Source organism: Micropterus salmoides, unplaced genomic scaffold (assembly GCF_014851395.1).
Source record: "Micropterus salmoides isolate LMB-PRFRI ecotype aquatic unplaced genomic scaffold, ASM1485139v1 Ms_hic_scaffold_8, whole genome shotgun sequence".
Lineage (NCBI taxonomy): Eukaryota > Metazoa > Chordata > Actinopteri > Centrarchiformes > Centrarchidae > Micropterus > Micropterus salmoides.
Genome location: NW_024044570.1, coordinates 5,575,233 through 5,719,088, shown reverse-complemented (window position 1 = coordinate 5,719,088; position 143,856 = coordinate 5,575,233). Strand labels below are relative to the sequence as shown.

Below are 143,856 nucleotides of genomic sequence, written 5' to 3'. Positions count from 1 at the left end.
TTACAAACAGATAATCAAAACAAATACGATCTCCGTCCACACCAGCGTTTTAGCTGCATTTTAGAGTTGATCTCCGTCTACATTAAAACGGCTGAAAACGCACATCTATCGGCCGTTCACGTACACTGGGCATGTGCGTGCCAGTGTAAACATGAAGCAGATGGTCTATTCTGTAGTTACAGAATTTGGCGAAAGAATAAAGAAATACAGACGAAGAATCAGACCAGATTTTTTTTTGCATGCACCAATAACGAGCTGGGACTGTTACTGAATGTACCACAAGAGACTGTGGCGGCGGAAAACAGACTTGGAGTCATTGCAAAGTAAACTGCGACATGCACAGTACAAGTGTAGGCAGATAGGCCTAAGTGTTATCTGCACGGTACAGAATATTTTAATAAAAATACCAACTGAAAAACTCTGTCAGTATCACCGTGTTTCTGCTTTGCATGACTTATGTGACCCAATCAGAGAGCGGAGCGTGAGCATCTGCGTCATTGTTTCTGAAGTCCTCCGTTTTTGCCAGTCTTCACTAAAGCCTAGTTCACACTACACAAATTTTAGCCCGATTTGCTGCTCGGAGAGCTCGGCGACCGTCAGGCTGTGATCGTGGATAAATCAGCGTTTTGTGTGAACTACACAACGACGCATCAAAATGGCTCCTCAACACATTTCACATCACCGCCGTCTGCCAGATATCTGGCATGCCAAATATCTGGAGGAGTCGGCCGACTCGACATCCACATCCAGCCAATGAAAGCGATCAGCTACTTTTCACCGCAAAACACTTTTTACTCACCTCCAGTTCTCTCTGTAGTTCATCCGATCCATGCTACCTGCGTGTGCTAATCCATTCTTTCACCCATCTTTGTAATCTCTATCTTTATAATAACCAACTGCTGTTTTACGTGTAGGTTCGTCATTCACACATTTCAGGTGTTTTTTTGACAAAACATGCTTTGGAGACCAGCTTCGGTTGACGGAGCTGCAGTCAGCTCGTGTAGTGTGTGACCCACTGTCACCGATCTAGTGTTAACGCCACAGCGACTTCAAGACTCCCGTCACAAGACGGCAAGTTGTGTAGTGTGAACGGCATGGCCAACGGCCAAAATTCAACAGCCAACGCTGAGAGTCTGCAGTCTGTAGTCTTCACAAGGCATAAAACGGCCTCCGGAGTTTCGAAATGCAAAACGGGGTTGGCAGCGTTTCCAAACTTCTCCGTTTTAGGTCTTTGTTTTCGCCGTTTTAGTCTGGACGGGAAGTGCAAACGTAGCAAAAGGTCTCCGTTTTAATTCGTGTGTAGATGAGGCCTTGGCCTCAGGTGGTTCTAACGATCACAACGACTGTCATTACAACAGCCAGGAGCACTAACAAGCCAATGGTATCGATAACACTGGCGAACACCCCCACAAAGGTTAAATAGCTGAGTTTCCCTACTAGTCATTTCAGAACTGAAGAAGTCTCTTGGATGAAGGACGAAAAGTCCAGTGGCCCTTGACTTTAACCTTGACTTTGGATGATGTGTTGATGACACAGAGTGTCATGGCCGATGCACTTAAATTAACTGATTAATTTACAAAAACATAAATTAAATCTCACAAGAGAGGTGATATGGATGGCAGTAAAGTCAGTGGTGTAAGTGAGTGGTTTGTTGATGGGAGAACTAAGAGCTGCAAGAGAGGAGCAAACAAGACACAACCATATTCCCATATTTCCCATATGTTTATTGTTATGCACCAAGATACTAAAGCAAATTCCTTGTGTGGAAACTCCTTGGCAATAAAGCTGATTCTGACAGAGAGGAAGTATGATATACAAATCTGCAAGCGCTAGCCTATATATATTTCCAAAACAGAATGTCAAAACATGGTTGTGCCTAGCTGAAGCCTCATCATCGCAGCTCACAACTGACCTATCTTGCTATGTGTATCCACCCCACGATTTTGACCTGGGATTCGGAAATTTAATGGGTTCTTCCTTTGGCCCACGCTACACCCTTCCACCAAGTTTCATGGAAATCGAGCCAGCAGTTTTTCCACAGACAGACAAACAAACCGCACCAAAAACACAACCTCCTTGACGGAGGTCATAAGATATATCAGGCTCGATGCTTGTTAGTGGATACATTCATTATTGGTTTGAGTCTGCACATGCTGACAAGAGGAAAAGCCAGAGCCTTAAAACAACATGGGTGAGAAATCTTAAAACAACATGGGTGAGAAATCCTGAAAGTTTTAATGACAACCGGGCAACTCCATTTGCTGAGGAAGATCCTGTGATATGATTGACAGCTCCAGAGCAGCTATACTGAGTGGACAATGAGGTGAGATTGTTTTGATAATTGAGTGGGGGGTTTTGCTGTGATTCTGGGTCTCCAAATTTAAACCAGAATTACATCCCAAGATTAAAATCCTTACCAACTTTTTAGATTTTTAGAGTTTTTTATCCCCCAGCAAAGATCACATAACTTCAGAATTTGTAGCTGTGTTTTATCCTAACTAACTTATTTTCTTATTTTCAACCAAACAGTCAAGACTGGACATTTTGAAGTGACAAGGTTTCCCTGGTGTGAGGTTGTCTCCAGGCAGCAGGACAGACAGGTAGACCCTGCAGGTTCATCCAATCACATCCGATAATGACCTGGGGATTGAGAGATGAGAGGGGGGGGGGAATCAAAGAGCAGATTTTTCATTTTGTGCTGGGAGGCCACCGTCCTCTGCCGACTCATTTCTCTTTCAGAGGAGAGAATTAACTCCAACGGCCTCTTCAGGAAATCATCTCCCCTTCTCAATATTCTCCAACGCCGCGCTGCTTCTCAGTGAGCCGAGGTGACAAAAGGTCGAGGGCCGGCTTCATGATCAACGGCCACATCATGGCAGAATCAAGAGGAGAGCGAGGCGGGAAGGGTGGGCTGATTTTCATTAAGATGGACTCCATGAGCGCTTGTCTTATTAGCGGGTCATTAGGCTCTCTGTGGCCGACAGATTGGCTGAACAGGAAGCAGGGGAGCAGGCAGAAGGTAATTGCGCTCGGAGTGACCACACAGGTGCCTGCTCGCCCTGTGCTCCTTGATTGGTTAATTAGTGTGTTGTCAATCAGCCCCCTCCAGCAGTTCGCTCTCACAGTAGTTAAAAGGTAAGAGAGTGCTTCTAATGAAACCTGGAACTTCTTCTCTTCCAGCTCGTTACAGCTCCTATTAAAATAACGGCTTGATTAAATACAGTGAGGAGCAACACTCACATGCAGGTTGCAGGTTTCAGCAGTAACTGTGGTGAAGTTACAGGATGTTGATGCTGCCAGAGAATCAGGAGACGCCTGAATGCTGCTCAGTATGTCTGGTGATAAAAGAAAGAGGAAGTCTTAGCTTGTCGAAGTAAGTGGTTCCAGTCTCTGAATCACTTCCCACATATCTGATTCAAATAGACTTTGCTCCTGGTTATAGAAGTATAAAATCCCATTAATTTTCCCCATAGAACTGCATTTCTTCAGCTTGTATTGACGCTCTCAGTTCAATCACCAGTACAAAAGAACTGCATTAGAAAATATCTGGTTTTATGATAAGAAGTCGAAGCCTGGGTACATAGACACTTGGAGTGAGGAGTAAACTACAAATCAAAAGGTGTAGACTGGCTTCTTAACCATAACAATAGGTGCGTTCGAGATGGCTATCTTTCGCCGACTTGATAGTCAAACATGAGCCGCAGGTGACTGCAGGGGAGGGGAATAAAAACGGCGCCATTGCCTGCGTGAGTTTACTGTGAGCTAAGATCGGTGACTGATCTCACGGTCTTTAAAGTGAGAACATGACAGTAAGGCCTCTAACTAAAAAATGTACTTATAGGATGTGGTGTGTCCCTGGAAATAATCAATCAGTTTAGATCTAAAAAAAACTTTTTTCAAAATCTCTTGGCTCAACTTACCCCATATGAGGGGAAAGTTGAGCCACATGGGGGTCGGTGACATCAATGGCATTTTATAAAACAGACTCAAATGCCAGGTCCCAACATTTAATTGCATTTAGTAGTGAAAAATTGCAGCTATGTCTCCTAGTTTTCTCATATGAATGTATCGCTTTAAAGTCATCCTGTTTATCGTCCTGTCCTGTGCCACCTGATGAATAGACTGCACCTTTAAGGGATTGTGTTCTTTAGTGAATGTGAACAATGATGAAAATGACCTCAGACTTACAACAAAGATGTTTGGTGAATGTCTGCCTTGAAGAACAATAAAGATTTGATCAGATTTTAACAAATTTTGCGTTTAGAATTCTGCCCTTCAGTTCAAAGACTAGAATTTATTGTCATTGCTCCTCGCTGTGTTTTGTTCACTTCCTGTCTATCACTAGCTCTTTGTGAGACTGAGTGCAGGATTAAATAACGCTGTAACACTCAGACCGCCCTAAACAATGCAACACTAAACGTTTTACCACAGCTGCTGCAGCTCCCCGAGGCATTCCCGCTATCAGACTAAAACGGCGTTAACAGCAGCCGAACGTGTCCTGAGAACACTGGTTTTCATTATAGAGCCATAATTGCTGTGTAATTACTCCTCCATTGTCGTGTTTTCACCGGAGAGAGCTCTGATGCTAATAGCAAACTTCAAAACTTCAAAGGAGACAAGCTGCTGCTGCCCTGCATTAATATTCACAAGACGACAGTGAGTCGAGCCGTTCACACAAACACAGGACGTTTTGTTTCGATGTCTGGCTGCAGGTCTGCACAGAAACATGTTTATTAAAGCACTTCTGTCACACAACCAAGTCTTAATTCTAGACTTATGCACTCTTTAGTCCCCACACTGCAGGGCAGTGTCCATAATAGGTGTTTTTGGACCAAACAGTACTGGGGACTCCCTGAAAGGAACTGCCCAAGCGCCCTCAAGAGCTACATACCTTTAAGGGCTTGTTTTCTGTTTGCATTCATACTGCCAAGAGGAATGCTGAAGTGATATGGTCAAAGGGAATAGCAATAGGAATAGCAATGTCACTTCAGCGACAACAACAACAGTTGGAGGACGCCGTGGTTGGAGCTGCGTGTTGTGTGTTTCGTGTTAATAATAGAGTTGGAAAAGAGATGTGCCAATTTAGACTATGAGGTTGAAAGAGCAAGAAGAAGGAGAGCTAAGGCATGAGAACTCTTGTAATAATTGCCAGAACTTCATATCATCAAGGATGAGAGAAGAACACAGCACTGCTGCAGAGGAGACGGGTAACTAACTTTGACGTTATCTTAATTTAGTTTTATGTCATGTGAAACAAATATTTCAAGAAAAATACCTGCGTATGGCATCAAAACCAGATATTAAACAGGCCCAATTATTAAAGACCATAGTACTGATAGGCTCCAACTGCTAGCTTGGCTAATACCGAATTCTTTCAATCTAAAACAAAAGCTGTGTGTCTGTAGTCTAAAGCCCCCGACATTCTTGCTTTTTAACAATGCGTAGACATAGACAGGCGTCAGCGTCGCAAACAGCATTGTTCACATACTTGCCTGCGTTCTTTGCGTGTACCTGGAGGATTAAACGTGAATTAGGGCTGGACAATAAAACACTAACTAATTATCGCAATATAATCTTTTTCAATAACAATATAACAAATGTTCAACAAATGTTCAATAAATATTCAATAAATGTTTGATTTAATTTACTTGAACTATACATGAATTAGGACTTTTTAATTAAGATGTTTATTTTGTTGTGGAAAGAGGACTGAAAAAAGCTTTTACTTAATTTTACTCGTGCATATTTGTTGACAAAGATTTTATCATTATTGTTTTGAATGTTCCACCTTAGATTTGTGAAGTGATCCACTGTTTGGCCTCAAGTGTTGCACGTAAAGAAAAGTTTAAACCAAAATTAACCATCTCATTTCTTCAACTTTCACTCAGGAGCAAAAATCTGCCTTTAAACTCGAACGAAATAACAATTTGATGCTTATCGTGATAATTATCGATATCGAAAGATATATAACTTTTTATCGTGAAAACATTTTTGGCCATATCATCCAGCCCTAACGTGAATCCACTAGGGGCCAGATCAGGACCGGATCATCCCTCGGACAGGATTTTCAGTGAACTTTGAGTTTTTAATCTTGAATTTTGGTGTCTTGAGTTTCAAATTTCAGTAACTTCATATTTTGTATTTGAGCCACTGTGGAATTGCAGTGGTGCACGAAGTATTCAGATCCTTCACTTAAGTAAAAGTACTAATACCACATACACTGTAAAAGTAAAAGTACTGCATTGAAAATACAAAGTACTCAATGCAGTAAAATGTCTGTGACTGTTATACTATTATATATTCTATAATTAGATTATTATTCCTCATGCATTAATGTAAAGCAGAATTTTACTGTTGTAGCTTATTTTTAACTATTCTGTATTAGACTACAACCAATAATTATTTTCATCATGAATTCATCTGCTGATTATTTTCTTACCAGATTATTATTTTTCCATTTATCAATTGATTGATTGATTGATTGATTGATTGATTGTAAAAATTTTAAAAACAGCGTGGAATGCGGTCACAGTTACCCAGAGCCCAAAGTGACACCAGTCCAAACACTACATTCAAATTATTAAAAGAATTAATTTGTGAAGCTGGAACCATGTTTCTGTCTCAATCTGTCTATTTTGTTTTTGTTTATAGTGTGTGTATATATGTGTTCTCTATACTGTAGCCTGTGTTTGATTTTATTACTGTATTATTGTATAAGTAAGCACATCATGAGCAATGTACAATCCAGAGTCAAATTCCTCGTATGTGTTCACATACCTGGCAATAAAGCTGATTCTGATTCTGAAATAGTTGCCAATTAATTTTCTGTCAACCGACTAATCCTTTCAACTGTACTTGTAAAAACTGTTGGGTATTTTAATTTAAAACAGAACATCATATTTTATTAAACTCATCAAGTGTTTTGTGTGTAAAAATCTCAATTTGTAACTAAAGCTGTAGTGAAGTAAAACCTGCAACATTTCCCTTTGAGATGTAATGGAATAGAAGTAGAAAATAGCATGAAAAGAAAATACTCAGTACCCCTAATTTGTACTGAAGTACATTACTTGAGTAAATATACTCGTGCACCACTGTGGAAATGGCACACGGCTCGTTATTCGCCACCTGCTGCATGCAGCGAGTTTCATCAATCATCTGGGGTGGTGATGGCGCACAGATAAGGTGCTTGACTTTGGTGACTTTGGTGTGGGGGACCTGAGTTCCATTCCCACTGTAACCATCCACCATTGTGTCCCTGAGCAAGACACTTAACCCCTCGTTGCTCCAGAGGCGTGCGACCTCTGACATGTATAGCAATTGTAAGTTGCTTTAGATAAAAGCGGCAGCTAAATGAATAAATATATCTACACCAGTATAAACTCAGTAGCCAGTTTATTAGGTACACCTACCTAAAACTAAAGCAGCCTAACACAACAGTCCTGCAATGAATCCTTCATGACAGTTATAATGATCAGTTCTTTTGCACACAGTGCCAAAGGTTAATATGCAGAATAAGAGGTTTCTAGAGGTGCTCGGATCCCTTACAAAGTGAATCTGAACTGATCTGAACCAGCCAGTTTAGAGCTTTTTTTTTTTGCAGAAGACAGACTCTGTTCCAGCGGCGTCTGCTACATTAATGGTGTGTGTGTAGAGGAAATGTGTTTATTTATGAGCTGGACACTGTTAATTACCCGCATACATGGATAATTATCTCCAACTTCAAAGACATTTGAACCCCCAGAGACCAAGAGAATGTGTGTGTGGCTGAGCCGGACGCCCAAAATATCTGCTGCTAATTAGAAGAAAATGCAGAGTCATCAGCAAAACATTCACAAGATACAGGACTGTGAAAAATTGACCAGCGGGGATATTTCGAACACCAACAGCAGCCACAGATTTTAACTGAATGAAAGAACTACACATGTTCCACGAGGTAGAAATGATCTTATTGGTTGTTCCACCTTAATGAGTTTGACAACAGAGTGTGACTGGTAATAAGCCACATCATCCATCCATCCATCCATTTTCTGCTGCTTACCCATAAGCTTCAACTTGTGGGTGGATTCAGCACATGCCTCTCAAATTTTCATCCAACATTAGCAAACATTTTAAATGAAATTCCAGAAAATCTGCTAAATAAAACGCAATTAAATGTGTGTTTCCATCCACTGCAGTTAGTTTTTTGAGGTAAACAGATGAAGATAATTCTCCATTCGGGTGCCATTAAACCTAGTACAGAAGTAAACACAGGAAGTTAGTGTCTGTGTAAGGATGATAAAAATGATGTAATACTGAATCCATTGAATGGGTTGATATAAGTTAAAAGATACTTAAAAATGTCCATAAAAAGGGAAAAGTTAAAATTTTATGATAATTTCTTTATGAAACAGGAGAAAGTTAAAATACACTACGATCTGTAGATCAGCAATCCATTGCTTTTGGGGTAAAAGAGGCTAAAAAGACGATCTGTGTTTAAAATATTTGACTTCTATAACATTTTGGGGAAATGCACCTTAAATTACAATACGCAGTGTTTGCCTGTTGACAAAAGTTTCACTTTCTCTTTTTTTGCCGTAAGTTTTAAGTACTAGTCTGTTTACGATTGCTAATGCTTCGTTCAGCCTGCGTACGGAACGTGTGGCTTACGTTCGTCCATTACAACATTGGACTTGACTGAAGCTACAACGTGTCCGTGTCGTACTTTCTATTTCCCCTTGTACAGGGGCGTAACATCTACAGTTTTATTTTTAAGTTGCAGAAGAGGAGGCCCCGGTGAGATGATTTTAAAAGAGCTCCAGTCAAACCTCAAATGGTGGAAAACAATGTATAAATATGACATTTGTGTCTGTTTCACGTATTAATTTGAGGAAGGTTACAGCCTCCTCGTCGCACAGATCTGATGTTTTTGTCTCTTCAGTGGAAACTTGAGCGGCGTTTAAGTCACATGTTTCAACTTCTTGTTGGCTGGCTCCTGGTGGTGATGGCGCTATGGATAAGACACATGCCTTTGGTGTGAGAGACCCGCGTTCAATCCCCCGCTGTGACCAATCCACCATTGTGTCCCTGAGCAAGACACTTAACCCCTAGTTGCTCCAGAGGCGTGTGACCTCTGACATGTATAGCAATTTTAAGTCGCTTTAGATAAAAGCAGCAGCTAAATGAATAAATGTAAATGTTGACGATTGGCTTGTTTGGTTGTATCAAGGACCCGATCACTTCCTCTCCCTTATAAACCAGATAACCAACATATTTTATATAGAGAAGAAGTAGAAGAGAAACAACACAAGTGCAGTACGACAGTGACATGCAGCCCCCGTAAATGTTTTAGTAAAGAGACAGGACGTATGACGCGATGAAGAACTACTCAAAGTTTCTACTGGGTATCTAAGCTCCTAGTCCTATCCTAGGAAGCCACCATTAAAATTACAGTTCACAAGAAGGCACATAGGAGACTGAAGTCAGCAGGAAGCAGGTTCCATAGGCTGATGAGACCAAAACTTAGCTTCGGCTGTCAGACTGAACGACGATGTTGCATTTCACGTTATCTTAAGCACCCCGTGTGTAGCTTGGTTCTCTGCAGAAGGCTCTTGGAGGCTTGTGAGGGTAAAATCAGTGCCACAAAATACAAATAAATCCTGAAGCAGTTTGCAAGAAACCTGTCACTTTGTTTTCCAGCAAGGTAATGAATCCAAGCATAAAGCCAAAGCCACGCAGGAATGGCTTCTAAACAACTGTGTTAAGTCCTGGAGTGACCCAGTCCAGATCGCAGTCCAATCAAGATTTGGTGGCTGGCAAGGGTGTCGGTTTGTGTTGAAAAGTGATGGGGACTCAGATCACAGACTGTATAAAAGAAGTGGACGTAGTCATCGTGACGTCACCTGTTGGTTTGTGGACTGCCGTTTTGAAGCCATGTTGATTTTTTGCAACCAGGAAGTGCCCATATTTGGATGAGACCGTAGAGCTAGTTAGCTTGCTTAGCTAGGTGCATCTGTAATTCACATTACCTGTCATTTTAACAGTCTTAAAACTAAATGGACTCACCAGAGAAAGTGAACTGACGACTCTGATTAAATTTACACAGTGGGTATGATTCACTCTAGTCTGACTGACAGCTCGCCATGGTAACAACTTGTCAATCACAGATAATCCTGCCCTAAAACTTACTCTGCTTCATGGTCTATTTTCCTATAAATGGGACCATAATTTACTAAACGAAACATCATGTTGTATTGAAGAAGACTTGAAACTAGCGACTGAGACCATAAAATCATTATGAAAGTGTTTACTGAGGGAATAAATCAGCTGAGAAGTCGGGTCATTTTACTTTTTTAAGCGACTTTGAGTTCGTGAAAAGCACTATACAAATTAAATTTATTATTATTATTATTACCATTATTTCTAATGGAACCAGACTTCTTTTTGCAACCAAAAGTATCGCCCCATGCTGGCCGTTCAATAGAATGCAGGTTTGTGGGCCTCCGCATTGGATCACACTTGGTTGAAGCTACTGGAAGACGTTTCGTCCCTTAGTAGCTTCAACCAAGTCCAGTTGCCCTTCATTTTAACCTTCGTTGGATAACTATGACCTGGATGACTGAGAATCTTCATAGACATCTTAGCTCACACGATATGACGATGCACAATATTTGGTTTACGAGAACGAGACGAAAAGATAATTTAACTCTATTATGAAGAAATATTCAGTGTTGACATGTATGAGTGGGGTGTCTGTGGGTCCTCCCCCAGAACATATTGAGATTATAATGCAGTAATCAGTAGCTGTTCTTTTTTGTTTTTTTGCTTAAGTTACTTTTTTTTTGGACAATGCACATTTGTTATATTTACATTGCATTTCATTGTTTTTTTTGTTGTGCAAATAAGCCTTTCTCAAAACATTTTCATTTTTTATTTAACATTTCTTGTTGCAAGCTATTCTTCAGAACATTTTTAACAAATGCTTTTAAGAAGTGATGGAGACAAAATCAGCCTTTTCAAACAAGTTGTGGGGACATGGCTCCAGCGTCCCCAGTGTAAACGACACCTATGGTGGCTGGACCTGAAAAAGATCTGTACACACATCCCATGCAAACTGACAGCTTGAGTTTGTCAAATTAGAATGGGGGAAACTTGGCAGTGGATGCATCCATGGGTATTCTGCAAACAGAAACTGCTAATAGCTAATGCAACATGGCTCAACAAACTTTACAGCACCATTATAGGCTAATTCCTGTTAACATGTGCACAAAGCACGCAACAGCCGTGGACTCTGAGAGATGTTTTCATTTTTAAAAAGTCTTTTTTCTGTTAAAACCCCCCCCACAAAAATCAACTTCAGTGTAATGTTTTGACACAATAAAACAAAATCTTCAGAGGACGCCAGTGGGCAGCCAGGTGAAGACAGTTAGCCATCCAGCTGCTTCTGAGGACTGTTACTATGAAACGTAGGGAAGAGTCTCATAGGATAGACTCTTCAGTAGCGCTAACACAATGCTGACATCTGGTGTTAATTTGAATCTGGCCTTTTATATATTAGCTGAACGCCATTCCCCCCTCTCTACCCTCAATTCCTTTCTTTTTCCTGTCAAATAAAAGGCTAAAAATCTAGTACCATATACCAAACCATGTTAAACAATTCAAATTTAGCAAATGAGGTTTTAATCTTCCTACTGACTTTGAACTACTGTGAGAGTTTCCTCTTCACTTCTGTTCACGTCAGCTGTTGCAGCAGACAGAACAACAGCTCCACCTTGTGGTCAATCAACAATGTCCAGGAAGATTGCTGAAGTTATAAATCAGTTTGTTGTTGTTTGTTTCAGGACATTGTGTAATTACTTGATAAAACATCTTAAGATCTTTTTTACACATTATCCTCACCATGAGCTCAGACACTCCTTAAATTGTGACAGCTGTTCTCCAGGTTTATTTTCACCTGAGAGAAGCCTGGAAAGTCTCTTGTATTAGGATGGACACCTGTACAGCTGGACTTAACATGAATCCAGGTTATAATGTAAATACAGAAATCTGATTTTGTGAAAATGACAAATTTAATTTCACGAGAGATGAAATCCTCTCTGATCTGGAAAGTGACCGTATTTAATCTCAATAGCCTTTAACAAATTTACTGGTTTATTTTCAGTGGGTGCGAAATATTATATATTATAAATAAAGTTAAAAAAAAAAACTAGGGCAATTTGAAAAAATTTATTAAAGCAAAAAAATTGTTTAAATTGTAATTAAAATTAAAAATGTAACAAATACACCCAAAAATAAAAATGGACACAAGGGTAGGCAAAGTAAACCAAATCATATTAAATATTATATATATATATATATATATATAAATAAAATGATACCAGGACACGTTCAGTGATTCAATAACATATTTTAATTTTTCAGTGTTTTAGTATAAAAATCCCACCGGCCTGTCGTCGGCTGGTTTCCGCTCCCGTTGGCTATAACTGTGGTTTTTCCCAGAGAATCAGCTAAAGTACCAAATCTATTTACACACAACATCCACATCCAGAAGGGCCAAACAAAACAGGAAGTCTACCCATCGCTAACCTGCCAAAATAAAAACATCACACACTATCACCTCACCTCTCAGATTTAATGCTATCAATCAAAAAAAAAAAGAAAAAAAATAGGAAGAGCCTCTACATATGGCTCCTCGTGTGCCCATAGTATTTTCTTACAATACTCTCTCTATAAAGTAATGCATATACATTTTCTGCTTTACAATAAATTAGTACAGGCACATTATCTTCTCTCCTACAGCTGACTGTAGTTCAGTTCAGGTGGAAAAGATGATTCTGTGACATTTTACAGAAGACTTGGTGAACTAATCACAGCACACAAACAGAAAGGCCAAACCTGAAAAAGACTGTAAAAAAAAATGAATAAAATAAACACATTAGTGGGAATCTTGTGGGCAGCGTTTTTTTGGTTTTGGTGTGAATGATGCACTTTAGGCATTTTAAACTTTGAGAGCATCTATATAGATTTTTATATAAATATGTACAAACACAAAAAGAAGTAGTCCAGTAAAAACATTCAGGTTAAAAAAAAAAAAAAAAAAAAAAAAGATGCAGACACAAAAAAAATTAATGCCAAAGAAGCGTGAGAACTCAATAACTTACAAAAACCGTAAAAAAAGGAGCTGAAATTAAAATGTTCATTACAGTATGCATGTTCATTTTTTCTCTCTGTGGAGATAGCACCAGAATAAAAAGGCCGACACCGTCAGTGCCGACGACGACGTGGATCATCACCTCCGACTGTATAAATATCTGAACACCATGTACCAAAACAAACTGAGGGAGTGAATAAATTAGTGTCAGGCCTTGTACAGGATATTTACAGGAGCTGCAGCAGTCACAAGCACGCTGATGGACATTTTCGTGGCAGTGAAACTGTTGCAGCAGTCTTGCAGCACATTTAAGGAGGTCAGAGGTCAAACTCTGACACATTCAACAGGTTTAGACCCGTTATTTTTCGGTCCTCACAGCCCCGGTTTGATTTTTTTTTTTTTCGTTTCAACTTTTTGCACCCGCTAACCGAGTCGGATTCGTTGCATAGCTCTTTGACAAAACAAAATAGCCGTCACAAGCTACAGTATTTCAGATGGAGGGGTGGGGGGAAGATGTGCGGGGGAGACGCGAGAACGATTCGGTTCCAGTTTGCAGGAAATGGTAAACATGACGTGTGTGTGTTTGTTGTGCGTATGAGACAGAAAATGAGCGTCTCTGCTGTGACGGTGTTCAAAACAAGAAAGCTGAAAGGACAAAGAGGAGAGATGGATGATGGGAGGATTTCAGAGGTGAAGGTGGTAGAAGGGTTCAGTCCGTGACGGTGAGACCAGCGCTCGTCTCCAGAGCGCCGCTGACACGGTTCAGGTGGTTCATGGCTCGGTCGAAGGCGAGCCGCACAGCTTTTCGGATGCCGGAGGAGCGAGCCTCAATCAGCTTCAGTTTGTCGAGCGACTGGTTGATCCCGAAGGGAACCATCTTGGATCTAGGAAGCCATTGCCTGAGAAGACAGAAGCCAGAGGTCAGCGTGTAACTGGACGGAAAGCTACTCCTCGCTCCAGGCTACGGCAGTGACCTCGACCCCGGACTAAAGCCTACGGAGATTTAGTTCATACCGCTCCAGTCTGACTCAGAGTTGAGAAGGTGCAGAACACACAAAAGAACACTTTTTTTTTTAAACTACGTGTTGTTGCTGGGTCTCTGAGCACCTCTGACGCTTCCAAAGCTGCCGACCAACAAAATGTCAATTTTCAACAACTTTCTATCTTTCATACACATGCTCACCTAAAAAATATAATTTGATATTTATTACCACATTTATGTCTTGATACAGGATACATTTCTTTCCCCACATGGCTATGGTCCTATAACTCAACATGCATTCACCAGTCTTTTTGTCAAACTCAGCAATTATCTCTTGACTGCTCGTTATCTGTCCATTCTGTGTGCGCTGAAAAGCTGTGGTTCAAAAAGAGTTGGGAGTATTTCTGTCTGGAGCTGGCGTGCGGTCTCTGGGACAGTCTCGTCCTCTCTGCATGTTAACTTCACAGCAGAAATTGTAGCACAACCTAGCTAAATTTAGTTACTTGAAGGGTCGTCGTTTGCTTTGGATTATGGTATTTGTCATGGAATTGGATTTCCCCAGAATCGCATACCCCACCACACCCCGCCTTTCAGAGTAAGAGGACTTGTGTCTAAGCAGGATCTTGAAAAGCCGATCCATGCATGTATCTCGAGCAGATGGTTATTCAGGTCTACCGGAATTCTTCTGCAATTAAAACGTGTCCAAAATGCAGCTGCCAGAGTTTTAACAAAGACACAGAAACATAAACATATAACCATTGCTTTATTTTAGTTATTTTGAGTGAGTTCTCGAGTTCCTCACCAGCTGCGCTTGCTGTCGAAGAAGTGGACGAGGAAGAGTTTCTCTGCGGACCTGAACTGCATCCGCTCTCCGACTCTGAGAACGTCCAGCGGCGGCTGGGGAAGCTCCACCCCGTTGTGCTGACACACCATCTTCCGCACTCCGGGGTCCATGATCTGCGAAGACCAAAATACAGAGGGACGGAGACTGAGTGAAGCGGCCTCCTCACAATAACAGTGCGGTATATATCCTGGTGGTAGCGGCCGCACAGAAGAAGCCCGCACTCGGAGACACAAGCATGCAAGGCAGAGTCGAGCCGAAAACGCTCTGAGCGAAGCGGCCGACTCCACACACACCAAGCAGTCCATGATCGGCCAGCTGGAAGCTCCCGCATGGCTGTGAGCACAAATCACGAGCTACAGCACGCACAATGGCAGAGGGGCAGATGGGTAATGAGACACAGAGGGGACTAACACTCACTCACCAGGGCAGGGTAGGAGGGATATCCACTACATTTAGCCCAAACTAGTTTAAGAGGCTCCAGAACAAATGGAGAAGCAGCGGTGGGCTTCCACACCTCTACAGGAACAACAACAAGCAAGTTATGAAGTATTCACTGCAACAGACAGAGAGCACAAGCAGTCTGAAAACACACACACACACACACACACACACACACACACCCAGTCTGAACCCAAAGCCAAAGACACACATGTTTTTTAAAGATTACCTTCAAAAAACAGTGATTGTACATAGTTGATGATATGAGCCTGGAATTCACTAAACCCACAGAGAAAATAACGAACTTCACTTCATTTCACTTCCACTTTGTCCATCATAGGTTTCCTGTTTCTGGACTCTGTTAATTTACAGCTTCCTTCACGGTTTAAACCTGCAGTTTGAGTCTTTGCTGACTTCATCCGGGACCTCAGAGGACCCCGGACCTAGGGATGGGCTACTCGACACACCTTTATGGTATTGACCGAAACAGCCCGGTATGGAGTAGAATTGAAACATCTCCTTTCAAATCAGTACTTCAATCGACACCTAGGCCCACATTTTTTTAACTAGATCACGGCAAAAAATTACTATTTGTATGGTTTTGCTTGCAGTCAAACACGCAAACACACTGAACAAAGAGAAGAGCACACCTTTTTTTTTTTTTTTCTTCTTATATGCCTGCACCATAAACTGTATAAAAAAGGCTCTCACCTCTGGCTGTGGTCTCAGGCATGTTTGTCACTGTTGCAGGTTTATCACCACAAGCTTGGCTTTCCATTGGTTTCATCTTCTGGTATCATTTATCACTTCTCTGTACATTTTTATTTGCTATTCACTCGTCACCAATCAATCACTGCGTTCCATCACATCAATTATACGCTTTTGTGACGCAGCAGTGATCAGCTGATTTTACTCACAGAGCCTCCGGCTGTAGCTCCGGCTGCTTCAATACTACCTGTGAGGATGAACTAATTAGGATGAGGAGCGATCTGATACAATTTCCCAAAACTTTTATGTAACAGTTATTTGAAACAAGAAAAAAATAATATAGATAACCTTGCTTTTCCATAGCAACAACAACAATAATAATAACAGGCTACCAGTCAACTACTATGGCTTCAACAGGTGGAATTTTATGCAAGGTATCGAATGAAGTACTCTATTGGTATCGGTATTACTTTAAGGGTACTGGTTTTGGCACTTGTATCGTAAAATTTTAAATGATACCCAACCCTACCTGGAGCTCAGTTTGAGACTCCTTTAGTGTGGCAAGGTGGGAGGAGGGGCTGGTTTGATAAAATCCCATTCTAAAAGATTTTCTTTACATCATCTGGAAATAATAATCCACTTCACAGCTCTTTGGGTTTTACAGGTGGAACGATAGAAAAAGGGAGAGAGAGAGAAAGAAAGAAAAAATAATGTATGCTACCACGTCAACAGTAAAAGTTTAGTAAAGTCTTAAGCAGAAAGAGACAAGGGTTGACAAATCAAAGCGTGCCATGCTGTGTCATGCACATTCATCAGAGGGCACTCGTTGCCGACTCACCCGAAGAGGTCTTTGCAGCTTTGGTGAGCTCTCCATTCTCGATGCAGGTCCTCAGAGCGCTTTTGTCATCCACGGTGCTCCGTCGAGCTGCCGGCGGCCGCCCTTTCCCGCTTTTAGACACGATGACGGTGCTGAAAGAGACGAGAGTTAAGACGTGCGTGGTCTGTAGGAAAAAATCATCCCTCAGATTTTAAAACGTTCGGTCAAGTTTAGCCTTAACGATGGATTATCTCTCCGTAGCCAGTTTCATTTCTCATCTGTTGCTTTCATTTCTTTGAAAGTCAACCTGCGTGTATTGCTGCTACCGTAACAGGGCTGCAACAACTAACAATTATTTTCATTGTTGATAAATCTGTGGATTATTTTAAATTATATTTTCGTTGTTTGGTCTTTAAAGTGTCAGAAAATGGTGAAACGTCCATCAGGGTTTCCCAAAGCCTAAGATGACGTCCACAACCCAAATATATTCAGTTTAATGTCATAGAGGAGTAAAGAAACCAGAAAATATAAATACTTCAGAAGCTGGGAGAATCAAAATAGTTGGCATTTAATTCAATAGTTGACAACTTATCGATTAATCGTTGCAGCTCTACTCCATAACAAACCCGGGGCGCTGCGATAAAGACTCACCCTTGTACCAAGTGAGCTAACCGGCATCCCCAAAAAACTCCTCGTCAGAACAAATCAGAAAAATTCTGTGTTCATACAACTTATTTTCTCCATCATCCCAGTCAGATCTTAGCCAACAACAGTCAGAATACGTATGAATCATCAAAACTATTCATATAATAAAGAATAACCTGGAACTCTGGGTGTTTCCTCCTGAACTCACCTCGCGCTGCAAAGGACGCTTCCACTGGAGGAGATGCTCGACTCGGAGGCGCAACGCCGGCGAGGCTCAAGCAGGCGAGGAGACGGTGAGATTTCCTCCTCCTCCTCCACCACAAAACCGTTTGCTATTCCTGAAGGAAAAAAGGGTACAATGGTACTCTGATGAAGTATATTAATATTTTCTCACTGGGGAGTTTTTCTTTGCTGCGATTTCATTTTAAGATCCAAACACGACAACCGTTCTTTCGGTGAGTACCTGTGCCGAGGCGTTTTATTGGTGACTCTTCATCTTCTTCCTCGCCGTCTCCACTGCTGCTGCGTGTTCTTTTCTTCGGCAGGAGGAGGGTCTCCAGTCGAGGGATCACCACTGACAGGAAGGTTTTGGCGCCCATGGGCGACAGCGACACAGGGGATGCCTCTTGGGTCTTGGGTGGTTTCTGGGGGCTGGCGCTCTTTGACTTGCGGAAGAGGGTGTTGGTCCGTCGGTTGCAGGCGCCAGAGGATTCGGTGTGGAGGTTGCCGTTGAGGAGTAGCGGGTCATGGATGTGCCTACTGGGGGCGTCCGGGGGCACTGAGGTAGACGTGTCTGTGTCGCCATCAAGCTCCATGGGAGTATGGTCCACGCTGGGTATGATGGCCTTCAAAGGTGGCGGCTCTGAGTCGCTGGGCGAGGTGTTGAGCTGTGACAGTGAAGTTAACAGCTCTAACGTTGGTGGAGGTAAAGATTTCTCCTCCTGTGGGGTGCAAGGCTTTGCCAGGGGTTCAGTTAGTGGTTGCTCCTCTGACTCAGCGGGGCTTAGCTCGGGCTCCGGGGCGTCAGGCGGCGGCGTTGGGAGGGACTTCTTCAGGCTCATCTCACTGCGGACCTCCATGATGGTCTTCTTGAGCAGTTTGAGCCTCTTGCTGCGGGACGGGCTGTGTTTCATGGCCGTGCTGATGTCCAGCTTCTCCAGCAGCTCCCTCAGCTGGTCCTCTAGAGGAGTCAGCTGGCGGTAGGTGGGGCTCAGCAGGCGGTCCACTGAGAGAGACAGAGAGTCACATGACACTTGAGCTCTAACACTGATTATCATCACTGTTATTGATAGATTTTCTGTTTCTTAATGATCAATCAACTCACCGTCCTCCCAGGAGAAGGGAGGTGCCTCCTCTAGTTTGGGGGCTTCGGGAAGATGCAACCCGCTGGGATAGTCGAAGCCGATTCTGTCGGCCTCTCTGCGGGCCCTGCGGAGGATCACTCCTCCATGGTCCTGCATCCGCTGAGCTGCCTTGTAGAAAAACGTGTCCTTGGCGTTGTACAACATGCAGTTGGCGATGATGAGGTCGAAGTCGGCCTCAAACTCCTCAAGACTCCTGTACTCATGAGCGTCGATGCGTTTTCTCATTGTGGAGAAGTCCATGGGGTTCTTGATGTGGTCCAGGTAGTCGGGAACCTGCAGGAGACAGGAGACATGTTGGTGGGAGCAGATCTACAGGGATTTCCTTTCATTTCAGACATCATTTCTCATTTTTTTGTTTGCTGTAGACCAGGGGTCGGCAACCTTTTCTGTGATGAGTGTCAATATACAAAGATGAAGACATCGAGTGTGCCAGCAGCGTTTGTAAATGCACATGTCATTTATTTTTAATTTATGCACTGATAGTTAGCCAGATTTTAAATGAAGATTGACCTTATTGATAAGACATATAATAAATAGGGCTGTCAAGCTTATTGAGTTAAACATGTTTATTTCTCATACATTCATAACCTTTTTTTTACTGTTCATTTCCAATACCAATGCCACAACAACTTTTATTTAAATACTAATAGTGTTTTTGTTGTATTGAAGACCTTCATGAAACTTTAGGATGACACCTGCCTCCTAGATTTGAATAAGCAAGTCACCTCTGCACTGAACAAGAGCACATCATGCCTGGTTAAAACTTAAAGAGGTGGTATTATGCAAATTTTCAGGTTCAAAATCTTATTTAGGGGTTGTACCACAACAGGTTTACATGGTTAAATTTTCTAAAAACACCATATTTTTTTGTCATACTGCACATTGCTGCAGCTCCTCTTTTCACCCTGTGTTGAAGGCTTCGTTTTAGCTATGGAGTGATGCATCTTGTCTCTAAATGATCTTTGTTGGGAGTTGCACATGCTCAGTTCCTAGTTAAGGACTACTAGCCAATCAGAAGCAGAGAAAGGCGGGTCAGCGAAAAGACGGTAAACAGCTTCCATTCAGCTGTAGGCGACATGTTGCCGACCAGCTTGGCAACATGGACTGGAGCAAGTGTCGGACTAGCCGCTCAGCGAGCATTATGACACGTATTTTCATTGTGATGTCACAAGAAAGGGACAACAAAGGGACTACCAACTATTCCAACTAACTACCAACAGGTCAGTCAGAAGGCTAAAATAGTTAGAAATGCCTCGTGCCAACATTTTTTCCTTCTAAATTCAAATATTTTGCCATATTTACCGTCTCTGTTGCACTTGTCACACAAACACAAAAAATGGAAAGTAAACTCCTTTGATCGGAACCGCCAATCAGATTACAGCAAAAACAAGGATCAGTTCAAGTTGGGAGGGGTCGCTCATATCCCCCATCAAAATTGAATTTTTTAGTTTGGTCCACTGTCACAGACAGCAACCGACCGGCTGGTCGGCCAGAAAGTGCTGCGTTAGTATCAATCACAGCTTATCTTTAGCTAGGGCTGGACAATAAAACAATAACAATAATTTTCGCAATATAATTTCTTATCAATAATAACAAATGGTCAATAAATGTTTGATTTTATTCACTTGAAATCATACATGAATAAGAACTTTTTGGGGGGTTTTTTTATATTTAATTTGGTGAGGAAAAAGGACTGAAAAAAGCTTTTACTTAATCTTACTCATGCATATTTGTTGACAGAGCTTTTATCATTATTGTTTTGAATGTTCTACCTCAGATTTGTGAAGTGATCCACTGTTTGGCCTCAAGTGTTGACCATAAAGACAACTTTAAACCACAATTAACCATCAGGTTTCTTCAACTTTCACTCAACTCGAAAGAAAAAACTATTTGATATCGAAAGATATGAAACTTTTTATCATCCCCCTGGTTGCTGACTGTTTTGGGACCACGGCAGTGTCAAGGTGTTATTGATGGATTGAACAAATGGCTGCAGACCTCCTTGATGCTGACAGGCTGGGCGAAAATACTGTACTGGTCCTTCTCCTGCAGCTGACTGAGCACGGCTCTCAGCAGGATGTTGAAGGGGGTAAGCTGGACCTCCAGCACCGCCTGCTGCTGCTTCATCTGACGGGAGAATACACGGCCAAATAACTCAGCATGGACACTAACACAAAGCTTCAATACACGTGAACAAGATCAGATGTGATTTACAGTCACAGGTCAGTGTTTACAAACCTGACCACTGAATTTGTGTCACTTTCTTTGTGTGAATGTTTCCGTTTTTGCAATCAGTGTTTATTTGTTACAGTCAATGTAAGGAAGTACATCAGGTGTTTGAGGAAAATAAAAAAAGATTACACAAGCAGGAGAGTGATTATTACTGTAAGCATAACATGAATACACCTTTACACCAGAAATCAAACCTATTGGTGAAATCTGGGAGGTTTTTGGTGATAGTTATAGTTAGCTATAGTTGGCTGATTGGTGTTTCTTGTTTCTGTTTGGCAGGTGGTTGGAAATTAAAAATAAATCCACACAGACCTCTATTTAAAGATCTTTTGATTTAAAATGAAGCTTTGAGCTAGAAAAGCAATAAAAGAGGAAATTACTACCTCCTCCCTCTTCAGCTTCTCTCTCTTCCTGATGAGCTCCAGCAGCAGGCGAGCTCGCTCCAGGTCATGGCGGAGGCGGTGCCACTCCTTCAGCTGCTCCTTCAGCGCCTGGTTCGTCTCCAAACGGTCCTGCAGAAGACACACAAAATTCAATTCAGCGAGAGCTACATTAAAAAGGATAATGCTCCTGTGTCAGATGCCAGTGAGTGTCAGCAGCACTGACCATCTGCTTGGTTTTGGTTGGCTGAGGGTTGGCCTGCAGCCGCCGGATCAGTGGCACGTTGTTCCTCGACTGTCTCTTCTGCACCCAGTAGCTCAGGACACGCTCAACGAACGGACGCTTCCTCTGAACAGCAACCTGGTTCAGGATGGTGTCAAAACTGACCCACGGGGGAAACAGAAGTACATATTAATCAATAAATACTCATTTGTTTCATTCAGTTTTCAGAGGGGATAACATCGGCAGAAACACAATCTAACAAGCACTATATTTATATATGTAATAGGTTGCGCTCTGATTCTGATCGTTGATGAAATGATGGACAAAGATAGTGTTGAGATACTAGTGTGCACTAGAGGTCTTAAAAGGTTCAGTGTCTAAAGCCCCTTTTCCACTGCATGTTACCAGCTTGACTCGCTATTCACCTTTGTTTGGTTTTCCATTGTGGAAAAGATGTACCTGTACCTGCTTCCAGGTACTTTTTTTCGTATCATCTCCACTGAGGTTCCAAGCGAGCTGAGGCGATACTAAAATGTGACGTGAAAACACAGCAGACTGCTGACTGGTCAGAGAGAATCGTCACTATTCACTGCATCATTGTGCAACGCCTGACAGAGGCCAGCAACAGAAAGTTTAATATTTTACAAATTTCATACTTTATTTCATCACTAAATCCACTTCTTATTTACTGATAGTTTTAAGAAAAGTGATGGCGGAACAAAAATGTGCTTGAAAGTTTTTGGAGTTGAGGAGCTCCGCAAGTGGCTGCAGGGGGAAGCCTGCGCCAACCGCCCGCTCACAGAGCCCTCTGGTCCCACTGTCACAAAGACGGCTGCAGCAACAACGGCAGAGGAAAACACAGCTGTAAGGTTTTCCTACTGCCTATCTGTCTTTACATTCTGAGGAATGTTGAAACTTTTTACCTTAAATCAAGAGACAGTTGTGTGTGGGTCGCTGGTGTGTGTGTCGCATTGAAAATTACGTCGCAACAGTTGTGTGTGGCGTCGCTATGATGACCAGCTACATTGAGGGTTACTATCTGCAATGGAAAACAGAGCACGGCCAAACCGAGTCAAGTCGAGTCGAGCTTGTACTGGTAATGGGAAAACGGCATAAGATTTAGTGACATCTAATGGTGAGAGTTGTGAATTGCAACCATCTGTCCAGTCTACCACAACCCCCTACCCTTTCAAATAGTGTAGGACAGCTACAAGGGCAGACACAGCACAAAAGGTGTCTCTTCTGAGACAGCAGAGAGTAGCCAGTCAAGAAATTAGGTTTCTTTAGGTATATTTATTAAGAAATTATAATTATTCAGTAAAACCATGTTATTGTGACTTGGCCACTGACAGATAATATGGAAAATGTAAGCCAAGAGTGTGAAACACTGTTACCGTTTCTGCACCACAGTCCATTATAAACCACATAATAGATCAAGTTTATACAAACACTGACATGGGAAACACATTCATTCTCTCTGTGATTATGTACCCTCACAAAAACTGCCTGCCATCAATAATATGTGGCCCGCTGCCAGATTACGGTACTTTAATAACGGCAAAAAATTTATACTTTAATAGCGGTGCTGAAATATATCTCAGTCATGAAAGCAACAGTTACTCACATGATCACTTCTTCTTTAGTGGTTTTGCCTACAAAATAAAAGCGCGAGACATAAATACTGCAATGATGTAACTGAGCTTTTACTTTGAAACATTCTGAACGACATTAAAAGAGTCTGTAGCCTGCTTGACACACCTCTGAAGCAGTCAGAAAACGTGATTCGCCTAATGCGGCATTCAGACCAAATGCGAATTTAATCCACGCAACGCTTTCCTCACGGGGGTTTTATCGCGATAATGCGAATAAACACAACTCGCCGTTACTACAGCAGTATGAATCCAAAGTAAACATTTTGCTGTGATTAAATAGCAATAAACGGATCAAACTGATGCCGAAATAACGACAATATGATGCAGATTTATTAAACATATGAATTCATGCTTTGTCAGGTTTGTCAGCAAGACAGACTCAAATGTTTGTTTTCTGAATGGAGTTCAGATCGATCAGGGCTATGCTATGCTAACTTGGTCACAGTAAAGTACAACGATAGCTGGAATAAAGTTACATCCACATGTTTTCTGAACTCACCAGGTAGTTCAACCTCCTCGCTTTCTTTTCTCCCAGCAATGTCCAGTTTTTATATAAATATGAAGTAGTGCCAAACGACGCTAACAACACTGGAACCGGATGTGCACGGAATCTGGCTGCTGAGAAGCTCGAGTGAAGATAAATCCACGTTGTAATCTCATAATTGAATAAAAAGCAGTTTACTCCGAGCTCCTCTCTCGATCAAACGGTGTAGTTGTCAGAGCAGAATCCAGTCCGACCATGGGTGTTTATTTGTCCAAAAGCTGGAGCTCCCTGCTCCTCTAGCCCAAGTTTAGCAGCTCTCAGCCGGCCAGCAGATTTTCAATCGCCCGCTCTGCCTGGCCGTCTCCACACAACGCTCTGAAGCTGTCGGTGACGATAGGCTATCTCTGCGTCATTTCTCGCTTGAGTTGAAAATATTCAACTCACTTTGTCAATTCCTTCACGTTGTGCCTTCACGCCGCTGGCACCGCCCACTTCGTGTCGCTTCGACAGGAAATCGCGGCTCTATGAGTCTTTGCATTGACTTTGTATGTGAACTCACCGCCCCCTTCGCGTCGCTTCACTTTTGGTCTGAAAGCACCATAAATGTTGGGGAATTGCAAATGCGTTGATGGATGCGGATCAAACACCAAATCAAAAACAGCGCAGCACATGCCGTGATCTGACAAACATTCCCTGCAGAATCCATTTGTTGAAGAGAGAGAGAGAGAAAGAAAGAACCCTCAATCGTTGGGTTGAGAGTCCTGTGCCTTCCCAACTGAGCTAACCAAACAACATGTTGCTACAAGTCAATGTTATGGCTCATATTCTCATCCACCATCTAACGGCTGAAAATATTTCTCCGATTCACCCCTGCAGTATATTATTACTACTACCTCTTTTTCTTCTGACGTATGTAATCAACATAGTGACGAGTGTCTACGCTGCCTGAATTCTACCAGAAGTAGAACAAGAAGAACGTAGTGACGAAATGCGCTCTGTAGCCCTGTTTGTCCGTTTTTAGCTACTGTAGAAACATGGCGACGTCCATGGAAGGGGGAGCCCACGGTTATGGAGAAATAAATGGCTCATTCTAAGGTAATAAAATCATAACGGTTTATTATGTAAGGTCTTAACACACCACTGAAAACATAGTTATGGATCTTATATTGCATTTCTATCGATAGATCTTCAGAAATATTACACACAGAACCTTTAAAAGGGACCTGATCAATAACAGGCCTGTGGAAACCCCCACTGAACTGGACTTAGGGTCTCGATCAGACTAGGAACTGAGCAGCCTGTGGGGACCATTTGCATGCACTAAACTGCAGTAATATTATATCAGGACATTGGGGGGAAGAATTGTTCACCAGATCATTAATTATTGTTTAGTTGAAGTTCAACAGAGAAGAACAGAGTTGTATCGAGTATTTATTAATTATTAATGTGAGATGCTTTCTCGGAGTCCTGGTTGCCTGCCTACCTTGAAGCAGTGATACTGGGCCCCGAGTTGGTGGGAGTCTCAGGTTCTGGCTCCGCTCTCTTAGTCTTCTTCTTCTGCCAGCCCTTGGTCCGGGCCTTCCCCCTCTTCTCAGTCCTCTTTTGACAGGCTCCGTTTTTCGGGTGCGATTCCTCGTAGATGTTGAGCGGTCGGCGGTCGCAGCCTACAGGTGTGTGGCTGCAGCAGTAGGCGGTCTTTTTCACAGAGAAGCTTGTGGAGCCGGACGCCGTCACCTCCTTGACCGGCTCCATTTTCATGTAGAGGCCGGCCTTCTGGGCGCAGCTGACGTGGAAGGCAGTGTAACAGTTGATCTTATCGCACTGGATGCACGCTCCTGCACCTTTCTCTTTACAGAGGTAACAGGTGAGCTTCCAGCGCGCTGGCGGGATATTGCGGACACCATCGATGGGCTCGATGAAAACCGTGTCAGAGAAGCCAACCTCAGGCACCCACAGGGCACAAGCTACATGGCCCCAGCGGTCGTCATCAGTCTTCTTAAGGGCTCCACCTCGGTTAGGACAGAAGACGCAATCAGCGGGCCGTGACGGGCACTGCAGGCAGTGACGGCACAGCCACTGGCCCTCAGGAATGTATGGCACGCCGTAGCATTCCTGGTGCACAGCAATGTTGCAGGAGTCGCAGAAGAGGATGACATTACTGTCGGCTCCATCTCCATCCATACAGATGCAGCAGACGGCGTCCTCGTCCACCAGCGATTGTAGGTCACTCTGACCCTGCGTGGTTGAAAAAGACTCCTTCTCGAAGCGGTCCATGAGGAACTCGAACAGGTTGTGCGACACCTGGCTAATGCCCTCGCTCTTCCTCTTCTCGTTGATTAGCTCCAGCCAGGCGTAGTCCTCCTCATCCATGTCGTACTCCACCTCCTCGTCCAGCTCCTCTGCTGTCCTCTCTGTGTATTTGTAATATGCTGCCGGCCTCTTTGGCACCACCGGCAGATTGTATTCAACCGTTCTAACCTTTGCCTCCAGCAGACCACTGGCAGTGCCGTGCGTGCTGATGGCGCCATGCGAGGCTGTGAGCGCCGCATTCTTCTTCTGCTGGTTGTTTTTGAGGCGCACAGAGCGCACCAGGACCTGCTGGGGCTTCTCATTGTTCTCCTTGTTGCTGTTACACTCCATGATCTCCTGAGCCGTGGGGTCGTCGTCGGTGATGACATCCAGCTTGTCATAGATGCTGAGCCGGTGCACGCGGCCGTCCACCTCCAGCTCCACTATTCGCTGAGCCTGTGCATATGTCAGTGTCTCCCTGTTGGCCGACGGCTTGATGGGAGAGGAGTCCCTCTTCAGCACCGCCGAGCGGTGATGTCTGCTTTTCTTCTTCATTTTGAGGCCGTAAAGACCCTAAAAGCTGGACAGATGAAACAACAATGTCAATGATTCACAGATGCGATGTGGAAGCAACAGCTGAACAGCAACACTTTTTCATGACATTAACCTTGTGACACAACAACCATCAGACGAAGTGTGTGTGTGTTGGATCTAACAGAACCTACATTGATGATTAACAGCCTTAACCCTCAATGGCGCCTTACGAGAAGAATGTCAGGCAGTAAATGTGTTTCCACAAGGATGTCAACACCTCTTCCAGTCTTTAATCAGAGGACCAGAAAAACATGTAGAAATACTTTAACAACTTTAAATCTCTGTGAGTGACTACTTTTAGTTAGTGTTTTAATTACTAGTGCTGTGAATCCGATTTAAAGGATTGTTGAGTATTTCTATGAGCTGCCTCTAACACATATATATATACATATATATATATATATATATATATATATATATATATATATATATACACACACACACATATATATATATATATACACACACACATATATATATATATATATATATATATATATATATATATATATATATATATATATATATATATATATATATATATATATATATATATATATATATATATACACACACACATATATATATATATATACACACACACACATATATATATATATATATATACATACATACATACATATACACACACACAACTCACGGTTTTCCTGCAACACAATTTTGTACTGACATCAAAACTACTTCTAATAAGAGTTTCATTGTTTAAAAATCAGGAACTATTTGATCAAACAAGACTCAGAATCAACAAGACTCAGAATCTGTCGACACTTTTATAGTAAACCTTTGATACTAGAGGCAACAGACAAATTTCAGTCTGTAATCATAAAGCATTGAGGTTTGACACCCAGCCCTAAACAACATACAAAACTAATAAAAAGAAAATCACACAGCTCACCTTCAGCACCTTTCTGTAAGAGGTTCACCAGGTGAGCGTGGGACCTTTTGTCAAGTGATTTGTACAAAAACAACTGTAACAAGTCTAGAACTGTCTGGGTTTTTTCCCCCCAGCTCATAATAGGGCTTGGTTCGGTATTAAATATCAATAATGTGAGTGTTGACTCAAGTATCAAAATCCTTGCATTTGAGAAGGTGGAAATGTGAAATGTTTGACATGTTTTTTTTTCATATTTACAATGATTTGAATGATTTAGCTAATCATCATCATAATAGTTGACAATTTTTGTCAATTGCGCATTCAGATCTACTAATCTTTTTTTATCTATACATAGAAAGTTTTTTTTATTAAATTACTCTATTGATTGTGCTCTTGATTAACTTATTTTGATAAATAAAAATGTCAGGAAACCGTCTGATCAACACTCCAAAACCAAAAGACATTCCGATAACTCTGGTAGGGGATAAAGAAAACCAGCAAATACTTGGTCCTGAACCTTATGTATGTCTGGAATTTTGCTTATAATATTATTTTAGCAATTACTCAACCAATCAAATGTTGCTGGACTATATGATTTTACAAAAATAACTTAAACCTAGGGCTGGGCAATAAAGCCAAAAATATCTTCACGATAAAAACATTTCATATCATTTGATATCGATAATTATGAGGATAAATCATTCTTTCAAAGTTTAAAGGCTGATTTTTGCTCCTGAGTGAAAGTTGAAGAAACCAGATGGTTTATTTTGGTTTTAAACTTTTCTTTATGGTCAGTGGATCACTTCACAAATTTGAGGTAGAACATTCAAAACAACAACAAAAAAATATTTTCAAAAAATATTTGGAAATCTTTTTTCAGTCCCTTTTCCTCAACAAAATAAATATCTTAACAGAAAGATTAAGAGATAGTTTATTTGTGATTCAAGTGAATTAAATCATTTATCATCAAATATATTGAACATTTGTTATTGATGAAATTTATATTGCGTTAATTATCATTATTGTTTTATTACTTAGGCCTACTTCAGCCCTATCTGCTTAGGTGTGAATCCTCCTGTAACGTTACACTTGTTCTCTGCAGTGTGTGTATCAATGTTTTGAGATTTGACGTGTAAACATGATTGGCCAATACAGTTGATTCTGACCCTCCTCTGTGGTGCAAATGCAAATAAAACTGCATGCAACTTAACATTTGCACCCTCACAAGCACACGTGGGAAATGAAGTTGGCAGGCTTTATTAACGTTAAATGTAAAACACCAGTTTGTTTGTGCAGCTTTAATTTATGAGATCAACATGCTGCTTACAGTTGGCTGCTGAATGAAGTTTCAGTACAAGGGGGGCGGAAACAGACCGTCTCTGATAACGTTCACTGGATGAATGAAAGAAATGTGCACTGAGAAGCACGCCTTCTCAGAGACTACAGCGAGCCCACAGTGGCCACAGCCAGCCTGACAGAAGCCGCCGAGAGCTGGCTGTCATTGAATACCAGCGACTAACAGCAGCAGCAGCTTAACTTCGCCCAGTTTCTCTTTAGACTGTGTGCTGAATGGTCTCTGCTAGCCGACCAGCTAACGTTAGCCTCGCTCAACCGAAACACAACGTTTATCCGTGTGATTAAGTGACAATGCTTTCAGAGTTATCAACCAAACACATGTCTGTTACAAGAAAATAAGAGGCGGAGGTGCCCTCCCATCAGGCAGCGGCCTCTCCGGTCGCCGTTTGATCGCATTAGGACACTCCGTCCACAAACCAGGCTAACGTTAGCCTGTTAGCATTGCACCTAACTGAGAGGGGGAGGAAATATGGCGACTAACACTACAAGAAACTGCCTCGATTGGACAGGGTGGCTTTTCCCCAGAGCAACGCTGGTTGCTTTTTAACTTAAACTTGTCCTGGCTGTAGGGGGGTGGTATTAAAAAGGCGAGGACAGAGTGAGGGTGAACTTACCTCGGTATTTTCACGAATTCAGCTTATAAAAACAGCAGCAATGGCGGCGCGGCCTGCGGAGCAAAGCGGCAGTTAAATCCACATTCAGTCCGCTCATCCAACGGCGGCCGCGGCTCGCGCTGAACCGCAGGTAAACTTGAAGGTAACGGACAGGTATCCAGGGCGCCGGAGACGGTTTCAAGTGTTACACCTTGATCGGGATGAATACTGAGCGACAGGACTGTGAGGAAGCGGTTGGAAGTGGCAGAGCCCAGCAGCTGCCCGAGCTTCTCTTCCCCCAACAACAATGCCGTTGTGTTAGTCTTTACGCCGTGACGTCAGCGCGTACCAACGAAAACCAGGAAGTAGCTTCGGCTTCAGTGACAGTCCAAGTTCTGCCATTTAAAACAACACGTGTATTTTAAGACCTACTGTATTTTCAGATTTTGACTGTTGAAAAGGTTTTGATCTGTGGGATCAGGTAAATGTACAGTGATTTTTTTTTTTTTTAGAGGATCAATCTGGATTTATTCTACATTTTTATTACTGCCACCTACCATGAAAATACTCAAATCAACAATGCATTAGTCAATCTCTCAAAACTTATTCACTTGTTTACCCTGTCTACAGCACTCAGCCCCAAGCCCATTGGTTCCCTTGGTTATCAGATCAACCCCCACCACAGAGACTTTTAAGTCTTGTCTTAAAACACATTTTCATTCTTTGGCGTCTGTTTAGGGACACCTGTGTAAAACTGTCTTTTGTTGTATGTCATAAATTGATTGGGATGTTTTTAGTTATCACATTTTTTTAATTGTCTAACTTTGGTCAACATTGATTGTTTGTTTTTAAATGTGCTTTATAAATAAGCTTGACTACTATAGACACAAATCTTTAAAACCAGTAAAGAAGTTACATAGTTGTTTGTAGAAAGAGTTTTAAAGGTTCAGTGTGTAATATTTAGGATATACTGACAGAAATGCAATATACATAAGGATGTTTTCAGTGGTGTATAAAGACCATACATAATGAACAGTTGTGCTTTTATTACCTTAGAATGAGCCATTTCTATCTACAGACATTGCGGATCGCCTTAAATGGATTTCACCATGTTGCGCCGCCATGTTTCTACGGTAGCCCAAACGAACAAACTGCTCTACAGAACGCGTTTAGTCACAATGTTTAATACTTACGAAGAAGAAGCAGTATTAGAAGTAGTCGTCTGGTTTGTTAGAACTAAGAAGAGAAGTGAAATTTGGACAAATAGAGGACCACACATATTATTTAGCACAAGAGGCGACACTGTCAGTCACCGCATCTTGTCCTACGCGCTTGCAAAGGGATGGGTGAGCGGTGACTGAGCCGTTGGTTGCAATTCACAACCCTCACCACTAGATGCCACCAAAACTTACACACTGAACCGATTAAAAAAAAAAAAAAAAGATAACCTGTTTCATTTCAAGGTGACCTTTAACACTTAAATTCCAGACTGCATCAGTCACTTTAAAGCTCAGTAGAGGCACCTTCCTGCAGAACTTGACAGGGCAGACTTGGAGATCCTATAAGCTTTCAGTATCCAGAAAAATTCAACTGTTTTTATTTTTACTTTTTTATTAGGCTTAATCTAGGCATGTAAATCTTAGTAGGAAACATAATTTAAAAGCTAATTTGTGAGCCAAAATCATCAGCATTTAACCCAAAATGGCAGCACAATGTTTTATCACATTTATAGTAACTACGATTTCCTGACAATTCAATATTGTTTATAGACAAAAAATATAATTCAGAGTTTAATTAATCTCAAACCACAATTCATATAAACCACGATGCTGGCTTGCATCAAAGAAATTACATTTAATTTCTAAAATATACACAAAATACTCCACATAAAATCAGACTAAGAAGAATAAAAACACACTCCTCCATTTGGAAGAACATCCATTACAGCGATGTAAAAGATTGGACAAGAAAAAAAACATGAGCAGACAGAGGACAGAGTTATCATTAAAGGAACAGTCCGGGATGGAAAAGTCTCTTCTTTTCTGTCTGATAAGAAGATGGATGTTTAATTTCTGTGCGTCCAGTACAGAGATAGAACCAGGACAACAAACAGATATCCATCTTCTTATCCAACTTTCCCCAAATGCCAGACCATTCCTTTAATGATAACTCAATCAGCAGCAGTCAAACGGATCAGGTGGACTCAGCCGGTGGCTCCGTCTCGTCTTGACTCTGGTTGGGACAGTTGGACAGAGCGTCCTCTCTGGACAGCAGGTTGTTTTTGCGAAGGTGGCAGGCCTGCTGGTAGGGGGGCCTTATGGGCGGCTGGGTTGGGGGGGTGTACTGATACGGTTTATCAGCATCCAGCTGAAGAAAAAACAGTTAGAAAAATGTACACCAACAGGTTTAAGATTGTATTTGTGCAAAGAAAAGAAAAAAAAGATACTACAAAAACTACAAGATAGCAACATGTATCACTTTGAAACGAATCCCTTAAAATACCGTTAACTTACCGCTGAACACACCAAACACCATAACCTTCATTTTGTAGCCAGAGATCCTTTAATTTTTCATTAATTTGAAAAACTAAACCACTTAATTAGAAAAGCCCTTAATCAAGGTTTTAAAAGGACACACAACTTTCCCCTTAATTCACACATTAATTAAAAATATTTGACAAATCCATCGATGACCAGTTTAAGGTGTTATTGAGGTTGGACTTTGGTTTAAATAGAGATCTTAAATATCGTCAGCTGCAATTATTTATTATTAAAAATTAGATTTTAAGGGATTATTAAACACTTTTCAGACATGGAATATGTAACATTACTGGCTTCATCTATCTGTTAACTTTATGAGTTTTTCTCATTCATTATTTTTATGCTCCTTACATCTTTATTCAGACATAATAGGTAATTCAAATGTTATTTGCGAAATTTTATGGGGGTTCTTCCCCTTAAAAACTCTTGTTGTGCAGATTACCAATCAAAATACCTTAATATAATCTTTAAAAAAGAATAATTTATTATATTTCATAGTGAAAACAAAGCATGACAACCACAGCAGGTACAAGTGTTAAAATAATAAAACTGACTGAACCAGATGTCTTTTTTATTTATGTTTCAGTTTGACCCAGTAAAGAAGGATAAACCAGTGTCTCCTCACCTGCAGAGGGTAGGTTCTGTCTGAGTCGAAGGCGCTGAGATCACCACACGCCAGGAAAGGAACGATGACGCGGTTCGGACCCTCTAACTGGTTAAAGTCTACATCTGAAGGACAGAGACCAGAACCCAATCTGAGAACAGGACCAGGACGTGCACGGAAAATAAAGACCGATCCATATCAAATTTATGCTCCGTAAACAGACACAATTAGCGACTATTTAACCTCTAAAAAAAGAAATAACACATTGTTCCTCTTACAAATGAGATTCATAACATATGAAGAGAAGCAATGCTGCTGCAGCTTTGTGATTATAATCTGTTCTGATTTGGACCTGCATGAACACAAGTTGTTCCAAATCTCCAGGAACAGACTCCTAGTTACCGTAGGAATGATCCAGCAGAGGGTTGGACATGTTGGGGATGTAACCTTCAGGAGGAGAGTAATTCTGACACACCACAAAGGCCTCTGCACACAGACAAGACAGAGAGTTCATGCAAACACCACAGCTTCAGATTAATGTGATGAAAACCAACACATGATTTAAATCAGTTTTTACTTTGAGTGATCATTTTGTGGGTCTCAAATTTTGAGTAAACAGGGTCTCGTTTCAGTGACCGGACTGTAGCCCATAGTACAAAAGTCTCAGGTGTGTAAACAATCGCAACATAGGCTGGGTTCGAGTCGTGTGATTGGTCGGCGGTGTCGATGACTCACCGATGCTGGAGTTCCTGCTGCTGCGAGGCTTGGCACAGGTCACACCACTGAAGAAGATCTTCAGCTGAGAGTACAGCAGAGTCACGTCTTTACATCTGAAGATCTGAGACACAGGCCAGTAATGGGTTAATACAGTCTGATCCATAGACTGTATATAAGATATATATGTCCAATCTGTCTGTGTCCACTGCCCACAATGCACCACTGAATGCAACTATTGACACTGTACTAATTATCTAGGATAATAGGATGTGGCTCTAGGCTCTGAGTAGCAGGCCACCAGCATAAACTCCAGGAAGTTACAGGTCCTGGCCAAGAAATAGTTTGGTATAGCAACCTCAGTGAAGCAGCAAATTGTTGTTGTTCCACTTGGTTTTTGTACACATTTAAAAAAAAGAAGATATTACGTGTTTAGTAGTGAGCTTTAAAGGTGCTGGTAGATGGACATTGTTTCTGTTGGACAGAGGCAGGCTAGCTGCTTCTCCAGTCTTTATACTGAGCTAAAATAGTTACTTTACAGATTAAAATGTTACAGAAAAAAATATGATTTTTGAACTTTTAAAATACAATGCATTTTTAAGATTAAACCTTCTCAACCTTTTTGGTCTGTGAACTCTCATAAAAAACGCTTTGGATTCTTAGCTGTTCCACCAAAAGAGATATTTCACTTCTAGAGATTAGACAAAAATCCAAAAATGATTTGAAATTTGTTTATTTGTGTCTATTTCTTCTTCTTTTCTCTCCCATTGATTATCTCACATCTCCTCACGACTCCTCAGATTTATCACAAGGCAAGGCAGGTTTATTTGTATAGCACATTTCAACAACAAGGCAATTCAAATAGCTTTAAAAAATAGCTATAAAAGCAACATATGGAAATATAAAAAGACATTTAAATACAAATACACATCAAGAGTCAAATAGAAAATAAAAACAGGTTAATTTACCTGGTATACCTATTTATTCACCCAAACGGTTTTAATATAAAGGGTGGTTTTGCTTATTTGATTTCCTCTCACACCAGTCAAACCTGATTTACCTCGCCGAATACTACTCGGCCGTGTTCAGACCTCAAGTCGGTCTAAGCAGCGGAGACCCTTTGGAGGGGCCCCGACCCCCTTGGGTGGGAACCACTGGACCAAACTAGCTTACTGTATATAAAGTAGCTAAAACTAGCTCCACCTCAAGCAGCTACAACAGTAAAATTCTGCTCTAATGCAGTATTATTATCTAATAATATGCCAGGGACCATTTTACTGCAAAAATATTACATTTAACTGATAATAATTCGGTAGTTTTACTTAAGTGGTATTTTCAGAGCAGGACTTTTACATGAATATATTGGTACTTTTAGATCCGAGTACTATACTGCTGTATTTTGCTGTCTGAAGTCAGAAATGTACACCTGATTTTCTTGGACATAACTCTTATTATAGCATAAATTATATAAATAACTCACTTTGGCCACAAACGTCCCTCCAGGTTTCAGGACGTGAGTGGTGATGTTCAGAGCCTGAGAGACAAAGAGCAGGTCAGCGTGTCATCACAGACCGACAGGTGAATACAAACACACCTAGGTACTCACAGCCAACAGGAGCTGAGCCTGGATGTACTCATCCACATCATGGAGCCCGGTAACTGTGGAAACAGAACAGGAAATAACTCCTGACAGATGCCTAAAAACATTAAAAGGGAGATGGGAGAGACTCAAGAACAGGTGAAGACAGACAGGAAGTGAGCGTCTCACCGTCTGGAGCTCCGTCACACACCACCAGGTCGGCCGGCTGACCCTCAAAGTGACGGATTATCTCCTGAGCTGTCGACACCTGAGAGGAAGAAGACGACACAGGTCATGCACTGAGACCGACGATTAACTTCAGGATTTCCAAACTTTTGTGATCCTAAAATTCTTCTTCTTTTGTTTCCACTGTGTTTTACAAAGCGGGACAAAGTCAGTAGGAAGACGTGAAGCTGATACTGTTATTGATGTTGTTTCAGGTTTATTCTGGCTGTTGAACCACTGCATGTTTGCTGTAGTTTGCTTCGCTGCAGAATTGTGATCCTTTAGTTTTCTATAATCTGGTTTTATAGAAAAAAATTTAAGAATCTCTCTGGAAATCTCAGAAAAGATTTGTTTTTCTTTCAACTTCAGCCCACAATTTTGTTTTTTCACTTAATTGTTCCTTGTTTTAAATGATTGGTTGTCCCTGTTCCATACAGATGCAGAAGTAACACGGTGGTAACTGTTGTTGTGTTTGTTCTCTGGATTCTCTGGAACCTCTTCAGGGACTCACAGAACCTCCTCTAGGACCACTGGAACCTTTTCAAGGATAACTACAAACTTGTTAAATTAATCATGTCCTCACCTTGGTGATGTCTCCCTGGATCTGAGTGACTCCTGGCAAAGGAGCCATGGCCTGCAGGTCCACCGCCACGATCTTCACGTCCTCACTATTCTTCTTATCCTTCTCCTCACGCACTCTGAGTAGAAAACAAAACAGTTAACTCTTGGTATTTTATTTATTTACGTCAGGATTTAATTTTTATATTTTGTGAAAATACAGTTAAAGTGTAGCCACACAGATGATTTCTCTCCAGGTAAATATACAAATGGGTGACAAACTAAAGGAAAAAACCTACAAGGTAAATGTATTGTCAGAAAACAGGGTTGTATAATGAGAGGAAGTGTGTAGTTCCCTTTATGCTGCAAAATAAACAAAATATACTTATGTATATTTTGCCTGGTGCAGTGCTGAGGATGAATATAGAAGTCTCACAGCCTTAGGGAAGAAGCTGTTCTGTAGTCTGGTGGTGCAACAGCAGAAACTTCTATGTCTCTTGCCAGATGGCAGCAAGTTGCACAGGCTGTGGCTGGGTTGGTAATGTTTATGTAACCTTTGGGCTCTGCGTAGGCACCACAGCTCACCGATATCACTGATGCTCGGGAGATGGGTACCAATGATCTTCTGAGCAGTTTTAATCACCTGCTGCAGAGCCCTCCTGTCCTGGGCCGTGCACATCCCAAGCTAGTTTGTGATTTTGCCAGTCAGGATGCTTTCTATTGCTCCTCTGTAAAAGTTATTAAGAAGTTGGCATGGGAAATTAGCCTTCTTAAGTTTCCTTAAGAAATACAGACATTTCTGAGCTTTCTTCACCAACATGGAGCTGTAAGATGACCATGTCAGGTTCACTGCAGTGCTGATTCCCAGGAACTTAAAACTGTTCACCTGCTCTACCACAGCTCCACTGATGTAGACAGGGGTGTGCGTCTTTCACACAGCCCTTTCTCGCTGCTGCTGACTGCAATGCACTCACTCAATACTGGACCAATTTCAAAAACAATTAGTCCCAATTAGTCACATGGACACACAAACATGGGAATATAAGATCCAAGTTGAAAAATACCAACTGTACCATGCAGTGAACCTGTGTGGAAGCATCCGCATTCGTTATGTTTCTCCACAAAATTTTTTCAGGTCTTTCCTTTACTGTATCAACTGTCTGTATGCTCAGTGAAATAAAAATAATTTACAAAAAGCAATACCTGAGTTTTCGACTGAGGACCTGACTCCAGCTGCCAGGAGCTGCACACAGATCCACTGCTCTGTTCACACCTGAGAAAGAAAAAAAACCTCAATAAATACATTTTTGACAAATCAGACATAGTATTAAATGACAGCAGAAGAACACAGCCCGGTCGTTTCACTCAGGTCCTGTCAAAACTGCCAAGAACTGTTTGGTTTGTCCACTGAAAGAGGATGAGGAAGAAACTACTTGACGGGTGTTTCAGTGTGGACAGAGTTCTTAACAAAAACACCTACATGTTGTTTCCACATGTAAACAGCATTTTCAAATGATTCTGTCAGACCTTTAATTCGAGCATGTAGTACCGAAAATAGGGGGCTGTAAGGTAGGTGGGCAAGCTGTGAGGTGACTGGACCCCATTGTCTAATAGTCCACCCATCTCAGGTATCCGATGGGTCTTACCTGTGAACAGATTGAACTCGTGGTCGAGCTGCAGCAGCTTGAAGGCGCTCCTGGCTCTCCAACCCTCCTCTTTGGCTAGACGGTAGTAAATGTCCCGCTTGTCCTTGGAGGAGCGACCCATGATGGCCTCTTGACCCCTCTAATGGAAAACACACACAGAACCAGTTAACACACCAGCCACGTTTATGCTTCTTTCTTTAATCCCAGGATATTAACACATATTGTAATACACAACTGGATTATTTTAGGATTTCAGTTAAAGATTGGTTATTTTTAACACCATTATTATAGTCCAATGAATGTAAAAGGGCATTCTCATTTATGGACTAATTTTCACAATATGCTAATTGTATTATTTCTTGTTTCTCTGGACGTGCAAATATTACTTCCAACATGACTAAATACCCTTAAATACATCAACTCGGTCCTAGTAACGTTATCAATATCAGTTCTGTTACGGTGTCCCAAATGTGTGAACCACAAATTTTTATAAAAACGGTTTGGTTGATAATTTCTTGTTAGCCGAATTGAAGAGCACCTATTAGTGAATCTAAAAATGTATTTAGTTTTACTTTAGTGAACACTGTTATGGTGCTGAAGACCGGTTAACCTTGTTTAATTCACTTTTTTAAAGGAATATGGTGTCGAGTGCCCAAGAAACGGCTGAAAAAACGTCTGTCTGAGCGTACTGTTTAATGATAGGTCAGTGCATGTCTCTAGGTTGGATATATACACTTATATACTAAACGGTACGTCTATAAAAACCCTTCAAATCTTATTTTAACAGACTTTATGAACCATTTACAAAATTCTTTTACTTACCCTTCACGTGCTGTTCCGGGGACCCCTGCCGATAGCTGTCCCCGAAGCGCCTGTTCGAAATGGCATTGCCAAACCCAAACCAAACAGCCATCTGTGTTACTTACTAATGATGAAATATGTATGTTTTTTAATAATACACATACTTTAATGATGTCGAACGTTATAAATACATCTAAATATGTGTTTTATCAGCATTTTTTCACTCCCGAATGAACTACACATTAGAAAGAGTCAAGAAAGAACACGGATGAACGAGAGTTTTGCTGCTTTTAAAAAATAAAAACACAGGGATGGATGTAGTTAACGACTTTTAAAGTAAGTTTTAATTATTACTATTATTTATTTTTTAAATCCCTCCGAATTTTGTAGCATTTCTGCTTACAGAGTATCGGCCACACGGTGTCACTGTGGAGACATGAAACTGCTTTCCATTAAAACGACACGTGTTTCCCTGAAGGAAAATAACACTGATGTCAATTAATCGAGGATTTTTAAATACTATACAGACAGAAAACATAATCAGCTCATATCGGAAACATGATTGTATTTTAAGCCTCAAATACCTGCAATTCAACAATTAACATTTATATTCCAAATTAAAATTGCTCAGCTATTTTGACCCTTGAAATGAGAAGAAATTAGTTTTGACAAGTAATTTAATAGCACTTTTGTCTCCCTAGATTTTCTATTTTAATATTATTAATAAGTACATAATTTGGGGGGGGGGGGGGGGGGGGGGGGGGGCAGCCACTATTCATGCTTGTCCTGGCTGCTTCATATTTCAATATATTGCTGTTTCATCATTGTCTTATGTTTTATTATTGCTGTGTTTCTTCTTTTAAATATTTGATTGGCTCTGCTTTTTTTCTCTTGCTGTTGTTTTGATTGCATTACTTCATACCGCAGTTTGTTCAACAGTGGTTGTTTAAAATGTGCTTTATAAATAGACTTGACTTGATCACGCATCAAAACCACCAGACTCCATTGATCAAAACAGTAATTTTACCAGGCAGAACACTAAAGTTGCTGGTCTTCCGCTGCCTCGGTCGGTTAGTTTGTTTGTGTTATTTTTACTTTAATTTAGGTGGCTGTTCAAAGTAGTCTTGAAAATTATGTAATATGAATGTTTAAATTAATCCGTGAAATGATTGAAACAAGGTTTGGCATTAATTCAGGTGAATTGTGTAAATCTGAAGCTATTTGTTAAGTAATGTGGTTGGTACAGAAAAGTCTGAAAGGAGTCAACACGTCACACAGAAAATCAGTTTATATATGAGAAGTTTAATTGAAAATTTTCTATGAAAAAATACTTCTCTGTGACAATTGTATATAACACCAAAAACTGTAACACATATAATGAGAAATTAGTTTAAACTCTTAAGCCTAACGTGACCAAACTCAAACCTGACGCTGATTTTATTTGTTTTAAGCAAAAATGAAAATGAAATAATCATTTTATAACAGTTAAGACAACTTAAATAATGCAATGATAAGGAACGCCCCTTCACTAAATAAATAAAACTCAGAAATGTACAAAAAAATATATACAGTATAAAAAACAAATACATATATTCAAAATACAAAACTAAATATTTGCATTGACTGTGCATTTTACACTCACAGACTGAGATATTGTTTTCAGAACACAATTCAAACAAAGTGATGAGGATAAAGCTGAGCGCCGGCATTTCCTCTGAGAGCCTTTAAAAACTACAAGAGAAATCACAATTCTTCTGTTTATATACTGTACATGTTTTTATTTCACACTTGCTTTGGCAATGTAAACGCTTGTTTCCCATGCCAATTAAGCCCCGTTGAGTTGAACTGAATTTAGGGAGAGGCTGAACTGGCTGTGGAAACTTTAAAGAATAACATGTATCTCATCATAAGTAATGCTGTGGTGTAAATACTGAAACAGAAAACAGAGGAAAAAAAAATCAACTAAACGGTTTTGATTAACCTCAACGGTAGAGAGATAAAGTTCTGAGCCGGGAGCTAACCTGAGAGGCTGGGACAGATTTACTTTAACACACATTATCTCCTGATATAAAATCACAATTTTGTTCCTTTCTAGCCTTTGTTTTAGTTGGGAAAAGTCCTTCTGTGTTCAGAGGATGTGAGATGTTAGTTACATGAAAAAATAAAAATACAAAATAAAAAAGGTTTCAACTCAGCATAGCACGTATCAAACAGTCATGTTTTGGAATCAGAACTGAGACCAGGGTCTGGTGTCCTGAGCCAGTCCAAGCTCTACAGAGGCATGTGTGTTTCCAGTAGCTCGCCGGGTCCCACGCTGACATCACAAGGTGGGTGGTGTTCCTCAGAGGACTCCTTAAACTGAATTTGTTTGGGTTTTGGACAGTTGGTCTAACTTGTCACTGTTGTCTCACATCTTATTGTACAGACTGCATTCACCAAAGAAAGGCCTGATCTTGTAATTATGACGTACTATCTCACAATGACGAGACAACAGGCGAAAAATTCTGTGACCCATCAGATTCTGTGAATTTCAGCCACAGAAAACAGTTTTTTTGTTTTGACAGCCATCGCCAAACATGATCATGGTGTAATGATGAGATACAGAAGTCGTAGGAAGTCTTTTCTTTTGGTGAAAGCAATGTGCGTCCATATAGAAAAGGGGAAGTCCCTTAACTTTTAGGTGTGTATTCTTTGTAGTTACAGATTTTCAGTTTTGTACTTGTACAGATTCACGACAAACTGCGGTATAAGGTCCCATGGCGGTCCGTGGTAAGGGGAGGGACCTGACCTCTCTATTGTTGACTAGACAATTGAAAGGACAAAATAATTGACAGATTGATCAACAGTGAAAATAAGTGTCACATGTCTACATGTAATTATAATATGTATTATAATCATGTGGCCCATCACTGCAGAAATGGAGTCGTTGAGTAAACCACTTTATCTGCAAAACTATTTTTGGGAGAAAATAACTGGACTGGGTTCCTCTATAACGATTATGTGGGTTCCAACTTTATTATCTAAACTTAAGGAACCCTCCACACCTCCAGACGGACTCCTGGGGCACGCTCAGTCTGAAAACAGTGTGCACTGTTTTGTTTCGGTTGAAGGATGCGAGTCCTCAAAAACAGCGTCGAACGGGCTTTGAGGTTTCCTCTTGTTTGGTGGGTGTGTCCGAGGGGTTACTTAATCTGCAGCGACGTGTATAGGCCTGTAAACCCTGCCCTGCAGTTTCTACAAACCCCTTTACTTTATCGGGATGTTCTCTGCTATTCTGGACGGCAAGAGCGGTAACATCAAGCACACTTTGTAGTATTAAACATGAACAAACTAATTTCATTAGGCTCCTCAAAAAATAGCCTTCTCAGCTGCCATAACTGTAACGATTGCGTAACACAACAGGGTGTTCAACACACCACCGTTTCCGTTTTAATAAATGCTTTGCTACGTTTTGTCGGGGCTGAACGCGCTACTGATCTACAGCTGGCTACCGTTGAGACGCTCCTCCCACAGCAGCTTTCAAACTCAAGGCACTCTGAACGAGGAACACCAGACGGAAAACTACGCAGGTGTTGAGGCTCCATAGTCAGTGAACAGGAAAGGGGCACCGTGGAGCAGCGCGGTGTCAAACTTAACTGTGACCGCGACCACAAGGTAACTGAAGTCAAACACCACTGGAGGACATCTGTGAATCAAGATCACGCCACGACCCCCGGCAGCCTCCCTTTGACCAATCAGATGCTCTGCTGGCTGGTGGAGGAAGACGAGGAGGAGTCAACTGTGATGGTGTGGAGCGTGACGCCACCGCTGTCCGTCTGCTGTCCATTGCTGCCCGTCACCCAGGGGTGGAGGAGGATCTGCTCCAGGGTTGGCCGGTCAGATGGCTGCTGGTTCAGACACCAGCCAATCAGCTGCTGGCAGTCTGCGACAGAAAATACGATACAAAGGCTGAACTGAAGGTAACTTCCTGTTTAATATTGTCACATCTCTCAAACACAATAAATATTTATTTCTTTGCCCTGAGCTGAGTCTTTGAGGCAGAGCCTCTTCTCTGGCCATGTGCCAACCACAACACAAATGCTGTGTCTGCAAACCACCACTTATTTCCTAAAGGCTGAGCTGTCCACATACTTTTCACAGAAATGACCTAAAATCAGTGCATGGAAATTAATCAGAGCTGACGCGTCACACTCAAACTGACCTGAGGAGATTTCGCGTCTGAAGTAGACCCGTCCATTCAGGATCTCCTCGTCTTGTTCAAAGGGGATGTCTCCACACACCATGTCATACAGCAGCACACCGAGCGACCAGACGGTGGCCGAGCGGCCGTGGTACCGGTGGAGACGGATCCACTCTGGAGGACTATACACCCGCGTACCTGCAGGTGGGGGGTTATATATTCAACTGTATGACAACAGAATCACAAGTAGTGGAAACAGATCATCATCATGCTGCTCGTGTGCGACGGCTGCTGGTGACAAGAGTAGCAGCTGATGTTTCTGGAAAACACCGCCTTCACCCGACATAATCGAACAGGTGCATGATGGGACAGCAGTCACTTTTACCCTTAATATCATAATCCCAAACCCAAACATGATTACAACGCTGTGAATATGTTCTCAAATTTCCCAAAAGACAAATCCCCACTCTCCAAACAATACCAGCATGATGTGAAACTTTAATTGGTCCTAACAGGAATATGTTAGATATAGGATAGAACAGCACACACACACACTTTCCAACCTTAAAGAGTCAAACCAACAGACAAAACTTCCCTCTCCTCTTCCTGTCAATATCTGCTGTTGCCATGATGACTGCATCCGTATAAAACAGTAATGAGTCTGTCGAGGCAGCTCTTTGACAGCTAGATGATCGGACTCACCATCGAACTCGGTGTAGGCGGCGTCTTTGAGGAGGGCCCCTGAGCCGAAGTCAATGAGTTTGATCTGTCCGGTCTTCAGATCCACCAGCAGGTTCTCGTCCTTGATGTCTCTGTGGACCACGCCGCAGGTGTAGCAGTGACGCACGGCCTCCAGCACCTGCAGGAAGAAGCCACGCGCTGCGGCCTCGTCCAGTGCTCCGCGCTCTGTGATGTAATCAAACAGGTCCTGCCCCGGCTCGGGACGCTCCATCACCATCAGCCAGCCGTCCACCTGCTCCCACCAGTCCAACAGCCGCACCACGCCGCCAAACGCCCCGCCCACCTTCTTCAACAGCACAATCTCCAGAGGAACCACGGCGCCACACTGAGAGTATCAAAGAGAACGTTTAAAAATATATCATCAACTCACAGTCCATAAAATTATAGTTGGTAAACATTGTAACACATGAGCTCATTAGCCAATGAGTCATATCAATAAACACTTTTAGTCATTTTTATGCGGCAAGTGTGATTGTGTGATGGATAAGATTGTTTTCACTACTTTCTGACATTTTATAGACAGATTGATTAAATCCACAAAACAATAATAGGCAAATTAATCAGTGACAATAATCATTAGTTGCAGCTCTAAAATATGTTATTATTATAGTAATGACAGATGAAAACAATGCCATAAAAACTTTCTGAAAAGTAGCGTATATTAACATTATGCAATATATGGTATACGTTCTTAATTTCAAACTGTAGTTAAAGTGTCCCACAGGGATCTATTCTTGTTCCTCTTCTGCCACTCCACATTGTGATGTACACAGTTTGTGTTTCAGCTTTCAGTTAACAAAAGGAAGCTTGTTTTAACCCTTAACCAAACAAAATGTATTTTCAAGGTCAGTGAAGAAAATCCTGCCTCAATGATTCTGCTCTCTGATTACATTTAAATATAGTAGTTATTAAGTCACGTCAGAGGACATTTTAAGTTTATTGTAGCTGTGCCACACTGAAATCAGAAACTGGATTTGAACTATTTCTTAAGAATGGAATGAGTTGAAGCTGGTGTGGGCAATGTGGGAGGCATGTAAAGATATGTCTGAAAAAGATTCTTGATCTCAGTGAGACTTGAGAATTAAATTATAAACTAACTAATATAGCTGCTGAAGTGGTAATCAAACTGTCAAGAAGTTGTTATTGAAACAGTTCCTCCTCAAGTCAAATGCAGGTAAATCTCACCAGAGAGCCCCACTCAGTTACTCTGTCTCTGCACACATGCTTCACCGCCACCTGCATGTAAACATAAACAACACTATTAACATACAGCCTCCATATATATATATATATATATATATATATATGTTAGAATAGATTTTGTCTGTATAAAACACAGAATAAACAGCAGTCATGATAGAAATATGTGACCATGAAGCTTTTTGTTTGCTCCTTAAGTATTTGAATGTGTTTCTTTGCTTATGCTTAAAAAAGATTTGCGTGAAGAATATTACAGTGTAAAGCAAAATAGTAAGATTACTGTTCAATACAAGAAGAGAGTAAATCTTCTTGGGCCACATTTCTTTGTGAAAACAAAGACCACATGCCATGCGTGACTGCCCTGTGTCAAGTTGCACAGCTGACAACAGTAAAACAGGAAGTACAGGGAATAGACACTACCTTCCAAATAAAAGAACAACTGTCAACACATGAGTTCTTGTTGGATACAGTGGTGATAATCTGCAAATGTTTTACTTTAGTCAGTCCAAATCTAAACAGACAGTTTTAAATGAGACACACAGCTAATTGAAAAACAAGCAGTTTAATTTATATACAAACACTTAATATTTTAAATAATGCTAAATACACCAATGATTAGATAGAAGTAGGTACATTCATGGACTTATGACGTATGAAATACATGAAAATATAGATTAAATCAATTATTTCAAGGGGTGACAAACCATTAAATGACCCTGCAACTAACATCCAGCATCATTGTGGTAAATTTCATATCAGCTGAGAGGGGAGCTCAAACATCTAGTGTTGTGCATAAACACACTGATTCCTACTACGTGTTCTTTGAGAAGTCAGAAACACTGTCAATGAAGGATGCAGATCTTTTGCTTTTTATTTCCCCAGAAAGGAAAACAGCTCACATATAAACATTACCAATAATATTGTGGGAAGATTGTCAGCAGCTGTTTCCCAGCTCAAGAAAGAACTTTAAAATCATTAACGATATGTTTTAAAAGACTTCAGTGAGGCTTTTATTTTAAAGGCAGAGACCGGAAGTGCAGCTGCTTGCTGTGCGGTAGCTTTAAAACTGCCAGCCGCGGCCATGTGCTGGGACCAAAACAAAGCGGCTCCCCGCTCTTACCGGCAGCCCGTCGGCCAGGCGGACAGCCGAGTAGACTGTGCCGAATCCTCCGCTGCCGAGCACCGAGTCCAGCCGGTACAGCTTCTCAAACGGCTGCTTCTCCGCTTTGGCTGAAAACACACACAAAATAATAAATAAAGGACTATATTGCATGGTATTTGGACGGATTTGACGCTGTAGTGCTGCGCCAAAATCTGCAACTTAACCTCCCTCCTCCTCCTGCCGGTGTTTTTGATTCGCAGCGTCATCTTTACACCTAATTTATCATTATTATTTGATTAATGTGTTTAAAGATGAAGAAAATACCGCCTTAATTCGCTGCATACACTCGAGCACATAAACCAAATGTCCTCAGGTGACTTGTTGTTCTTGTGTCAGCCGTTTAAAAAATGGTGGCCCACCGTCGTCTCCAGTGTCAACTCTTTAAACGGTGTTTAAAAAAAGAAACAGATGCCGTTTCAAATGTGGAGACGACGTTTTTTTATTACAAGGTAACTACACATTTTGGCAACACACCAGGACTTTCAGAATAGCCCCAGCGTGATTTATAATTGAAAGGTCATCAAATGTGGCACACACCCACTCATCGATTAACAGTAAGTAATGGATGGAAAATGTATGGATTTAAATACTCACTCTGGTTTCCTCACTGAAAACACTAAACAGCAGCCGGTTTTTCTCTCTAACGTGAAGATATAGTTCTTTCGAGGTCATCGGCTGAGTCTATTTCAATAAATTAAGGTTGTCAGATGATGTTTCTTATAAATAAAGTAAGAAACGTGTGCATGTAACCGAATAATAACGGCTGGAAAATGGCCGTTAGTTTCTGTTATTATTGTGTGGACCGTCGGGTTCTGTAACCTGATTAATGAATCTGAGGGTTTGCTGTTGGATGAACACGGTGTTAAGGTTTTGTTTAGGTGTCCCAGAGATGACACGGCTGGTTAGATCAGGTTTAGATCAGGAGAAAGTAACCCGGTCACAGAATACGACGGCATTCACATTAACACCGATACCTTGCAGCTTTGCCGGCAGATCCATGCTGGACGGGATGTGAGAGAAGGAGCCCAGTTTAGAGAGCAGCATGCTGCTCGTGACTTCTCCCAAAAAAAATGAAAACACACCCGGAAAATATTGGCGTACTTAATCCCAGATAACACAGCTAAGTCCTCGACCCTTGTTACGGGCAGAATAGTGCGCAAACACGGTCAAAATCCATCCGTAGTCCGGTCATTTATACAGATAAATAAATCAGCGTCCAGAGAAGCGCGCCACTCTGCCCCTCCGTCCGCCGCTGCCAATATTTACAAAGATCACATAGATCCTTCCGCCTGAACATTAAATAACGCCACACTACCTGCCGCTTCGTACCCAAACCGTCACACATACGTAAACAGCGGCGTGTCGAGACGCATCGGCTCAACGTGAATTTAAATCGGTGTCGAGAAAAATGAGCATTAAACCAATGAGAAAACACACGGACTAGTTTTACGTAGTAGAAAAGGCGCAGGGATTCAAAGATGGTCACTCCGTCAGTGCTGCGGCACATCAGAGAGAAGAGAAGCGAAGGCTTCCCAATAATGACTTACAGAACATTTTTAAATAATTAGAAATAAATAAATTATTCAAATTATATGATAATAACTGAAAGATTTAAGAAATAGTATAATTGTAAATTTGCAACACTCAGACTCTGTGTGTATCGATCAAATAGAGAATAAGGGTGTTTCAGCGATTACAATAGAATTACATTAATCTCAGCAGTTTAAATAAAATCCCTTTTTTACTTTCAAACACACCCAACAACACCCAGAGAACCGTCATGTGGATAAAACCTGAATAGGCTATGGATTTATTTGTAAAAATGTTTTTACTGTAAATTTTCACAATTGTCCATTTCCATATACACACACTCTATTACTATTTATTACTATTTATATCATTAAATGCCTAAAAATACTCTGTTACTAGTATAAGTCGTACATTGAAGTATAATCAGTAAACGTTGCCTACTTAAAGTATTAACAGTAAATATGTAGCAGTATAAAATATACCCTGTGACTGTTGTACTATAATATATATTTTATCATTATGTTATTATTACTTATGCATCAAAGTAAAAGCTGTAGTTGTTGAGCTGGAGCCATTGAACTATTTTGAATTGGACTGCAACTAATATTTATTTTCATAAATAAATATTTATTTTCTATCTGCTAATTATTTTCTGTATTCACTGATTGTTTAGTTTGTAAAAATTCAGAAAATAATGCCCTCACGAAGCCCAAAGTGAAACCTTCACAATGCAACCCAAACCTAAGAATCATTAAAAAAAAATTAAATTATCAAACTCATTAAAAGAAAATCGCAGAATATCTCAAATTTTGTGAAGCGGGAACCATTAAATGTTTTGACATGAAAAATTACGATTAAACAATTATCAAAATAGTTGCCAATTAATTTTCTGTTAATTGATTAATTGACTAATTGTTTCAGCTATACTTTTGTGCGCAAAAATCTTAATTTGGAAAGTAGAAACTACATTAAATAAAGAGAGAAGAAAGAAAAAAAAAGCAATTACGTCTTCCACGTAGTGGAGTACAAAACGTGCCATGAGAAGAATCTAGTCAAGTAAAGTACAAGTACCTCAAATTTGTACTCTACTTAAGTGCAGTATTGTAAGTAAATGTACTTAGATATGTTCCACCACAGGCTGTGTGTTGCTGGGCAGGTGTGCAGTGGTTTTATCAGAGCTTGTTTGCTGCTGATTATTGAATTAAATAAGTTATTTACCTCCCTTTTTTCCGACGTAACATATATCTACTTGGCGTAAACAACACAATGCAGTATTAAACTGCATTTTTATGTGTAATCCTATCATTTCATCCTGCTGTAACCGAGTAGAGTGGAGAAGCACCTGCAGCTGGATGGACAGATCAAAGCTGCAGCACAATGTTCCCACAATCCCCTCTGTCTGCTCACAGAGCAGGAGGAGGTGGGATTGTTTTGACTGAGGAGGCAGGCAGAAGCCAGGTCACATGACTTGCTGTATTACTGCCCCAAATCTAGGTCAACCCCTCCTCCCCTTACTGTACGTGAATGTAAAGCGGTAGATTGACAGAAAACAGATTTAAAGATCAGAGAGCTGCTGTTGTTCTCTGGAGACAAACATCTTCAAACTGAGAGACTTGCATCATGATCAGGAGGTTTGTCATCATTGTTTGTTTTCACTATTGAAACCACAGAGCTATGTGTGTGACACATGACTCTCAGCAGAATGAATCCTCATCACATTGAATCTATCTCCACATCCAATCTGAAATTTCACAATATTTAGCTTTTCTCATTGGCTCTTCAGCATATAGGTCCAAAAAGCCTAGTTTCCTATGAATGTTAACATGTTAAGAGATTTTCAACTCTACATGTGAAATTGCATTGTCTTATTTGTAATAATCTGGTGTTTTAAGACATAAAGGCAAATTTATATGTCAAATTGGTCACGATTATTTACCATTCATTTTATTTAAATGCTACACTTTAAAGGAATAATGGTTTGACATTTTAGGAAATAAGCGTATTCACTCTCTGGCAGAGAGTTGGATTAGAAAATCAATACTACTCTCCTATCGGTCCATTAAATATTGGTCTAAAGGACAACTTTTTTATCTTAACATTTTTGATGATTGATGTAAAGAAAAAGCTAGATACAAGGAAGGCCTACAAGGTTGTTTATTAGTCATTATAAAGCACAAGGCTGCATAACGAAACTAAATATGTAGTTCCCTCATGAAACACGCACAACATATAATTAAGTGTAGGCCTATATTCAAATATGGTAACATATAAAGTAAAATAAAACGATATATACAGTTATTTCTATACATATATACAGACACGTATCCACCGCAAACATTCCACAGTGCATTTTTTGAATTTGCATCTCGGGTGAATGTAAACAGCAGCAACCAGATGATTATATGAAAGTTTCATCTTCACAATAAACAGTCTGACATTTTGGGAAACAGAGTCCATCTTGACTGCGTTTGAGCACAAATCATCATCTCCTCTCATCTTTCCGGAGTCTTGCACTGACAGCTCGGAACATGGGAAGCTCGCTACCACTCTCATGTCTGTGCTATGGAGCTTAAGCTAGCAGCTGGCTAGCACAGCTAGTCTGGCTCTGTTCAAATGTAACAAGATCTGCCTACCAGCACCCTTTGTTTATAGTATTTCTGCTAAGCTAAGCAAAGCAGCTGCTGGATGTAACTTCTGAGAGTGGTCTCATCTAATTCTCTGTAACAAAATCAATTATACAGCAGCAAAATATGTAAGAGAGTCAAATAAGTAGTATTATAATTACACAAAAGTCTGTGTAAATAGTTATAACCTGAAATGTTAGGCCTCTAGTCAATATGAGGAACGTTTGAGACTCACCTTCTGTACCGCCTTTCCTTTAAACAGGGTCTCTTCCCTTTTGCTATTGTACTCCATGGGAGACGTAAGCAACATCGTGGTCACAGAAATTTACATGTTTTAGGCATCCTGTTTGAATCCTCCAAAGATATACTGGTCCTCTATATCATAATACAATACACACAACGCTACACACCACCGGTTAAATTTTGATAAGTAAACCAAATCTTATTGACATTATTATTATGTACGCTACACACTACCTTGTATATCTCAAGACTAAATTGGTGGTAAACTCAATTAATTTAGGCATGAGAACTGTGAACATCTGGCTTGTGGGTAGACAATCGGTGATCATATTGAATTAGTGCCTAAATACCAATCCGTAGCCAGGATTTAGATGTTTAATATACGGATGTTCTTCTGCCTTGACTAATGCAGTATGGATTGCTTGTTGGGATGATTTTGAAAACTGTTCACAAAGTGACCAGGATATTATGTCTTTAAAGCATTTTTTTTTTTTCAATTTTGTTATTTTGGGCTGAGCTATGGAGATCTCAAAACTCTCTCCAAAACTATCATCATGGCTAGATACCTCCATAGCTAAGTGTTTTGGTTGATCTGATACTTGAAGTTTGCAGCAGCAGATACCGCTACCCTTGTGTTCACTTGATGCCCTCTAGTCCACAACATGAATGTGACTCAGGTCATTTGTTCTCTTCTATTTTTAGCTGAGTCTATTTTGAAAGCTGTGAAAGAACTGAGCCTCCCCGAAGAGAGAAGCTGCTTCGTTCGTTTTGGAAACGCTTCTACGAATGTCACAGTCAGGGAGTAGTAATGTCAGAGGACGGCAGCAGCTGTGACAGTGCAGACAAAAGATATCTGCCATGTTGTGCCCCTGCTCTCGTCTCAGCTAAGATGATTATCGTGGTCGGAGACACTCACTTCTCTGAGGAGAAGATGTTTCTTGTTCAGAGCTGTGACTATTTCCAAGCTCTGTTTCGCTCTGGGATGAAGGAGTGTCGGCAGGAAAAAATCCACCTCAAGTCTCTACATGCGCAAGGTTTCCTAATCGCCTTGGCGGTTTTACGAGGTGAGTTGCCCGTCCTTGATGGCGACGACATTGTTGAGGCCATCGAATGTGCTGCTTTCTTGCAGGTGGCACCGCTCACCAAGCATCTGATCGACCTCATTGATTCTGACAACTGTTTGCTGATGTATCACACCGCTGCAACCTTCGGCCTCTTAGACCTTTACCACGCTGCTGCGCTGTTCATCCGAAACATGTACGCTGACCTGGAGGCAGAGGTCAGGAAAACCTTGCCGTCGGAGATGATCTCCTACGTGGAGTCTTTGACCCCAAGTGTTTTTGTGGCAGTGGGGGCCCATGTGACCTGCGGTGTGGATGAAACGGTACATGCTGCCTCCAGGACGGTCTGCTACCTCGATGAAACTTCCAATAACTGGAAAGTATTAACAGATCTTCCACTACAGGCCAGCACCTCCATGGCGGGAGTGACTGTTTTAGACAATAAACTCTACATTGTCGGAGGAGTTCGTGGAGTTCATAAACAAGTCGTGGACTCTTGTTTCTGCTACAGCGTTGAAAACAACAGCTGGACCAGAATCTCCGGTCCAGCACAACTGCGATACAATCTGAGCCTTGTGGGTGTAGACGGTCATCTTTACGCCATCGGAGGAGAATACGAGCGAACAGTTATGTCATCTGTGGAAACCTATGACGTAAAGACCGGAAGGTGGGCGTTTGCTGCTCACTTACCTCGACCAGTGGCGGGCGCTGCGTGCACCAAAGCCATGAGCAGGATATTTGTATGTTTATGGAGGCCGATGGAGACCACAGAGATCTACGAGTATGTCTCAAGAAAAGATGAGTGGCGGCTTGTTACCACTCTGATCAGGCACCAGAGCTACGGCCACTGCATGGTCGGCCACAGAGACAACCTGTATGTCATGAGAAACGGGCCGTCGGACGACTTCCTGAGATGCCTGATGGACTGTTATAATCTGAGCTCGGGCCAGTGGTCGTCTCTGCCCGGACACTTTGCCAACAGCAGAGGTTCACTGTTCACAGCTGTGGTGAGAAGTGACTCTGTGTTCACGCTCAACAGGAGCATGACTCTGGAGTACGCCGTCGACGGTAAAACCTGGAAGCCCAGACGGCAGATGAAGGGTTTCCCCAGAAGTGGATCTGTGTGGACGTTTCTGCTCCGGCTGCCAGATGCTCTCTTGCTTCAGTAATGGCTTCATTTGCTCTGGGATTTATTATTGTCGACAGCTTTTGACCCTAAGACGTGTATTTTCTACACCTGTGCTTCAATAAATTTAACAGACAATTCCTGTTTATTACATCTTCACAACTTCATTGTCCATCATTTTTATCAGTAATGATAATAATGTTCTCACTAAGCTGCTTGCTCGGATCTGGGATCTGGTTTTGTGTTAAATCCTGTTTTTCCTGTGAATAGTGTTTTCTGTAGTGTTGCAAATTGTGCTTGATGTTAGTAGGGTAAGGTTGTAGTGGGAAGGAAAACACATGGAAATGGGATGGGAAAACGTGGACACAACAGAGACACCTTTTACTCTAGTCATTTCAAGTGTCCCAATTAAAATCCAGATAGGATTTGATACGAGTTGGTTTACACTCAGCCACATATACGAGTCTCTGTTGGCCAGATCACAAATCTAATCCTCATGCAATGCAATCTGCCTTGGTATTCACGGACTACATTCAAATCAGGGTGTGCCCATTACCATCGCTCTCTGGGCAGGCTCAGACGGCGAATGTCAATGTAACTTCAGCTGCCATTATCACAGACAGCAGATCCTGTGATTGGTTACTGATGTAGTTACAGCTTGGAGGAGTAAAGATTATGCATCTTGGAGAGATGGATCTATTTACAAGTTTCAGCATCTGGCTAGATTGCGTTTCATACCACCTCCCGAGGTGGTTTTAATCGGATTTCAGTCCTTCCGTTATGCTTCTTCAATGCAATTACAGTTTATGAAGCTCCAGCAAAAGTTCAGTCGGGAAGACGATTCTTTTGCATGCTTAGCCGGTGGTTTATTTCTAAAACCCTCCTGCCGTTCACTTCTTTTACGCATGCTCACTCATATTTCCTGCTCTCACTCCATCAGCCTAAGCCAAGTCATCAGCCTCCAGTGCCAGCACCACCAGTGTCTGGAATCCATGGAGGGATATATTCTTGCTGCTGCTCAGGGCAGATGCCCCTACATTACCAAAATCTCCCTGTAGAGTCTAAGTGCCAAAGATTTTCTGTCCAGACTTAATCATCACACATCATCTGTTATAATAAACATTATCTTTACTTCATTCATTTTTCTGTTATGATTGAAGTTTTTTAATGTCTTATATCTATCTGATCTGCCCAGGACACGTAAAATGTAAATAGGTTCAGTAGCAAGAAACACAAGCAGCCAATTGTAAACCTCCAGTTTAGGCAAAGTTATTTGGGGGGAAAAAGGTAAAAATGAAGGCAAACAGTACATTTATTACCCAAACATGGGATGTTGTGGAAGCAAGATTCAAAGTTAAAAATACTGATTTATTTGAAGGATGTTTAAGTTCTATTTACTGGTAATTTAATATCTGAACATGCTAAAAATGTCAGCAGCAAAATGTATTTTTGCCCTTTATACAGAGAGCAGCTAAGAAGTGCTTATGTGTAGGCATACTGAAGTTCTATGGTCAGAAAGAGCTGAACATATTAAGCACATAGTGTATACTTGATATTTTTTCATTAGGCCTTTTTCTAGGTGGCTGAAATATGTTTTGTTGCTGACCCTTCCCACAGCAACACGTTGCTTTAGCTTCTGTGCCAGTACATCTCTCTTCTCTCTGCTCCTGCAAACTGGGGACACACTGATCGCCATCTACAGCAGGTACACTGACTATGGACAAGTACCTCATACAGCCTCATATAAAAAAATCAAACCCTTTAGTGTGTATGTGTGTGACTGCCTCGCCTTGTTGTGATATTATACACAAACTGTATATATGTTTGTTCTCAGGTCTGTCTTGTAAGATAGATTTTAATATTAACTTACTGAGTAAATTAAAGTTTAACAAAGATTATTATTTCTTCAAAATGTAAACATCTTGTTTGTCTATGGGATTTGGGCATATTAACATTTTCTGATGATATTAAAGGTTATTTTCTTACATCAGAAATGTTTGAAAACAAAGTAGAGAAACAGGGTAATATTGTCCGTGGTCAGTTGAAAAGCCAAACAATAATTTTTCATATATATCACAAAATCTTTAACTAAAGGTTAAATTAAATGATGATTTATGTATTATAAATATATTACTTTAGGGGATTTTAAGAGAAAAAAATTAAGTTAAAGAGATTATTTGTTTGATTATCATCAGGATATGTTTTATAAGAGTCATTGTGTCTCTCAGCGCTGCTGGCTCCATGTGAAATCCAGTGTTTGTCCTCACACAGAGCTTCTGTTTCCTGCAGCAGCCTGTTTCCTCTTGGCACCGAGCGATGATGACGATGGAGGTTAACGGCAGTCAGAGCCAGGCACCACGGGCAGCTGGGCGGGAGGCCAGCACCAGGCAGCGATGCTAAATCTGACCCAGAATAAGGAGAGAGGCCGGGGTCAGGCCAGGACAAAGCGCTCAGGCCGACACCCTCCACAACCTCCAGCTTGAGCCCGGGACTGAAGCCAGGAACCAGAGCTCAGTGATGGATGAGTGTCTTTCTGTGGACATTAATGAGGTTTTCAGAGTCTGACCACGCGATGTGAGGGTCTGCCGACTGCTATGCTGCTCTTCACAGTTAAAACTCACTTTTACATGATCTGCATTTGTCAAACGTGTCCTGCTTCACCTTATATTTAAACAAAACCTGAAATACCCAAAATAACGGGTTTCATTTAGTCTTTGTATTAGCTCCATGTTTTACTCAAGTACAGTACTTAAGTACAGTTTTGAGGTATTTGTATGTTACATAAGCGTTTCCATTTTATGCTACTTCTCTTTATCAATACATTTTAGAGTCAATATAGTACTTTTTTACTCCACTACATTTAACAGCTTTAGTAATTACTGGTTACTTTACAGATGCTTATAATTAATAGAAAATAATTTTATTTCTATAGCCCACTATCACAAATCACAACACCCTCTGTCCTCAAACCAGATGAGATGAAATTCCCCCCAAAAATGGAAGAAACATCAGGAAGCGCAACAGTGGAGGGATCCCTCTCCCAGGACGGACAGACAGGAAATAGATGTTGAGTGTACAGAATAGATTCCCATCAGAAAATCAAAGTATATACAATTATGGTGACAAATTGTTGATTGTGAAACATAAGTGAAGAGGATGGATCCAGGAGGACAAGTGAGCAGCTTCAGGTGTCGCCCACATATTCGGATCTGAGCCACACCACCTCCTCTCCACCGTAGAGACCTGGAATAAGGACAGACCACACAAACAGAGGAAAACAGCATTCACACAGAGAGGAGAAACAAACAAACACACAAAGGGCGAGGGAGAGACATGATGACATGCAAACTAGGGAGAGAAGAACTAATAAATTATTATGTATTATTATAGACTGAGCTACCTGTCGGGATATAAAGTAGTCAAAATTGCTGAAATATGCTTCAATAGTCAGAATATAATATATAATATTCTGAAATGGATAAGTGAGTGTTTTATGCTTTTGGTACTATTTTGATGCTAAAAAATTACTTTCAAATGCAAGGCTTGTATATTTCTACCCAATTGTATTGCTCATTTTACTACATTACATTTATTCATTTAGCTGACGCTTTTATCCAAAGCGACTTGCAATTGCTATATATGTCAGAGGTCGCACGCCTCTGGAGCAACGAGGGGTTAAGTGTCTTGCTCGGGGACACATTGGTGTCACGCAGTGGATTCGAACCGTGGTCTTTCACACTAAAGGCACGTGTCTTACCCGCTGCTCCATCACCACCCTACTAGATTAAGAGATCTGAACGCTTCGTGAAGCACCGTTTCTTCCCAAGAAAACAAGGTTTAGAGATCTGCAACATTGGTCTTTAGACAATTTCTATTCTAACATAGTGTCACAGAGTGTCTTGGTGCCCAGCCTCAAAACAGGAAGTGTGAGGGTAATGTTTGGCTCTTCTTCCTTTCCCATTTCAGGACAAAGCCTTTCCAAGCCTACAGATAACAAGCTTTCAAAAAGCAGAAGAATGACCTCTGTGGAAAACACTTAGTTGTTTTGACTGCAGGCTGGGGTCAGCGAGGTGACACGCGCTTTATGATCTCTGTGTTTACATGCAGTTTTCATCCAACCAGCACCACAGAGAAAGTAGGTCAGTCTAAATACAGCCTTTACACAAACACACACACACTGACTGGTGGTCTGAAGTGGTGATGTCATTGTTGCTGCGGTGCTGTTGACCCCAGGTCGGCCCCTGATCTTTACGCTGAGGCATTCAGTCGAGCTTGACCTATGACTGTGCTGCTTGCAACCCATTAAAATATCGTTAATCATTCCTTCATTCACGCCTGAAAATACCAGAGATCCCTTAATGTTCCCATCAATTTGAAAAGACAGAAACCAAAGCCTTTAAAACATCATTAATTTGAAAAGTACCTCAAGTAAAATATAAAATACACAGAACTTCCCCTTAATTTGCAGATTCATTAGAAATGGACAAATCCAATTATTTAAGTTGAAAGTTGTTTAGAAAGATATACAAGAGGTTCTCAAAAGCCCCAAACCAAAAATGACTTTCCCCTTAATATACACATTAAATAGGAGAACTCTGTTCTCTGTTTCGTCTCTCTTGGGTCCAAGTCAGCCTATGAATTAATGGATCAATATATGGATTATAATTTATCAAGTTTTTTGCAGATTATCTGTGTGAAGTTTTTGAAGGAATTAAAATAACATTAATCCCTCGAACCATCCAAGACAACAGAAGAAGAGAATGTTGTGTACATTAATATATAAATTAAAATTTCAGAAGGGGTTAATAGCTCTTACTAGTATTGCTGGTCTTACTTGTATCTATTGTTACTCATAGATCTCTTACTTTACTCATACTTGTATGTTGTTCCTCAAATATAAGTCTACAGGAATAAGCCCTGTAGTAGAATTTCATAGGACCAAAACTGGCTTCATGTTGGCAGGAAGCCATCCAATAAGATCCGACCTTTGACCTCAGAGGCCGACTCGACAGTGCTGATTTCAGAGAAACCAAAATCTCTTCAAAGTGACGTCTGACACTGACAGACGGAGAGAAATCAACTCAAACCTTCCTGTGTGATTTTACAAAGATCTAATCCGGTTGTTTATGTTTGGTCCCAACGGTATCCTTTTATACTTAATCAAATTCTCTGATTTCTGCAGACAAACTGTGTCTGGCTCTGTCTGTAGGTAAAACAGACATGATTTAAAAGTAGAGTCTCAAGAAGTACAACCCACCCCCCACCAACATCTCCAACACAATGACGAGTGTTGTCTCCTAATCACCAGCTTACAGAGGTCAGACCATCAGACTTTGAGTCTGTAAATGGTCGCCCCTCTCAGTGGGGAAAAAGAGCCTATTTATAGAGTGTGGAGTGAGGCAACATGAAGTTAGTCTTCTTTTAAACAAATGTGGCATTAAAGAGGCTCAATGGTGTGCGTCTGTGTGTGTTGGGAATCTCAGCAGTAAAAAAAGTCTTGAACCGGTTGTTGAACTTTTCACAGCAGGAACACTGTTGGAATCGACTCATGATAAATGTAAAAGTTTATCAAAGAATTGTGTTTGCTGATTAAAAAGTCTGTTTGTTTTGCTGTTGATGTTTGTAGAACAGGTGGCAAAAGCGACGTTATTTGCTTTCGTGTAGAGAATCAGTTGAGAAGACTGATACCACTCTCACATCTGTAACTGGTTATTACGGTATTTTTAAACTGGGGCCCTAGGTCTGCAGTGTAATCCTTGTGGGCAAAAGCCTCGGTCTGAAATCATGCGAAAGGTTAGTTGTTGCGGGAAGACGACTGGTCGAAAAAGTCAAAAAAATGTTGTTTCCTAACCACTTATCCTTGAACATGTGCATATTCGCAAGTTATGGCATAAGAGAGAAAATCCTTTACAGCCAAAGGTAACTTACATGGTGATCAACATCTTTTATCGGTCATGGTCGATGGATTTCTTCTTTTTTTGTAGAAAATTCAAAAGCAACACTTTTTGGTATATTTCAAAGATCCGAAATATAAAAGAGTAGTAAACAGTACTAGATCACAGCAAAGCAAAAGAAACAATGACATTGTGAGTATCGTAAATGAGTCCAAACGGGCATTTCTGTTCGTCATGCATTGCAAGGATTTTTTAAAATATGGTCAATGGATTTTATCGCTTGAGTATAAGAACGCTTTAAATGTTGCTGCCGTAAGGAGTTGTGGGACGGCATTATCTCCATTCCTTTCCTAAACGATGGTCCGGTGTACCCCATGCTAAAGGAGATAAGGAAGGAACCACTGAAGCACCTTTCCTTAGCATTTAGAAAATTTGACCAGCTCTTATCATGGCTGCCACTTCACTCAGTTAAGAACCTTCCTAAGCAAAAAAAGATTTTTCGACAGCAACCAGTAAGTCATCTTACTCTCTACAGCAAGGTCCATCTCTTTAGGCATCCGTTCCTTTTGATGGGCGCGTTTTCCTCCAAGGATTACGTTTCAACCTTTGCAGCTTTGGGGTCTACATGGCTCACGTTTCGTTAGTCATGTAGACCCCAAAAGATGTCAAAATAGGGCCCAGGTTTAAGAATACTAACCCTCTAAATATAAAGCTGCTGCCAGCAGCTGGTAACTTATCCTAGCATAAAGTTTGGAAACAGCTAGCCTGGCTCTGTCTAAAGGTAACAAATCCACCTACCAACACCTCTTAAGCTCACTAATTAACATGTTATATCTAGTTTGTTTAATCTGTACCAAAACCAATCTGTTGTATTTTTACAGTAACTCTAAAAAGCCTACTTTTCCTAAACTTTTCAGAAAAACAGGGCTGTTCAGCTTTGTGATGTTGTGTTTTCCTGCTAATCCAAGGGGGGGTTTAAAAACTTTATCATAAGAAGTAGGAGAATCTTCTCAACACACAATGCAACATTCAATATATCAGAAAACACCATTAATCCCAAAGGTATATTGCAGTGTGACATCTATTTCTTATTTTTCGTCTCCCCCCAAATGTTTCTGACTGTCTTGATCACTCTCTCTCCTCAATCGCCGAACCTCCTTTTTGTCCGCTGCAGTCTTCTGCAGTGTGTGTGAACTTGGACTAAGAGCCAGTGTGTCCTCGGTTCATCTCTTTGCTGTTTCAGCATCATCGTGTGCTCTCATTGGTCTTAAAGAGGAACACACACACAGTTTACAGTCATTATAAGACACAACACAATTCTCTTCCCTCCACCCTCCCCGACTGTATGATGATGTCAGTAGGGTTACATTTTTGTTTACAAATCAAATCATTTTAATCTCAGTGTGGTTGGAGTGCGTACATTTCTTAAACGTGAAAGAGACATGCCTCTACTGTCCCTTACTGCACAGGACAGGAAGGACTCTGTGATGCTGTCAGATGGATACCCAAGAGCAGTGGTAGAATAAGTACTCCATTTCTTCCTTAAAGGGGCAGTGTGTAAGAACTGAGACTAGTCTCCACCTGTCAAATTCATACTCCCAAAACTAGGGGGCAGCATATCACATACCAGGTCATAGCTGCTACTGACTAGTTGGCTCAGTTAGCCATGCCGTAAATAGGTAAAGTGGTTCTTAAAACTACCTGTGGAAACTCCAGCACAAACATGCTAAGAGAGATTTTTCTGCCACAACCTTCTCTGTAAAGAAGGCACTTGAATATGTCTGAAAACTAAAAGTACAGCCTGTTCAACTACTTTTCAAAAAGACATCACAGCTCTAAATGTGTTCTCTCAAATGGAGATGGATAAACGGTGTAAGGCTCCGACTGAGAAACGCACCATCCCAGGCTGAAGTCTGGCCTTCTTTGGCCACCACAAACAATCTGCCACCACCCAAATACACCCTGTAGTAATCCGTTTCATTGTTTTGGCACGTGATTTCTGTGTGTTCACCTGTGAAGCCCTTTGTAACCCATTAACAGGTGATATAAAAATAAAGGTTCTTATATGGCTTTAATGTTTCGGCGTCATTCTTTTGGCGGTATTGTGTAAATGCTGACCCTGATGAATTGATCTCTCTGCAAACTGATTGTCTTTTTAAGTGAAACCAGTGGCATGAAAGGAAAAAGATCTATGAACTGAGCAGGAATGGAAAGTGTGATAATGTCCTAAAAATCCCATAAATATGGTCTTTTAATTTTTTGTTTTACCATTCCACACAAAAATATCAGTCTTGTTCCCTTTTTAGAAAAACAAACAAACAGGGAGCCTTAGTCCTGATGGTAACAGGAGCTCCCTCTTTTGTGTCTCTTTGTTGTGAATAAGACAACTCTCCTCCCACCACCACCAGCACCACCCTAACCTCCACCAACACCCTCTTCACCCGCCCTTTCCCCTGTCAGAATAAGCATACAATGATGTGTGATTCCCATGAATATTAAACGTATGAATATATTTTAAAGCAGCTGAGCATCTCTGTCTGCTTCCCTTACTCTCTGCTGTCGCTGGTTTTATGTGTGTGTGGACAGCCGGCAAGGCGGGGAGGAGGCGTGGCTCAAGACATTTCTCACCAGGCCGGAGACAGCTGATCTTTGACCTCTTAACCAGTCTCAATATGTTTTTTAACACAGTGAGTTGTTATTAGCATGCTTAGTGTCGTAGCACGCAGCAGGCTGCTGGTAGCTGAGGGTCATTCGTCATCACAGCGTGTTGTGTTTAAATTAGATACGCTGCTGAAATGAATCATGACGATTTACAGAAAAAAATGTATTTGTGTTATCATGGAGCGTCTGGATAGAAGGGACGGAAACAGTTTGAGTTTCTTCTTTCTCTAAACTGGTCAGTACGTAGGTTAGCGAGCAGCTAAAGTGTAGGCTACATTTAAAAACAGAAAATTCTCCCATTGTTGACTCTGTAGCTGCTAATTTTCTGATGAACTGTTTTTGCAGAACTCAAATTGACGTAGTGGTTTTTCTTTTTGATGGCCCATGCTTGTCAGCTAGGTAACTCCAATGACAGGCTCAGAATCCAAATTAACACAGGAAACACTCATCAAGATACGAAGACGAATCTGATAATGAATAAGGAGAAAACAGTGACTTAAATATGCAACAGAGGTGGCGATAACAGGGCGGGGCAATCTACATCGACAGGAAAGACAAGAGCAGGGTGTGAGGGATTTGCTTGGGTTGCTGGTTCGAGTCCACCACGCACCATTGCCAAAGGTGCCGCTGAGCAAGGCCCTGAACCTCTAAACTGCTTCCCAGGTGCTGCACAATGGCTGTTTAAATGCAGAGAAACAATTTCCCCTCGGGGATCAACAAAGTATAATCGAAAGAGAAAGAGAAGAAAAGGGACCAGAAATGAAAAACAGGAAACAAAGAACAAAAGACACAATAACAAAACAACACAGAGAATGAGAAAACGGGAAGTCAGTCAACATAAACACAAGAGAAAAGAATCTAACGCTTGATTTCTACGTGATTTTTCTGTGCTAAAAATCTAAGCGATTAATCAAAAATGTATGGGAGAAAATGACTGATGACCAGTTTGAATCTGGATAGTGGTCGATGCTATCAGTCTCTACTGACACATTCTTCCCTCTGATTTCTAAGATGAATCTAAAATACAAAATCCCAACCCATTTTCCAGGTTGTGAAAATAACTCAGCAATATGTATATTTGAGTTACCGTGCGAAAACGGTGGATTTATTAAAATGCTCCTTTAAAAAGCAGAGGCAGCACGTGAATGACAAGAATCAGAAGAACCAGAGGTGCATGTTTTGACCCCTCATAAAGTCAGAGGGCCCCCAAGGGACAGATGGATCTTTCAGTGCTGACTGACAACAAGAAGACGACACTTTGTTGTTGTGCACTCAGTTGGGTAACAGCAAACCCCCAACCCACCTACCCATTCTCTTCAGAAGTCAAAGGTCAGAGGTCGTTTGGGGTCGTATGAAGACATGCGGCTGACTGTGCTTTCATTCTTAACTCTAAAGTCTTTTTTTCATTCAATCATCAGTAAGATGATCTGATACCCTCATAATAACTAAAGTAACAAATACAATCAAAGACATTATAACACGATCCAATCCATGGGTTTTGGTGCTATTTGGCCAAAAAAAAAAACAATAAAGCATTTGGGTAAAAATGATTCAAAACACCTTCACCATATCAACAAAACCCAGGTTGTGGTCTTCCTCATCTTCATCAGTCGTAAAAGGGGGTCAAATAAGCAGCACCATGATCACATTCAGATCTACATGAGAAGGGATTATGTAAATTACACGAGGGGTCAGTATGGGGATTATTTTAGGAGGGAAGTCTTCTGGAAAAGTTTAATTCATAACGTAATGTCACTACTTTACACTCAGACATCACACAGAGGCTACACACAGCTCTCAACCCCACTTTCTGAAACAGGGAAGCTGATATTTCCTCCGGTTATTTCGTTTGTTCCTTCATCATTACAGTGCTTAGCCTGCTGTAGCCTACAACTCCTGACATTTCTGTGCTAATAATGCCGTTATGATTAATGTACAGCTCAAACATTGTCTGTCAACACTAGTGAACTGGATAGTAAAGGTTGAGATCTATCATGGAGACTATTTCTCCTCAAAAAACTATTAACATGTCTGATAGTTTTCCTTTTGTCGCTCACTAAATAATAAAAATATTCAGATATTTTCTTAAGTAAAAAAAAAAGTCCTGGACTGAAAATGTTACTTTGAAAAAGTACGTAAATGTAATCACCAAAATGTTAATAAAAATAAAAGTAGCCTACTAAATGCAGAAAAATGTCCCCTGTAACTGTTGTTCAATTATATATATTCTCATTGCCTACACCATGTGGTGCAGAATAATGTGTTGTTTGGTGTGTTGGACTGTACAGTACACTAAGGAATAAAACACATTCAAGTGTTTACATTTATTCATTCTTTTGTGTTCATCATGTGTAAAGATTTCTTGGGGGAGGACAACAAGCAGCATTACTAATAGCCAGTTTTTGTGGTGTTTTGAATTGATCTCACCAGTGTGTAAAACCGGCTTGTGTGTTATGTCTGAGGGCAAAGTTTGGATTTTCAGCACGATTGAATGGTTTTAAGTGGAGAGCTTCATTATAGGCCTACAGAAAAACTGTACAATAAATTAAATTTGTTAAAAGGAAAAGCAACACATGTTCTGAAGCTGGAACCATGAAACCAGCTTTCTTTGGAGCCTGAAAAGAACAGATGTTTAGGTGCGTTTAAATTCATACGGCATGCTGGTTAGAAATGTTGCTGCAAAACGTCACCATGTCACATGACATTAAAACCTCGCGGAGAAATGCGGCCGCAGTTGCTTTTCCCCGGCTGCACTAAAAATATTCTCGCAGCATTTGTCTTTGCAAATGCCGCGAGATCGGTCATTGATCTGAGCTCACAGTAAACTCATGCAGGTAGAATATTTCTCCGACTTGACGGCGCCGTTTTTATTCCCCGCCCCTTCAGTCACCTGCCAGCCGCAGTCAGCTCGAACCACATCAGACCAGAATCTAGAGTTCAGGTGACTCGATGGCGCCACCTTGTGTCCAGACACAGTGATGCTGCTGTGTGAAGATACCAAAGCTTCACTAGTGGGTGGGCTGGACTTCAGGCGCTTAAGTAAAGTCCGGCTGTCGGTCAGCCTCGGTTTTATAAAAGTTGATTAACACTGACTCGATCACTACTTCGTTTCCAGACTCCTGACGAGTTTATCCGGACCTTTGGAGACGGAGCAAAATCAACGGACTCACGGCAAACCTGCACAACAGAAGGCAACAGCTGCTCTAAGGTCTGTTCTTGCTGTGCACTCGTAATATAAGGAATCATTTTGCATAATTAGGTAGGAAATTAGATGGTTTTGTGGACTTTGATCTCATCTTCCAAGGTAAGTACAGCGATCTGGATGATTACATTTTAAATACCTACTCTTAAACTAAATAAAGCTACTCCTACCCGGTAATGCTCAAAGTATTTCAACAATAGTGAGCAACCTGAATCAGCTTACGGTTGCTGGTTAATACATGAAAAGGTGGGGATAAATACGTAAATGTTAATGCAAATGACTTGTTTGTTTTTTAATGTCCCTTTAGGGTATGGGCCAACACGGGCAATAGATTTAATGATGTCCTTGAACCCTAACCCTGCACACACACACACACACACCCTACATAAATACTGACTGGACTCCATTTTTACTGTATAAAACCCAGTGTTAGTTTTACACTCCACAAAAACGTACTTTTTCCAGATCAAATAATCAAGAGAGCAATTAGCCTGTTTCAAACGCAGTTCCCTGCACATGTATTTCACAGTTAAATGATGTTATACTCATTCTTATTAGAATGTAATGATGTTTGCTCTGCCCTCAGAGGAATGAACAGGCCTACTATTCCTTATTTATCAGAGGGGATTGGGGGTGAGCTTGGTGTGACTTTTGACTTTTTTGATCTTGACCCCTCCTGGAGCTACAAATATTTTTCCTTGGACCTCCCTTTGGTACATGGGGAAACTGCATGACCCTCCCTCCACCATATATAAACATATTTTTATTATATGCTACACCAAAGTCAGCTGTGATGAATGAAAAATTGTAAATCAAAATGAGAGCAAAAAAAACAAACATACAAGAAGGCTGTCTCGTGAACTGAATTCACCATTATTAGGAGAGAAACGTTTCCTTTCTTACCTCTAGTTAGTGTTGTAGTCAAGACCGCCCAAACCGAGACAAAGTCAAGACCAAGACCAGAGTTTATGGAGACTGAGACAAGACCAAGACTTTTAGGGGCTGAGACCAAGTCCAGACCAAGACCAAGGGAGGGCAAGACCAAGACCAGTTCCCTACATTACATGACACACAGTAAATGTGGAAAAAGTACTTCTCAAATTGATATGAAAGATCCACATTCCCGTTAAAACACCAACATACAAGCACTAAGAGCTGAAATCAACGTAAGCATCGGCATCGCGGGGAGGGGGGACAGTCCTTAACGGTAATAACACATTTTAAATTAGGTTTATTGGTTGCATTTGAAGTAATAATTATTTTACATTCAATCAAAGTTAGGATGTTAACAAAGAAATCCGACAATGCAAAAGCAATTTATTGAAAATCCCAAAGTTATGGTCTTAACTGGTCTTGAAATAAAATCCCGAGTCCTCAATGTCCGAGACCGAGACAAGGCTGAGTACAAATGCGGTCGAGTCCGAGACAAGACCAAGACCATCAAAAAGTGGTCTTAAGACCGGTCTCGAGTACTAAAACACTACCTCTTGTGGTATCAGTCCAGTCATATATAGTTGTGGTTTATTACTTTGTCTTCATTTTGACATACTGGTATCTGTCTCTGGTTATTTTATCTGTCCGCTCAGTTCAAGATGGACAGGAAGCAGTTTTGTGTGAATCTGTCGGTCCAGCCGACCAGAGGGCTCGTGGATGAGAAGTTTATCGTCACGGTCCAGAATGTCCCGTCTGGTTTCCAGCTGACCGTCCACGCCCTCCATCATTGTGAAGATGGAAACACCTGGGAGGCGTTCGGCCACTACACCGCCAATGCCATTGGGACTGTGAACAGTACATGATTTAATGCCTGGACCTAGAAAATCTAGTCAAATTCATTTACTAATGTTTGTATCAAAAACGTTTTTGGGTGGTTGTCTTATTTTTAATGGTTTCAATTTACAGTTTCAGAGGATCCCAGTCTGGGCGGGACATATTCTGGGGTTGAACCGATGGGTCTACTGTGGAGCCTCAGACCAGTTCCAGGCAGCAAACCTGGGCTCAGGTAGGCTAACAAGGACATAACTGTTCATATGATGTTAATCAACACCAAGTGAATTATCATTATCAGAGTCATCTCTTTCCCATCATCACTCAGGATTAGGAAGGTGAACGTCCAGACTCCCACGGAGGTCACAATCTCAGTGTACCAGGGTCACCAGACTGAGGGCTTTATGGATCAGGTGCCGCTGGCCAGTGTGGTGGTGGAGCGCTGGTACATGGCGCCCGGCGTCCGCAGAATCCCCATCACAGAAAGCGGACTCACTGCGACCCTCTTCCTGCCCTCAGGTAGGACTAGAAAGGAGCCTGGAGGGAGGTGTCCTGCTCAGGTGTGACATTCTGAGCAACACTGACCAATAGACTACCATTAAGCATGAAAGGTAAACAAGTTCAGCACAAAGTAGTTGAGACTTAATGGTACTGTGGAGTGACCAAGCGAAAAAAGGAAGGCAGGAAATACTCAAAAAGGTTCTATCGAATAAAGCGCAGAGTTGCAGGAACGTCAGAAATGTCCAATATCATTTGTTGTGTAAACTGTAAACAGTTTTTGGTGTTTTGAAGGACCAGGACCTTTCCCGGGCCTCCTGGACTTGTGGGGGGGTGGAGGGAAGTTGGTGGAGTACCGTGCAGCGCTGCTGGCCTCACATGGATTCGCCTCCCTGGCCCTCGACTACCTGACACCTAAAATCACCATGGAAACTGGGAAGATGGTGGACAACCAGTACTTTGAGGTAAACCTGATGAGTGTCTAAACTGCAAACATCTAATCAATCAAATCGAATCAGTCTTCTTTCAGAATACCCCAAAATAACTGTAATTATGTCCATTAGGGAGCAGCAGAACTCTCTACATTAAAAAGAAGTTGTGGCTAAAACATTAGCTAACAGCTGCCTGCTTCCAGAAGCAGCAAGCGCTGGTCAGCATGATCGTCATATTGCTGTTTTGTTTGTGTCTTCCCAATGAAGGTAATGTTCACTCTTAAGATACGAGTCTGCACATTTCTGCGGAAGTAAAGTTACGAATCTACTCCCCCACACTGTCAAACCTGCAAAAATAAATGTATAAGCTGGCAACGTTTCGGTACTAGACCTTCATCAGACAAATGGTGTTAAATACTTAGACTTATTTGTCTGCACTGCAGGATTCCAGAACATTTATGTCAATGAATGCGTTTTATTATTATTTTTTGTTTGAATTCGTTATACAGAAATCTACATTCATCATCATTCATCTATTATAAATCTCTCTAGGACGAAACATTATTGCTGCTACAGAGAGTGCTGTATTGAAGCTTAAGCTCTAAATATACTAATGGAAGTGTGAATTAATGTTGTAATGTTGCCTGATATCACATGGAAGTGGGTGGTTGGTGCAGAAACACAAGTCACCTCCTACAAAAGATGGCTTCTCAGTATGTAAGTATTAATCTGCCAATCATTTTGTTGATTAACCTATTTACAAATTTTTGAATAATAATTTTATTTAGTGTGATGTCTTTTAATGTCTCGACAAAATTCCTGGCAAAAAATACAGAAGACGGGGCTCCCTTGGATCGGGGCACAGATAATGAAGTGCAACCTCCATACTCATAATAACCATTTATTTGTGTGTGTGACAGATGGTCACACTCTGTCAGGATTGTGTTGAGCTATGTAGGTTTTAAAAATCTTGTCTGCAGACACCAGGGCCCCGTTTCAGAAAGCGGGATTAGTAAAAATTCTGAGTATGTTGAGCCTGAGATGAGGGAAACTCTGGGGTTTCCGTTTCAGAGAGTGAGATCAGATAATCCCTAGATTGGTAACTCCGGAAACTGATGCTGTGAACCTCACCTCGTTCACAGGATAATAAATATAGCCTGAATGTAATGGGCTGTAGCACTTTTTCATTCATTAAGGAAATTCCAGTCTGGTAAATGATGAATGAGCGACGCTATGTAGTGGGCTAGCCTAATAATGTTAACGCATTGACTCTTCCTCCACTCCTGCGTTTTAGAGCCTATCAGGGTGCGCGTTGGCATCATATTTCTAGCTCCACCCGATTAAAATGGAGGCTCTGCCTTTATTTACCTGTTGCCATGGTGAATCATAGTATCGGAGCTCCATCGATGATGGCTTTTTTTCATCCCCACGCACGCGCTTCAATCAGGCTCAACATACTCTGAGTTGATTGAACTTATTCTGATCAGCATTAACCCAGAGCTCAGGGATAAGCTCAGAGTTTGTTAAGCCTGCTTTCTGAAACAGGGCTCTGGATGTGTCTCTCTTATCTGTGTGTCGGTTTATGTGTCAGTAAACCCATAAAAAACGGGTTCAGAGGTTTATTCACCTTTACAGGGACACTCATTCACTCAGACCAGAGACCGCTCAGCTATTGAAGTTAAACTGTGTGTAATATAATCGTAACTGTTACCTAAGTTAACAGCCTGGCAGCAGCATCAGTTTTGATTGCCTGCAGGCAGCAGAGGTTTTTGACTCATCTCTAAACACAGACAGCTGCAAAGTTAAAAACTCACAATTTACAATCTTGCCTCACAGGACTTTGTGATCTATACAACATACAACTCTCTAAAACTGGATAGCAGACAAAAGAACCAGAATAGAAACCTGTTGTTACAATCACGGGATGTAGACTGCAAGAAATACCGAAATATCCTCTAAAATAGTGATCGCAATCTAAAGAATGAAACTCCATGCAAACTGAAGCTTATCATTTCTTATCTTCCTGTTCCACAAAATGTTCCAAGCCTCTGTGTTACAGCTGTTTCTTTTCTGACATGTTCTCTTGCTGCAGACGGCTTATAGAGTCCTGGAGCAGCATCCTCAGGTCCTCGGCAGCAGGATCGCCATGATGGGTCTTTCCTTTGGCACCAGTATCACCTTAAAAATGGCTGCATACTCTCAAGTTATAAAGGTAAGACAACAACAGCTAAAGTTACTTTCACCATCTTGAGGTAGCTTAAAGCCGCTCTGTTAGTTTAATTAAGGTAGTAAGATATTTGCCACCAAAACTGACTACATACAAAGATCTGGGACAATTTACTTTGGCTCTGCAAGTGGAATCCACTGTTCGCTTTGATTCCATTGAAAATTCTTGATTTCAGTCTGAAATGTCTCCCTGTGACAGCGGCATTACTGACACTGTTCAGTATGTTTTAACTAGTATTTCTGCTCAGTGTTATGGCTGCTCATCAAGCTCTGAAGATCAGATTATCGTAGAAATTGTCTGCAAGCACTGAGACATTTAATAAATAATAGCCTACACAAACACTGCTGAGTTGAAGAATAAAATACAGCATATATATTGTAGAATATGGAGATGATACCTACATCAGCCAGAGGATATGCCTCCTCCTCTGTTCAGTAATGTAAACGTTTTATAGCACTTTAGGAAGTACATTCTGATTGGCCATCTCCCAGGAGTTAACAGTTTAATCCAAAGACAATGAACACAGTATACTACAAGCTGAACATGCAGTGATCACAAGCTTCTCAAACTGTTAATTGAACCGAACTTATTTGTCCCTTATCAGGTTTCTGTCTCATTTAAACCTGCGTAAACCTCTATATATTAAGTGTGTGTGTGTGTGTGTGTGTGTGCGTGGTCTTCCAGCTCAGGTGTGTTGTGTGTATCAGTGGGAGTCATGTGCAGCCGATTGACGGCTCTGTGGAACAGATGATGGCTTACTTTAAAGAGTAAGTTGATCTGGCGTCAGTTACTTTATGATTTACTTTTTTTCAGGTGTTGTTTAGCTGTTATTTTAATAACGGATAATTCAAGTCTGAGTCATCAGTCAGAATTGGGGAAGATGAAGAATTTTTATTATTATTTTAGAAACGCTGGGAAGACTCGCATCAATGAGGAGAATGAGATGATCTGGCGAGATCTGCTGCTGCCCATTCCCACCGACCCCACACTCAAAGTGGACGTGAGTACCACTAGCCAGAATTACCATCTAAACTCAATTTTGTAATTGTGTTTTTGGTCTCAAAAGCAAGTGTCATTATTAAAGCAAAGGGACTGGGGAAAAACAAGGATGGAAAAACTCCAGGGGCCTCATGTATAAACGCTGCATACGCACAAAAAGGTCACATATGCTGGATTTCACGCACACGTGGGACATATTAAAATGAACGTGACGTGAGAATGTGCAGGCCGTGGCGCAAACTCTTGAGCTGAATGTGCGGACCCACTGCAAACTTTTGTCTGGCTCTTTGAGAAAACTCCAAAGTGCCAAAACTCACCAAATGTTTCAAAAATATAATTACTAATAATGTCAGGTGGCAGGATGCAGCCTGCCTTTCCCGATATTAGACGTATATTAACTCGGCTAACTGAATTATCATCATCGCAAAAATCCGAGATAACATCAGATAGCATTAAAGAATTGCAGATGAGAGCTCAGTAGTTTTTAATCATATCCTCTGTGCATATATCTCCTTTAGTTTTCGTGTGTAAAATCACTGCAGTGAACAAGACGGTGCACAGAGCGCTCTGAGACACAGATCTGCACTCTCACCTCGACTCATCTGGCACATCTCCACCACCTGCACATATGGACTGTGTAAATTAAAAATGTCTTGAAATAAAGCCAGGGACAGCTCTCCCATAATCGTTACTCTCCATCCTCATCATCAGTCCTCATGATGCAGGCCAAACCGAAAAACCGACATTAAAAAATGTGTTCACCTGTCAAACCTCAATCTTCAAATGATCTCCCGGGTGGGGGTTACTACTGACTGAAGCCATCATTTTGGCAAGGTGTGAAGCCTACTCTGTATGATGGCTGTAAACATAAAAACTGTGTGACACTCCTGCATAATGCTGAATGGCTGCGCAATGGCACTTCAGAGGAAAACGCGAGTGAAAGGATTAGACAGTGTCCATGAAGATTTCCTGGCCCATGATGATGACTGGCTAATACTTCGATTTAGATTCCCTAAAGTCGTGCTCTTGGATCTGTGTGCTGAACTGGGTCCAGCTTTTGACAGACCGACCTGGCGGAACCGTGCCATCCCGGTACAAATACAAGTAGGCAATAAAACAGTCGGCTGTCGGCACCGGGAGCCGACCGGTGTGTGTCTGATGGGATCAACAATATATAGTGTTTACTTTTCTACAATAAGCCTTTGTTTACAATAATATAATACTATAACACTCTAAAAAGTCTTCTTTTGTTTGTGAACAAGCTGCATCAATCAATATCTAGGCTACTTTCTGTGAGTACGTCATCTTTCAGTATGAAAGCTGCGTAGTCTTTTATACATGAGGCCCCAGGTGTCCGTCATGATGTGCATGCCAACTAAGCATGATGTACATTTGCATTCTTTACTTTAACAAACTCAACAATATAATCATATTTTGTAGTCTTGATTACTAATCTAAAGTGTTATTGACCTATTTCAGCTATATTTGTGTTAATGTCTCTGGCAAACTGTACTTTGTAGTAACATACAAGTGCCACAAAAGGATGATGACTACATGTAAAGCACCATGTGGGAACTATGCCAGTGACTGAAGTTTCCACAGCACCTCCTGAAAATGTTTCCCACTAAAAAGGCTTGTTAGAAAATGAAGGGAATTTTAATTGCATAAATGGATACAGGAAGTGCTAAGTTTGTAATTATCTACCTTAATGCAGTAACAAAGAGTAAACTGGAGCAGATCAGAAAACAAGAATGCTTCATATTAAAATATGACCAAATATATTTTAACCAAACAGAGAGATTTAGAAATAAAGGCCTGCTGCACTCTGCAGCTGAGGTGCTACGGCCGCTATTTGATACACACATAAATTATTACACAGGAGACGTCAGTGATGCATAAATGTTTGAATCTGCAGCCGGTGATAAAAGCTGAAATGTTGCTGCTGTTTGTCTCTGAGCAGGTGGGACGACTCCAGTATCCTCTGTTGCTGGTTGTTGGTGAGGACGATCAGAACTGGCCCGCCTCTGAGTCTGCACAGGACGTGAGTTTACTGACACGACAACATCCTGTGCAGTGTTACCCCTACTATTGATTTGCTTCGGTCCACTCTGTGTCTGTGTTTCAGCAAGGGGGGGCGCTGCTCAGCGGCTCCTCCACAGACATAGACACACGCCGTCATATCTAAAAAATGATTTCTTGAATTTGTGGGCAGATTGAGATATTCCTTCAGAAAAAAGTTACGTCTGGTCAGGCTTTGTAAACAAGGAGGAGCGCTGCAAACCTGAGAGTATCCTCTATTAGACTCACATGAGCAACATATGGAGGACCTATTTGATAGGGGACAATTCCCGGTACATGTATTACAGCATGAGGAGCTCGTAACTTTCAACAGTATAAATGTCGAGGAACAGAGGAGGTGCTAAAACAGGCACAAATTAGCATGCCGCGTCTATGACGACACCACAAAACAACGCCCGCTGTGCGAGTACTATTTTCAGGTGGTCTACCTACATTTTGGCAATGTGTGAAGCCTACTCTGTATGAGTGCTGTAAACATATAAAAACTGTGTGACACTCGTGTGTAATGCTGCATGGCTGTGCTATGGCTCTGCATTTCACTGACCAACCTGGCGGAACCGTGCCATACCAGTAGGCTATAACCACTGTTTCTGGCAGGCGGCTGGTTGCAGCGGGAGCCGACAGGTGTGTGTCTGATGGGATCAACAATATATAGTGTTTACTTTTCTACCAAAAGTCTTTGTTTACAATAATTTAATACTATAACACTCTCTAAGTCTTCTTTTGTTTGTGAACAAGCTGCATCAAACGATATCTAGGCTACTTTCTAACTTCCACCTCACAAGCACCTCGATTTCTGTATCAGAAAAACTCTTTTCCCGTCTTTTTTGACATCCACTTTATGTCAGACCATGTTTTCTTTATTTCAGCCAGTATGAGTCTCTGAGCCGGTGCACTGACTGCCATTGTAACACTAACACCACTCAAACCATCAAACCGTCAAATAAAATATTTCTCCTCTCCTTAGGTGATGCTGGCGTATTTATGGTCATTTGCATAGTGATTTGTGGGAGGAGCCAAGGCAGGGTATGTGGCTTGTGCATGTGCGCTCAATTTCACGTTGATTGGGATGTATGAAGGAAAGGTGCGCAGAACCTGGCGTACACTTGGTTTTATACATGTGGATATTTCTGTGCGCACGTACTTTAAATTTAAATTCTGTGAGTACGCCATCTTACAGTATGAAAGCTGCGCAGTCTTTTATACAGGAACAGTTTCTGTGCTCTTGCCAACCAAAGCAGGGACCAACAATAAGGATTCTTTGATTGCCATGGCAAGTAAAATGCCACATCGGGAAAGTGAATCTAGCAACTAACTTGCCCAACAGGGCAAGTCGCAAAAAGAATTGAACACATCGTTTATTAATACACCGCAGTCTCTACCCTGTCCTTTGTGTCAATACTTCATCAATACACCTGATCAACAAGCATGTAAACCTGTGTCCACAGACTCTCATCCTCTGTTTCACACAAGCACAGCACACTAGCTCAGCTAATAGCAAATTATTACAAACGAGAGATGAAACAGTATGAAAATTTCACATCATGATTATAGTGATAATCACGGTTATCAGTATTATTGTTAAAATGTGCTGAAATCATTTCACAAGTTTAGTTCAGAATTTTCATAAATAAAAATAAGTCTTGTATAAGAGCGTTTCTCCTTTTACAACCAATTTGACGATTTCAAATGAACAACATATGCGTGCGAGCCAGTTCAGAGAAAAATCACACTCTGAACCAATCTACAGTGCAGTAACAGTAATTAGTATAATTAAATAGAATGTTTTGGACCTGCAACTTATCAAAGAGAGAGAGGAATTAGACATGGTATTACTTTATCACACAAATGAGCATCTGGGTACACTTTAACTCATGGTCTACAGAAGAACTCAGTCTGGCCTGAGTGAATTCCCCCCATGCAGCGTTGATGTGTGTAAAAGCTAACATTACAGTACATGGGCGTTGGAACCATTGTATGTGGGTGAGACCCACCCAGTTTTTAAGACCAATGATATTGGACACACTCCCTTTTACTGTAATTCAGCGCATCTGTTTGTTCACCTTTCAGAGCGTCATCAATCAAATCTATAAATCAAATCTAATAAATTAAGCTCCATTCTACAGCTGTCCCTTTCACGCTGCTGCTGCTTCAAATCCATTCCACTCATTTAGTGCATTTAGTCCATTTAAGTTAAACTCCATTCTGTGTTTTCACTGCTCGCGCCTGCTGCAGTGCCATGACACAGGCAGGTAAACAAAGCATTTTAGGATACCTGCTGCTCAGGTGTGTCTTTGTGTCACATACTGTCACTAACAAAGCCGCTTTTTAAGTGAATGTTCATCATTTGTTCACTTGATGCTTTTAAAGGCATCATGTAGTCTTTGTTGCAGCATTGAATTATAGTTACACTGATTGTTATTATAACACTTTTTTGCTAGGCTAACTAGCTACAGTTATGTTCAAATTAATCAACCAGAGTTAGCAGCTCTTTGAATCCTGGTCAATGAGATAAGCTAGCTGTGGTACCAGTGCCAAATTTGATTCAAAAAAAGACTGGACGAAATTATTGTTTTTTCATCTGCATGTGTGCTGATTCAGCAGGGATGATATTACATGAAAAAGTTGATCTACAGGAGAAACATGTTTGAAAGCAATACAGAATGACTGAGAGCTGCACTGACTGTTGAGTTTTAGATACTGAATTGTCACCTGCCACCTGAATGTTGTTTCCCATTGCATAAATAATAATTGGTGCAGGAAAAGTCACCAGAATGCAAGAAATTAAGTGTTTAATGCTCAAACTTTGACCTAGACCCTCCACATATAACAGATTTCTGGATTCATGATAGAGACACTATTGTCATTGTATAAAAAATATAATGAAATTCAGTTTAGAGCAAAACACTGAACTTAGCAGCTTTAAAATAGCATATAAGCAATAAGCAATGAGGATTTCTATAAAACAGTGTTAAAAACATCATATCTTGTTCTCTTGAGATATATATATCCTATATATAACCTATATATATATAACATATATATATAACATATATATATATATATATATATATATATATAAAATCCTGGAGGAGGACCCGCCCACATTTGTTTTACTTCCGACATCCATGTAACATTATAGTAGCTTTTGTTCAACAGAGGAGAAATGGAAGAACAGAATATGTCTTTCACTTTTTATTTGTTAACATCTTGGCATCTTCAGTGGTTGTTGATATAAGTATAGTTAACAAAAGATGCAAAGAGTTTGCAAGGGCAAGTTACCTACACCCTGGGGGTTAAGCCCCCCCTTCTTTCAATCCTAGTGACGTCCCTGCTGGCATGTTATTTTCAGAGATCTCATGCAAAACAATGTTTTGGGAACATATGAATTCCCATACACTGTTTAGTGAAAAGCAACATTTTGGCCACAAACCTTTTAATAACGCCAATGGGTCAAATTTACCTGCGTCTGTTTTTTGATTGTATGTATCTTTGTTTCAATGTAATTTTCAAATCCCCCAGTCTTTGACTTTTCCTACAAGTGTGTTATGTAGCACCTCCTATTGTTAAAAAATGTCAAGATAAAGCCAGATTTATAAAATGGACATTTATATCGATAAGCGCCAGCGGGTAAAATTTACTATAGAGAATACAGTCATGTTAGCGCAGTTCATTTTGCACATCTAGATAAATATTCTAGATGCTTTTCCCACTACAGGCATTACACTTTTGCAGCGCAGTGAGTGAAGGAGAGTCTGACGATGGGGGCTGAGGGATGTGTGTGGGAAGGTTGATTCTGCATCTGACGGGTCATTATCTGAGAGCGATCCACTTGTATGAAGTAAAAAGGCATAAAAGCTGCTCTTTACAGCTTTTGTGTTGCTACATGATCATCAAAACTAATGCTGCAGTAGTCTAGTTTTTCGCTGTGATAGAGGTGTGTTCAGCGGCCTCTTCAAAAAAGCGTGCGGCTCCCTCGTGTGCTTTTGATCGGCTATAACTTCTCCAGTGCTATGTATTTTTTAGTAAAAGTGATCATTATACATTTTTCCGTAGGGTAAAAATGTACTATAAATTTTATAAAATAATAAAATAATAATTTTTTCTTTCGACAGTGAATAAAAGAGAATAAACATTCTGTAAATGCCTGAAATATGGGGATGGTGTTTATAGGAAATGCACAGCCTAGGTGCTGAATGATTCCCAAAGTCTGTTGGAGCAACATGTAGCAGAAATAATCACAAAATCATTGCATTTTTATAGCAGCTATGGTGGTTATAGCTATACAACGAACCCTGGCGGTTCTAGTGTTTATGTCAGGGGTGTCACAGACAAACATCATGTAACCTTAATAATGTTTATCATCACAACCTTAAAGAGAAAAACAATCATACAAAAAGTGTATTGATGTATTTTGTGTATGTATTTAGGTGGTGTCCTACTTCATTTTCAATCTACAACAACATTAAGTTAATGAGTTAGCTCATGAGCTTCTGCGGGTCCAAGGATTCTTAGTCAGATTGTTTTTTCCCATAGTTCCTATCAGTAACTATCAATTCTTGTTCCCAGAATAATTTAGGAAATTTAGTGTCTGTTCTGCAAAGACTCCTTTCAGTTCAGAGGTGACAGTAGCGAGAACGATATTCATTCAAATCATATCCAAAGTGTGCAAATAAAAAAAAAAAAGACATCATGAATCCATTTGACAAATATGAGAGTATATATTTTTCTTCCTGTTTTTCAGATTAGGAAGATGATGGAGAGTGCGGGCAATAGCCATCTGCTGACTGTCCTGTCGTACCCCAACACTGGCCATCTGATTGAACCTCCGTACACGCCGCACTTCCGAGTCAGCGCCTTCAGATCAGTTGACGTACGTGAGAAAGGTATGTTCAACTTCCCACTAGGAAGCTGTAGACAGTGACAGGAACTCTCCAAAATGAGGACTTTTGACATTTCAGTTTCTTGTTGTCTTTCCAGTTATGGCTCTGTGGGGCGGAGAGACGGTGGCACATTCTCGTGCTCAGGAAGACGCCTGGAGGAAGACGCTGGTCTTTCTGAGGGAGAATCTGTATGGCGGCACAAACCCTGGTGCAGCATCATTTTCCCACTTGTAACCAAGGCAACAACTAATGATTAAAAACTCCTACAGCTTGATGGCTGGACATTTCCTGGTTGAATCATTAGTACAAAAGATGACTATCTATTACTAATAATAAAGTAAACATATATAGCACTTAACAAAACCAGATATTACAAAGTGCTTTTAAAGGAGAAAAAAACTAACATATGTATATCATACACATGCAGACAAATGTACCATTTTAAATAAGATTATTAAAACTTATTTCAATAAAAAAATATGTATTCAGAATTGATTTCAAAAGAAGATATTGATTTCGCAAGTCTGATTTTGTGAGGTAGTTTGTTTCAGTTGAGGTGCCCTAACAGCTTAAGCTCAGTTTCCTATAGTCTTATACTTTGATATGGGAAGCACTTAAAGATTCCTCAGGGCCCACACAGGCTTCTGTATGCTGGACCACTGGCCGTCCGAGACATCTGTCTCTACCCTGGCTTTTGATGCCTCATTCCAGATGTTTGGATTAAGATCTTTTTCCTCCATGAGATTCTGCCTCTCCTGTTGTCTCTTTTCTTTTGTCTTATCTGTATGAATAATGTTCTTGAGCTAAGCTCTTGTGTGTTTGTGCAGTTTTCCCTGTCAAAGGTTTATTTGGGGAGGTTTTTCTTATGTGAATCGAGGGTCTAAGGACAGAGGATGTTGTATGCCATACAGATTGTAAAGCCCCTTGAGGCATATTTTTTAACTGTGATATGGGGTTATGTAAATAAAAACTACCTTGACAGTAATACAGAGATGTAGCCCGGGGCCGGGCTATTAAGTGCTTTTAAAATAAGAACATTGTAGTGTTGATTCGGTAATAAACTGAGTGATATAATCTCTTGTCTTGGTTTTGTTATGAGACCAGTAAATGTAATCTAAACATTACGAAATGAAATCATGCATGATGCATGATTTTGTAATTCTTAAAATCAGAAATTAACAATTGTTTTGCAATATTTCTTAAATATTAACGAACAATGCTCTCATTAAAAAATGTCCCATCCTCTTTTCTGGCAGGGACCATAATAGGACCATTATTTGAATGTGGTTTTGTCGTTTTTCATTTTGGGATTCAGAAACCAAAAACAGAGGATACAGCTCTGCATTTCTGTTTGTTAATTTTTGGTAGAAAACAAAAAACAGTGTATTTGTATTTGTTCGTTTTTTGGTTCCAATAAGAACAAACTACCACCCACAATGCAACTCAACCGCCGTCAGTTGGGTCGGTGATTTCACGAGAGAGATGGCTACTGAGTCCTGGTAAAGTAATTTCTTCCTCACTCCAAGCACCGAGATTTTTTCATTTTTCAACTTGCAGTCCTCAGCCTCTTTGGAGCCTGAAAAGTTAAAAAAGTCTTCACAGCAAACACACATACTGAGAGGCGTAAGATTGGTGTAGATTCAGGGTGGCTTTGGCTCGTGGGTAGAGCTGTTGTTTACTTACATCTTCGCTCTTTTGCTGTCTGCAGGTGTTTCTGGCTCTGTGGGGTCTGGATCTGTGGTTGCAGGCTGCCTGCTGCCCCCGTGTTTCTGCTCAGCACCTGCTGCTACAATTTATTATAATTTTTCCTATTATTATCATCATTAATAATGCTTTCATTATTAGTACTGCTATTTGTTCTCTGTCTGTTCCACTGTATTTCTGTGTGAATATTATGTTGGGCTGCTTCTCTCTCTTCAACTGAAGTGAAATGAATCTTGTGTCCAGACAGAGTGATGTCGTTGTTTGAGGATACTGAAGCTCCACCTGTGGGTGGGCTGAACTTCGGGCAGTTCAGTAAAGCTCAGCTGACCGTCGGTCTGTTGGAAAGTTTGATCAACACTCCCTCAATCACTGTTTTGTATCCTTACTCTGACGAGTTTAACACCAGGCGATACAGACCAAAATCAACTGACAAGCGACAAATCGGAAGACAACAGCTGCTCTAAGGTCTGTGCTTGAAGACACAGGTAATTTAAGGAATCATTATATAATTCATAGTTTGTTTTTTTAACAATGTCTTCATTGATCTTTATGAAAAAAATAATGTCATTGTGCAGTACAATGCATTACAACTTCTATTGAACAAGTGAACCCAAGCTTTAAAATGTTTATCTAAGTGGGAGACCCTGCTGCTTTTCCAGCCTTTAGTGCACCTATAGCCTCTATTATTTCAGCCGCACTTAGTTGTTTATCCAGGATTTTCTCACTTACCTCAGATGTGTATTCTGATTTATCATGGTCATAGACATTTTAAAATATGGTATTCCCATTGGCATCTTCAGTTTAAGTAATTGCCCTTTCTGTTTCCTGTTGTTTAATCCCCCATACAAGAAGTCTACCGGGCTTTTCTCCCTGATTGTAAAATTGTTGTTTGAGTCTCATTAAGTTTGCAGCAGAATTATCATATGTAATTGCATTATATTGAGTTCTAAGAAGTAATAATTCTTTGGAGATATCACTTTCATTTTGTCCATCCTGCAAACTCTTATTTTCAAGTGTTTTGATTTTGGATTCCAGATCTCTAATTATTTCCTGTGCTTATTTTGTTTTCCTACTTGTGTAGCTGATAATTTGACCTCTAATAAATGCTTTAAAGGCATTTTATCTAATGGTGGCCATTGTCTGGGATGTGTTAATCTCAAAGTAAATATCAATTTGTTCTCCCACAAATTGCAGAATTTTTTTTTGTCTCACATCCACTTGATTAGAAATTTCCATCAAGGACATTTACTTATTAACTTTACCTCCACATATTCAATAGATACAGCTGCATGATCCAAAATGAGTTTACTATTATATTGACAGCCTTTGATATTAGAAAGAAGTTCTGCTGACACCAAAAAGTAGTCTATTCTAGAGTGGCTTTTGTAAGTGCTCGATCAACAGGAAAATTCTTTCTTTGATGGATTCAGGTGTGTTTCCATACATCCATTAAGTGTAGTTCTTTCATAAAGTGATGCATTACTTTCCTAGTTTTCATGTGAGTGTTATCCACTCCAGAGGACCTATCGTTACTTAGATCAAGAACACAATTCCCATGCAATAATATATTGGCTTGTTCGTGTTGAAAGTGTCAAAAATAAATTGTTGTAAAAATGAGCAGTGTCATCATTTGGTCCGTATACATTGACTAAATTATGACATGTAGAACGAATATGGCCCTGTATGATTAAAAATCTACCGTTAAGGTCCTTTGTTACATTGTCAATCTGCAGTGGAATAGATTTATGTATTAATATTATTACATCTCTGGAATTAGTGGAGTATGAGGATGATAAAACCTGTCCTGGCCATGAATGTTAAAAAGACATTTGCAATGTAACCACATAGAACAGCACTGTTACCTGTTAATTTCTAAAACATCTGGCTTCTGTATGACTTCTAAAGTACACTTACTCAAGTACTGTACTTAGCAACAAATTTGAGATACTTGTACTTTACTACTCTTCAGAGCGAAATATTGTACTTTATAATCCAGGGTTGTCACTTTCCTTGTAGTTGCCATACCACATGTTTTTTATTGTGAGCCAGGTTCGGTTGTGATGAAGAAGTTTCAGAGACTGATGAAGACTTAACATTGCATGGTTTATTGAGCCCGGTCGAGGAGTTACACATCGAATGCCAACACCAAATCTGAAGGATAAGATCTTTTGGTCCATTTGATGTTTCTGTCTTTCCCCTAGTCCCTGTAGGTTTCTCTATTAGGTCATCTAGCCTAAACCTAGATCAACCAAATCTATCTGATGTTTAGATTCCACTGCTATGTCATATTGGAATCTATTACTATCCATAAGTGGTACTCTAATCTGTGGAGCCAGTAAGTTCTTGTACTTCTCAACCTGGACAGATTCCCAGAGAACATGGCTATCTGCTAGCCTGAAGCCTGAGCTACGTCTTTACCTTATCGGTCTAACTGTTCCCTCCCTAACAAGGACAGTTACATGAGATAAATAACTACAGCTGGAAGGTCAGTGAACACTTGTGGCATCAGCTAATGACTCTGTCCCTGTCTTACTTTTCCCTGTTACATCAGTTAAGCCCCCTAAGAATATTCTTTAACACCACACATTGTCTTTCAGCCCAGCCCTAGGAACACAATATAGGGGAGAGCTCACTTCACTCACTGATCTCAATCTTCACCTGGTTTGAGGCTGTTTGGTTGCTCCGGCACTCATTTGCAGCGGGTGGCATGAATCCAAGTTGCTCTTTCTGCCACCTTCACAGCTGTTTCTGTCGTCAGCAGTATGTGATAAGGGCCGTGCCACCTGCGATTCCTCCACCACTATCTAGTCCCCAGGCTCCAAATGACGCAGTTTCTTCTCTACGACCTTTGGGATGGCGTGTTTCGCCAAACAGGGTTTCAAAAGGACTGAGAGCCCCTCTGCCCTGATGTGCATTAAAACAATTGGCAAAGCCTTTGTCCATGTAAAACCTGTTTCTTCACAACATTTAATGTTTGTTTTTAAATGTGCCATTCTCTCTCACTACTGCACCTCCACTAGCAGGATGAAGCACAATGGTGTCTCAGATTTTTGCTAGGATGTCAGTTCCATGAAATCCATTTATAGATGGTCACATGGTTTATCTGGAGATGGATGTGCCGCATGTGGAATCTGAATAGCTCTCCTCAGATTGTTAGTTGCACACATTTTGCAACTTTAACAATTTCTTTGGGAGGGGTTATAGAAACCCTTTGTGAACCAGTATCAGTTCAGTTCCTGTGTCATACTCCCTTTTGATACGTGGTCTACTATGTGTCAACTTAGCATTATAAGGAAACAGATACTTAGACATGCATGGCTTCTCATCTGGGCCATACCACACAGCATTTTCCAAACAGCTCTCCCCTCTGGAGATGCTCTCATTTGTAATTCTTGCAAATCAGCTGTAGGAGTCAATGACGAGTCATTTAAAACATTACATTGAGAGATCAATGTCTGTTTTGCTGCAGTCTTTGCTGCAAGGTCTGCTCTGCTCTGGCAGTCCCCTGTGAGATAGAATCAAGATTGTTAGTGTGAGCATCACATTTACACACAACAGTTTTCTTAGGCAGCAGCACAGCGCCAAGAAGTTCAACAACCAGTGTGTGATAATAATAATAATAATCTTTATTTATAGAGCACTTTTCAAAAACATGTTACAACGTGTTTTAACAAGTGCAAAGACAATAAAACAAAGATAAAAACAAGATACATGATAAAGGTAAGAAAACACTTAAACTACAATACAGTTAAAAGAAAAGATAAAAAATCCTGAGCAATAGGTTTGACTGTTGATAAACATGTTAAAAATGTTGTTTGCCCACAATCTTCTAAAATCACGAGTCACACCCAGATTTTTCAGTTTTATCATTTTCATATGTAAATGCTTCTGTCAGTGCAAATAATTCTGCTGCTTGTGCAGAATTATTTCAAGTTAGTGGCTTTGCCACAATTGTCTCATGCAAAGTTGTTACTGCAAAACCTTGATTCTTACCAGTTGCTGGATCACGTTATGCTGATCCGTCCACAAACAATTCTGTTTTGTACTTTTGTTGGAGGTGTCTCCTGTAAATCTGTCCTTGGGGAGCAGGCCTCTGTTATCACTGCAACACAATCATGTGACTATCCTTCATCTAGAGTTGGGAGGAGAGTGGCAGGATTTAGCACAGTGCATCTTTTAACAGTAATGTTAGACATATCAAACAACACAGTGTTGTATGTGTGGCTGTAGAAAGATTAGATGTTTTTTGTTCAAGCAAAATCATTGACACTGCATGTGGAACCATGTGATGCAATGACTACTCTTTCTGCTGCTGCCCCAGCTCTCAGGCAGTTTGGCGATGATATCCAGGGAGACTATATCTTTAGATAATGCATCACGGAGGTGCCCGGGCCCCAGAACAATAACTTTAATAAATTTAAACAAAGTTTAGCTAACTGATGAGTTTCATCTGGCTTGATCGATAGATATAAGTAGAGTATCGTCTGCATAACAATGAAAGTTTATGGAGTGTTTCCTGATAATATTGCCTAAAGGAAGCATATATAAAGTGTACAGGATTGGTCCGAGCACAGATCCTTGTGGAACTCCATGACTAACTTTGGCGTGCATGGAGGACTCATCGTTAACATTGTCAAATAAGTTGAGATCCCAACGCTCTGGCTATTAGGTTGCAAAGAAGAAAACTGGAGCCTTTCTTCCTTTAGTAACAACAGTGAGTGAGAAAGGGGAAGTGCAACGTACTTCCATCTGCAAAACACAGAGCTTAACAACGCTATAAGCAATATATTGAATAATGATTGAAAGAAAGATATTTGATATAAACACGATATGATGTTGATTGAAAATCAGGATATCTTATTGATATTGAAGAGGAATAAATTGAATTGATCTTCTGATTGTAAAATAAATAATGAGATGGGTGTAACGGTCTTATGACTATGAGTCATTGGGAGAGAAGGGTCAGCAAGGGGCCAAATAAGGCCATCTTTGGACCAACTTACGGATGAACAATCTATGTGACAGTAGTCACATAGTAGTAGTAGTAGTCACATAGACAGGAAATGGGTGGTGAAAACCACAGAGTCCAATGATTCATCGGACTCTGTGGTTTTCTCTCTCTCAGCTGCAACCAGGTCTTAAGACTTTAGGGACAATTTGAGGGCTTTGGACAAAGCCTCAAGTTTCTTCAAGACACTACAGCTCAGCAGAGGAGGAAGGATTTTCAAAGATATCAAAACACTCAAGCTCAGCTATCATAATCAGGTTTTGAATTTTAGATATTTTATCATTTAATATTAATCAGTTTAAGTTGTATGCTTGCCCTTGCTTAATTTTGCAATTAAATATATAATCACTGCATTTAAAGTACCAGTAGTAGACATTGGATTTATTTCTTCACTAAGGTAATAATTCAATAGGTAGTAAGTATAAGTATGTTTAACATCTCTAAGGTTCTTATAGGTTGTTCTAGCCAACGAAATTAACTTATCCTTGGGGCCTATTTTCCTGGCCACTAAATACAACCCTAGCAACTATACCAAGTGCACTGATCAATGAGAAGAGAGCTGTCGTTAACAGGCGTGGCTGAGGTGATTTTTGGCTCTAGGGCTATTCAGTCAGGTGCCATTTCAGGGTAAGTAGGGTAGGCGTTCGGAAGAAGACAGTTAGAAGCTAGGCGAATCTCTTTGACACCAGCTTAAACAGTCCTTAGTTATACGTAATAAGGTAATACCCATAGGCCTAAGCCCTAAGACGGAGAGCTGGTCCAGTACCTCCTGAACAGAGGTAACTTGGGATCTAACAACATGTACAAACTGAAATCTGTCTGAATTGCATCAGACAAGTCCTTTGTCTGATGCGATTAGGTCATTTCACCAGTGCTGTCTCTGTGCTATGATGAGCAATAAATCCTGACTGAAAATCCTCAAATAAACTATTGCTCTGTAGAAAGTCACACAGCTGTTTAGCAACTGCTTTCTCCAGAACCTTAGAGAGAAATGGAAGGTTAGATATAGGTCTATAGTTGGCTAAAACATCTGGATCAAGTTTGGGCTTTTTCAGAAGAGGTTTAATTACAGCTACTTTAAAGTACTGTGGTACATAGCCTGTTGATAAAGATAGGTTGATCATATCTAGTATAGAGGTGCTGACTGAGGGTAAAACATCTTTAAGCAACCTAGTCGGGATGGGGTCTAAGAGGCAGGTTGATGGTTTAGATGAAGAAAGTATTGAAGTTAGTTGGTAAAGATTGAGGGAAGCAAAACAGTCTAAACATATATCTGGTTTTACAGCTGTTTCTAAGAGTTAAGAGATAAGTTGGTGCCAGTTGAGGGCAGGTCTTGGTGAATTTTGTCTCTAATTGCTAGAATTTTATCATTAAAGAAGCTCATGAAGTCGTAACTACTGAGAGCTATGGGAATACTTGGCTCAATAGAGCTGTGACTCTCTGTCAGCCTGGCTACAATGCTGAAAAGAAACCTGGGGTTGTTCCTATTTTCCTCTAAAAAATCCCCTACAATAATAACTTTGTCCGTTTTAAGAACTAAAGTTGACAAAAACTCTGCAAATTCAGATAAGAATTCAGAATACGGGCCAGGTGCTCGGTACATTATAACGAAGAGAAGTGGTTGCAGTGATTTCCAACTTGGGTGCGAAAGACCAAGAACAAGGCTTTCAAATGAGTTATAGTTTAGTTTAGGTTTAGAGCTGATTAGTAGGCTAGAGTTGAAGATAGCTGCAACTCCATCTCCTCGGCCTGTGCCTCGAGGAATGTGAGTATTAATATGACTGGGAGGGGTGGATTCATTTAGGCTAACATATTCTCCATCACCCAGCCAGGTTTCAGTAAGACAAAATAAATCAATATCATAATCTGATATTAGTTCATTTACTAGTACACCTTTAGAAGAGAGAGATCTAATGTTTAAGAGTCCACATTTAACTCTCCTATTCGTTTGCACTATTGCTCTTGTGGTTTTAATTTTTATGAGGTTTTTATGCACAGCTCCTCTTCAGTTTACCTTTGATTTAAATAATTTCGATGGGACAGACACCGTCACTATAGGGTTTTCACTAAGTAACTCCTGAAACCGGGAGTCATTACCGCCGACGTGAATACCAATCTTACTGTGAGTGCTTATGCAGAATTACTGTAAGAGTAAGGGTTTAGCGGACAGTTGGCCGCTATAATGTCAAATCTAACAATTTTAACTGCTATTTAGCGAGAGCAGCAAAACACGGTACCGACACACAAGCACCGGAAACGGAAATGAGTCAACACGCTTGCCGCAGTACATTAACCCAAACTTTTTCAAGCCTTTCAAGCCGTACGCAGTTTCTGCCCATGGTGCCTAAATGTTCACATAATTTGCTCAACCACTATCATCCCCAAAAGGTTCATTTACTTGTTTCTTTGTCTCTAATTTTGGGATGGCTCTGAATTGCTTAAAATGTGTTTTTGGCGAGAAGGCTTTTTACTTTTTCCCATTTGCAGTGATCACGAGCCCCCCAAAAAGGTTTCTGCGTCTTAAAAGTCTAAAACATTTTTCCTTGCCTGTGTCGCCAAGTGCTTGCTCATGGTGGGAATTGTTAGGTCTTTGTAAATAATATCACAAAGAGTACGGTCTAGATCAGCTCCATTTGAAAAGAGCATTGAGGTAATTGTTGTTGAATTGAATTGGCTGCCTATTTTCTTGATCTAGTTTTTGAAGTTGAACAGCTGTTGCGTTGCAGTCTGTGGTAGCGGTGGTACTGAAGTTCTTCCTTTAACCAATCTGTATATGTTGTCCAGTCTGTTCAACGATTTTCTCTTTTCAGTTTCTTTTTCTATTTACAAACTCTTTAAATTGTCTGACACTGGTTTTAGGAATTTCAGCAAACATGAAATGCCATCACATTAATCACCATCTTCCATTATTAGGAGAGAAATGTTTCTTGTCTTACCTCTAGTGGTATCAGTCCTCTCAGTCATGTAGTTGTGGTTTATTACTTTTCACTTTTCTTCATTTTGACATAGTGGCATCTGTCTTTATTTATTTTATCTGTCTGCTCAGTTCAAGATGGACAGGAAGCAGTTTTGTGTTAATCTGCTGGTCCAGCCGTCCAGAGGGCTCGTGGATGAGAAGTTCATTGTCATGGTCCAGAACATCAGATGTGGTTTCCAGCTGACCGTCCACGCCCTCCATCATTGTGAAGATGGCCACACCTGGGAGGCGTTTGGTCACTACACTGCCAACACCACGGGGACTGTAAACAGTACATAGTTTATTTCCTGGACCTAGAAAATCTAGTGAAATTAATTTAGTAATGTTTGTATCAACAGCGTTTGTGGATGCTTGTCTCATTTTTAATGGCTTCACTTTACAGTTTCAGAGGATCCCAGTCTGGGCGGGACATATTCTGGGGCAGAACCGATGGGTCTACTGTGGAGCCTTAGACCCGCCCCAGGCAGCAATCAGAGACTCAGGTATGCCAAAGAGGACAGAGCTGTTCAGATGATGTTAATCAATACTAGGGCTGGACAATAAAACAATAACAATAATTATCGCGATTTATTTTTTTTCAAAAACAATACAACAAATGTCTATGAAGATTCTCAGTCATCCAGGTCATAGTTATCCAACGAAGGTTAAAATCAAGGGCAACTGGACTTGGTTGAAGATACTGGAAGACGTTTCGTCCCTCATCCAAAGGACTTCTTCAGTTCTGACTGACTGGCAGGGAAACTCAGCTATTTAACCTCAGTGGGGTCGTTATCCCGGGTCATCGATACCGCTGGTTCGTTAGTGTTCCTTGTTGCTGTGACGACAGTCGTTACAGTCGTTAAGACTACCTGTGGCCAAGACTGAACGACCATCGTTGGTATCTTCACCTGAGGCCAATAGGTTACGTTTGTTGAGTTTCCTGGGAAGTGATGAAAGGACAGCATTGTAAATGTTGTAAGTCTGTTCCATCCATCTTCTCTGAGAAGATGGATGGAACTCTGAGAAGATGGATGGTTTGAAAGAGGTGTCAAGGAAGCCATCTACACCAGGGTTGAGAAGCCGTCATTGAAGTCCTTTGGATGAGGGACGAAACGTCTTCCAGTATCTTCAACCAAGTCCAGTTGCCCTTGATTTTAACCTTCGTTTTATTTTTTATTTTACTTGAAACATACACTATTAGGAATTATTTTTTATTAAGATGTTTATTTTGTTGAGGAAAAAGGACTTTTTTACTTATGTTTACTCATCTATATTTGTTGACAAAGATTTTATTCTAATTGTTTTGAATGTTCTACCTCAGATTTGTGAAGTTATCCACTGTTTGGCCTCAAGTGTTGCCCATAAAGAAGAGTTTAAACCACAATTAACCATCAGGTTTCTTCAACTAACTCACTTAGAAACAAAAATCACCCTTTAAACTCGAAAGAAATAACAATTTGATACTTATTGTGATAATTATATATATCTAAAGATATGAAACTTTTTATCGTGATAGCATTTTTGGCCATATCGTTCAGCCCTAATCAATACCAAATAAATTATCATTATCAGAGTCAACTCTTTCCCATCATCACTCAGGTTGAGGAAGGTGAACGTCCAGACTCCCATGGAGGTCAGAATCTCAGTGTACCAGGGTCACCAGACTGAGGGCTTTATGGATCAGGTGCCGCTGGCCAGTGTGGTGGTGGAGCGCTGGTACATGGCGCCCGGCGTCTGCAGAATCCCCATCAGAGAAGGCAGTCTCACTGCGACCCTCTTCCTACCCTCAGGTAGGACTAGAAAGGAGCCTGGAGGGAGGTGTCCTGCTCAGGTGTGACATTCTGAGCAACACTGACCAATAGACTACCATTAAGCATGAAAGGTAAACAAGTTCAGCACAAAGTAGTTGCGACTTAATGGTACTGTGGAATGACCAAGCGAAAAATGAAGGCAGGAAATACTCAAAAAGGTTCTATCGAATAAAGCGCAGAGTTGCAGGAACGTCAGAAATGTCCAATATCATTGTTGTGTAAACTGTAAACAGTTTTTGGTGTTTTGAAGGACCAGGACCTTTCCCGGGCCTCCTGGACTTGTGGGGGGGTGGAGGGAAGTTGGTGGAGTACCGTGCAGCGCTGCTGGCCTCACATGGATTCGCCTCCCTGGCCCTCGACTACCTGACACCTAAAATCACCATGGAAACTGGGAAGATGGCGGACAACCAGTACTTTGAGGTAAACCTGATGAATGTCTAAACTGCAAACATCTAATCAATCTTATACCCCAATAACTGTAGTTATGTCCATTAGGGAGCAGCAGAACTCCACAACTCTCTACATTAAAACATTAGCTAACAGCTGCTTATCCATTCTAAACTTTTGAAGCCCTAATGTTTGTTTTTGTAGTTGCATAATAGTGTGGAGGTTTGTAAGTAATATGGTGTTGACTTTTTCTATTTTTCTATACATTGAATTGTTATTTAACACATAGATTGATGTATGAAATTGAAGTATGAAAAATCTTTTGAAACACGTTGTGTTCGTTATGATGCATCCTTTATTTATCTATTGATAAACAGCAAGATTTGAGAACATTTCTGTCTCTCAATGCATTTTATATATTTTTTTTTGTTTGCATTCAGTATACAGTAATCTACACCCATCAATTATAGATCTTTCTGGGAAGATATATTATTGCTGATATAGAGATATTTTCATTTAAGCTTAAGCTCCATATATAGTATTCAATTAAATTCAAAGAACTTTATTTATCCATCATTCATGCCGAGCATCAGTGTGTGTACTGTTCCACAAACACAGCACAGCACAACGAGAGGAACATCAATAGTTACAGTTAGTGAACAAACATCAAACGAACAATATGAGTAAAAAACTAGAGTTATTTACATTTTACATATATTTACATATATTACAGACAGACAACACTGTAATACTGAAGCTGTCATTTATGTGAAACAGCAAAGCTAACTTTACTCACCTGTCCAGCAGAAACAGACCAACCTCAGTATCGGTTTTTACTCCTTTCAAATCTCGTAGATTTATCCAGCACTGAAACCCCTCGCCTGGTCATATAAGTTATCTCACAATTCCTCATACTTTTCCCTCGGTGGCTGTTTCTCAGTCATCTTCACAGCTAAAGTCCTGCAATGAGTCCAGCCCAAACCTTCCACATTGCATTTTTTTAATTTGCAACCAGATGATAACATGAAAGTTTCATCTTCACAATAAACAGTCTGACATTTGGGAAAAAGAGTCCATCCTGACTGCGTTTGAGCACCAAGCATCATCGATGTAAAACACAGTCCGGTTGTTTGGGCCGGTTGGATCGTGGTCTGCTGCTCTTTAATCCAAAAACCCTCTTCCAATGACTGTACTCATGTCAGAGGTAATACGTGTTTCGGCAAGAAAGAGAACATGAAAAAGATAGTATTAAAAATAGATAAATAACAGACATAGCCTACACACAGATGAATGAGTTAATCAACCATTCATAGGAATGGAAATGTGAATGAATGTTCTGTAATATTGATGTGATTGGTGCAGACTAACAAGTCACCTGGCTTCTCAGTATGTAACACAATTTCCCTGATGAAGTTGCCAGCATTTAAATTTGTTTTTGCAAGTTAAACATAAAAAAAATAATTATAAACTAATATCAAGTTATATTATACATTATATAAACCATCATCATTGAGAATAAATATGTTTCAAATATAATAATAAAATGAATGATCTCTTTGTTTTTGGCAATAAAAGTTAAAAATCACCATTGACAAAAAAGTAAAGCTCCATATTGACCGACCACCCCCCTGTATCTGCATGAAATGGTTTAGTCCTGCCTTAGCGCACACATCTGTGACGGTGTTTAGATGCGGCAGAAATACAGTAAATAAAAACCAAAATCTGGTTTTCAAAAAAAGGAAAAAGACAAAAGAGTGAGAGGAAAGATAAAGGAAAGCATGTCAATCTGGAACCCAGTTTTTACCCAAGACAGGTGGGTAGCCTTTAGTCTGTGAGTCTGTGGGGATTTCTCTCTCTCTCTTGCTCTTTTTACCATAACAAAAAAAGACAATGAAATATTTTCAAACGCAAATTATTTTCTCACATAATGATCATTATGAAATAAATAAAATAAAAAAACACCTTCCTGTCTGTACTGGATGCTGGACAGCAGTTTACCTCAACCTGCATGTAAGTTACAGACTATATTAAAATAATTCAGTTTGATACGTTCATTTAGATCGAATTATGGCCGTTAAATGACATCTAGAGATACAGACTTTATTATTCCCATCATGAAGGGCAATTTATTTGAGAAGCAAATAGTGAACTGCATCCTGTATGCAGACATGCATGTACAAATCACCAGCAGTAAAACCTTTAATTAGAGTTATGTAAAGCTTTTGATGGGACAGTTAAAGGCAGTGTAGGTAAGTTTGAGAAACTAGCCAGAAACTGCTGGATTTGAAAAATATCCAACAGAGAAACTCCCACCCCCTCCCTTCTGTGCTCCTTCCAAAGCCACGCCCCTAAAACACGTGAGCGCGCGTTGCCGACACCGCTGGAGGACGAGCACAGTGTGATGAGCAGCACATCAGAGGTAAGAAAACATCTAACTTTATCATTATGAAAATAAACAACTAACCCAGCTGTTAGTTATCACTATCTAGCTAGCATGTTAATATTGGATAGGTTTAAAAAGACTGACTTTGATTCAGTAACGAGCTGGCTAGCTAACTGTTAGCAACAGGTAGCTGTGCTAACAGCTGCGGTAACATTGGGCAAAGCTAAAAACAGATTTTATACTCAAATACGCATTTTCTCATTACCATCACTTACACTACACCAACGTGAATTTCGTGTTAGACTCATAACATGTACGTGGTTTTGCATTTTGGAGCTTCCACATTGACAGCATTATTGTCACTGATGAGGACTGCACCTCAGAGCCAAGCACAGACCGGGACAGGCCCGGGGTCGAGGCGAAGCAGAGGAGGGAGGGCTGCCAGGGTCCGAGGAAGAGGAGGCAGGACAGAGAGGACGAGGTGCAAGCCGAGGAGCACATCTTCTAGGACCTGCATCGAGCTTCACACTCCAACAACAGGTATATGTATATATATCCATCCATCCTTTGTCAACCGCTTATCCTGCGTACAGGGTCGCGGGGGGCTGGAGCCAATCCCAGCTGAAAGGTGTGAGTGTGACTGGTTGTTTGTCTGTGTGTGGCCCTGCGATGGACTGGATTTCCTAATATTAAAAAATACACTCACACCTAAGGACAATTGGAGAGACACCAATTAACCTAGCCTGCATGTCTTTGGACGGTGGGAGGAAGCCGGAGCACCTGGAGAGAACCCACGCGGACACGGGGAGAACATGCACGCTCCACACAGAAAGGCCGGGGAAACCGGGGTTTGAACCCACGACCTTCTTGCTGTGAAGCGACAGTTCTAACCACACACACACACACACACACACACACACACACACACACACACACACACACTTTTTATTGTTTACTTGTTATTGTTTCAACTACTAACTACAGCTCTGCTTCAGCCATTGGCTCATGTACATTGTGTACATTATTTATGTACATTGACCTGCTGTGTAACGTGGACACAGAAGTCCTGCTAGAGAACAACAAACCTCTGTTCAATAAAAATATCTGATCAAGTTAATTAATGCTTTGGCCTATTACACCAGTCTTTCCAATTTGGGGTTCTAACAACTATATATTCCTTTACAGGCCAGAATCTGAGGATGGTGGACAACATCCAGACTCCTGTGTTTCCATGCACCACACATGTCTGATCTTCCAGACCCAGGACAGAGTAACAGACAGTTCAGTCAGGCAACGTACAGACAGTTTGTAGTGTGGCAGTGTGGCGCACTTAGACACAGAGTCGTGATACTGAGTTGCTGTTTCTGGAAGATATGCAACTGTTATCCTGATCCACCAGGACAATACAGAGGTTTAAACCTAGCAGGGTGGAAGATGTAATAACACAAATAATTCCATCCACTGTGTGGATGAATACCTGTATTATTATATTTTTGTTTTATTCCCAGGAGGGTAGAAAAAATAGAAAGTATATTTTCCCTATTCTGGATATTTTCATTCTTTTTTAAATAAAACATTGAAAATGATAAATGCCTTTTCTTTACACTTGCAGCAAAACAACTACATTTATGTCTTATGTCTCCAATACTGACATCCAAATATGGTACAACACTTGTTTATTATTATATACTACTAAAACTACAACCTATATCACAAATATACTTTTTAAACATCATTAGAAATATGTATATAGAGGAAGACACAAGGTGTGTCCAGACGTGTCTTGACTGATCATGAAGACAGTTCAGACTTTACTCGTATCGCTGCTGTGGAGATGATTAAATATATCACAATCACCTCTGCAACACAGTTGGGGCAGAGACACCTGACTGAACCCCATGTTAATGGGGATCATCAGGTCTCCTGGTTCTGCTTCTAAGCAGCTCCTCAGTAGTAGACAACCGTTGGAGGAGGAGGAGGAGGAGGATGGCACTGTGGAGGTCTGCGATGTAACTGAAGTCCTTCTCCACCTTCAGTGAGTACAAGCTCCACTTCCTGGACTTTTTTGTTGTACACCTTGTTGTACCTGATAATACAAAAAGGAGGATCAGCTTAGTGAAATATTTGCAATACCTGACATTTTTTAATGTAATTAGCATTAGCACATAAAATACAATCAACAATAAATCAACACCATCTATCTGTATTTCTCATACTGTAAAATTGTTTTGACTCATCAGTAAAATGCACAGGAGTAATAAAAATGCAACATACTGAATTGTGTCATCAGCTTTTCTCCTGGCTGGTCTGTGGACACGGTGGTTGTAATCCAGGCCAGCCAGCATGGTCCAATCAGCGTATACTGGTGAGAAGCACAGGGCTATGAAAGACTCCAAATCTGCAGGTGACCCGAGGGCACAGTAGAAATAAAACAGACAGTATTTTTTACTTCTAGTAAAATAAGTAATGGCATAACTGCACCAGTAAAAGGGTTTCACCCAGTAGGTTTAGCTATGAACAATGTCAAACTATGTAATAAGTAGCTTATACAACAGAAATGCAGATACTAGGGGACTTTTTGCCAGCGTTGTTTATGTACACTAACGTTGTGTAATGTCTTTCAACACAGCTACATCACCACATTTGTAAAAAATATCTTGTTCAAAGATATAACAGACTAACATACAGTCAAACAACGCTCGCAGACACAAGATCATCTTAGTATAACAATGACCCTAGGTGGTGAGCAGGGTTTTAAAGTAACTTTTTTGATCACCAGCCAATGTGATCAGAATTTCCACTAGCCAAATTTTTTTCCGGTGAAAATAAGAAAGTGCCACTGAATGCATTTGATCATTTTATTAACATTGTTGGCATGCTATGTAGTGTATGAACTCTTTTGCCTGGTAGTCATTTGTGTACGTCTCTCCTATCTTCAAGCCTTTCTTCCTGTCCACCCAGAAATTAATTTTTGTGTAAATGAAGCCACTGTTAGCGCCTACAACACAGTACATTTCAGTGAGATTTCGTTTTTTTGAAACCCCCAAACGTAAAGTTTCATCTGTGTCTATGGAAGCACTCTGAATCGTATTAAATGCACTGTTTCTGAAACATGTAAATAGTAACGTTAATTCACTTACTCACACATCCATGCAAAGTCGGACGTCTTCAATAAAGCGAGGCTTCTCCCAGCAAGGCTCTCTTCAATACGACCTGTCTTGGCAGTTTTAATCCTTAGGCTCTCCTGATGACTTCGGGGACACTCATGGTCCTTTACTGCCTCGACTTTAAAGTTATTCGTTCCCACCACAGTTCTTTCGCGTACATGCGGCAATCCTGACAAAACATGACGACATTTTCATGATCAAACACAAGCCATTCAGCCATTTGGCATTAAATTTTCTTTTCTTCGTTTCTCTGTCCTCATCCCCTGGCTCGTTCCTCTTCTCGCCCCCAGAAGTCTGTCCCAACTACCACCGCATTTATTTTAATCTCAACTTTTTACTTTACTAGCTAACTCCCTCCTCTTTCAGTCTATGCTCCCTGCTCTGGCGCCATTCGCTCTTATTCTTCCTTGTGTTTTCTGGTGGACGCTCCGTTCGTTTCCATGGTTTCTCACGCTGGTTTCACTGCAAACTGCACGCAGCCAAGGGGCGTATGAAACGTCATCATGTAGCATTACGGCACAAGGTTCATGGGAAATGTAGGAAGTACTGCCAGGGTGACCAAGAACAGAAACTTATTTATCATGCATGTAATGCCTCATGCGTCACCGGCCAAACTGGCTAGTAAGTTTTTATTAACACCCGCCAAAATGAATTTTAATTTAGAACCCTGGTGGTGAATAATTAAACGTCGCAGTCTACACCTACACTGTCTTATCTAACGTTAGCGTCGGCAAACACAGCTCTCAGCTGCACTGCTGTTTTCCAACTCAGCTACAGTTAACGTTACATATAATTCATCATCTCTACTCTGGTTCGCTCCACCAGCCTGCACTCGTAGCTGCCATTAGCTGTTTGCTAAGTAGGTAGCTACATTGGCTACCGATGAAAGTAACAAATTACCATCAAAATGAAAAAAGCCAGATTACCTGTCCAGCAGAAATGAAGCGACCACGGCGTAACTTCAGCCACTTGGGGTACCTCAGTTGTCACCGTCATTGAAAAGCCACGTTGACATTACCTCCAATCTGACCGGAGAGAGCTGCACGTGTGCAAGTGTGCAGCTCCTGTAGCAGCAGGGCTGGTAGCCATGGCAGTGAGGGAGAGTGACAGTCAGCCAGCCAATCATTGCATTCGGTCCGAATGAAAGGAGTGTTTACTGCAGCACTGAGAGGACTACAGACAGACGATTTTTATACTCTCTTTTTCAGAGCACCTAACTTTTTAATATATATTGGTGTACAAAGACAGTTTCAACAAATATGTCAAATAGCGTTTTAGAAACATCTTGCCTACCCTGCCTTTAAATCCTAGAGAAGTAGTGAAAACAGCTGTGAAGAGGGAGTCATACTTTATTTTTTTGGGAGTATCTGTTTGACCTACTTTTTGACCTCCTCATCCCCCTCCCCCGCACGATGTCTCATGTTATAGATGTGCAAAGATATTTTCTGTTTTCTGTTTCTTTCAAAGTGAAATTAAAATTAAAAGAAGACTATTGAGTCTAGGTCTTTATTGATTAATCTGCCGATTGTTTTGTCAATTAACTTATAAACAAATTTTTGAAGAATGACAATTTTATTTAGTGTCTCGAGGATGACAAATTAAAAAAAAATTGAAACAAATGTTTCTTGAAAAATAGTAAAACCCCAACTAAATCTGAAGCTAATTGTTTAGTCTTTGGTCTTCCTTGATGTTTTCTTGACTATCAACAATCTCCACTAGCATTAGAAACCTTTAGGAGAAAACACAAGTAGCCAATCACAGTTCTTATCTTGTCTGCACCTCCATAGCCAAAAATATTTACATGTTTGAGGAGGCGCGTCTCAGTTATATGTGAAGCCTTAATCTAAATACAATATACTACTATCTATAACTTTAAATAATAAAACATAAATTGCACTTTAGGTCCAAAGATTCCTAGCAAAACATACAGAAGTTTTGGGAAAATTGGGGCTCCCTGAGGTCGGGGCTCAGATTATTAAGTGCGATTTTCATACTCCATGTATTTAAAAAAATCTTGGCTGCAGATACCAGGATGTGTCTCTCTTATCTGTGTGTCTGTTTATGTGTCAATAAACCGGGTTCAGAGGTTTATTCACCTTTACAGGGACACTCATTCACAGACTGCTCAAATGTTGAAATTAAAGATAAGTGGAGGAAATGTCATTCAGAGTTTGACACAGACAGACAGTTTTTGTCAGTGTAACCTGATGTAAACCTGATGTATTATTTTTACTACAATTATACTTTATTATTATCAGATCATTATAAAAAAATGCAGCATAGGGATTGACACTCTAGTGCTTTTTTATATGTAAAATCTTAAAATCAAAAATTAACCTCAATTGTGTAATATAATCATAACTGTTACCTAAGTTAACAGCCTGGCAGCAGCATCAGTTTTGATTGCCTGCAGGCAGCAGAGGTTTTTGACTCATCTCTAAACACAGACAGCTGCTATTGTCAAGCAAAGTTAAAAACTCACAATTTACAATCTTGCCTTACAGGACTTTGTGATCTATACAACATACTGGATATTAGATAAAAGAACCAGCACGTTTGTTTTTGTGAATTCTCACAATGATTTATCCTCTAAAATAGTGATCGCAATCTAAAGGATGAAACTCCATGCAAACTGAAGCTTATCATTTCTTATCTTCCTGTTCCACAAAATGTTCCAAGCCTCTGTGTTACAGCTGTTTCTTTTCTGACATGTTCTCTTGCTGCAGACGGCTTATAGAGTCCTGGAGCAGCATCCTCAGGTCCTCGGCAGCAGGATTGCCATGATGGGTCTTTCCTTTGGCACCAGTATCACCTTAAAAATGGCTGCATATTCTCAAGTTATAAAGGTAAGACAACAACAGCTAAAAGTTACTTTCACCATCTTGAGGTAGCTTAAAGTCGCTCTGTTAGTTTAATTAAGGTAGTAAGATATTTGCCACCAAAACTGACTACATACAAAGATCTGGGACAATTTACTTTGGCTCTGCAAGTCGCTTTGATTCCATTGAAAATTCTTGATTTCAGTCTGAAATGTCTCCCTGTGACAGCGGCATTTCTAACACTGTTCAGTATGTTGAATGTCTAGTATTTCTGCTCAGTGTTATGGCTGCTCATCAAGCTCTGAAGATCAGATTATCGTAGAAATTGTCTGCAAGCACTGAGACATTTAATAAATAATAGCCTACACAAACACTGCTGAGTTGAAGAATAAAATACAGCATATATATTGTAGAATATGGAGATGATACCTACATCAGCCAGAGGATATGCCTCCTCCTCTGTTCAGCAATGTAAACGTTTTATAGCACTTTAGGAAGTACATTCTGATTGGCCATCTCCCAGGAGTTAACAGTTTAATCCAAAGACAATGAACACAGTATACTACAAGCTGAACATGCAGTGATCACAAGCTTCTCAAACTGTTAATTGAACCGAACTTATTTGTCCCTTATCAGGTTTCTGTCTCATTTAAACCTGCGTAAACCTCTATAAGTGTGTGTGTGTGTGTGTGTGTGTGTGTGTGTGTGTGTGTGTGTGTGTGTGTGTGTGTGTGTGTGCGCGGTCTTCCAGCTCAGGTGTGCTGTGTGTATCAGTGGGAGTCATGTGCAGCCGATTGACAGCTCTGTGGAACAGATGATGACTTACTTTAATGAGTAAGTTGATCTGCCGTCATTTACTTTACTTTACTTTTTGTTCAAAACTCAGGTGTTGTCTACACGGATATTTTAATAACCGATAATTCAAGTCTGATTCATTAGTCAGAATTTGGGAAGTTGAAGAATTATTATTATTATTTTTTGGCCAAATAGAAACGCTGAGAAGATTTGCATCAATGAGGAGAACCAGATCTGGCGAGATGTGCTGCTGCCCATTCCCACCGACCCCATGCTCAAAGTGGATGTGAGTACCACCAGCCAGAATTTCTGTATTTTTCTTATACAGTTGTTCAGTTTTGTAATTGTGTCTTTTGTTTTTTAAGAATCAAACCTGGAACATTGCAGCTACTAGCGTGTATAAAACCAATACAGTGTAGGTAAAGACAAAAATAGGAAAAGAAAAACATTATGAAAGGAAATGGACGGGGTAAAAACAAGGGTGGAAAAACTCCAGGTGTCTGTCATGATGTGCATGCCAACTAAGCATAATGTACATTTGCATTCTTTACTTTAATACTGTATTGTTGACAGTTTGACAACAATACAGTCAGGTTTTGTAGCTTTGGTTACTCATCTAACGTGTTATTGAGTTTTTTTCAACTATATGTGTTTTAATGTCTTTGCCAAACTGTATTTTGTAGTAGCATACAAGTGCCACAAGATGGTGATGGCTACATGTAAAGCACCATGTGGGAACTATGCCAGTGACTGAAGTTTCCACAGCACCTCCTGAAAATGTTTCCCACTAAAAAGGCTTGTTAGAAAATGAAGGGACTTGAAATGGATACAGGAAGTTTGCATTAACCTACCTTAATGCAGCAACAAATAGTAAACTGGGGCAGATCAGAAAACAAGAATGCTTCATATTAAAATATGACCAAATATATTTTAACCAAACAGAGAGATTTAGAAATAAAGGCCTGCTGCACTCTGCAGCTGAGGTGCTACGGCCGCTATTTGATACACACATAAATTATTACACAGGAGACGTCAGTGATGCAAAAATGTTTGAATCTGCAGCCGGTGATAAAAGCTGAAATGTTGCTACTGTTTGTCTCTGAGCAGGTGGGACGACTCCAGTGTCCACTGTTGCTGGTTGTTGGTGAGGACGATCAGATGTGGCCCGCCTATGAGTCTGCACAGGACGTGAGTTTACTGACACGACAACATCCTGTGCAGTGTTACCCCTACTATTGATTTGGGGGGGCGGCCCACCCCATTGTTGTTCTGGTGTTTACCGATGCTGCTTCGGTCCACTCTGTGTCTGTGTTTCAGCGAGGGAGGCGCTGCTCAGCGGCTCCTCCACAGACACACGGCGTCATATCGAAGACGGCTCAGAAGAGCTCATCAATACAACAAACTCTCAGAACTGCAACCACATTTTCAGATGCAAAACACAAACTCGTTACTGACTGCTTGACTGTGTGGGCGGATTGAGATATTCCTTATGTAAGTTATGTCTGGTCAGGCCTTGTAAACAAGGAGGAGTGCTGCAAACCTGTGAGTATCCTCTGTTAAACCCACTTATACCGTGTGTTCAGCAACACATGGAGGACCTGTTTGATAGGGGGAAATTCACAGTAGGGGAGACCGGGCATGGTTGTAACATGGGGAGAGTTGTAACAACACCAATTCCACCAATTAGAGATAGAAGTTATGTGATCATTTCAGTATTTACTTGCTTCCTCCCCAATCAGTCATGCTAGTGATCAAGTCTGGAAACAGGTACATTCAGAATATATAGAGAAAAATAAATTTTTTTCAGCAAGACTATTTTTTGCTTAGTATTTATACTTTTGCAGGTAAAATTGTTTGACTTATATTAGATTGAAATGTAGTTTTTTAGGCAACATGTGGTGCATTTTTTCCCTTTCTCATTTCAAACTACTATGCTAAAACAGCTAGCTAAACATTGGCTGATAGGAGAGGCTTGGGTTGTAACACATCTTTAAAAAGTGTCACAACCATACACTATACATAAAACTAGGGACTTTCTTGATTTTAATATTTTACAGAGTGCCCTTTGCAGTCTGGGCCCACCAAGCCTGCACTCTGTGACACCCCGTAATCCAGCAATCTAAAAAAACTATTCAGCGATCAGTGACGCTGCGTTGGTGTTTGACAGGTGAGCCTCGTAGGTGGGCTGATTAATCAGTGACGATCCGAGTCAGACAAACACACTGAGCCATGAGACTTTTTGTTGGCGCAGCTATGCAGCTACCAGAATTACGGCGTCTCTGCCGTTGTACGTCATTAATTAATTATTACTATTAATTATTATTACTGTTACAGTGAGAGAGACACATTGTGTTTTTTTTATCATATAGTGTGGCATCTATTTTTGCTTCTTTTGTCTTATTGTTACAACTTATCCCAGTATGTGTTATAATCTACCCCGGTATTGGGGTAGGTGGTAACAATGGAAGACAATGCATTTGACCTCAACTCACGAGATCTGTGAAATTCTTGTAGAGGTTTGAATTGGTGCCATTTGTAGTGAACAAATGTGGGTACTTTGTATAAAAGTTTGAGAACTCTAGCTACAAAATTCAGTGAGGTATCGTTGCTGAAGCAAAAAGTGTTACAACCATACCCGGTCTCCCCTACATGTATTACAGCAATGCGTTCATTGTCCCCTAAATAGTTTTGTAGTATTTTAACATCCTACTGTTGCAATACATTTAATGTGAATTGTTTCCATTAATAATTGCACATACATTTGAATATTTCTATATGCGGATTTGCATGATAAAATCTCATCAATGTTGATTGAATTTAATATTTTCTTATTGATTACCGATCAGCTGCAGTGTCCAATCAATATAACAGCAACTCAATAAGGGGGCGTCGATCACATAGACTGTATATAAGAATGGGATGTAGTCATCGTGACGTCACCCGTTTGTTTGTGGACTGCCGTTTTGAAGCCTCAAGCTTGGCCGATAGGGCGCCGCAACGTTAAGGTTTTTGCAACCAGTGGCACCGGACGTGACCATATTTGGACTGTGGCGCCAACGGCCTTGTGTGGAGCTAGCTAGCTTGCTTAGCTAGGTGCATCTGTAATTCATGTTAAATGTTAAATTTTAACAGGGCTGATAACTTTGTTAGATGCCAGAACGGACCAACTTCAGGTTCAAGTGAGGAACGAGGAAACGACAAATAAGAGACTTGAGAAGCACCCTAAAATGCAGAAACAGATGAGGACACGGACAAAACAGACAAACAAGTGGACTAAAACCAGAACAAATGACAACAGACCTGGATGGAAGAAACAGAACACATGTGAAACCTAAACGGGAAACAACAAACTAGTAACCAAAACTAAGAAGACACAGAACTAAAAAACAGAACTAGACCAAACATAAAAGTGTCACAAGAATAAACAAGGCAGAATAGAAGAAACACAAGACATGGAACAAAATCCCCAAACCATGATACAGTAATTATCCATTTTTAAAGGATGTTTTCCAGATTGAAGACAGGTTTGAATTTATTTCCATAATTTCAAAGATCATTTTTTAAGACTTTTGAAAATCTGATAATTTTTTAAAGACTTTTGGTCTTGAAATTTAGTGTCTGTTCTGCAAAGACTCCTTTCAGTTCTGAGATGACAGCAACAAAAACGATATTAGAAATACATTAATTCCAAATCGTATCCAAAGAGTGCAAATTAAAAAAGGGAAACACATCATGAAACCATTTGACAAATATGAGATTATATTTTTTTTCTTCCTGTTTTCCAGATTATGGAGATGATGGAAAGGGCGGGCAATAGCCACCTGCTGACTGTCCTGTCGTACCCGAACACAGGTCATCTGATTGAACCTCCATACATCCCACACGCCCGAGCCAGCTCCTTCAGATCAGTCTCCACACGTGAGAAGAGTAGGTTCAACTTCAGATCGGTAAGCTGTGACAGGAACTCTCCAAAATTAAGGCTTTTGACATTTCAGTTTCCTGTTGTCTTTCCAGTTATGGCTCTGTGGGGCGGAGAGACGGTGGCACATTCTCGTGCTCAGGAAGACGCCTGGAGGAAGACGCTTGTATTTCTGAGGGAGAATCTGTATGGCGGCACAAACCCTGGTGCAGCTTTATTTTCCCACCTGTAACCAAGCCCCTTGAGGCAAATTTGTGATCCGTCATATTGGGCTATCTAAACTGCCTTGACTTGACACAGTAATATAGAGATGTTGCCTGGGGCCGGGAAATGAAGTGCTTTTAAAGTAATAAAATCGTAATGTTGATTCTTTTATAAACTGGTTGTCAAAACATCAAAAGTGATATGATCTTTTTTCTTGGTATTGTTCGTAGTTGCTGCTGCATTTTGTACAGATTTGTGAATTGTTTTTAATTCATTCCAGTTAAGACCAGTAAAGCAATCTAAAAATGAGGAAAGGACAGCATGCATGATGGACTCTATGTCTCTGAATAGCAGATATGAAGAGATTTTTAGGAATAATTCTTAAAGGTTCTATGTGTAACTTTCAGAAAACCCTGACACCATTAACTAAACTGTAGTCAGAATCCTGCTGCTCATGCTCGTAGGCTTGAAGCATCATCGTGGGTATCAGCCAAAACAGTGATGTAACATACAGAGGAGACTGAGCATTGAAAAGCACACAGAATGTTGGAAAATAAATTACATCATATTTAGAATAACATTACTATCTACACTTTATTAGGTACACCTGTTCAATTGCTTATTAACACAAATAGCTAATCAGCCAATCACATGGCAGCAGGTTTAAACCAAACATCAGAATGTGGAAGAAAGGGGATTTAAGTGACTTTGAACATAGCATGGTTGTTGGTGCAAGATGAGCTGGTCTGAGTATTTCAGAAAAATTTCCGAAAACTAAGGCTACAATTCGCACCAAAATTGGACAATAGAAGATTTGAAAAATGTTGCCTGGTCTGTTGAGTCTCGATTACACCTGCAACATTCAGATGGTAGGGTCAGAAATTGTCATAAACAACATGAAAGCATTGATCCATCCTGTCTTGTATCAACAGTTCAGGCAGGTGGGGGTGTAATGGTGTGGGCGATATCTTCTTGGCACACCTTGGGCCCCATAGTACCAATTGAGCATCGTTGAGTTTTGTTGCTGACCATGTCCATCCCTTTATGACCACAGTGTACCCATCTTCTGATGGCTACTTCCAGCAGGATAATGCACCATTTCACAAAACTCAAATCATCTCAAACTGGCTTCTTGAACATGACAATGTTCAGTGAACTCCAACGGCCTCCACAGTCACCAGATCTCAATCCAATAGAGCACCTTTGGGATGTGGTGGAACGGGAGATTTGCGTTATGTAAAAAATTATTATCATCAAGTTATACCCCCCTGTGTTAGTTTTTATTAGGCTTATAGTGTAAGGTTTTCAGCTAAACTTGTTTTAAACGGATTAATTTGCCTGCAAATGTGTAAGGTTTGTGTTTAAACTCTAAGAGCAATGGTTTCAAAATGTTGGGTATTGTTGAGAAAGTTGGATAAGAATGAATAAGGAGAAAGAATGGGGGCCCAGCTGTAGGTGCATCAAACACCGGCTAAATACACTGCGGTCAGGTGGGCTCACTTGACAACAGTGTATTTTGCAGTGGTTAAAATATAATTCATAAGAAAAGCAATTGCCAGGCGTAGAACACAAAGGGCTTTCCAAAAGAAACTAAAATACAATGGAAATACAAAAAAATCAATCATAACAGCATTAAAACAAGGCAAGATCAATTTGTCATCATTTCTATGCATGGAGATGATTTCATAGATTAGTTATAGCCCAAAGACTGACACTTCTTTAAAATAACACTTGCGTAGAGAGGAACATAGTAGTGTATGACATGATCCCTGTCTTTCATACCAGCTAGATCATCACTGCAAATATCCTGGAAAAACCGGGTAAATGATTTCTAGAAAAGAGTAGGAACCCTGGACCCATCGGCTAACGCCACAAAGCAACCAACACCAGCCCCTGCCATGCAGCCAAGCCACAGCCAGTCATTGGCGTGATTTGCAAACAGTAAGCTTGTCAGGATCATGGAGTCAATGATCCACATAAAATATAGGAACATTATAGATTGTAATGGCCCCAGCCTTGCATCACTTTGAGCTAGTAGAAAGCAATTGTTAGTTATATGCTGGCAGCCTATGACAGAGATACACTTATCAACATCAGAAAAGGATGCGCCGAGTCTTCCAATTAACTAAACCACACCAGATGGACAAAACACCACCACATGCAGTGCTATCACCCCATGAACAGAGCTAAACTAACCCAGCTAGGTCCTATAGTGAGCCATGTCAGTGGGTGAGCATGCACAAACCAGAGCCCTCAAACTGGTTCCCCTAAGTGGATAAATGGCCATCTTCCTCGGCAGGCTGAAAACCTACCTTTTCACAACTTGACATCCACATTTGCACAAGACATCCATTGTTGTCTTGTGGGAACAAGTTATTAGGCCGTGTTATTACCTTGTGCAAACAGTTATTTTCTAGTGCAAACAAGTTTTTAGGACATCTTGTGCGTAGAAGTTCAGTATTTTGCATGTATGTTTATCTACGTGATGATAATCTTTTCAGTTTTTGAATGAAAAAAACTGAGCTAATGGTTTTTTTTTTATCATGGAAATTACCTGTACAATATAATCTTGCCTAAATATGTTTTCAGGGCTTTTGAAAAATAACAATTACAACCGACAGCACCTAATCACATCCTGCTGGATGTGGATGCTGCTGTTAGGTGAGGTCGGAAGATACTTTTCAACCTAGAGAGGCCATTTTACTGATACTTGTCCTGCATAAGATCAAGTGTGGAGTGGCTCTTTAAACACACAGAGTGATGTTACTGTGGGAGGAGACTGAAGGAAGCAGTGTTGTGTGAAGCTATCTGTTCAGCCGTCCAGAGGACTTGTGGATGAGAAGTTCACCATCTTGGTCCAGAACACCCTGTCTGGTTTCCAGCTATAACAGTTTTTAGGTATGTTTGTCTTCAAATATGGATACCCACTTATATTGTAAAAGATTTATTCATCTTTGGTTGAGAATGTTAAGAGTTAACAAAGGAAAATGTTGCAGTATTGTTGAAGGCAGAGTGAAACGTTGACATGTTTAGACATGAACAGGTGTGGTTAATGAATACTACTCTAAAAAAAAAAAACAATCCGCTATATCTGTTAAATAATTTCCTGTTACTGTGTACACTAGCTTCTCATAGGGTTGTACTCTGCACTTATATTTCTGTTCCATCAGGAATTAAGAGTCTGCAGCCATGCTAGCAGCTCTGTGAGGCTACACTAACCAACAAAGAAGTAATTTTAAACCAAACCCGGATCTTTACTTAACCTCTAAACAAGTCCCTTTTGTGCCTAAAACTAACAAAACCTGGAAAGGTACATTATTTTAGAGTACCAAACCTTCAAACATATTTTGTAGTTTAATTTGGAAGATTGAAGGTGAAACAGGCTTGAAACTTTCAACCAGACACTGAGAGAATGAAACACTGTTTTTCAGCCTTGTGCTAATTTGCTCTTTAAGCTTGTGGGGTTACATTGCATTAGTTAATATTACTGTGCTCATCTGCACACAGCTCGTACCTTTGGACAGAGTCTGGTTTTGGTATCAACACTACTCATCCGTCTGCAACTCAGTCTCAGTCATCATTTTATTTAAATTAAAAAGAAAGAACAATGATTCAGAGCAAAGTAGACACACTCAAACTGTCTTCTGGAGTCATTGTCATTCTGGTCAGTTTATGTTTGTGCTCAGTTCAAGATGGACAGGAAGCAGTGTTGTGTGAAGCTGTCGGTTCAGCCGTCCAGAGGACTTGTGGATGAGAAGTTCACCATCTTGGTCCAGAACACCCTGTCTGATTTCCAGCTAACCATCCACGCCCTCCATCATTCTGAAGATGGACACACCTGGGAGGCGTTTGCTCACTACACTACCAATGCCACCGGGACTGTGAACGGTACGTGGTTGTATGCGGACGTAGACGTGAAAACACAGGAGAATAAAAAAAACTGAAAGGTTTTTTAGATAAGACTTACAAACAAGCTATTAAGAAATGTCTTTTTGTAAGACTATGAAAGAATGGAAATACATTTTTCAATTGTTAGAAATACAGTAATGTGGTAACGAATGAAAAGAATGCTATAGATTGAATGCAAATCCCCTAATTCATTGACAACAAAAAACGGAAGTTTTGTGAATGTAGTGACAAACCAGTGAGCACAGCATTTCACATTAAGAGGAGGTGAGAGCAGTTATTTACAAGGGGGCCTCATTCCTAAGAATTGGTCTAATTGACATGCAAAGGACAGACACAGCCCATCTGGTGTTTTGATAAGGATCCCTGCACAGACTCAAACATACATGCCAGACTAAAAAATGTTTATTATGGAACCATGCGACCATTCTCGCTGTAAAGGTGTCACTGGCGACACTCTGCAGGACCACTAGTTACCCCAAACATCGAAGTAAAAAAAACCTTTCCTCGCCCTGGTTCTCTACCACATGAAAAAAAATAGTTATAAACTAAAGGCCGAAACTGGATATTCAGCACACACACACACACACACAGAAACAGATTGTTTGCTCTTCACACATAAGTGTAGAACTGAGACAAATACAGATAAAATGAAGAAGACAATAGTTTCTTTTTAAATACTTAAACAAAATCTATGTACCCAAAAGAACGGTAAATAATGTGGTACAGAAATATCATTCTGTATTACATACTCCATTTTACCAGCTCCTGGGCCAAGGACTGAATTTAAAGTTTAAGTAATCAGAGTTATTTTCAGTCTCCCTTCATGAAACCAGTGTCCCCAAAGGACAAAAGAGGTTTAACATGCCATTGTTCTTGACTTCATTTCCATGTGCTCTGGATTTATCACTGTCTGTGTTTTATTGTTTTAACTGATGCCATGTTTCAAATACCTCCATATATATATATATATATATATAGTAATAACATGTAACAATCAATATTATCCTGGAAGTATCCAGTAAACTGTTCTGTCCATCTGCTTTAATCATTATAAAATGTTGTTTAACTATAACAATTCTAATTGGAAGGGACGACTAACACAAGAGCTTTTGCTTTCCTTTTATCAAATGCTTAGAAATTAAGAATGGTTTATGGTATTTAAGAAAAGAGTTGATATTGTGGAAAGATATGTGATTAAAACACAAGCAAATAGACTTTAAGACATTATTAAAGTTTAAAATGCAGAAACTAGGAGGAACAAAGTCCTCCTACCTGGGGAGAGGGAGCGAGCCAGGAGGTGCTGCAGGAATATATGCTCCTCAATACAGCTCCTTAATCAAAAATGTAGTACAAATTTGGAAAATCAATATGTGGCGCTCCTTGTTGATAATTATCCAAATTATTGGCTAATTATGGGAAACACTGCTTTCACCCCCACCCCTCCTTCACTCACAAACACAGCAGTCTCCCCTGACTTTTTAACTAACATCATATCCATAACAGCAGCAAGGAGTGTGCTGTTTACAGAGCATAGGGGCCTATAACCTAACATTTGTTAACACCAGCGGCAAGTACATCCCGACGTTTAAACAGCGTTTTTTCTGCACACGTAGCCCATTTATAAGAGCAGTATTCAGTAGTTACAAAACGCTACGTTATCGCCAATCTCTCCCAACGAGTCCGAGCATCGGTGGCAGCAGCTGCCGGAGTTTCTTTCTGTAAGTTTCACGTCGCTGTGCTGCTTCAGCAGACGCTTCAATAAATCAGATGGAGAAATGTTCGCGATTGAAAGCTTTTTACTGGTCGCACAGAGTTTACACTAGACGACATGTTCTTTTCATTTTACGCGTAGGAGCCATTATACATGAGGGGGACATGTCCCCCCCACATTTAAAAAAAATCTGTTTTGTCCCCCTCACTTTTTTTCCGGCGATTCTGGAGTTGGCTCATAGCCAGGCGGTTTGAGTGAATAGTTAATCATTCAATTACACATTCTGCATTAGATATGATAAAGCAGTTGAAACGAGGACAAAAAACATATAGAAAACATGGCAAAGGTGGTGCTGAAAAGTTAAGGGAGGAAAAAAAAAAACAGTTCGCTCAAGGCAGGTGCAGCAAAGTGCCTCAATATTACCTTTATTTTGTGCTGTTCTTTTTGTACCTGAAGACAGCAGTGGGGACGCTGCAGGGTGGGTAGTGACTTGTTACAAGTAAGGTAATTTTAAAAATAAATAAATAAAATAAGTAATTGGCACCTTTTCACAGTTTCTTAAAACTTTTACTCTTTAGTATTTTCTGTGGGCCAGTAATCTACTTTTAATTTTGCTACATTCTCCATTCATACCTTCAGTCTGTAATCTGCAATAGGCTTCGTTAACCGAATGAGCTGTCAGCCAGGCTGTGTGTGCGCGCAGTAAAGCAGAAGAGCGCCAGGTCTCCTCTGTGGTACAAAGAGACGGCGCTTATCACAGATGAATGAGCTGGACAGATGCAAACATTTAGAAAATCAGGCAAATACCTTTTCAGTTTAAGGCTTTATTGCTCTACTGAAAAGCGTTGTGAAGATTATTTAGATGCTTTAGGAATAATCAGATTGTATTGGCTGCCTGTAAGTAAGTGGTTTGGTTGGTTACATGTACATAATAAAATATACAGGCAACAATAGTCGGCTAGGCAGCAAGCATGATATTTTAAAGTGATCTTATCAACACCTTCATGGAGATTTAAAAAGGAAAATAACTATTAAACAGAAATAGCTAACTACAATCAACCAGCAAAGCAAATTGCATTCCCTAGAAATAACCATGTTGCAGCTGTTTCTAACCTGATGAACAGCAGATGAAATAGGTTTGTAATTTTTTTTCTTTTACTTTTTGTGGGAGTAATTGTACTTTTTCTTGAGTAAAGATTTTGAGTAGTTTACCAAAACAGATTATTGAAACTGGCAAAGAACATAAATTGACACCTAGCAAACTGACAGAACTCAAGCATGATGGTACAGAAACTAATACATGAGACAGGAACAGAACTGAAATCAGGAAAATACCAAAACACCACTGAACATCAGGTGACAGATAATAACCAGATAAACAATAACATCAGGGAGAGGAGCACACTAAAGGTAGCAAGCAAACTAAAAACTAAAGTTAGTCTAAACTAACAGCGCAGCACAAGGGATTCTGACTAATAAGACCGTGTGGCTAAGGGAGATACACGACCCCAAACAGATAGGACTGAAACCCAAAAGCCAACAGACTATATAACAGATACCTAACTGATAAAAGAATAAACTCAGAGAGAACTAAACAGAACAGATGACAGGACTAACATGCAGATACAAAACCAAACCCCAAAAAACACAGCAGTCAGGACAGGATCGTGACAATATCCCTATATTTAACCTCACGTGTGTTCACTAGTTGTAATAAATCTTTACTTTGATCACAGGAACTTGTGTGTGTGTGTACTGTTTAGCGATCCAGGTCACTGTACGGAGAATTCACCCTCAGATTTGAGACTGACTGACTGATTAAACTAAACCGACTGAAAGTAACTGAACAACATGGTACCTGGCACCTATTTCCAGGAAAAATGCCTAAAATAACATACCCAGAATAAATCAGTAATATCTCCTCAACCATTAGGCCTAGATGCATAATAATGGTCTCCTTTGAAAGGTTAGAAGCTAAGGAATATAAATCCATTGTACATTAACATGTTTATTTTACCATTACAGACTAAATGGGGATGCAATTATTGGGACTTATGGACTTATTTTCAAAACATTATTTCTCTCCATACAACCATGTTCCAAATAACAAAGCTTCCAAAACATTGAAATACTGATAAAAACAGTCAATATTCCTATGACCAAAAGCACTCCCATACTCCGGCATCAGGCAGGTCCGGTACCAAGAGGTTAATGAACAATTAATAACTAACTGATCACTAGTAATAATTGTGTATTTAGCTATGCGCAAGGAGTCCTAAAGGCCTTGGAGTGCTTGTGATTAATATTTCCAAATATAATTACTCATAATTTCATTAACAAAGTGTAGGTTCACTACATGAAAGACGATCAGTTCGGAAATTAAAATGTTCAGCAACCTTGATAAACACAATATAGATTAAAAGTGGTCATTTAAAGGGACATTATGTAGTTCTATTTCTTATAGGCTTCGCCCTCTAAGGCCATCGCTATTGGTTTTACCCCCTACGCGCACCTGCGCAGCACTGATAAATTTTGTCTACACTCACCCACAGCGTGGGCCTCTCCTACATCCGCACGTTGTGTACACACACACACACACACACACACACTCTAATAATAATAATTGAATTTCCCCTTGCAGGATTAATAAAGTATATCTTCTTTTTAATCATCTTCTTCTTGTACTGTCATATCCTTTCTTGCAAGCTAAATCAACACTTTGACAAAATGCCGGTGGTACACAGGATAGTAATATGGATCGTGCTGTTGTTCTGTATCCTTACATGGAGCTTATGTTGGAGTCTGTGCTGAGCGGGGAGCAGCTTGTTTTGTAGTGTTAGTGGAACGCATGTCGTTAGCTGTAGTGTTGTCGCTGTAGTCAGAGAGGCTCGGGAGCGCACACAGGGCTATATTCCAAGCCGATGTCCTCACATTAAAAGCAGAATAGTGACTGATGCAAGCAACAGAGAAAATAGGCATGTGCTTCATTTCTAAGTGAAGTTGGAGCCCATTGACAAAAAGAAACTAAATATTTGATTTATTAATCGGTAATTTTATTGAAAAACTACATAGAGCCCCTTTCAGTTAAAATTGACAAATTATCAAATAGTTGTTGATCCACTTTCACTTTACAGTTTCAGAGGATCCCAGTCTGGGCGGGACGTTTTCTGGGGTTGAACCAATGGGTCTACTGTGGAGCCTCAGAGCAGTTCCAGGCAGCCCACCTGGGATCAGGTATGCCAAGAAGGATAGAGCTGTTCAGATGATGTTAATCAATATTTATATTTGTTTATTTCTCAGCAACAATGCAAAAGAGACACATTGCTACAGGTTACAGTAAGTTGAACAGATGTGTTGCATATAGGGTTTCTTGCTGAAGCTAATTTGCAACCCCTGTCCCTTTAGGATACATACATCACCATTACCAAGAGAACAGAAACAAACAAACAGAAACGCACAGGAAAATAAAACAAAAACAGAATAAATAGTCACATTATATACATATATCTGTGTGTGTGTGTGTGTGTGTGTCTGTCTCTCTATAACCGTACGGACATGTCTATGTATGTCTGCACAAGGGCATGATCAGTGATCACAGATTTGGCTATGTTTCAGCCAGTGTTTCATCTTTTCATTAAATGTTTTCAGGTTTGTGTTTTTATTCCTGTTGGTAGGGCATTCCAAAAATGTATGCCTTTTACAGAGAGGGATGACTGCGCTGTGCCACCTTGCAGTTGCCATTTGCTGATCCCCTAGTGGCGATTCTGTTAGTATTTGTTTTTGTCACATTTGGACAAAGTACAGCTGGAGCGAGATTATTCACATATTTAAAAATCAATTTGATAAAAGAGAACTTAATAAAACTATCATAGCTACGCAAATTATACTTTTTCAGTATTATACAATGATGCCATTTCATTTAATTTTGATCCATTATTTTCAGTGCTTGTTTATATAGTGATATAATGGGTTTAACAGTTGACTGTGAAGCCTGGCTCCATACAGTAACACAATTAGAAAGATGGGAGAATATCATGGCAGGCAATAAACAGTTGAGCTGCCTTGAGGGGTATGTAATGTCTAATCATTCTAAAACAGTTCAAATTAGTTTTTAAAGTTTTGCATAGTTTAACATGTTTATAAAATTTAAGTTTGGGGTAGAAAATGACACCTAGGAATTTTAAATCATTGACTTCCTCTATTTATTCTAATTATAAGCTTTTCTTTTGCTTTCCTTCTCATGGAAAAAACACATTGACACAGTCTTTCAGATTCAGAGTTAAGTGATTGTTTTTAAGCCATAGAGATACTCCCTTCATTTCGCTTGTTAATATCTCTGCTGCTACACAATGGGTTTTGCTACACAGTTGCTTGCTCAGAAAAGTTAAAAGTACTTAGTTTGTTCAAAAGCACTTCATGGTTCACAGTATCAAAGGCCTGTTTAAGATCTATGAACACTGCTCCAACTACTGTACATTACCCTTATCGAATGAGGACTTGATGTTTTCAGTGAGGTAGCAGTTGGCCATTTCAGTTGAATACCCTGGTCTAAATCCAAACTGTTTAAGATAAATAGGTAAATTATTTTCAAGGTGGTCAACCAGTTGTTCTGCAACAATGTTTTCCAGAATCATTGAGAGAACTGGTGGGATAGAGATTGGTCTACAATTGCCTACTTGGTCTGGTGCACCAGACATGTTTGTCTAACCAATTTATATTAAAATCTCCAAAAAAAAAAGACACATTCAGAACGACAATTTACACAATTCATCTAAATCACGATAAAATGAAACATCATGTGATGGAGGATTGTACAGGATTACAATATTAAAATTCATCTTGGGGGACAGTGCTATATTGATCGGATATCTTTTTTAACATTGTTTTATTATTATTATTTGTTATTTGTTGCGCTTATCATCTGCTCTGGCTGCTTAGGTTGCTTGTGAAAGTACGATTGTTCACGCTCACCAGACAGATCACATCCATCCAGGTGGAAAACAGGGCGGACAGGTGAAATGAATTATCATCATCAGAGTTGACTCTTTCCCGTCATCCCTCAGGATGCGAAAGGTGAACGTCCAGACTCCCATTGAGGTCACTATCTCAGTGTACCAGGGTCATCAGACTGAGGGCTTTATGGATCAGGTACCACTGGCCAGTGTGGTGGTGGAGCGCTGGTACATGGCGCCTGGTGTCCACAGGATCCCCATCACAGAAGGCGGACTCACTGCGACCCTCTTCCTGCCCTCAGGTAGGACCAAAGGATAGTCTGAAGGGAGGTGTCCTGCTCGGGTGTGACATTCTGAGCAACACTGACCAATGGACAACAATTAAGCATGAATCAAAAGTATCAGGAACTACCATTCTTGTGTAAACTGCAAAATGGTTTTGGTGTTTTGAAGGACGGGGACCTTTCCCTGGCCTCTTGGACCTGTGGGGCGGTGAAGGGAAGCTGTTTGAGTACCGTGCAGCGCTGCTGGCCTCACATGGATTTGCCTCCTTGGCCTTAGACTACCTGACACCTAAAATCATCATGGATACCAGGAAAAGGGTGGACAACGAGTACTTTGAGGTAAACCTGATGAGTGCCGGTATTGCAAAACAGTTCAAACAGATTTATATCAAAATTTCATGGCAGCACATAATTCTTCCTCTGACAGATGGTATTTGATGGGGTGTGAGATAGGTATGAGCTCTTCATTTCTAAATATGTGTAACTGAAAAGAAAAGACTACTGAGTCTAGGGCTGCTATTAATCATTATTTCCTTTATTGGTTAATCTGTCCAGTATTTTGCCGAATAGTGGTTTGAAAAATGTCAGAAGTTAGTGAAAAATCTCAATTTAACTCCAAGTTAATGTCTTTAAATTAATGTCCGACAGTCCAAAGCCGAAATATGTAGTTTACAATCATTTAAGACAAGGCAAAAACTTTTTGGCTTTATAAGTTTTGGAAAAAAATGGTAGGCCTACATAATGTTCATGTTTTTAGCATCTATCAGAATAGTGACATGTTGTACTGGTATACATATTGGTCAAGTTTAGGGAGTGAAATTCTGGCAACACTAGCAATTCAAGTGAAGAAGCTAGCAGCAGGTTGGATTCGCCTGACTGCCTAGCCAATTGTTTGTATTTGTGATAAAAAGTCTGCTAGATGTTCAGATTTGCATTCTGTGGTCTAGTCACGATTCTTGTCTAGACACCCTCTTTTTCAATTGAAGCAATGCTGGCGTGTCTTGTGGAGCTCAATTTCAGGTTGGGGGTTGCCGTGAGTTGATCCCAAGAGTCTGGGTATGGGTCACGTTAGGGATGCCCTGTCCGGCCCATGTATTAACTGCAGCATTCTGCCACTCTGTGAGGCAGTAAAAGGCTGCATAACATAGAAGACCTCCTGTTCAGACATGCCACAAGAAGAACTGAAAAAGTTAAAGTAGAATCACCCTCTTGGCAGGAGATGAAGGCTTTATGAGCTGAAACAGACCAGCTTTAATCACTGGTACAGGCTCCACCCCCTACCCCTCAAGTCAAGTCAGGTGTTTGGGAAACACTGAATGAAATAATGGGTAGAGCCAAGAATAATGCACCTTTTCTCCCATAGAGGTAAAAAGAATTTTCTTAAAAGTAAATTTAGACAAGTTACGAAAGGAATTTGGATGGATCGTCACCTAAAGTTGTGTCATTTTCAACTTGGAGGGGTCATTCACCCAAATTTGAAAATCTGCCAATGTTGTATCACTTCCAAAAAACAGGAGAGTTTATCAGCTGCCGATAGCCATTAATATTCTTCAGGGAACAGGCACAAGAACTAGTCTTAGATTAGAATGGCTCAAACATGACTGACTGTTAAGGTGAGTCTACAATCTGGCATTGAGTGGAGGCAGGAACCCGGTATAAAAGGCAGAGCATAATGAGGTTGATGGCTGGCAGCTGGTAACAGGCTCCTGCACACCAGACTCCACTCCTGCAAAAAGGGACACACACACACACATACACAATACCTAGGAACAGGGGACCTGACATTAGCACATTTCAACAAAGTGCTTTACAGACATGCCACTAATAATGCTGTGCCATTACTCAAAAGCTTAGATATTGAACAGGTGGTTCAAAAGGCAAACCTGCTTGGTGTCACACTCGATGGGGTGCTATCATGGGAGAAACATTTAGAAATGATTGTTAATAAAATGTGTTGAAGAATGTCATGCATTGTTGTTCCATTTTCCTTTTTTCTTACCCCTGCCTCTGGAGTGCTCGTGACAAGGGGCAAGCTTGATTACTGCTTAGCAGTCTAGTTGGGTGCACCCAAAACAGTTCTGTATAACTGTATATCTGTATAACTCCAAATAGCTCAGAATAAAGCTACAAGGCTTGCACTGCCCTGTCTATTTAATGGGAGGCCGAATACAGAGAGAATGTGTGACAGATAAAATTACCCCCCCCCAATTTTTTAATTCAGTGAAAATTTAAGGTCTCAAAACATAATGTAACTACTTTGTCACTTACATGAGTTATAGTGTTCTGTTACTGAGATGTGATAATTTGATGCCTGCTAAGCACAGTATGGTCAGCTGCTTCATGGACAACCACCCAGTTAAAGTACTGTGGGACATTGGGGCCTGGTCTAGCATCGTGAATGACTCTCGGCGACAATGACATCTTCCCCACACGTTTATAAGGCTCATTTCAGAGCTCTTAGAAGAGCAGACACTAACAGTTCTCGCTGCCAATAACACGCCTATCCCGTACATTGGTTGGATTGAGATCAGCTTTAGACTAGACAATGACCCCCACTTGATGAGTGACATACAAGTGCCAATACTTGTGTCCAGTGATTCAGCAGTTGCCAGTGACCCCATCATAGGTTACAATGTCATTGAAGCTGTCATCAACAGAAACGATGGCAAAACAAAATAATAATAATAATAATAATAATAATCTTTATTTGTCCCCGTGACCCTGTACACAGGATAAGCGGTTGACGATGGATGGATGGATGGATCTTTATTTGTAGAGCACTATTCAAAAACAAGTTAAAGAGCTTTAAAAGTGATCAATAAAATTTTAAAGTCAATTCTAAAACATACTGGGAGCCAGTGTAATGAAGCTAAAACGGATAATGTGGTCATATTTCTTTGTTCTGGTTAAAAGCCTGGCAGATGAGTTCTGGACAGTCTAGAGACGATCAGTAGATTTTGGGGTTAAACAAGTTATTTGACATCAATTTTTTTACTTCACAAAGGCAGTTGTTAAGTGAACTCAGCATGCCAGGGTCTGTGGATCTGACAGGCAAGTACATTTGTGTGTCATCAGCATAAATGTGAAAAGAAATACCATGTTTATGGATAATATGTCATAAGGGGAAGCAGATACAAGGAAAACAAAATGGGTCCTAAGACCAACCCCTGAGGCACACCATATTTATCTGGACAGAACAAAGAGACATAGTTGTTTACAGACACGCAAAACTTCCTATTTGACAGGTAGGATGAAAACCATTCTAGGGCAGTACCAGAGATCCCCACCAATGTGCTACATTGTGTTGCATCCCAGGATGGGTTTGGTGCTGTGTTGTATCAGCGTCAGCAAGGAAAGATGAGAGTAATAGAATATGGCTCCTGCACCCTGAGTCAGGCAGAGAAAAATTACCACTCCGGGAAGCTAGAGTCTACAAGGAACAAATCTGCGAAAACTGTGGCAGACAAGATCTTCAATGACTTTGCTCTCAAGTTTGGCTTCCCAAGCAAATTGCATCACGATATAGGAGAAGGATTCAAGAACAAACTGATGGCAAGGCTCAAGGAACTCTCTGGAATCCAGGGCACACACAACACCCTACCACCCACAGTGAAACGGGCTGGTAGAGAGATTCACCCGTACTCTGTTGTCCATGTTGTGCACCCTGGAGGATAAAGACAAGGAAAATTGGAAAGAGTCAGTGGCTAAAGTGGTCCACGCATACAAATGCATGAAGAATGAGGCAACAGGTTACACACCCTATTACCTCACCTTTGGGCACATCATTCTTACACATGTAACAAATGCATGCCAGTCTCTCATGGTTCAGAGTAGGGGAAAGGTTGACATGTGACTATTGAGGGTTTTTTTAGGAATATAACTAAATTCAGAGAATGTTTTCCCAGAAATCAGAATTTTTTTAAAGATTGGCACAAAAATCTGTAGACTGTGTCATGTTGACAGATTAAGACAAAAGGCCATCTACCGTAATGTGAAGTAAGTCTAATACACCGCTGTCAGTAAACACATGTAGACCACCTTTAATAGACCCCCTGTCCAGTTGGCGGTGCATATTAATTAGCTACTGTCTAGTAGTCTTGTCTTTGATCTCACATGCATGACCTTGTTGCCAAGCTGGCTTTAGCCACTGCATTGTTAGGGTATATCACTACATAGCAAAATGTCATGGTAGTAGTAGTACCACACAGTAGCACACATCAAGCACACAGTAGTCTGTTCTGGATGTGATGAAGGTGTGCATTAAAGTTTTGGCAGCAGAGAGGGATGAAGACAGACTATATTTTTTTCAGGTAGAAAAGGGCAGTTCTGGTGATTTGGTTGACGTGTTCAAAAGAGAGGTTGCTGTCAAAAAATGATTGAGAGCCTGCGGTTGTATGGAAGGGAGACAAAGCGAAGTTGTTGATGGTGAGGCAGAAGTTGTGAGTGTTTTTGTTGAGGGATTTGGACCGAAAATGATCAAGTCTGATTTGTCACAGTTGAGTTTGAGGAAGTTGGCATGCATGTTTTACTCTTTCACAATATGTTCAAAGTCTCTGTGTTTCAACTGTAACAGTTTGTTTTCTGACATGTGTTCCTGCTGCAGACAGCCTATAGAGTCCTGGAGCAGCATCCTCAGGTCCTCAGCAGCAGTATCGCCATGTTGGGTCTTTCCCTTGGCGCCAGCATCACACTCAAAATGGCTGCTTACTCCCAAGTTATAAAGGTAAGATAACTATGGCTGAAAGTAACTTTTGAGATGACGCTCTTAGGAGGGAGGATGACGCTCTGATTGAGACTCCCATGGGACTGGCACGTGAACCGGGATGTCAGCTTGCTTGCGTCAGAATAGATTCCTTTCACTGCATTCTCAATAATAAATCAACACTAACCCTAACAGTTGAAAGAATCCATCCTCAACCCTGACAACAACCCTGAAAAATTAATTATTGAACTTCTTGTTACTCAACTCAACATCTGAAACAGTTGCAAACATTGCCTTTCACCGGGTACACTGACCGGGTCAACTGGCAAATGGGAAAAACAAAAATCCGCGGCCCATTGTTGTCAAATTTGAACACTTCAAACACAAGGAGCTGGTATGGAGCAAAAGCAGAGCTCAAAGGAACAAACTGCAGCCTCTTTACAGACACACACTTCACCTGAGTGCTATACAAGTTATACTAAAGGCTCGTGCGGACTACACGACTTTAAGTGTCGGCTGATGGCCGTGCAGTTCACACTACGTGACTGATCGGTGACAGGGACACACACTACAGGAGCTGACAGCAGCTGTGTCACCCGATGCAGGTTTCCAAACCACTTTTGTCAAGAAAATACATGTGAAATGTGAAACGGGAAATGAGCGATCCTGCACACGAAACAGCTGTTGTTTGTTTTTGTAAAGATAACTGTATATGGGTGAAGGATGGATTAGCACATGCAGTTAGCAGGGATTGTCTGAGCTACAGAGAGAGCTGGAGGGGAGTTAAAAGGTGCAACACCCACTTAACTCATGACTGTGAGGTTACAACTCACGGCCCAAAAAGGAGGACAACAAACGCACTTGTGCACATTTTCAGCTGAGGACTGCGGCTTACTTTGGTTAGCCTTTAACTCAACAATCAATCAGGATTTCAGTTAATTGCTAAAGTTGCTGTTACTGTTACCTTGTCTCTGGTCCGCTGGCAGAAAACCTTTTTGTTCAGCTGCCGTCGTGCTGTTGCCGAGGCAACATAAGTTTTGTTTTACGGTGGACAGACTGTGACACAGACAGAGTTGTTGTTTTCTTTAGCTTGAAATAATAACATACTTTGGACCCTTTCTTCATTGTCCCTCGCTATTTTCTTTCTCTTCCTCCACTTTGCAAACAGCTCCGTTATAATCATGTCGTGTTCACAGTGTAAGCGCGTTGTGCGACAGTAATAAATGTCCGTGCGAAACACTGTGCTGTATAGTTACATGGATTAAACGAAGCATCGATGCAAAGGATTTGAGTCGAAGCATTTTATTAATCGATTTTATCGCTTTAATTGGTAAATCATTTCAGCCCTAGCTGAGTGTTAAAGTAGTCAACTCTTAGAATGTATGTCCGAAAATGTTTTTTTTGTGTGTGTGCGGATTTCTAAATGGGTAACTCACCACTATTGTGTGTGCCAACTGGACTACATATCAAAGGCCAAGATAAGTAATGTTGGACCGTGACTTGAAGTCACCCTTTTTAAACTATGTGTAGTCCTTGGTCCTGCGTGTTCTTTAATGAAGCAATAGGAGAAGGCGTTTTTGGTCAAAATTAACCAGTTTTATTACAAGTAAATGAATAAAGCTTCCAGAGCTCAGGGTTTTGAGTCTTCCTTTCCCTGACCACCAACAAGCTGGGTCAGTTCATGAAGTCCGACTCGCTATCTCTCCCTGACCCAGTATACATCGTCAAGTCATAAAACAATAAAACAAAAGTGTAGGTCAGTCCATGATTGGCCCACGTCATGCATAGACCCCCTTTAACTTCCCTTATCCAAAAACTCACACATCCGGTCTAGTTTAATAAATGATAGACCAACATATAAACTTCTACCTATAAAATAAATCAGAGATCAATATAAGAAAACACAATAATTTTGGTTACTCTGAGTAATACACAAATCATGCTATCATAATCTCTCAGTAACTAAAATGTATCCAGTCTCATATGTTAGTGTGATTGCATAATGTGATTGCTGTGTTTTTTCACCTGCCCGACAAGTACACAAAGACGATACTGTTTTGCGCTCACCCTCAACCCTGACAGTTATCTCATCAATAGTACACACAGATCAGATAGGCTTCATTAAAGTGAGACATTCTTCAGAAATATAATAATATAATATAAATATAGAATAAATAGTTGAATAAACTAAGTTTATTGCATTCCTCTGACTTCATGTGTTTTATGCAGCATCTTAAGTTAAGAAAACTTTCAACAATTGTGACATCAGCGTAGGTGTCGATGCTTGTTTGTTTACTGTTTTCTTCTTCTCTTATAACGCTGATTTACCTTGATATTTCTCTCTCTTCCGGGCTTCCCATGGTAACCCCCGTGTTTCACGTCATACCGCTATGAACTGTGGGCAATTCCCAAAGCCTGCAGAAATGCGGACTTACGAAAAGGGTCTAAAAAGGGCTCAAAATGTCTGTGAGTCCTCGCGCACTTGACGATTTGACAGTGGGACAGCCCTAAGACCTCACGGATTTCCCGGGAACACGCCTCAAAGTTTATGAGTCTATGAGGTGGGACGATGGGATTGGGCCAAACACAAAGACAAACACAAAAAGCCAAAAGCCACCAAGCACCACTCACTCAAAAGCCACCAAGCACCACTCACTCAAAAACACACAAACACGAAAAAATAAACTCAAAAACACACAACACACCCCCTGTCACCTCCCTGCCTGTGGCGTCGTGAAAATTTGTGTGTAGATATGTTTATAGTCATTATAAAAGGAATTTTAAAAAATGTAACTTTTAGCGTCTTGACATAGCTTAATACAGCTCCCCTACTTTATTAAAGGTTAGTTGACGCTAACAATCTAAAAGTATGGAGCTTCAGGTAAGAACTAAACAAATGAATTTGTGTGTGCATCCTTGTTAAATAGTTGGTGCTAGAAGCTCGGTCACATTAACCACTTGTAGGTTTCAGTAGTTGGTACTGTTGGTTGTGGCTAGTTTTGCTCATTGCACAATGCTACCGAGCTATTCTGGTTGACAAACTGTTACGACCCAGCTCTCTAAGGCAAAGTGGATTCATTGTTGTCCTCGCTTAGCGATTGACTATGTTTTTATCAAACTTGAGTTTAGAGTCAAACATGGTTCCTAAGTACTTGTATTTCTATGCAATTTCAACATTTTTTCTGTGAATTATAAAACTTTCCGTTTAAATCAAAACTAGATTGTTTTGGTATAATAAATGTATTTATTGCAAGGAACTTAGCTTTACAAATAACATGAAAACAAGGGGCAAATTACAAAGAAAGAAATGGTCTGAGGTTGCTGCTCAAATCAAATAATTAAATATAACCAAAAGAGTAGTCCTAACTGTTACTTGAACTCAATCATCAAAAATCAATCACTTCAGCACTTTACAATCCAACTGGACACAAAGTGCTTTACAGTAAAACAATAAATGAATACATAAAAGACACTAAAAACAAAGCTCACACCACGCATTAAATACAAATAACAACAAGAACAACCATACAATAAAATCAATACAACTAAAACAAGAAATATCAACGTCAGTTTTCAAAGGCAAGGGAAAAGAGGTGGGTTTTAAGAAGAGACTTGGAAACCGATAATGAAGATGCCTGTCTAATGTACAGAGGTAGATTGTTCCACAGTTTGGGAGCTGCTACAGCAAAAGCTCGGTCCCCTTTGAGCTTGCGCTTAATTTTGGGCACACTTAGGAGCAGTTTATCGGCTGACCTGAGAACAGGTGGGTCTATAGGGGTGTAGCAGCTCAGAGATGTAGGGTGGGGCAAGACCATTAAAGAGGTGGTATAATGCTTTTTGGCTTTTCCCCTCTCCTTTATTGAGTTATATATCTTTTTTGTGCATGTAACCGGTTTGCAAAGTGAAAAAGCCCAAAGTCCAGCCCAAAGGGAGTTCCCATCTCCCACAGAAAGCTCTGCTCTGAACCGCTTCAAAACAGCTCGTTTGTTGGTACCTGGTTGGTAAGCCCTCGCTTGCAAAGTGGCTAGCGGGGTCAGGCACGCCCTCAAACCAAGCTAGTCTGAGCGGAGGCCCTTTGGCTCGACTCGCTTCTGTTTGGTTTTCCATTGTAGAAATGTTGTACCTGTACCAGCTTCCAGGTACTTTTTTTTTGTATCACCTCACCTCCCTAAAATGTAACGTGAAAACACGACAGACTGCTGATTGGTCAGAGAGAATATTCACTATTCACTGCATCATCATTGCCTAAGCCAGACAGAGGCAGCAACAGAAAGTTTTATATTTTACAGTGTTCGTATATAATTTCATCACTAAATTCACTTCTGAGAGGTTTTGAGGTGAGAAATCAGCTGTGTAGATTTCGAATATTGACAGTTTTACTGTCTAAATTTACGCCTAAATTATGGCGGAACAAAAATGTGCTTGAATATTTTCAGCGTTGAGGAGCTCCGCAAGTGGCTGCGGGGGAAGCCTGCGCCAACTCGCGGGAGGAGCGTGTGAGGCCGGCCAGCCGCCCGCTCACAGACCGCTGCAGCAACAACAGCAGAGGAAAACACAGCTGGAAGGTTTTCATACCGCTTATCTGTCTTTACATTCTGAGGAATGTTGAAACGTTTTAACGTAAAAAAGAGAAAGCTGTGTGGATTGCTGCTGTGTGTGTCGCATTGAACATTACGTTGCAGCAGTTGTGTGTGGTGTCGCTATGACGACAAGCTACGTACTATCTCTGGGTACTATCTGCAATGGAAAACGGCGCAGGGCCGAGTAGAGTCGAGTCTATTGATTTGCGCTATGGTAGCATTTTTCGGCAAGGCAGCATAGATTATCAGAACACCGGCAACAGCTCAACGTTTAGTCCTAAATGACGATGCAACACCGACTGTATTTAGGCCTGGAAATTCACAATCACAACCTGTAAGTATGCTTTATTGGATGTAAATTATATTTCAAATAAACACGGCAATGTAACTTCACAGACTGTTCAAGTGCGGATTTGTTGTAAACGTTGGCTAACACAGCTAAAGTTATAACTATAATGCTAATGTTACAGTTGATGTGAAAGCTACTGAGCAAACGTTCAAATTGTTTGGCCAATTTTTATGTAATATTGAGTTGAAATATGGTTATTTTTGTAGTGGTTTATGGTAAGATGTGGAACAATGATGTTGTGTGGTTGTGGACTTGAGTAACTTATACCATCTGCTAGGTTACGGTCGCAGTCTGAAGCGGCTTTGATTTGGATCACACTACCTTGTTTCTTACGACCCGCCCTTCTCTGCTTCTGATTGGCTAGTAGTCCTTACCTGGGAACTGCACATGTGCAACTCCCAACAAAGTACGATGCATCACTGTAGCTCAAGAGCGGAGCGTACAACACACAGGGTGAAAAGAGGAGCTGCAGCAATGTGCTGTATGAGAAAAATATGGTGTTTTTTGAAAATTAAACCATGTAAACCTGTTCTGATACAGCCCCTAATTCAGATGACGCACTGCAGCATTTTGTACCATCTGGAGATGAGCAATAGAGGACCCACTGACCCCCATGTTCAGTGCATTACAGTATTTCAAAGTGCTGCCTAGAGAGAAATGGCTTTATTTTGGCCAGTTGCCTCTATTGGAAAAAACATTGTTTTTACGACTGTCCTTATCTGTCTGTCGAGCTTAAGGTCAGAGTCAATTTTAACCCCAAGGTTACTGATTGTTGGCTTGATGTACTGACTCAAGGAACCCAGATCGACACGGGGGGTCCCAGTAGTGCCACCAAAAAACATCACTTCTGTCTTACTTTCATTAATACTTAAAAAGTTAAGAGCCATCCAAGCCTTTATGTCGTCAAGACACTTAAGTAACAGTCCAACAGTTTCATTCTTTTTAAGAGGCACATAGATCTGACTATCGTCTGCATAACAGTGGAATGACATACCATGCTTCCTAAGTATGGAACCAAGCGGGGGCAAATAAAGAGAGAAGAGAAGAGGGCCTAATATTGAGCCCTGTGGGACCCCACAAGAGAGAGGAGCAGACACAGACTCTCCACAGCTGACTCATGGTCCACTGTGTCAAAGGCAGCAGTCAGATTAAGAAGCACAAGAATAACACAATCCCTTGAGTCAGTAGCTAAAAGGATATCATTAAACTAAACATTAAATTAAACTTTTAGAAGAGCTGATTCTGTGTTATGTAGGGTTTTAAAACTTGATTGGAAGAATATTGTGCTCATCCAAGAAGGCCATTAATTTACTGCAAACTATCTTTTCAAGGGTTTTTGACAGAAAGGTTAGTTTGGAGATAAGCCTGAAATTAGTGAGATCTGCAGGATCCAGACATGTTTTTTAAATTACAGTTTGCACTACTGCATGTTTAAAAAGTTCAGGGACCTTTTCATACACATCATGGGAGGCATCAAAGCATACAGTTTGCGGGACTTGGAGGACGGAGTCAATAGTCTTAAATGTAAATGCTCCATATTTTTATAGCGCCTTTCTAGTCTTTTCGACCACTCAAAGCGCTTTTACACTACATCTGCATTCGCCATTCATACACTGAGCCTAAGTGTTCAGTATCTTGCCCCTTGCAGCGTGGAGAAGCCGGGGACTGAACCGCCTACCTTCCGATTAACGGGCAACCTTTTTTGTTTAAAAAAAAGTTGTTACAGTTTGACAGAATAATTTCAGCGAAATATTTCCTTTTAGCTTCTTTCATAATCGTCTGATAATGCCGCCAGCAGTCCCTTAACATTTGAAAAGACACATGCAGTTTATGCTTTTGCGCAAGTCTGACAACATGGGTTGTGTCATTCAGTCAGGGTTCAGCTTTAGTTTTAGGTTAGAATGTCACAGTTCTGACTGAAAACGGAGGGGAACTGAACAGCAGTGGAAGGGTTAATAATACGGCAGTGCCGTGCAGTAGTGCGAGGTTTAACTGTATTACAGGCAAGAACAATCTCAAATAATACCGGCATGTGGTCAGAAAACAGCGTCACAGATCTCTAAGTTAAGAATAGGCAACCCATAGGACAATATCAAGTGTGTGTCCGTGTGTATTGGGGTGGTGATGGCGCATAGATAAGATGCTTGCCTTTGGTGTGGGAGACCCACCAAAGGCAAAGGATTCTCACTGTGACCCATCCACCATTGTGTCCCTGAGCAAGACAATTAACCCCTCGTTGCTCCAGAGGCGTGCGACCTCTGACATGTATAGCAATTGTAAGTCGCTTTAATGTCTGCAGACACAGACTGCACAAGATTAAATGAGAGTCAATGAGGTGTAGAAAGTCTGTTGCCAGTGGGTTTTCAGGACAACACACATGGACATTAAAATCCCCAACAATAAGCACAAGATAATATTTAGGCATAATTTCAGCCAGAAAAACATAAAAGTCATTTACAAAGTCCTTATTGTATTTGGGAGGCCGGTAGACCACTGCACACAACACTGTGTGAGAGCGACCCAGCTTAAATAAGCTCAGTTCAAAGCTGGTGAAAGTGGATGTTGGTGACAACTGCTTACATTTATAGACATTCTTATAAACAGTTGATATTCCTCCTCCTCTACCTGACGTCCGCAGGGGGTTCAAACAGCAACATTCAGGCGGTAAGAGTTCAGAAAAGGCGCTGGACTCACCAACACTCAGCTATGTCTCAGTCATACAGAGAAAATCCAATCCTGCCAGGCGGTTCTGCAGCACTAATTGTCTGAGGAACCTGACACAGAGGCCGCAGGTACCGCAGATTTACTCCGCGCCAGCGGGGGCGAGGAGAGCAGGGGCCACATGGCTGGAACATCTCATCAGAGACTGCATCTTTTTTGGAGCATTTGTTTTTCAGCAGAGCAGAACTAAATGAAACTAGATGGTACCACACAGCTAATATGAATCTTCCTCCATTTGTCTGTCCCTCACGTCAGCTGTACCAAATTACTACTTTTATTTAATTTTGTGTAGTTTTTCTGCACTTATTGGATCTTGCTTTATACATTAACAATGAATCCTGATTATTTCTGATCAGGATCATATCTGTCCTCTATATATTTTAAGTGTGTGTGTGTGTGTGTGTGTGGTCTTCCAGCTCAGGTGTGCGGTGTGTATTAGTGGGAGTCATGTGCAGCCGGTTGATGGAACTCTGGAACAAATGTTTGCTTTCTTTCATGAGTAAGTTGCGTTACAATTTTTAATTTTTGTTCAACAACTCATCCATGTGTATGTCTGAGTCATCAATATACAGTTGCAGGAAAAACTCTTTCCTGGATTTCTGCATAAATTGGTCATAAAATGTGATCTGATCTTCATGTAAGTGAAATAATTTTCTTAAACTAAAAAATAAAAATACTAAAAGAAAAACTTGCTTACACTAATACCACACAAACAATTATATTTTTATGTTTTTAGTGAACACACCATGTAAACATTCACAATAAAGGGTGGGGAAAGTATGTGAATCATTGGATTTAAAGGCTCATTGTGTTTTAGTGGCATCTAGTGGTGAGAGTTGCGAGTAGTATAGCTACGGTACCTGAGACAGGACAAAGATGTCATCTATGAGATAGCAGAGATTTGCCAGTCAAGAAATCAGGTTTCTATAGATAGATATATTAAAAAATTTCATTTACTTAATTATTCAGTAAAACCATATGGTTTTTTGAATATTATTATTATTTCATTAATAAACAGCCACATTAAGAAATGAAGTGCTACATGATGTCTCATATTCCTGTAATACAGTATTTTACAACTTGGGAGGGTTGGCTCATCTGGGCTAACATACCAAAGAAAATGAAGAACAACTCAAAAAAATGTCACATCTAGTGCATCAAGTATGACCGCTGACAAATAAAAGGACGATGTAAGCCTCACTGTTTCTGCACCACAGTCCATTATAAACCACATAATACATGAAGTTTACAAAGGCTTAGTCAGGTTAGGATCAAGGCTCCTCTCAGTTTGCTTAATTAGATAAGCATGCAAATCTTACCAAAAGGTCTTTTTAAAAATTTTTTTAAATACAACAGAAATACAAAGTAGTACTGACAGCCAAAATTTCAGCTTGTGGTAAAACGGTGAACGTTTTTAATAGGCATTTAGCATGTGAAAGTACAATTACCATGACAACCAAAAACTGACCGGCTGGAGAGTTTGCTAACGATATGCTGTGTTAAAATCGCTACACTGTAAAGTTTAGTCCTCTTTACTATCTGGCAGGAGTAGCTAGTACTTACCCATGATAGAAACTAATGTGCACGTATCAACTGTTATCAGTCGTCATGATCATGATCATGGTCCTGTCACGGACTGCACACGATAACTCCCACTACATTTTATGGTGTGCTTACTTTACCGTGGGGGTTGGGGGTCTGTTACTCTGTTGAACTGTATGTAAAGACTTCTGATACCATTGCCTCCACCGATGCATTGGTAAAACGGCCGTCAGTAAAATGCATGTTGCAGACTGTATATAAGACGGTGGCAGGTGAAAGTGCGAAACATTTTCTGTCATCTGTCCTCCAACACCGAACAGCACACTAAACCGTGAGGAGGAAACTAAAAAAGAAAGTGATTGCCAACTTTCTGCAATAACTATGCTAGCTAACTACACCTGGCTAACTACAACTCAGGTAACGTAGCTAATTAAACTAGAAAGACAATGATGGAACTGTGGAGACAGGGACATGCGCAAATCTTTCAGGAGAGGTACAATATTTCTGAATTATTTGACTACACACAATTAATTATACAGTATCGTTTGGACAGAGAGGGCATCATCTTTGTCAGCGAGTTGGTGAGGGACGTCATCTCACCACTGACTTTATGCAGCAATACGTTTTCAGCTAAATTGAAGGTTGTGATACTTTGTTTATTTGCCAAAGGAAAAATGCAGCAATGCTGATGATTTTGGTCCATCACAACCATCAATAAGCTGAATTGTCATGGAAAAAATTATGGGACTTACAGCTCCACATATTGTCAAGCGTTTCATCATCGACTTCCCGACAACACCCCCTGTAATCCGACAGAACTAAACTCAATTTTTTGCAAATAGCCGTCTTCCCAAGAGTAGCAAGGGCAATTGATGGCTCTCACATAAAGATCAACTTGCATGTAGCCTATGTACATAATATATTCTCTTAAAAATTCTTAATTGTCAAATGTGTGTTGAATGTAAACTCACAGAAATTTCACCAATCAATGTGATTTTATCTGAGAATATTCTTAAATAAAGTCTAAAAAATCTATTTAGTGATTGGTTCTTGCCCACATCATCATCCAAACTCCTGTTTGTGGCACAGCAAAGTGTCGTAAATCAGCTCTCAGACTGACACTTAAGATTTAGTCATACACTTCACTCAAATTAGGACTATGATGCTTGATAACTAACTTTTAAGCACAGCTTTGAGCCATTTTTTTTTACTCTTAATTCAATTCTTAGCAGTGTTCTTATTGTTCTTATTATATATTAGAGTAATTCTGAGAAGCTTGATAAATATGGGCCCTGGTCTAGACCGTACTCTGTTTATTATTTACAAAGACCCAAAAATTCCAAATTCTCTAAAAATGTATTGAATGCAGATTATTGTGTGGGTCTGTGTTTCTGGCAGTTCTTCACTAGAAGACTTGGTGACCTCTGACTACAAAAGTTGTTGTGTGGTATGGGACACTGATGAACTGGTGTAATGAATTTGATTCATCATCATCTACAGACCGCTGACATTAGTTAAATAAGCAAGCATATTGTTCAATTCAATTTCAATTCAATTCAATTTTATTTATATAGCGCCAAATCACAACAACAGTTATCTCAGAGCGCTTTTCATAAAAGAGCAGGTCTAGACCGTACTCTGTGATGTTATTTACAGAAGCCCAACAGTTCCCACCAAGAGCAGCACTAGGCGACAGAGGCAAGGAAAAACTTCCTTTTAAGAGGCAGAAACCTCGAGCAGAACCATGGCTCAGGGTGGGCGGCCATCTGCCTCGACCGGTTGGGGTGAAGGAGAGAGAGGGAGAGAGAGAGAGAGAGAGGGGAGGGAAGCAGCCTACACAATATACACACAGAGGTACAGACAGTGGTGACAAGGTGATGTTGCTATTGACTAAATGAAAAATGGTACAGATATGTATAGTAGTGTTAATGATAACAATCGTAATGTTAATGAAGCTATATAAGATTTTAATTTGCTGAATGCTGCATGCTCCCCTGGTTGTCACTGTATAATTTGCACCCTGGGGCTGTGTGTTCCTTCCAAACAACTCAACTTTGGTTTCATCGGTCCACAGAATATTGTGCCAGTAGTGGGGTGGAACATCCAGGTGCTCTTTTGCAAACTTTAGATGTGCAGCAAAGTTTTTTTTGGACAGCAGTGGTTTCCTCTTTGGTGTACTCCCATGAACTCCGTTCTTGTTTAATGTTTTACGAATCGCAGAGTCGTCAACAGAGATGTTAGCATGTTCCAGAGATTTCTGTGTGTCTTCAGCTGACACTGTAGGATTCTTCTTAACCTCATTGAGCATTGTTCACTGTGCTCATGCAGTCATCTTTGCAGGACGGCCACTCCTAGGGAGAGTAGCAACATTGCTGAACTTTCTCCATAGACAATTTGTCTTACTGTGGACTAACAACATCAAGGCTTTTAGAGATATTTTTGTAACCCTTTCCATTCTCATGCAAGTCAACAATTCTTCTGAGCTCTTTTGATCAAGGTATGAATGTTTACATAGTGTGTTCAATAAAAACATGAAAACATATAATTGTTAATGTGGAATTAATTCAAGCAGACTGTGTTTGTCTATTGTTGTGACTTATATGAAGATCAGATCACATTTTATGACCTGTGTGTGTGTGTCCAAGTCGAGTAATCGTCAGTCAGAATTGGGGAAGATGAATAAGTCTTTTTTTTTGGCCCAATTAGAAATGCTGGAAAGATTCACATCAATGAGGAGAACGAAATGATCTGCCGATATCTGCTGTTGCCTATTCCCACTGACCCTGTACTCAAAGTGGACGTGAGTACCACCAGCCAGAATCTCTCTGTGTAGTTTTTAATTTTTCAGTTTTGTTATTGTGTGTTTGATCTTAAAGACAAGTGTCTTTTGTTTTAATAGCATTTATGCTTTTATTTGGAAGTTCAGTATTTCCCAGCAAGAATTTAATTGGGAACGTGGCATCTACCAGGTGCCGCACATTTTTTTTTCTTACAAGAAAGCAGCTAACTTTTTCACATGGACTACCAGTGGAATTTATTTGTAGAGTTTTGAGACTAAACAGCAGCATCGCTCATTTTAGATTATTTTACTTTCAAGTTTACAAAAACTGAGGGAACAACTCCAAAGTCCACAGATAAAGGCAACTAATTCCACAGCTGATGTTAGGTGGTATGTTAGATTAAAAACATTTTGAGCTGAGACATTTTATAAACAAAAGTTGATGAGTAGAATATTTTTTTCTTATTCATGTTAACTTATTCAAGTGATGTTATTTTCAACATTTGACATTGATACTGTAAGTGTTGAATTTGTATTAACATAGCATAATACAGTAACAAAACATTGGCTGGGCAAATGGGAGCAGATCAGAAAACATGGAGGCTTCATGAGCAAATATACTTAATCAAACAGGATTTAGAAATAAATGCTGGTCTCTAACATAAGCTTGCTTCATATAAAGGTTTGATAATGTCTTAAAAATCACACATACATTATTCCACAGGTGATTAATAAATATTTAAATCTGCAGCCAGTGCTAAAAGCTGAAATGCTGCTGCTGTTTGTCTCGGACAGGTGGGACGACTCAAGCGTCCTCTGTTGCTGGTTGTTGGTGAGGACGATCAGAACTGGCCCGCCTCTGAGTCTGCACAGGACGTACGTTTACTGACAAGATAACATCTTGTATGAATAACAAAATTGATCAAGAGGTTTGAAGTCGTAGGACGACAAAAGCATTAATCTTTAGTGATTGCTGAGAGACAGTTACTGGGATAAATGGAATTCTAGAATGGTCAATATTAACTAAAAGACTAAGACAGTAAAAATAAGTTTATCGTGTTATTATTAAACAACATTTAGTGACTTAACTTATGAGTCGAATCAAATTGTCATTTTCCATAGTTCCTAGAGTTTTTAGGCTTCTGGCTGTCAAAGAAGATGTTTTCCAGATTAAAGGCAGGTTTGAATTCATTTCCATACTTCAAAAGACTAATTTAGGTCTTTTGGTCTTGAAAAAGTGTCTGTTCTGCAAAGATTACTTACACTACTAGAAATACTGTTTTTGCAAATGTACAAATCATCTGACCAAATTAAAAAAATAGAAACACATCATGAAACCATCTGACAAATATGAGATTTTTTTTCTTCCTGTTTCCAGATTAGGGAGATGATGGAGAGGGCGGGAAATAGCCACCTGCTGACTGTCCTGTCGTACCCGAACGCAGGTCACCTGATAGAACCTCCATACACCCCACACGTCCGAGCCAGCACATTCAAAACAGTTGACACACGTGTGCCATGTAGGTTCAACTTCAGACTGGGAAGCTGTTGATGGTGACAGGAACTCTTCAAAGTCAGGACGTTTTACATTTCAGTTTCCTGTTGTTTTTGCAGTTATGGCTCTGTGGGGCGGAGAGATGGTGGCACATTCTCGTGCTCAGGAAGATGCCTGGAGGAAGACGCTGGTCTTTTTGAGGGAGAATCTGTATGGCGGCACAAACCTACTGCAACCGCAATTTCCCATCTCTAACAAAGGCGACAACTAATGATTATATACTTTTGCAAAGATGCAGACAAATGTACCCATGTGAAAAAAGACGTATTCAGAATCAAATTCAGAAGAAGATACAGATTCCGCACACTTATACTGATGTGTTCAGCCGTCTTAGTGCATTTTCTTTCAGTGAGAGATGAAAGTTAACAATTCAGTCGGATGTTTAGAATTGAAATTATTAGAATAGAAAGTGTGTATATATATATATATATATATATATATATATATGGTACTTGCTGTTTTAAATAGTAGTTCTACCATGCACAACCACAAGGCACCAGACGAGCATGAGGTAGATTATGCTGAACATCAGCAGACACATTAAACAGGTACATATGAGGGAATTACTATAAAGGGACATGCCAGTAAGTGGGATAGACAGAAGAAAGAAAGATGCATTGGGAAAGTCTTTAAAATTGTAAAGTGTATGTGTCTTTGTGACAAATGCTTTTTATAGTGCTATAGAAATGGAATTACAGCGTTTTACCTGTCTGAAATTTTATTGTCTGAAATTTTTATAGGCAGAAATGATTATTATGGATCCAGACATCCAATGGCTACCACAGTCTTGTGTGTGCTGGACCACTGGTTGTTCTGGGATCTCTCTCTCTCTCTTCTCGTCGATTTTCCTTTGCTGGAAAAGTGAAGACTCTTTGTGGCTACAAGAGCTTTCTGCCTACTTAATTTAGAAAAGTTAGTTTAATCTCCGCTACATGCTGAGGAGGCTTCATAACATTTTTCACCAAATAGAACTTGTAATGTCCATGGTGAGACATGTCCAAGCAAAGAATAATGGCATTTAGGAATTAGAATTTGGCATTTAGGATTTAGAATAGAGCATTTAGGATTTAAGAAAGGCTATTTAGGATTTAGGATAGGAGAATTAGGATTTAGGATAGGGCATTTAGGATCATGCATTTAGGAATTAGGCTTGTGCATTGGCATTTAGGATTTAGGATTGGGCATTGGTATTTAGGATTTAGGATTTAGGATTGGGCATTGACATTTAGGATTTAGGATTGGGCATTGACATTTAGGATTTAGGATTGGGCATTGACATTTAGGATTTAGGATTGGGCATTGACATTTAGGATTTAGGATTGGGCATTGGTATTTAGGATTTAGGATTTAGGATTGGGCATTGGTATTTAGGATTTAGGATTGGACATTGGTATTAAGGATTTAGTAATGGGCAATTAGAAATTAGGATGGGGCATTTATGATTTAGGAATGGGCATTTAGGAATTAGGATTGGGCATTGACATTTAGGATTTTGGGGGACACCTTGTGCCAAAGGAGCAGTGGAGGAGATGCAGTTATGGATGTTGATTAACTGTTGTCTGTTGGTGAGGTAGGAGCGGAGCCAGAAGAGTGCAGTGCCAGTAATATTGGAGTAGGTTTCCAGTCGGGAAAGAAGAGTGGAGTGGTTGATGGTGTCAAAGGCTGCAGTGAGGTCGAGCATGATTAGGATGGTGATGTGACCGGAGGAGGTCATTGGTTATTTTGAGGAGGGCTGTTTCAGTGCTGTGTTGTGAGCAAATCCAGATTGAAATGGTTCGAACAGGTTGTTAGTGGTGAGGTGGGTTTGAATTTGAGCAGCGACAACACGTTCTAGCATTTTTGATAGGAAGGGGAGATTGGTGATGGGTCGGAAAATGGACATGATGTCGGGGTTGAGACCACGTTTCTCGAGGATGGGGGGAACAGCTGCAACTTGTGTTGTGGGGACTGATCCAGATGTGAGGGAGGAATTAATGATTTTGATGATGAGTGGGGTGATGGATGGAAGGCAGGTCTTGATTATGGATGATGGGACTGCAGCTTCATTTTCTTTTTCATTCATTTTGTAACAGTTCTAAAGGGGACAGAGGTGAGAAACAAGGCAGTGACTGAGAGTGGGTCCGGGTGGGGGGGTTGAGGGGACAGGGGAAGTAGTGAAGTTGCTGTAGATAGTGTCAATTCTAGATTGAAAGAAAGACTGGAAGGAGTTGCATTTGTCCACTGTGAAGGTTGCAAAGATGTTATTGGGGATGTTGAGGAGTTTCTTTATTGTAGAGAAAAGAAACTTGGGGTTGCTGGAAGTTATTGTTGTTTCATTGTACTGCTAAGTGTGTTACTACTTCATCCTCATGTATGTATATCTCTCATTTGTGTACCTGCTTAGCTTACTTGATTTTTTGTTTATTTTTATCGCAAAATGATTTCTGACTGTATGTCTGTATTGTATTTCTATCTTCAGGAACACAGGGCACACCCAGTCTCTACAAAACAAACAATTAAACAAAAAAAAAAATTAACAATTAAACATGTATGTAATGGTATATACTGTACTGGTACATTGTTTTCGATGATTTTATTGGACTTAGCAATAATAAACCACAGAACACAATCCACAAATGTCTACTATGATCCACAAATAATTTCCTATCCACAAACTCTGTAGAAAAACTACACAAATATCTCACTACCTACAAACATGTATTTTTACATTTGTGTGGTGTAAAACCACATCCACAAAAATACAGAGTGAGGGGTACACACAACATAGTCTTTACATGTTACACATGGTAACTCCGCATTAATATTGAGAATCTGCAGCGCTGCTTGACAAAGCACCAGCTGTGCCAGCACCGGCTCAGCTGGTGCTTTGTCTCTCTTCGTCTTCTAGCACACACACACACACACACACACACACACACACACACACACACACACACACACACACACACTAACCCCCTTTCTTTCTTTTCATATCTTTATTCACAGAATTTTATGTTCATATTTATATCATATTAGGCTGTATAATAACTTTTTGGGAGAAAACCTAGTTCTATGTAAAATCAAACATTGAGCACCCCCATATAGCCAAAATGGCATGATCCTCGCTTCGCCTTTGCGAAGTTACCACGGTGAGAAGCATCGAATCTTCGACTATTCGAGGTCGCCCATACTCCACATTTATTTTATTTTCACACAATGTGATATTTACCAGAGGTGGGACCAAGTCATCATTTTAGTCCCAAGTCCAGACCGATCATGAGTGGCAAGTCTGAATCAAGTCTCAAGTCAAGGACCAACAAGTCCAAGTCAAGTCCAGGTCTTAAACTTTGAGTTTCGAGTCCTAAACAAGTCATAATGCGCTCTTCACCAAATTTAAAAACCATTTCAAACGTTTTTTCAAGTTAAAAATAAAACAATGTATTGAATGAAGCATTAGCCTGTACAGAAAGACGGCAGAGGCGTAGTTTCAGAAAACAAATTTCATGAATTAAATTAAATGTTCATGTAGGGCTGCAAATTATTTTGGTCAATATTGAGATCACAATTATTTAACAGGATTACTCATTGTCTCAGGAAACATTAACTCTCGAAATGTACTTTCTTTCTAAAAACTAGGCTACTATATATGCATTACTCCAAAATCCCATATAGCCCATGAAATAAGAAACAATAATCCAACATTATTAACTTTAAGCAGCATCTAGTGTGCAAGAGGAAGACAGCAGCACAGTTTCCCCCAAGTTGACAGCTTTGGATGACGGATGGGTCACTGAGGGGGCTCTGTGTGTGTGTGTGTGTGTGTGTGTGTGTGTGTGTGTGTGTGTGTGTGTGTGTGTCCACGGAGGGCAGCACAGCAGGTGACAGGTGAACTATTCGAGTTGACGAAGTTACGTTACAGAACACTGAAATAAAACCGTGTTGTTTTGTCGGGAGATGCAGTGACAGAAACCAGCGGTGAGAAAACTATAAATCGCTATGACGTTAGAAGACGCAGACACAGTGGATATTTTACAAGAAGGTAAGCAACACTGAACACACCTTTTAGGGAGGCACTAGCCTCAGCTGTGACGGAAAGGGGTGCTCTGGATTTATAAAACAAAATGAGTGTTGTGGGCCTTCTACACAATCCGTTATAGGTACTCGAGTCCACACCTCTGATATTTACAATCTGTGCATCCATTTCTGCACACAAATCAGATTTTGCATATTTGTTGACCACTTCCTGTCGTTTTGTGGGTCACCTTGCATCTTGACTTACCATTTACGCATCTGGGGAATTTTGTCCAATGTGTACCGCTGAGATCTGTAAAAAGATAGATCTGTATGAGGGCAGTTTACCAGCAGTTGGTGCCAGCGACATTCCCTCTCATGAGTTCACAGGATAGCCACTACACTACAGAGTGTCATCCTCATCTGTAGGAGACAACAAGGAGATGGATGTGGCCGCGTTTCAACCACCAGGTGAAAGATAAAGTGGAGAATCTTTACTTATTTATTTAATGGTCCTGATTCAGTATCAGGTTCATGTTTGTCATCTCCATGTAAGACTGCTGTGCAGAGCCCCTGTAACCTACAGTTTGCTTACTTTATGTTCACTGTGGTAAGTTAGGTGAGTAACGTTAGCCCACCTTAAGTTACAAGCTCACTTGAAATCATTTAGTTGAGAGATTTTACGGATTTAACAACATTTGGTAATTCACTCTACAACTGGAATAAGCCTACCAATCACTTCTATAGTCTACATTCAGCTCAGCAGTATTTGATTGTACATAATTGTAAACTGATTAGTGTGTATACATTAATATGTCTACGTAGGATGTCAAGGATTCTTCTCTTATTGTATTTTGCTCTTTTTACATTTCTCTGTGCCGCTGTGCCAACTTGAATTTTCCCTACTGGGGATTAATAAAGAGATATCTTACTTTAAATAATCCCTGCCAGGTAAGCAGTAAACATTCTGGTTCCATTATGATGGAAACAGTAGGCTAGGATATTTGGCCCGATCAATGAAAAATGATCATAATCATAGTGACTGAGCCTTTTCCCCTTTTTCTCCATTTTCTCAGCAGCACCCTGGCCTCTTCAACTCCAAGCCTGCAACTCTGCCTTCTAGGCTTATGCTGACCCGATGGAATCCTCTCCATCTAAACTTTTCTGTACAAGTGTTTGTAGTTTACCATTGAATATGTTATCATTGTGTTAGTATTCATTTATATTTAAATAAATCTGTATGCAGGTGTAGAAATGTGAAATTCTGCTGCTGTTTGTGTTTCTGAGCAGGTGGGACGACTCCAGTGTCCTCTGTTGTCGGCTGCAGGGGAGGACGATCAAAACTGATCATACGAGTCTGCACAGGAGGTGAGTTTACTGACATGACAAAATTCTGTGTGAATAAAACATCACAATCCAGAGGTTTCAAGTCATGTAAGGAAGCAGGAGGACGGACACTGAGTTGAAAACAGAAATAGAGTGAAGTGTGGGTTTTTATTTAACTTTTATTTTACCAGGAAAGAAATCCATTGAGATTTTTAATCTCTTTTACAAGGATGTCCTGGCCAAGATGTGGCTACTGGGTGGGGATGTTTTCTGTGTTTTGCCAAACAAAGCATTTCACAAAACAGTCTCACCACAAGGTCCATAGCTGCTGTGGGGCTTTTGGTTGTATCACATAATCTTCCTTCAAAGCTAGAGTTGCCCAGTTGTCATGACGACTTCTTGTCTGTGTTGGTTTAAAAAGTGGAGTGGAAATTTAAACATGTACAGTTTCATATAAACTGAATATGTATATGTATCCATTCAATGTTTCTTTATTATTTACAACTCACAGAAACACTTTACTTGTTTATAGACATTTTATTTATGTTGTTGTTCTTCGGGGCTTTTTTAACATATATATTTTTATGTACACCTATTTCTTTCCGCATACTTGTGTACATAGTAGTTCTGTCTCTCCTTTCCTCTTTGTGTCCAGCGTTCTTGTCCTTGTTCTTAGCTGTTATAGATGTTCCTGTGTAAGAACATTGAGAGAAATAAAACAAAACAGATTGATCTGATTCAGAGTTAGGCTTTAAATCACTGGTTGAATGCATAAGAGACGAAAACTGTTGAATTGTCCTACAACTTATGTTCTATGAGAGATGTTCTTGATGCTGACTTGTTTTGCAGAACCAAATCCCCAACAAAACAAAAAAATGCCCTTTAAAATGTAGAAATATATCCAGAGTCAGATGCTTCTTGTCCCAGGTTGATGCAAACATTTATATGTGTCTCTTAATCGCATTACCTACCCCACTGGTTTGCATAAAAACACGTGCTATGTAAATAACATTTTGCCTGCTTTTAACTGATCTTGTTGGGGTGCAGTGCAGGGCTAAAGCAAAATGTGATAGAAAGTAAATGGTTAGTAGAGAAATGAGAGGGAGTGAAGGATGAAAAATCAACAAAGTGTGTGAATATTGTATGACTCTATCTGAAAAATATGTGTATTGTTTTTAAGATTTTAGCAGGTAAAAGAGATGACGAAACATGCAGGGAACAGCCACCTGCTGGCCACCCTCGAACCAGCATGTTCAAATCCATAACATCGGAGAGAGGTAAGTTCATGGGAAGGTGTAAACTGGCACCGACATGAAGGATTCATGGTCAGTGTGTCCAAAATCAAGACTTCAGACTTGGTCAGCTATCCTGACTGACTGGTAAAAAATCAGCTAGAAAAGACAAACATACAGGTTCATTTTGCTTAAATGGTCAAACTGACTCACTGTGGAAATCAGTTAATGTGAAGATTTTGGCAAACTATGTGTTTTTATTCAATCAATGTTTAATTTTATAATTGTGCAGTTAAGTCATAAATGATCTGCTAGTCCTATCTTTTTGCAGTGCACATTGTTCCACCTCAAACATTTTTCCAGCCTCAGCCTTTTAATACCATTTTTTTTTAAACAATTATTTTTTGAGTGTGTGCAGAGTCATCAATAATCTAAGATAAGATTCTTCCAGTGGCAGTTTTTGATTGAACAACCCTATTGGCTGCATTGCCCACAAATGTAGCACAGCCCTTATACAATGAGATATTGCGCACCCCTAATAGCATATGTATTGCACAATTAACATATTCCACAATCCCAATAGCCTATGTATTGTACATATGACACATTTCACATAATCTATGCAATACACAGGACATATTGAATAATCCAACAGCCTATGTGTTGCACCACTAACATATTGCAAAACCCCAATAGCTTATTTATTGCACAATGACAAAGTGCGCAACCCAACTAGCCTCCATGTTAGTATTGTTAGTTGTTAGTGTTGTAGCATAATGGACACGACAAATGAGTGTTTATATCGGTTTAGCCTGCATTTAGGAACCCTGAATCTTCTACCAGAGGGTAAAAGCTGAAATTCTGGGTGAAGTATGTGTATGTCTTGAAAATGTTCCCGATTATAATCTTCTTATCCCAGTCACATAGGTTTATACAATGGGAGTCCTGTCTTTCAGATGGCAGACAAAGCATGTTTCCCATAGGAGAGTTTCGTGGATTGGCTGTGCGTTGCTTTTTAATGGATTTGGGGAAGTTACACTACAACTACTACAACTGTGGTTGACAGTGGGTGTTTTGCTTTTACAAGAGATAAGGCGTGAGGACTGACTTGTTACCTTGGTAAATGGTTAGCTTTTCCACCTCTGATGAAGGGCAAGACACTGCCGCTTCCCACATTTTTGAGTTGGAAGCATCCTGGACTATCTCCAACACCTGGGGCAAAGTTCCCCCAGCCCACCAAATTCACCTTGAGGATTGATCAAAATGTGTAGAACAATATAAGAGAAACACGTGTACAATATAATATAATGATATACTGTATTTATATAATTGTTGTATGCTTAGGAGTGGTGATTGCGCAATGGATGAGACACATGCCTTTGGTGTGAGAGACCCGGGTTCGAATCCACTGTGACACACCAATGTGTCCCTGAGCAAGAGACTTAACCCCTTGTTGCTCCAGAGGCGTGCGACCTCTTACATATATAGCAGGTGTAAGTTGCTTTGGATAAAAGCGTCAGCTAAAATGAATAAATGTTATAATTGGTATTTACATTGTGTCAGTCAGATTCTATGGTGCTTTTATAACTGCGGTTTGTAGTTTTAGGTACCCAATCTTTAATAAAAATGCCTTGCCTAGCCTTTATCTCCATCTTGCTTCTCAGTCTAAAGTGCATCATGTAATCAACCATACAGTTTTCTACATTAGGCTTGTGTTGGTGTATTTTTGTCCTGAAGTGACCCTGATCTCATTTCTAGCCACCAGCTCCACATATTCACTGTCCACTGAGCATTACCTGATTGTGTCTCTTGGCTGTTGTCACTGCAGCAATGGTTCTCTGGGGTGGAGAGATGAGACCTCATTGTCGTGCTCAGGAGGACACCTAGAGGAAGATGTTGGCCTTCCTGACAATGAATCTGTATGGCGGTAGAAACCCTGTTGCACCCTTATTATCACACCAGTAACAGAGATCTGCATACTGTACCATGACAACTGTACATTTCTAAAACAAACAAAAAAAATGGATGGCAGTATAACAGCACTGTCTCTGTAGGCTTTGGGGTTCTTACAGATATCAACACAAACATACATATATATGTATATATATTATGTAATGCCGTTTAGGAAATTATATATATATGCAGATGATCCATCTGAATATATTGAATGAAATCTGACGTCATTACCACATGGGGCCATCTTTTGTTTTTGGTGTGAAGTGTGACACTGACGCTGAGTGAATCAGCAAGACAGTGTCCAGTGTCAACAATTTTGAGCAATGAAAAGATTATAAACACACTGGCGAATGCATGTGTAAGCCAAAATACTGGAAACCATTTCCGGTACCGTTCTCCTGATTAAGAAATTTAGTGTAGAATGCGTTAAATCATCATAGACATCATTCTGTATTATGACATCACTAGAATTCTTCAGCTGACGGTGAGATTTTCATCATTTCACATTTAGAAACACAGAAGAGCAGCACAGACAGAGTTTAAAGACAGAAAATGAGTGACTAGGGGCACATGGACAATCTGGAGGAATTGAGGAATAAAATCTCTGTCCTTCGATGGCGCAACAACATTCTCCGCAGACAAAACATGGCAGTCTGCAAACACAACAAGGCGATCTGCCAATACAACTGGGCACTCTGCCAAAAAATCCAGGCCCTCAATGAACACAACAAAGACTTGCACCAGCAAATGGAGGACCTGCGAGCAGACAGACATGATTTGCTGCAACGGGAAGTTCAGGAGCTCAGGAGAAAGCTCCAATGCGAAAAGTCTCAGCGGCTCATAGCTGAGGAAGGGGAGCAGGGGCTGAACACCACGGTGCTGAGCATGTACGCCAAGCTCACGTCAAAGATGCAGGAGGTCGAGATCCTCCATGATAAGCTGCGGGCTGCAAACATCAAGAACTGTAAAGACACGGGGGTGATCATCAGGAGCATGGGAGATATGATTAATGCAGAGATGGTAGAGAGACATCAGAAGGAGACCCACTGGTTTCATCTGTGGTTTTGGTAGATGGTCAGAGAAGGACAAAGGGAGGGGGGCAGAAACCATCAGAATGATAACCTCCAGCATCCACCCCACTGAAAAGGACAGGCTGTACAGTGTAAAGAACTCGTCTCCAGTTCTCGTGTCCCCTCCCAATCATCTGTGGAGAGGGGATCTCTCTTTGAATTGCCTTTTCTGAAGTTTCTTCCAAGTTAAAGTAGAAAACACATTGAGTAAGGACCTGTTGCTGATGTATGTCTGTAATATTGGATATATTTTATTCATCATGTTACTAGTTTTGTTTTCAATCTTAAGGAAAATATAAAATCCCCTTAAAATCACATAAAATACATTAAAAAAATTATAATTTGTGTTGAAATGAGCCAGAATTTTATTGGATATTTTTGTTTGGATTTTTATTTCAGTACAGACATTTGTTCAGAAGTCTTTTAGTTTGTTTCAAAATGACATTTTCCTCAAATACTTCAAAGAAAATAATGCACAGGTAATCCAAACACATGGAAACACACAGGAAACTTGAAGGAAGGGCTTGGATGCTTGACCAGACAACGAAAAAGATGAACGACACCATACAAAGAGAAGACACAGACTCATATGCACAAGAGGGAGGTGATGAACGAGGGACAAAGAGTAAAACAATCAAACCAGTGGGAAAATACCAGAGCAGGAAGGAAGGTGACTAGAAATGAGAGAGGAGAGGAAAATTCATAAAGTAAAACAGGAAGCAGAACAAAACCAGATATGAAAAAACACAGAGACAGGAAGTGAAATAAACCAACACACAAGAGGAAGATCTTTACAGAGTTTTGTGTTTACGATCAAAATGCAGCTGAGCTTTTTGAATTATTAGGTGAAATTTTAGCTGCTGCTGTTAACACTGGCTCCTCACTTTAATTAGTATTTTGCGTAAAGTCAACTTTAAGGGCATGATTGCTGTGTAGTTGCCCACTTACAATAATAATGACATTGCTAATAAATCACGTATGACAGTAAAAGCTGAAGATATCAGACATAATCTAAATTGATCCTGTTGGCAGCTCTCTGTCTCACTTTAGCTCCTGCTGATAACACAAGTTCTTTGACCGCTCAAGCTGTGTCAGGAGTTATTGCTGATGTGGGCCCCTAAAGCCCTTTTAGTCACTGACTGTAATATATCAGGATATATAAATAAGTTCATTTAAGTTTAGTTTTTTATGTCAAGAGTTTTATCAGTGCTTGAGCTTGTGTTGGAAGACCTCGGTAGTAGCTTTCTAGGGGATCAGTACTCCATCCGGTGGGGGTGGAGGTGGGGCATAATATACTCTGAAAACTTTACACCCACTGAGTGCCACAATTATTTTAAAATTATATAATTTATATTGGATGTAGAGATTGTAAACAAAATAGTAAGTGTAAAATTGATGACGAAACAGGGTGATGTGTACACCTATTTGTTTCACAACAGCTGTCACTGACAAATATTCACACTCACCAACTCATCGTCAACCTCTTATCCTGTGTACAGGGTCATGGGGGGGGACTGACAAAATTTTTTAATATTTTGCTGAAAGTAACCTTCAAAGAACTAAAATGTATCTGCACAAAGAAAGTGAGAACACAATTACTGTAGCTCACATTTAGTGTCATTATTATGACTTAGATTCTTTAATGTAATTTAATCATTATATTGCAAAGCTGCTGTGTAGTTGTGTACTTTGGTCCACCCAAGGTAAGAATGACAAATGACTGGTAACATCTGATATCAAATATCATCATTGACCTTATTGGCAGCTCTGTCTCACTTTAGCTGCTGAGCTGTTACATTAGCTAAAGATGAGGTTCCACAGACAGACAAAAAGAGCAGCAACTCAGCTCTGAATGTCTCTGGAGCCCAATAATTAAGATATTGATGTGATGTACTTAAAAGTATAAATGTGGGATTCTAAGTATTATTGACTTTTGCTTAGCAGTAGCTGTTAGTCAGTACTCAACAACTATCAAGCTACAACGTAGGCTGGAAAATGACTTGAGCAGCACAGTCAGCTAATGCTAGATTGTTTACTGATTTGCAGACTCATCACTCTGTTGTTCTTTTTGAACAGCAAAAGACTCAATATTCTAGCTTTTTAAAGATTAAAATGTTACAGAGTGGTGTACTCTTTCTACCAACCATTAGCATAGCTTACATGTACCTGTTTGCAATGTATGTTTATCACAAAAAATCAACAGAATTGATTACCTGGTTTTATGGGAACCTTTGGAAGCAGGGAAGTTATTGGGGTCACTGTCACAATTTGGCTCGAACCCGGTCTGCTGGGGCATAGACCAGCGTAAAAATATTCCCAGTAGGGAAGTTAAGCCATTCACTCTGGTTTTCAAATCAAATCAAATGTTTTCTTGCAAATTTTTTAACATATTGATGGGGATTGTTACTAAATGCTGGAGCATTTATTTTTGGTGCAGTGTATAAAATATAGCCTAATGTGTTTTTGTTTATGACTCTCTGGAGACTTTTGCAGTCTGACAATTCACATACAAAGCAGTTAGACAATATACTAAAACACTTTCAACGGAGCAGTGGTAAAAGTCCCTGAGCAGTTCCGCAGATAGTGTGTAATTTCCCAGTGTCTGTAAGAAGTAGAGCCGCTATTGAGCCTTTTTAACCAGGGCAAAGGAGTTAATTGTCCATGCGAGGTCCTCACTGATGTAGCTAAGTCCCCAGAAACTTCTAAATACCCTCTCCACTTCTTCTCCCCTGATGGTTAGTGGAGCATGGTCCCCTCTGTGTCTCTTGAAATCAATAATGAGTTATTTTAGTCTTTTTGATGTTAAGTAAGGTTATTTTCCATGCACCAATCTGGTAAGCCAGTTCCATCTCTGTTGTGTCATCTGCAGATTTGATTATTGTGTTTGTGGGATATGTGGAAACGCAGCCCAATGTGTATAAAGAACATGGGACTCAGAACACAGCCCAGCCCTAGTGCTGAGGGTCAGACTGGAGGAGAGATGTGTACCAACTGTTTGTGGGAGTTTGGATATCTTTAATATGACCTGCTTGTGTGTAGCTGCGGTGTTAGTCCGCTCGGGGGCGTCCTGCCTCCATGTCTGCTGCTTTAACTCCCAGTAGCTTCTCTCGCTCTGACAGGCAGCTTGATGAAGCTCATTAACTTCATCTGTTACACGCGCCGCACACTCCGCCTCTCTGGTTTCACGTGTTCGCACTTTCCTCTCCGTCAGGACCAGGATCATGCGGTCCCTTCTCAGACCTGAGACCGGT

The 143,856-nt window shown here is 40.4% G+C and overlaps 8 protein-coding genes and 1 long non-coding RNA gene across 13 annotated transcripts in view; 5 read left to right on the top strand and 4 right to left on the bottom strand.

Moving 5' to 3' along the window:
- Positions 1-12,366: 12,366 nt before the first annotated feature.
- On the bottom strand, positions 12,367-29,942 carry LOC119893308 (bromodomain-containing protein 1-like). Of its 2 annotated transcripts, XM_038705380.1 has the most exons (12): positions 29,644-29,942; positions 25,379-26,764; positions 21,763-21,919; positions 21,540-21,668; positions 20,923-21,051; positions 18,885-19,197; positions 18,024-18,785; positions 17,769-17,898; positions 16,937-17,067; positions 15,374-15,468; positions 14,911-15,065; positions 12,367-14,025 (listed from the first exon to the last, which is right to left on the bottom strand). In XM_038705380.1, the coding sequence occupies exons 2-12, from the start codon at positions 26,737-26,739 to the stop codon at positions 13,836-13,838; spliced, it is 3,552 nt and encodes a 1,183-aa protein (XP_038561308.1). In that variant the 5' UTR covers positions 26,740-26,764; positions 29,644-29,942; the 3' UTR covers positions 12,367-13,835. The 2 variants fall into 2 exon arrangements, with proteins under 2 accessions (XP_038561308.1, XP_038561309.1); XM_038705381.1 differs by lacking the exon at positions 15,374-15,468 and having other exon boundaries at positions 13,862-14,025.
- A 1,273-nt stretch (positions 29,943-31,215) lies between these two features.
- Positions 31,216-38,400, bottom strand: ftsj1 (FtsJ RNA 2'-O-methyltransferase 1). The gene is made up of 11 exons (XM_038705382.1): positions 38,311-38,400; positions 37,489-37,627; positions 37,046-37,115; positions 35,868-35,982; positions 35,249-35,327; positions 35,087-35,139; positions 34,961-35,014; positions 33,502-33,604; positions 33,169-33,252; positions 32,788-32,891; positions 31,216-31,989 (listed from the first exon to the last, which is right to left on the bottom strand). Exons 2-11 carry the CDS (start codon positions 37,607-37,609, stop codon positions 31,816-31,818), a joined length of 957 nt encoding a protein of 318 aa, XP_038561310.1. The 5' UTR covers positions 37,610-37,627; positions 38,311-38,400; the 3' UTR covers positions 31,216-31,815.
- A 1,170-nt stretch (positions 38,401-39,570) lies between these two features.
- LOC119894043 (serine/threonine-protein kinase pim-3-like) lies at positions 39,571-46,822 on the bottom strand. Its single transcript, XM_038706540.1, has 6 exons — positions 46,547-46,822; positions 45,531-45,640; positions 44,396-44,446; positions 43,172-43,535; positions 42,491-42,667; positions 39,571-42,211 (listed from the first exon to the last, which is right to left on the bottom strand). The coding sequence occupies exons 1-6, from the start codon at positions 46,614-46,616 to the stop codon at positions 42,024-42,026; spliced, it is 960 nt and encodes a 319-aa protein (XP_038562468.1). The 5' UTR covers positions 46,617-46,822; the 3' UTR covers positions 39,571-42,023.
- Positions 46,823-50,641: 3,819 nt separating this feature from the next.
- On the top strand, positions 50,642-52,314 carry LOC119894042 (kelch repeat and BTB domain-containing protein 13). Its single transcript, XM_038706539.1, has one exon. It carries the CDS (start codon positions 50,778-50,780, stop codon positions 52,197-52,199), a length of 1,422 nt encoding a protein of 473 aa, XP_038562467.1. The 5' UTR covers positions 50,642-50,777; the 3' UTR covers positions 52,200-52,314.
- An 11,427-nt stretch (positions 52,315-63,741) lies between these two features.
- Positions 63,742-77,868, top strand: LOC119894375 (peroxisomal succinyl-coenzyme A thioesterase-like). Of its 2 annotated transcripts, none has more exons than XM_038707084.1 (11): positions 63,742-63,919; positions 65,500-65,701; positions 65,813-65,912; positions 66,006-66,196; positions 66,470-66,639; positions 68,699-68,818; positions 69,518-69,600; positions 69,740-69,833; positions 71,793-71,873; positions 72,879-72,937; positions 76,656-76,793. In XM_038707084.1, the coding sequence occupies exons 2-10, from the start codon at positions 65,506-65,508 to the stop codon at positions 72,909-72,911; spliced, it is 1,068 nt and encodes a 355-aa protein (XP_038563012.1). In that variant the 5' UTR covers positions 63,742-63,919; positions 65,500-65,505; the 3' UTR covers positions 72,912-72,937; positions 76,656-76,793. The 2 variants fall into 2 exon arrangements, with proteins under 2 accessions (XP_038563012.1, XP_038563011.1); XM_038707083.1 differs by lacking the exon at positions 72,879-72,937 and adding an exon at positions 76,892-77,868 and having other exon boundaries at positions 63,747-63,919; positions 76,656-76,797.
- Positions 77,869-78,855: 987 nt separating this feature from the next.
- On the top strand, positions 78,856-102,143 carry LOC119894376 (peroxisomal succinyl-coenzyme A thioesterase-like). 3 transcript variants are annotated; one of them, XM_038707085.1, is made up of 11 exons: positions 78,856-78,983; positions 86,553-86,754; positions 86,866-86,965; positions 88,062-88,252; positions 88,524-88,693; positions 96,937-97,056; positions 97,781-97,863; positions 98,020-98,110; positions 98,932-99,012; positions 101,610-101,751; positions 101,839-102,143. In XM_038707085.1, exons 2-11 carry the CDS (start codon positions 86,559-86,561, stop codon positions 101,973-101,975), a joined length of 1,311 nt encoding a protein of 436 aa, XP_038563013.1. In that variant the 5' UTR covers positions 78,856-78,983; positions 86,553-86,558; the 3' UTR covers positions 101,976-102,143. The 3 variants fall into 3 exon arrangements, with proteins under 3 accessions (XP_038563013.1, XP_038563014.1, XP_038563015.1); XM_038707086.1 differs by having other exon boundaries at positions 78,857-78,963; XM_038707087.1 differs by lacking the exon at positions 78,856-78,983 and having other exon boundaries at positions 86,606-86,747.
- On the bottom strand, positions 93,072-96,572 carry LOC119894377. The gene is made up of 4 exons (XR_005442914.1): positions 95,137-96,572; positions 94,184-94,379; positions 93,318-93,441; positions 93,072-93,129 (listed from the first exon to the last, which is right to left on the bottom strand). It is a non-coding gene; the product is annotated as an uncharacterized LOC119894377 (long non-coding RNA).
- A 2,542-nt stretch (positions 102,144-104,685) lies between the features above and the next one.
- On the top strand, positions 104,686-133,639 carry LOC119894374 (peroxisomal succinyl-coenzyme A thioesterase-like). Its single transcript, XM_038707081.1, has 11 exons — positions 104,686-104,845; positions 105,634-105,835; positions 110,702-110,801; positions 112,631-112,821; positions 112,973-113,142; positions 117,407-117,526; positions 125,572-125,654; positions 129,404-129,497; positions 130,272-130,352; positions 130,855-130,996; positions 131,091-133,639. The coding sequence occupies exons 2-11, from the start codon at positions 105,640-105,642 to the stop codon at positions 131,240-131,242; spliced, it is 1,329 nt and encodes a 442-aa protein (XP_038563009.1). The 5' UTR covers positions 104,686-104,845; positions 105,634-105,639; the 3' UTR covers positions 131,243-133,639.
- A 9,670-nt stretch (positions 133,640-143,309) lies between these two features.
- The window catches only part of LOC119894372 (metabotropic glutamate receptor 8-like), a 208,492-nt gene continuing 207,945 nt past the window's right edge, over positions 143,310-143,856 (top strand). The window contains exon 1 of the mRNA XM_038707080.1: positions 143,310-143,856. This exon is cut by the window's right edge and continues 583 nt beyond it. The gene's annotated coding sequence lies outside the window, so the exon portion shown is untranslated.

Coding starts and splice junctions, on each gene's coding strand:
- LOC119894375 (XM_038707083.1), top strand. CDS start 65,506: ATGGACAGGAAGCAGTTTTGTGTGAATCTGTCGGTCCAGCCGACCAGA. Junction 68,819..69,517: donor CATACTCTCAAGTTATAAAG/GTAAGACAACAA, acceptor GTGGTCTTCCAG/CTCAGGTGTGTTGTGTGTAT. Junction 76,798..76,891: donor AGTTGACGTACGTGAGAAAG/GTATGTTCAACT, acceptor TTGTCTTTCCAG/TTATGGCTCTGTGGGGCGGA.
- LOC119894043 (XM_038706540.1), bottom strand. CDS start 46,616: ATGCTGCTCTCTAAACTGGGCTCCTTCTCTCACATCCCGTCCAGCATG. Junction 45,641..46,546: donor TCTGCCGGCAAAGCTGCAAG/GTATCGGTGTTA, acceptor GTGTGTTTTCAG/CCAAAGCGGAGAAGCAGCCG. Junction 42,212..42,490: donor CAGACGCGAAATCTCCTCAG/GTCAGTTTGAGT, acceptor TTTCTGTCGCAG/ACTGCCAGCAGCTGATTGGC.
- LOC119893308 (XM_038705380.1), bottom strand. CDS start 26,739: ATGAAGAAGAAAAGCAGACATCACCGCTCGGCGGTGCTGAAGAGGGAC. Junction 18,786..18,884: donor TCCCTTCTCCTGGGAGGACG/GTGAGTTGATTG, acceptor TGTCTCTCTCAG/TGGACCGCCTGCTGAGCCCC. Junction 14,026..14,910: donor TTCGACAGCAAGCGCAGCTG/GTGAGGAACTCG, acceptor CTGTCTTCTCAG/GCAATGGCTTCCTAGATCCA.
- LOC119894376 (XM_038707085.1), top strand. CDS start 86,559: ATGGACAGGAAGCAGTTTTGTGTTAATCTGCTGGTCCAGCCGTCCAGA. Junction 86,966..88,061: donor GGCAGCAATCAGAGACTCAG/GTATGCCAAAGA, acceptor ATCATCACTCAG/GTTGAGGAAGGTGAACGTCC. Junction 101,752..101,838: donor AGTCTCCACACGTGAGAAGA/GTAGGTTCAACT, acceptor TTGTCTTTCCAG/TTATGGCTCTGTGGGGCGGA.
- LOC119894374 (XM_038707081.1), top strand. CDS start 105,640: ATGGACAGGAAGCAGTGTTGTGTGAAGCTGTCGGTTCAGCCGTCCAGA. Junction 117,527..125,571: donor CTTACTCCCAAGTTATAAAG/GTAAGATAACTA, acceptor GTGGTCTTCCAG/CTCAGGTGTGCGGTGTGTAT. Junction 129,498..130,271: donor ACCCTGTACTCAAAGTGGAC/GTGAGTACCACC, acceptor TGTCTCGGACAG/GTGGGACGACTCAAGCGTCC.
- ftsj1 (XM_038705382.1), bottom strand. CDS start 37,609: ATGGGTCGCTCCTCCAAGGACAAGCGGGACATTTACTACCGTCTAGCC. Junction 33,605..34,960: donor GAGGGACGTTTGTGGCCAAA/GTGAGTTATTTA, acceptor CCTGTGTCTCAG/ATCTTCAGATGTAAAGACGT. Junction 33,253..33,501: donor CAGCAGGAACTCCAGCATCG/GTGAGTCATCGA, acceptor GTCTGTGTGCAG/AGGCCTTTGTGGTGTGTCAG.
- LOC119894042 (XM_038706539.1), top strand. CDS start 50,778: ATGTCAGAGGACGGCAGCAGCTGTGACAGTGCAGACAAAAGATATCTG.